Source organism: Haematobia irritans, chromosome 5, assembly GCF_050003625.1.
Source record: "Haematobia irritans isolate KBUSLIRL chromosome 5, ASM5000362v1, whole genome shotgun sequence".
NCBI classification, from domain to species: domain Eukaryota; kingdom Metazoa; phylum Arthropoda; class Insecta; order Diptera; family Muscidae; genus Haematobia; species Haematobia irritans.
In genome coordinates, this window is record NC_134401.1 from 147,062,466 (window position 1) to 147,187,140 (window position 124,675).

At 30.0% G+C, this 124,675-nt stretch overlaps 2 protein-coding genes across 3 annotated transcripts; both read right to left on the reverse strand.

Annotated features, from left to right (window-relative positions):
* Nucleotides 1-3,959: 3,959 nt before the first annotated feature.
* VGAT (vesicular GABA transporter) lies at nucleotides 3,960-12,363 on the reverse strand. 2 transcript variants are annotated; one of them, XM_075312421.1, is made up of 4 exons: nucleotides 12,298-12,363; nucleotides 11,345-12,157; nucleotides 11,132-11,282; nucleotides 3,960-5,274 (listed from the first exon to the last, which is right to left on the reverse strand). In XM_075312421.1, the coding sequence occupies exons 2-4, from the start codon at nucleotides 11,547-11,549 to the stop codon at nucleotides 3,978-3,980; spliced, it is 1,653 nt and encodes a 550-aa protein (XP_075168536.1). In that variant the 5' UTR covers nucleotides 11,550-12,157; nucleotides 12,298-12,363; the 3' UTR covers nucleotides 3,960-3,977. The 2 variants fall into 2 exon arrangements, with proteins under 2 accessions (XP_075168536.1, XP_075168537.1); XM_075312422.1 differs by having other exon boundaries at nucleotides 11,345-11,485; nucleotides 12,298-12,358.
* A 7,595-nt stretch (nucleotides 12,364-19,958) lies between these two features.
* On the reverse strand, nucleotides 19,959-101,005 carry Sox15 (Sox box 15 transcription factor). Its single transcript, XM_075311225.1, has 3 exons — nucleotides 100,155-101,005; nucleotides 36,769-37,676; nucleotides 19,959-22,433 (listed from the first exon to the last, which is right to left on the reverse strand). Exons 1-3 carry the CDS (start codon nucleotides 100,238-100,240, stop codon nucleotides 20,575-20,577), a joined length of 2,853 nt encoding a protein of 950 aa, XP_075167340.1. The 5' UTR covers nucleotides 100,241-101,005; the 3' UTR covers nucleotides 19,959-20,574.
* Between the last annotated feature and the right edge of the window lie 23,670 nt (nucleotides 101,006-124,675).

Consider the following 124,675-nt stretch of genomic DNA (forward strand, 5'->3'; position numbering starts at 1 on the left):
AAACTTTGATTTCAATAGAAAATTTTGTCAAAATTTTATTTTTAATAGAACATTTTGTCAAAATTTTATATATAATAGAAAATTTTGTCCAAATTTTATTTCTGTAGAAAATTTTATCAAAATTGTATTTGTAATAGAACATTTTGTCAACATTTAATTTTTAATAGAAAATTTTGTCCAAATTTTATTTCTATAGAAAATTTTATCAAAATTTTATTTTTAATAGAAAGTTTTATCAAAATTTTATTTTTAATAGAAAGTTTTGTCCAATTGTTATTTCTATAGAAAATTTTGTCAAAATTTTGTTTCTAATAGAAAATGTTGTCAAAATTTTATTTCTATAGAAAATTGTGTCAAAATCTTATTTGTACAAGAAAATTTTGTCCAAAAATTTTATTTCTAATAGAAAATTTTGTCCAAAATTTTATTTCTAATAGAAAATTTTGTCAAAGTTTTATTTCTATAGAAAATTTTGTACAAAATTTATTTTTAATAGAATAGTCAAAATTTTATTTCTATAGAAAATTTTGTCAAAATTTTATTTCTAATAGAAAATTTTGTCAAAATTTTATTTCTATATAAAATTTTGTCAAAATCTTATTTCTAATAGAAAATTTTGTCCAATATTTTATTTCTAATAGAAAATTTGGTCAAAACTTGATTTCTATAGAAAATGTTGGCAAAATTGTATTTCTATAGAAAATTTTGTCAAAAATTTTAATTCCAGAGAAAATTTTGTCAAACTTTGATTTCTTTAGAAAATTTTGTCCAAATTTTATTTCTGTAGAAAATTTTATCAAAATTTTATTTTTAATAGAACATTTTGTCAAAATTTTATTTTTAATAGAAAATTTTGTCTAAATTTTATTTCTATAGAACATTTTATCAAAATTTTATTTCTATAGAAAATGTTGTCAAAATTTGATTTCTATAGAAAATGTTGTCAAAATTTCATTTCTATAGGAAATTTTGTCAAAATTTCATTTCTATAGGAAATTTTGTCAAAATTTCATTTCTATAGGAAATTTTGTCAAAATTTCATTTCTATAGGAAATTTTGTCAAAATTTCATTTCGATAGGAATTTTTGTCAAATTTTATTTCTATAGAAAATTTTGTCCAAATTTTGTTTCTATAGAATATTTTGTCAAAATTTCATTTCTATAGGAAATTTTGTCAAAATTACATTTCTATAGGAAATTTTGTCAAAATTACATTTCTGTAGGAAATTTTGTCAAATTTTATTTCTATAGAAGTTTTTATCAAAATTTTATTTCTATAGAAAATTTTGTCAAAATTTGATTTCTATAGAAAATTTTGTCCAAATTTCATTTCTATAAGAAATTTTGTCAAAATTTTATTTCTATAGAAAATGTTGTCCAAATTTTATTTCCATAGAAAATTTTGTCCAAATTTTGTTTCTATAGAATATTTCGTCAAAATTTCATTTCTATAGGAAATTTTGTCAAAATTACATTTCCGTAGGAAATTTTGTCAAATTTTATTTCTATAGAAGTTTTTATCAAAATTTTATTTCTATAGAAAATTTTGTCAAAATTTGATTTCTATAGAAAATTTTGTCCAAATCTTATTTCTAACAGAAAATGTTGTCCAAATTTTATTTCTAATAGAAAATGTTGTCAACATTTTATTTCTGTAGAAAATTTTGTCAAAACTTTATTTCTATAGAAAATTTTGTCAACATTTTATTTTTAATAGAACATTTTGTCAAAGTTTGATTTCTATAGAAAATTTTGTCAAAATTTTATTTCTAATAGAAAATTTTGTCAAAATTTTATTTCTAATAGAAAATTTTATCAAAATTTTATTTCTGTTAGAAAATTTTCTCAAAATCTTATTTCTATAGAAAATTTTGTCAAAATATAATTTCTATAGAAAATTTTGTCAAAATTTAATTTCTATAGAAAATTTTGTCAAAATGTTATTTCTAATAGAAAATTTTGTACAAACTTTTATTTCTAATAGAAAATGTTGTCAAAGTTTTATTTCTATAGAAAATTTTGTCAAAATTTTATTTTTAATAGAAAATTTTGTCAAAATTTTATTCCTGCATTTTTATTTCTATAGAAAATTTTGTCAAAATTTTGTTTCTAATAGAAAATTTTGTCAAAATTTAATTTCTATAGAAAATTTTGTCAAAATCTTATTTCTAATAGAAAATTTTGCCCAAAATTTTATTTCTAATAGAAAATTTTGTCAAAGTTTTATTTCTATAGAAAATGTTGTCAAAATTTGATTTCTATAGAAAATTTCAAAATTTCATTTCTATAGAAAATGTTGTCAAAATTTTGTTTCTAATAGAAAATTTTATGTCTATAGAAAATTTTGTCAAAATTTTGTTTCTAATAGAAAATTTTGTCAAAGTTTTATTTCTATAGAAATTTTGTCAAAATCTTATTTCTAATAGAAACTTTTGTCCAAAATTTTATTTCTAATAGAAAATTTTGTCAAAGCTTGATTTCTATAGAAAATTTTGTCAAAATTGTATTTTTAATAGAACATTTTGTCAAAATTTTATTTCTAATAGAAAATTTTGTGCAATTTTTGTTTCTAATAATTATTTATTTTTAATAGAAAATTTTGTCAAAAACTTATTTCTAATAGAAAATTTTGTCCAAATTTGATTTCTATAGAAAATTTTGTCCAAATTTCATTTCTATAGAAATTTTTGTCAAAATTGTATTTTTAATAGAACATTTTGTCAAAATTTTATTTCTAATAGAAAATTTTGTGCAATTTTTGTTTCTAATAATTATTTATTTTTAATAGAAAATTTTGTCAAAATTTTATTTCTAATAGAAAATTTTGTCCAAATTTCATTTCTATAAGAATTTTTGTCAAAATTTCATTTCTATAGAAAATGTTGTCCAAATTTTATTTCCATAGAAAATTTTGGCAAAATTTTATTTCTATAGAAAATTTTGTCAAAATTTTATTTCTATATCTATGGGTCTAGATCGGAAACTTGCTTTAATTACCTTGATTCTTTGTTAGAAAATCTGGAATAATAGTTATAAGATAATAACAACATTAACAATAATTCTATAAAATATCTAAATGAGACTTACCAATTTATTTAAATAGAAACAAAATTAAACCTTAGGTTTCTATTCATAAAAACAAAAAAGAAAAAAAAAATATTGCAAATCCATTAAAAGTTTTTAGATATTTAAACTTTTAATAATATCATATATTTTTTGGTTTTATTAAAAGTTTGCCAATAATGATGAATTCTTTTTCAGAAAATATGATTATCTAACTATAATTTGAAAAAGAAAACAAAAAACATATTTTCTTACATAGATAGAAAGGAATATGAAATTGATTATGAATTTATTAAATCATAGTTTTTTTTTGTTTTTTTTTTTTCATCTTTTAATAAATTGCTATGGAATTTCATTTAATGACATGGAAAATATTGTTAAAATAAAATTTAATTGTATATATTTTTTTTTAAATTTTTGTTTCACATTTTTTTGTCAATTTTTAAATTCTTTATAAATATGTTTATAATATAATTAGATAAATACAGTTAGAGTAAATTTCGTTTTGGAAGACTTGGTTTACTTTTTTATGTTTATTATTATTATTATTTTTTTTTTTCATTATATATTTTAAAATATATATAGATTTGTTGGAACTTATTATAATTATTGTATATCGTTTATTTTTTATTTAATTGTTAATGGAAGACAATTTTCGTATTTGTTTTGTTTTAAGTTTCTTGTTGGAAGACATTTGTTTCGTTATTTTATATATAATTCTCTCTATATATAATATTTATATATATATGTTAATAGAGGTTTATCTATTTGTGTTTTATTTTTTACTTTTTGATGCTCGCGAATTTAAAACTAATCTGAATTGCCTAATTTATAATTTGGGGATTTTTCTTAGAATTTTTTTATTGTAATTTCTTCTAATTTTTCCTTCCTCTCTCTCTCTCTCTCGCGTTCTCTTAAAATGGAAGACCAATTTCAAAGGCATTTATCAATGCATTACCCGAATCATAAATACCTATAACCCCAAATAGAACACCCAAACCAATGATTATATAATCCTTGGCCATTTCCTTTTGATCCAATAGATGACCCTTAATTTTCAAATGGAAATAACAGGGCCATATAAAACTCAACATGGTACCAGTGAAGCTACCAATGAAACCCATGAGTATGGAGAAATGGGGTATGAAACAAGCCATCATAATTGTGGCCACAATCACGCCCACCCGAAAACCTAAACCCCAAACCTTTAGCTCTCCATCCAAATGCCAGATGGTGGGGAATTTCGTTTTTGGAGGACCCCTAAAGAAGCTACGCTCCAATAGCTCACAGGCAGCATAATAGGGCAGGGGATAGCTGAGTATGGCTTTGATGACCAAAAAGAAATTCACCAAACCCTTAAAACCTTGCGAATGTAAATTATTCGTTATCACCTGCTGTGTGTCATTCTGGAAGGTCAGGAAACAGATGTAACCGAAACCGGCCTTAAAAGCGGCCGCCGCAATATGAGACCAATCCAACATCCAATTGAATTTGGATCGATCGATCATATTACCCTCTAGGGTGGGTAAAAATATTTGCGAGGTATATGAGAAGACTATGACACCCAATGATATGGGAAAATTTTCCATATCGATACTCCAACGGACCTTGGACCAACCCCAATCACCGATCTGTAGGAAACAATAGCCCAAAATGACCACATTAATGACAATGTGAGACATGGTACACCAGAACGAGAGAGTGGAGACCATTTTCAATGATTTTAGAAATCCCATTGGCAGTAGGAATATGCCCACGAACATCATCCATGAGCGTGAATCCAGGGAACCCTGGGGATAGGTGCCCGCCAACAAATCCCCACACACCACCACATAGAGAATGCAAGTCATCAGTAATTCAATCAGTTGGGCAATACTTACAGCTCTTGCACCCAATTTAGGACCAAAACACACTTTCGCTATGGACACATAACTATCGCGTACTCGTACCAATTCTCCCGTTGCTGGATCTGGTTCGTAGAGGCATTGTACTAACACTTTTCCTGTATAACAGCAAATGTAGGCAATACCCACCATGGCAATGATGGCCCAATAGCCACCATGGAGTACAGCAAATGGCAGCGATACAATGAACATACCCTGTATGGCATTGGTGACATTCCAGGCAGCTTGCATTTCATCAATTTTCGAACCACCACCACCTTCACCTTCGCATACGAATGAGCTGCCTTCGGAGGCAACACTACCTTGTCTGAAAGGATATAAAGGAAGAGAAAGGGATAGTTATATAAAAAAGTTATTAATTCTGGCGCTAAAAATGATGGTAGAAAAAAAGCCCGGTGGTAAATATGCATTGTTAGAAAATTGGGAGCCACCGTGGTGCAATGGTTAGCATGCCCGCCTTGCATACACAAGGTCGTGGGTTCGATTCCTGCTTCGACCGAACACCAAAATGTTTTTCAGCGATGGATTATCCCACCTCAGTAATGCTGGTGACATTTCTGAGGGTTTCAAAGCTTCTCTAAGTGGTTTCACAGCAATGTGGAACGTCGTTCGGACTCGGCTATAAAAATGAGGTCCCTTGTCATTGAGCTTAACATGAAATCGGGCAGCATTCAGTGATAAGAGAGAAGCTCACCAATGTGGTATCACAATGGACTGAATAGTCTAAGTGAGCCTGAAATATCGGGCTGCCACCTAACCTAACCTAGAAAATTGTAATTCTCTGAATCGTGTCTCTATATATAACGTCCGTAATGTTGCCTTAATTCTCTTTTGCTTGATGTCGTCGGTTAGGTGACTAATACGAGAAATATTGGAAATTTCTCCATTGGGTATTGACAAAGCCCGCGTAATCAATGAGGGGACCACCTATAGACTCGTAGATATTTTGGATCGTTTTCAGTTTCGATGGTGCTGCCAGGCAATGCTTTTAGGATCTTGTTTCCGATCGCAAAATTGTTGGCAACCATTTTGAGAAATGCGTTATCAAACGTACGCGTATAACTTTATGTTTCTATCAAATGAGAATTTTGGACGCTATTTCGGCCTTTTTTAACATTTTGGGATTTGACATTGTTGACAACTGTATATACGTTTATTCCGGATAGCTTTATATCAGAATTATATTTACATTTTGTTAGATCTCATTTTAATGGGTCTCATGTTCATTCCGAATCGTCGTTCCACATTTTATTTCTATAGAAAATTTTGTGAAAATTTTATTTCTATAGAAAATTTTGTGAAAATTTTATTTCAATAGAAAATTTTGTCAAAATTTTATTTCTATAGTAAATTTTGTCAAAAAATTTTTTTTCTATAGAAAATTTTGTGAAAATTTTATTTCAAAAGAAAATTTTGTCAAAATTTTATTTCTATAGTAAATTTTGTCAAAATTTTTTTTCTATAGAAAGTTTTGTCAAAATTTTATTTGTATAGAAAGTTTTGCCAAGATTTTAATTTTATAGACAATTTTGTCAAAATTTTATTACCACAGAAGATTTTGGCAAAATTTTATTAGCATAGAAAATTTTGGCAAAATTTTATTTCTATAGAAAATTTTGTCAAAATTGTATTTCTATTAAAAATGTTGTCAACATTTAATTTCTATAGAAAATTTTGTTAAAATTAAGACAATTTTGTCAAGATTTTATTTCTGTAGAATATTATGTCAAAATTTTAATTCTGAAGAAAATTTTGTCAAAATTTTAATTCTATAAAAAATTTTTGTGAAAATTTTATTTCTATAAAATTTTGTCAAAATTTTATTTCAATAGAAAATTTTGTCAAAATTTTATTTCTATAGTAAATTTTGTCAAAATTTTTTTTCTATAGAAAATTTTGTCAAAATTTTATTTCTTTTTTTTTTTTTGATATTGTTGACCTTTTATTTTAATTTTTATGATTTTTATCTCATAATCTCGGCTGTAGGTCTATAAATTAAACTCGAAATTGTTGGTTTCTAGTTTTTTATTTTCCGATATTTCGGTTGACTTCGTCAGACCGTTTTCAAGGATTTTATCCGATGTCTTGTTACTTCGCTGTCTGGTTTCAGTAGAAAACCAGACAGAAAAAACTAGAAACCAACAATTTCGAGTTTAATTTATAGACCTACAGCCGAGATTATGAGATAAAAATCATAAAAATTTTATTTCTATAGAAAATTTTGTCAAGATTTTATCTATTTATAAAATTAGTTAAAAATTTATTTCTATAGAAAATTTTGTCTAATTTTTTTTCCTATAGAAAATTTTGTCAAAATTTTATTTCTATAGAAAATTTGTCAAAAATTTATTACTATAGAAAATTTTGTTCACATTTAGCCAATTTTGTTAATTTTTTTTCTATAGATAATTTTGCCAATTTTTTTCTATAGAAAATTTTGTCAAAATTTTATTTCCATAGAAAATTTTGCCAATTTTTTTATACCCTCCACCTCCAGGATGGGAGGTATATTAACTTTGTCATTCCGTTTGTAACACATCGAAATATTACTCTAAGACCCCATAAAGTATATATATTCTGGGTCGTGGTGAAATTCTGAGTCGATCTAAGCATGTCCGTCCGTCTGTTGAAATCACGCTAACTTCCGAACGAAACCAGCTATCGACTTAAAACTTGGCACAAGTAGTTGTTATTGATGTAGGTCGGATGGTATTGAAAATGGGCCATATCGGACCACTTTTACGTATAGCCCACATATAAACCGATGCTCAGATTTGGCTTGCGGAGCCTCTTGGAGGAGCAAAATTCATCCGATCCGGTTAAAATTTGGTACATGATGTTTGTACATAGTCTCCCACAACCATGCAAAAATTGGTCCAAATCGGTCCATATTTATATATAGCCCCCATATAAACCGATCCCCAGATTTGGCTGGCGGAGCCTCTAAGAGAAGCAAATTTTATCCGATCCGGATGAAATTTGGTACATGGTGTAAGTATATAGTCTCGAACAACTGTGCAAAAATTGGTCCACATCGGTCCATTATTATATATAGCCCCCATATAAACCGATCCCCAGATTTGGCTTGCGGAACCTCTAAGAGAAGTAAATTTCATCTGATCCGGCTGAAATTTAGTACATGGTGCAAGTATATGGTCTCGAACAACTGTGCAAAATTGGTCCACATCGGAACGTGGTGTTAGTATATGGCCGCCAATAACCATGCCAAAATTGGTCCATATCGGTCTATAGTTATATATAGCTGATCCCCAATCACACAAAAATTAGTCCATATCGGTTTATAATCATGGTTGCCACTCGAGCCAAAAATAATCTACCAAAATTTTATTTCTATAGAAAATTTTGCCAACATTTTATTTCTATAGAAAATGTTATCCAAATTTTACTTCTATAGAAAATTTTATCAAGATTTTATGTATTTATAAAATTTGTCAAAACTTTATTTCTATAGAAAATTTTGTCAAAATTTTATTTCTATAGAAACTTTTGTCAAAATTTTATTTCTATAAAAAATTTTGTCAAACTTAATTATATACGAATTTAATCGGCCTTTTTTAGTTTAATATATACCACGTATGGACTACCTTGCAATTTAGAAGACGATGTTAGGAAGTTTTAATATACCTTGCCACCATGGCAAGTGTTACCGCAACCCAAGTAATTCGATTGTGGATGACAGTTTTCAGTAGAAGTTTCTACGCAATCCATGGTGGTGGGTAAATAAGCTTCGGCCTGGCCGAACTTACGGCCGTATATATTTGTTCTATAGAAAATTTTGTCAAAATTTTATTTCCATAGAAAATTTTGGCAAAATTTTATTTCTATAGAAAATGTTGTGAAAATGTTATTTCTATAGAAAATTTTATGAAAATTTTATTTCTATAAAAAAGTTTGTGAAAATTTTATTTTTATAGACAATTTTTGGCAAAATTTTATTTCTATAGAAAATTTTTGGCAAAATTTTATTTCTATGGAAAATTTTATCAAATTTTATATCAAAATTTTATTCATTAGAAAATTTCCTTAAAATTATATTTTTATAGAAATTTTGTCAAAATTTTATTTCTGTAGAAAATTTTCCCAAAAATTTTTTTAATAGAAAATTTTGTATCAATTTTTATTTCTTATACAAAATTTTGTCAAATTTTCAAAATTTTATTTTTATAGAAAATCTTGTCAAAATTTTATTTCTTAGAAAATTTTATCAATATTTTATTTCTAAAGAAAATTTTATCAAAAATTGATTTCTACAGGTTTTTGTCAATTCTTTTTTTCTCTAACTGCAGTCGAAACGGTGAACCCTGAACCCGCACAAAATGCTCCGAAGAAAGCGAAAACTATCCCATCGCCCCGAGAGGATACTGTATTTTGAAATCCACAGAGTGGTTAACCACCTGGAAAAGCTGTGATGTGAAATTATCGCTATGATAGTGGAGCACAGCGATTTACTGGGCAATTGAAGGAAATCGGCTTTACTTTCTAATGAAAAATATGCTCATTCACTATGATACCACAATGTATTTCAAATTTTGCTTAGCATAGAAGACGCATTTCTCTAATATAAAGTTTTTTTCCTTGTCGAAAAGTCGATAAACTTTTCAATGAAGTCGTATTGTCCTTATAATTAAATGCTTGTCGTTAACTCGTTTCTAAAGGACTTTGATAGTATATGAAAAAAAAGAAGCTGCAAAAACGAAAAATTAAAATTTGCTTCCTAGAAGCACACAAAAGGCACACACCCTAAATTTAAAAGAGAATTTTGTCTTAAAATTATCATTACTTGTATTATCCGCTTCTTTGGCTCGGAATCAATACCAACGTTTTTAAAGTAAAGACAAAATCTTTGGAACCGGTCATGCTTTTTTTCAGTGTGTGTGCAAATTATAACGTAGCGTATTCGTAGGAATAGTATTGGTATTCCTTTTTGGGTACTGCAAACTTTTTTCTTTTCCTTCATCAGATACTTCAAAATAAAAAAATGTTCAAAACAAAACAAAAAAAAAAAATAAAATAAAAAAAAAATCTAAAAATCCCAAATCCCCAAAATCCCAAAAATTAAATCTTATCTCATATTTGAAATTTTTGCCTTTAATCCTAAGTTTCAATATTTCATTTAAAAATAATTTTCATTGCTTTAATTAAAATTTGCATTACTTCAAAGACATGCTACTTTCATAAAGGGTAGCGTTATCGTCGTGCCACTTTAGTGGCAAATTTGTCACCTTTTGCGATCTGTGATACTTGTTTGCCACTTTTTTGTTTTGCGACTAAATGTTATACTTTTTACATTTTTATGCCACCATTTTCTTATTTCCATTCATATATACTGTACTATTTTCATAACAATTCGAACTTTTTGGGTCACTTTTTTGAAAAACTCAACGGTAACGCTGATAGAAAAAGGCAAATTTCAAAAAATCGTGACCTAAATTTAATGAACAAAATTTTAAAGCTAAAATTATGAGTTTTCTTTTCATTGGAATTTCTTTATTTTAAAGAAATTTGTCTTAATATTGTGCAAATTGAGTGTCCTAAAATTGGGTTGCATAATCTTTCATATCATTAGGTGATATTGAAATAAAATTTCATGTATCTCTTAGTAAAGAAATGGGGAGCATTAACTGAAAATTGGATGATATTCTAGGTTTAGGTTTAAGTGCGCAGCCCGTACTGAAAAAACAATGAACCCACAAGGAAGAAAATTTCTGCTTAATTTTAGAAAATTTAGATAATTTTTGGAAATTTTTCTAAAAAAATAAGAACTTTTTTTGACAAATTCAAGAAATTTTGTTTGAGTTCATATTTATTTTTTTCCCTTGTGAAAGATTTTTTTTTTAGTATGAAAGAAAAAATTGAAGTTGAAATTGTAAAGCCATACGAAGTTCAAGATGGACGAATTTGCAGTAATTTTAACAAATTTAAAGAAATGATGAACTATTTTGTCGGAAGTACGAATTTAGTAAATCTTTTTGCTTCAGTTTTGTATAAATTTGTTTATTTCATTTAACTAGAGTAAAGGAAACTTTCTCCAACCATAATAATTCCATGAACTAAAATAATAAAGTTAAATTGGCTTTAGTGAAATAGAGCGCCCATTGTGATACAATCTAATCTAGATTTAATAACTTCTCCCAGAAACTTACCGAAAACCATCCGTTTGTTGATATCTACCGTCGTATTCATTGAATGATGTCGTCTGATAGCCTTCACCTTTTACATCGCCACCACCATCGCCATCATCCATCCAGCCACCATTTGGATTACGAAATGGATTCAATTCTGTGGGTCGATCATCTGGAAATGAGTTAAAGAAATAAAATCAATGCTTCAAGACTGCACCCCTTTGGATAACTTACCGGTAGTGCCATAAGTCGTTTCATCACCCTGAAACATGGCCTGTGTATTACTGGGATCCTGTTGTGGTATTGTGGCCCCACCTCCTCCTGGCTGTGCATGGTCTTTCTTTTCGGGCATATGTTGGCGAGCAGTCTGAACAGCTACATTAAGGATATTTTTTATAGGTGGCATAGGAGTTGATTTTAATTTATTTAAAAAAGCCATGATGGTTTACTACCAATTAGCTGCAATTCAAAACTAAACTAAATGGATGATGATGACGAGGACGACGACGGCGGCGATGTAATGGATGCTAGATGGTTATGTGATGATTATCAATTTTGGCAAAGGTGGCTCTGGGCCTAGAGAGATGATACTGCTACTGCTGTCACTCACTACTCTTTACGTTTGTAACTTCAGGGCGGGGGGATGAATGTTACAGGGAGCAAATACAACTCAAAATGTGAAGATTTCAAAAATTTTCGTTTCTTTTTCTCAGCCGCGTGAATAACACCTCTAATTTTATTATATTTCTCTCCGCTTCAAATCCAATTAGAATTTCTTTTGTTTTCGTTCCTTTTTTTTGTGGTGGTGTACTACAGCCCAAATTTATTCAAATCACTTCCAATGTTATACATTTTTTCATTAACGTTTTTTTTTTTTTTTTTTTGGTAGTGGTCCTTTGCTCTGCTCACATTTGGCCCATTAACAACGAAGAGGACATTTTCCTTTAAATCAGTAAGGGGTTCGTGTGTGTGTGTGTGAGAGCGAGCTAGCGAGCGAGCGATGAAACACAAAATCGATACAAACTAAGTTACTTATGAACACTAAAACTGAAATGATATTTTATAATTTTGTTATGAGAAATTGGTTATTATTTTTTGGAAAATATTCATGTTGATCTAAAGCCTCTACTACTAAGCTCTTAAATAATTGCAATTTTAATAATATAATTTATATATTTTATAATTACTTTTTTTATGTAACGTTATAACAAGTAACTAACGCCAACAAAAATTTAGTGTAAAATGTGGATTTCTTTACATTCCTTTGCTCTGCCTTTTTTCACTTTGGTGCTTCTACGCATGCTCCGAAATTCCTTTATATCCTGCCAAAAAACATCCCTTCTCTATGCCATGGTGAATGATTTGCTTATGGTGGCAATTCACAATAGTCTATGTCAACAACAGAGATGCATAGGAATTCGTTGTATTCGTACATACACACACATACACAATTGGATTACACACCGTTAGCTTATGGTGAAATACAAATTTGAAAATTTTGTACGATTGAGAGGTGTGGTTGATATGTCCATATTTGAAAAATGTTTGCATTCAAGTCGCTTTTGATAACCTCATCGAAAGCAGAATTTAAAATTAATTCGATACTGTGGGGTTCTTCATATGTTTTTATACCCTCCACCATAGGATGGGGGTATATTAACTTTGTCATTCCGTTTGTAACACATCGAAATATTGCTCTAAGACCCCATAAAGTATATATATTCTGGGTCGTGGTGAAATTCTGAGTCGATCTGAGCATGTCGATCCGTCCGTCCGTCCATCTGTTGAAATCACGCTAACTTCCGAACGAAACAAGCTATCGACTTGAAACTTGGCACAAGTAGTTGTTATTGATGTAGGTCGGATGGTATCGGTCCACCGATATGGGCCATATCGGTCCACTTTTACGTATAGCCCCCATATAAACGGACCCCCAAATTTGGCTTGCGAGGCCTCTAAGAGAAGCAAATTTCATCCGATCCGGCTGAAATTTGGTACAGGGTGTAAGTATATGGTCTCTAACAACCATGCAAAAATTGGTCCACATCGGTCCATAATTATATATAGCCCCCATATAAACCGATCCCCCGATTTGGCTTGCGAGGCCTCTAAGAGAAGCAAATTTCATCCGATCCGGCTGAAATTTGGTACATGGTGTTAGTATATGGTCTCTAACAACCATGCAAAAATTGGTCCACATCGGTCCATAATTATATATAGGCCCCATATAAACCGATCCCCCGATTTGGCTTGCGAGGCCTCTAAGAGAAGCAAATTTCATCCGATCCGGCTGAAATTTGGTACATGGTGTTAGTATATGGTCTCTAACAACCATGCAAAAATTGGTCCACATCGGTCAATAATTATATATAGCCCCCATATAAACCGATCACCAGATTTGACCTCCGGAGCCTCTTGGAAGACCAAAATTCATCTGATTCAGTTGAAATTTGGTACGTGGTGTTAATATATGGCCTCAAACTCCCATGCAAGAAATTGGTCGATATCGGTCCATAATTATATATATAGGCCCCATATGAATCGATCCCCAGATTTGACCTCCAGGGCCCCTTGGAAGAGCAAAATTCTTCCCATTCGGTTGAAATTTGGTATGTGATGTTAGTATATGGTATCCAACAACCATGCATGAATTGGTTCCTATCAGTCCATAATTATATATAGCTCCCATATAAACCGATCCCCAGATTTGACCTCCGGTGCCTTTTGGAGAAGCAAAATTCATCCGATCTGCTTGAAATTTGGTACGTGGTGGTAGTATATGATATTTAACAACCATGCCAAAAGTGGTCCATATCAGTCCATAATCATACGTAGCCCCATATAAACCGATCCCGAGATTTGGGTTTGGAGCCTTTTGGAGGAGCAAATTTCATCCGAGTGAGTTGAAATTTGGTACATTGTGCTAGTATATGGTCGTTAACAACCATGCCTAACTAGGTCCATATCGATCTATAATTATATATGGCCCTCAGATAAATCGATCCCCAGTCACACAAAAATTGGTCCATATCAAGTTCATAATTGTATATAGCCCCATATAAGCGACCCCCATATTTCAATGCTGGACACCTTGCCACCGGTATCCATGGTGGAGGGTACATAAGATTCGGCCTGGCCGAACTTACGGCCGTATATACTTGTTTTAACTCAGTTTTCGATATGAAGTTTTTATTATAAAATATTATAGTACTGATAAATAATGACAAACAAAAACTAAAGGGGTTTCCAATAAGAGGTGTTATTTTGGTATGCAAAGAGAAATACATTTTTTTTGTGGATGAATGATCGAATGTTTTTTATAATAAAGAGGAATGTATGAAATGTTCGCGTAAAAAATTTTTCTATAAAAAAAATTTAACAAATTTATCTATAGAAATAAAATTTTGACAAAATTTTATCTATAGAAATAAAATTTTGACAAAAATTTCTATTGTTTTTATACCCACCACCATAGAATGGTGATGGGGTATAATAAGTTTGTCATTCCGTTTGTAACACATCGAAATATCGATTTCCGACCATATAAAGTATATATATTCTTGATCAGGGAGAAATTCTAAGACGATTTAACCATGTCCGTCTATCTGTCTGTCTGACTGTTGTAATCACGGTACAGTCTTCAATAATGAAGCAATCGTGCTGAAATTTTGCACAAACTCGTCTTTTGTCTGCAGGCAGGTCAAGCTCGAAGATGGACTATATCGGTCCAGGTTTTGATATAGTCCCCATATAAACGGACCTCCTGGTCATGGGCTTATAATATAAATCGTAGTTTTTATCCAATTCGCCTGAAATGGGATATCTAGAGGTATTTTAGGACCATAAAGAGGTGTGCCAAAATGGTGAGTATCGGTCCATGTTTCGGTAGAGCACCCATATAGACCGATCTCCCGATTTTATTTCTTGGGCTTCTAGAAGCAGTAGGTTTTATCCAATTCGTCTGAAATGGGAAATCTGGAGGTATTTTAGGACCACAAATAGGTGTGTCGAAAATGTTGTGTATCGGTCCATGTGTTGGTATTTTTCTTCTTGGGCTTTTACAAACCGTAGTTTTTAACCGATTTGGCTGAAATTGGAAATATAGAGGTACGTTAGGACCACAAATAGGTGTGTCGAAAATGGTGTGTATCGGTCCATGTGTTGGTATAGCCCCCATATGGGCCGATCTTCCGATTTTACTTCTTGGGCTTCTACAAACCGTAGTTTCTAACCGATTTGGCTGAAATTGAAAATATAGAGGTACGTTGGGACCACAAATAGGTGTGTCGAAAATGGTGTGTATCGGTCCATGTGTTGGTATAGCCCCCATATAGACCGAACTCCCGAGATTACATCTTGGGCGTCTAGAAACCGCACTAAAAAAAATATTTACGTGATATTAGGGTTTACGCAACCTAAATTTTAGGAAGCGAAATTTACAAAATATTAAGGATACATTTCTTTAAAATAAAGAAATTTTAATTAAAATAAAGTTTATAATCTTTACTTCTAAAATGTTTTTCAATAAATTTAGGACACAAATTTAGTAAATGTGCGTCCCTCCGTTAAAGTCACGTGTCTTTGAACTAAGGCTAATTTTCCTTAAAGTAAAGAAACACATTTTTGATTTAAAGAAATCGTCTTTAAATTAACTGAAATATTGAATCTTTACATATAAGATAAAAACGCTTCAAATATAGGCTAAGACTTATTTTAAGGATTTAGCATCTTTGGTTTAAAGTTTTTTTTTGGAATTAAGAAAACATTTTATACTTTGAAGTATTTGTCATAATTTGGATTTTTAAACTGGCATTTGTTTGTACGTGAATAGATTTATTTATATACCGCGAAAAGAAAATGAAAATTCGATAAATGAGATCTGTATCCCAATTTTAATTTTATTGATCCTAGATTTAAAACCAGATAGGTCACTAAAAATATCTTTATTTTAAAGAAGCCACATCTTTGGCTCGGAATCAATACCAAAATCCTTATTGGAAGGTCAAAATCTTTGGATCCGAGTAAACTTTTTTTTGAGTGCATATTTTCTATACGATTTACCTGAAATTGGAAATCTAGAGGTATTTTAAGACCACAAATAGGTTTGCCGAAAACAGGGTCTATTAATCCATATTTTGGTATAGCCCCCATATAGACCGATCTCCCGATTTTATTTCTTGGGCTTCTAGAAACAGTATTTTCAAACCGATTTGCCTGAAATTTAAAATCTAGAGTTTTTTTAGGGCCATAAATAGGTGTTCCGAATATATTGTGTATTGGTAGAGATTTTGATATATTCTCCTTATAAACCATTCCTCCGATTTTGGGTCTGAATTCTGTAGATTTTTCGGAACCACAATTAGGGGTGCTGAATTTGGTGTGTATCGGTGGCATAGCACCCATATAGTCTGATCTCCCGATGTAAATCCTTGGGCTTATATAAGCCGTAGTTGTTATCAAATTTGCCTGAAATTTTACGGATTTAGACCTCCATGGTAAGGCCTCCTATAGACCGATGTCACTTCTTGAGGGTATAGAAGGCGCACTGATCATAAAAATTGCATGAAATTGAAAGCACAATTTCCAGATTTTATTTCTTCTAATCATTTGAATAATGGGGGTAAAAATCTACAGATTTTGAATTTCAAATCTAGGCGTTAGTTCTTCCTTTTCTTGCACACCTACACGAGATGTTTGTGATTCCTCTAAAACTCAAACAAAAGTGGTTCTTATAAATCCTAAATCTGATCTAGTTTTCATTGGTAGAATCTTTAAATTTATCTTCGGGAAGCGTACTGGTTGAGCTGGACTGCTTAGGAGAATAGCTGCCATCAAACCCTCCTTAAATTCTATATAAATTTAGAAAATGAAATTCAACCCGCTACAACGAACAGTTTTCAAATGAAACTATTATATTTGATTCATGGTGTGTAGGATTCATGGTGGGTGGTGGGTAGTTAAAATTCGGCCCGGCCGAACTTACTGCTGTCTATACTTGTTTATTGTTGGTTTGTACGTCAATCATATTTGTTGTTTTGATTTTAGCTTAAAAAAATTTTTGACAAAATTTTCTATACAAATAAAATTATGATAAAGTTTTCTATAGGAATTCAATTTAACCCAGTTTTCTATAGAAATAAAATTTTAACCCAATTTTCTATAGAAATAACATTTTGACGAAATGTTCTATATAAGTAGAGTTTTGACAAAATTATCTATAAAAATAAAAATTTGAGAAAATTTTCTATAGCAATAGAATTTTGACAAAATTATCGATAAAAATAAAAATTTGAGAAAATTTTCTATAGAAATAAAATGTTCACAAAATTTTCTAAAGAAAGTAAATTTTAACCCAATTTTCTACAGAAATAAAATTTTGACAAAATTTTCTATAGAAATTAACTTTTAACCCAGTTTTCTATAGAAATAAAATTTTAACCCAGTTTTCTATAAAATAAAATTTTAACCCAATTTTCTATAGAAATAAAATTTTGACAAATTTTCTTTTTATAAATGGAATTTTGACAAAATTTTCTATAGAAATAAAATTTAGACAAAATTTTCTATAGCAATAGAATTTTGACCAAATTATCTATAAAAATAGAAATTTGAGAAAATTTTCTATAGAAATAAAATGTTGACAAAATTTTCTATAGAAACTAACTTTTAACCCAGTTTTCTATAGAAATAAAATTTTGACAAAATTTTCTATAGAAAATAAATCTTAATACAGTTTTCTATAGAAATAAAAATTTAACCCAATTTTCTATGTAAATAGAATTTTGACAAAATGTTCTATAGAAATTAACTTTTAACCCAGTTTTCTTTAGAAATAAAATTTTAACCCAATTTTCTATAAAAATAAAGTTTTGACAAAATTTTCTATAGCAATAGAATTTTGACAAAATTATCTATAAAAATAAAAATTTGAGAAAATTTTCTATATAAATCAAATGTTGACAAAATTTTCTATAGAAAATAAATTTTAACCCAGTTTTCTATATAAATAGAATTTTGACAAAAATTTCTATAGAAATTAACTTTTAACCCAGTTTTCTATAGAAATAAAATTTTAACCCAATTTTCTATAGAAATAAAATTTTGACAAAATTTTCTATAGCAATAAAGTTTTGACAAAATTATCTATAAAAATAAAAATTTGAGAAAATTTTCTATAGAAATAAAATGTTGACAAAATTTTCTATAGAAAATAAATTTTAACCCAATTTTCTATAGAAATAAAATTTTGACAAAATTTTCTATATAAATAGAATTTTGACAAACATTTTTATAGAAATAAAATTTTGACAAAATTTTCTGTAGAAATAAAATTTTGAAAAAAATTTCTACAGAAATAAAATTTTGACAAAATTTTCTATAGCAATAGAATTTTGACAAAATTATCTATAAAAATAAAAATTTGAGAAAATTTTCTATAGAAATAAAATGTTGACAAAATTTTCTATAGAAAATAAATGTTAACCCAGTTTTCTATATATATATATTAAATTTTAACCCAATTTTCTATATAAATAGAATTTTGACAAAATTTTCTATAGAAATTAACTTTTAACCCAGTTTTCTATAGAAATAAAATTTTAACCCAATTTTCTATAGAAATAAAATTTTGACAAAATTTTCTATATAAATAGAATTTTGACAAAATTTTCTACAGAAATAAAATTTAGACAAAATTTTCTATAGCAATAGAATTATCTATAAAAATAAAAATTTGAGAAAAATTTCTATAGAAATAAAATGTTGACAACATTTTCTATAGAAACTAACTTTTAACCTAGTTTTCTATAGAAATAACATTTTGACAAAATTTTCTATAGAAATTAACTTTTAACCCAGTTTTCTATAGAAATAAAATTTTAACCCATTTTTCTATAGAAATAAAATTTTGACAAAATTTTCTATATCAATAGAATTTTGACAAAATTTTCTATAGAAATAAAATTTAGACAAAATTTTCTATAGCAATAGAATTATCTATAGAAATAAAAATTTGAGAAAATTTTCTATAGAAATAAAATGTTGACAAAATTTTCTATAGAAACTAACTTTTAACCTAGTTTTCTATGGAAATAACATTTTGACAAAATTTTCTATAGAAATAACTTGTAACCCAGTTTTCTATAGAAATAAAATTTTAACCCAATTTTCTATAGAAATAAAATTTTGACAAAATTTTCTATAGCAATAGAATTTTGTCAAAATTATCTATAAAAATAAAAATTTATCTATCTATAAAAATAAAAATTAACTTTTAACCCAGTTTTCTATAGACAATAAATTTTAACCCAATTTTCTATAGAAATAAAATTTTGGCAAAATATTCTATAGAAATCAAATTTTGACAAAATTTTCTATAAAAATAAAATTTTGAAAATTTTTTATGGAAATAAAATTTTGACAAAATTTTCCATGGATATAAAATTAATTTCGACTCCGGCATGAGTCGTCCCGACAATTTCTTGTCACATGTACACGTCTACCCCAGATGCAACAATTTTACTTGTTGTCGTAACCACAGAGGTGGAAATGAGCCTCATCGGTCAAGATAAGTAATGGCGAAAGATAGTAATGTCAATGATAGTAAACGTCAAAATTTAAATAAACTAAAGCTTCCGAAATACCGAGTGATTCAAAATAACATCTCTTTTTGAAAAGCCCTTTATACGAGCTTCGCCCCATTATTAGTATTTTTTAACCTCTTATTTAGCGCTTTTCACCAAATCCTTCTAATATCTTATAGTTATCAGAAATGAAAATTCCAAACGCTACTCTACTTACCTTTATAAATTGACACAGGCTACTCGTCAATGCATTAATGTAAACTTAGTTTTTCGTATTTCTCGATTTTAATTTTATTTACAAAATGCACTTTAATATCAAAATAAACAAAATTCGTTTACATACAAAAAAAAAAATTAACAAAAATCAATTGTGAGATTTATCTTTCTAAAAATTACAAAAAATTTTGGGGAACATTCAAGGGCTAAAAGAAGCACACATTTCTACACACATACATAAGAGCACTGTACTACAACTATAACTAATACAACTACAATATATGGGTATACAAACATTATAAATAGCAAAAAAAACACACACTATTTTTATTTAGGCTAAAATCAAATACAGTTGAGGCACCCTGTTTGAGAAATTAATAGACACCCTATACATTAAGCTAAGAGGCACCCTGTGTTTTGCTTTTGTTTTTAATACTCAATATACACGATCAATTTAATTGAAATACATGAGTTATATGTAAGTATTTGTGAATATAGTCTTGAGCAATTTCATTCACTGAAGGGATCGGTCTTTTTCGTTCCATATATCAACAGAGGAACCAGTTGCTTTTGTGACCCATTCATTGGAACTAGTACGTTCCGGAACGACACAAGACTATGGTTGAACATTTGTCCATTTTAACGAAACCATCTACAGATCCTTGCTCAATTGCTATAGCAAGTCTTCCTTACACCAGCCAAAATATTGCTAATCTCTTCATCTCGTCGTGATTCCAAGAGCATCTCACCCACACCCAAGACACCGCCTGCATTGGGCACAGCACCAAAAACTTGAGGATGATGGTGGTGATGATGATGGGAGTGTGAATGATGGCTATGCGGGTGCGAAGGATATGACGCGCTGGAAGATGTTGATGAGCTCTGAACTAGACTGCTAACCAAAGGAGTTGAATTGGTAGAGGTTTGAGACATTGCACTTCCTAGGCTACCACCAAATTGGGAAGAAGGTGGGGTTCCCCCTCCTCCGCCGCCACCGCTACCGCCCCCACCATCACTAATATGTGACATTTGTGTTATCTGAGGACTATAGTGATTGTAATGAAGATATCCTTGATTTTGATTATGCGTTGCCACTTGACCATATACCCCACTGGACAATGGTGATTGCTGCAAAGGTAAGGCCAATTGTAAAGGAAACGATTGACCTGCCAGCGAATAAGGCAATTGACTGTAGTAGCTACCACTGGAAGTGGATACTACCATGGGATTAAAAGTCTCATATCCATCATAATTGTGATTGGAATCCGGATATTTACTTTGCTTCAATGCCTTCAGAGTATCCTCATCTATGCCATTGGGATTATTTTCACTGGACGCTGCAGCATAATCACTTTCCACAAATTGAGCTCCATGGGCCGCAGCTGCTGCCGAAGAGGTATAACGGAGATAATCCTCATAGGTTACATTGGGACTAACATTATAGGCGTTGGAAGCTACCAAATAATCTCCCGTCGCCGTTACACTACTCTGTGGCATACGACTACCATCCAGAGAGGGAAAATTCAACTCACTCTGATGCATATGGGCATGATGAGCAGCATGTTGCGAGGCATAGGCAATAGAGCCCAGGTGTATATTGGACGGAGGAGCAGTTGTCGCTGAAGAGCTCATAACATTGGTGTGACTGCTAATGTGATGTTTATCCTCGTCCAAGGATGAAACCGGAGGATAAAAGGTACCCTTAACCGAATGACCATGATCGAGAAGGCCTCGATTTGTACAGGTCACATACATGCCACGTCCCGCCACCACCGACATTGAGGTGGCACTAAGGGGATATGTTTGGGACGATATTGTACTGCTTTCACTGTCCTTCACTTTCTGTTGAACATCCTTGGCAAGCTTATGATTACTCGACCCACTGGCTGAACGATTCTTCGTTGAAGATTTCGATGCACTCGTCAGTGATGAATTACGGGCACAGTTCTTTTTGTAACCTGGTGATGAGGTCATTCCATTTGTTGGTTCTTCATGTGCAAAATGATGTCCCGATCTTGAGTTGATTTCCATACTTTGCGATGTGATTGGCTGACAATTCAAATAATCATTGTTGTTATCACCTGCCGCTGTCATATCCGGATTGCTATAACAATCCAATGAACTGGGCGAATAATTTGGTCTTAAAGACTGCTCATAAAGGGAGGCGGCATTGTTATTAGCCGAACTAGTTGGTGGTAATTGCATATGTGGTGTGGAATTTCTTTGATTGGAGTTGGTATCAAATGTTCCCGAAGACATAGAATTTGAAGGTGGTGTAGTGGATGGTTTTCCCTGGTGTTGACCATTCTTATGTGGAGATTGACCACCACCAGCGGTACTTCCATTTGTTGCATTTTGCTCTTTGACTACACCATTTGTTTGTAGTGAACGTATTTTCGATTGTTTCCTTCTGCGAGGTCGATATTTGTAATTAGGATGTTCGGTCATATGAATAACTCGTAGGCGTTCAGCTTCCTCAACATAGGGGCGACGATCTTGAGGTGTTAGTGAGCGCCATTTTTTACCTGCAAATGCAATAGGAACGATATTTAGTGGAAGAAATCCATAAAAGGGGTTATAAAATAAGGGAGTATATCAAGGGAGTTATTTGTGTACTATATCTAACCTTATTTCTTGAAGTCTTTATCATAAGTGCAGAGAGAAATTTTGACAACATTTTATATAGAAATAAAATGTTGATAAAATTGTCTATAGAAATAAAATTTTGACAAAAATTTCTATAGAAATAAACTTTGATAAAATTTTCTATTAAAATAAAATTTTGCCACAATTTTTTATAGAAATAAAATTTTGACAAAATTTCTATAGAAATAACATTTTGGCAAAATTTCCTATAGATTTAAAATGTTGAGAAAATTTTCTATACAAATAAAATTTTGCCAAATTTTCTATAGAAATAAATTTTTGAAAAAATTTATTATAGAAATAAAATTTTGACAAAATTTTCTATAGAAATAAAATTTTGACAAATTTTTCTATAGAAAAAAAATTTTGACAAATTTTTCTATAGAAATAAAATTTTGACAAAATTTTCTATAGAAATAATATTTTACCAAAATTTCCTATAGAAAAAAAATTTTGACAAAAATTTTCTATAGAAATAAAATTTTGACAAAATTTTCTATAGACATAAAATTTTAACCCAATTTTCTATAGAAATAAATGTTTCACAAAATTTTCTATAAAAATAAAATTTTGACAAAATTTTCTATAGAAATAAAATTTTGAAAAAATTTGGTATAAAAATAAAACATTGATAAAATTTTCTATTAAAATAAAAGTTTGTCAAAATTTTCTATAGAAATAAAATTTTCTATAGAAATAAAATTTTGACAACATTTTCTAAAGAAATAAAATTTTGACAAAATTTTCTATAGAAATAAAATTTTGATAAAATTTGCTATAGAAATAAAACTTTGATAAAATTTACTATTAAAATAAAAATTTGTCAAAATTGTCTATAGAAATAAAATTTTGACAAAATTTTCTATAGAAATAAAATTTTGACAAAATTTTCTATAGAAATAAAATGTTGCCAAAATTTCCCACAGAAAAAAATTTTGACAAACATTTTCTATAGAAATAAAATTTTCCATTCGTTTTGTTTTTTTATTGTTGGTTTTGTTCTTTAAGCATTGTTGTTGTTTTTTTATTTCAGCATAAAACCATACATTGACTAAACTACAAGTGTAGCTTAACCAACAGAAGAAAAGAATGTTTGTCAAATTTATTTGGGCAAAGCCCTATAGACTGCAAGATGGTTGGATGGACGCACGTTTCGGAATTACCACATTCCTCATCAGCATCCTCTACGTGCAGCAAAACTATCAACCAATTATCAGAATAAATTCAGGCAGTTTACTAAACCCAAAAGTAAACCACACTTGAACCTTCCGAAAAAGGGTTTTACATGATAACCGGCTTATGTCGAAATAAATTCGAAACAAAACAAATTTTGACACAATTTTCTATAGGCATAAAATTTTAACCCAATTTTCTATAGAAATAAATGTTTCACAAAATTTTCTATCAAAATAAAATTTTGACACCATTTTTTAAAGAAATAAAAATTTGACAAAATTTTCTATAGAAATAAAATTTTGATGAAATGTTCTAAAGAAATAAAATTTTAACCCAATTTTGTATAGAAATACAATTTTGACAAAATTGTCTGTAGAAATAAAATTTTGCCAAAATTTTCTATAGAAATACAATTTTGCCAATATTTTGTAAAGAACTAAAATTTTGCCAAAATATTCTAAATAAATAAAATTTAGACAAAATATTCTATGAAAAAAATTTTCAACAAAATTTTTTATAGAAATAAAATTTTCACAAAATTTTCTATAGAAATAAAATTTTGCCGAAATATTTTATAAAAAAATTAAATTATTATTTTTGTCAATAAAATTTTGCCAAAATGTTCTATAGAAATATAATTTTGACAAAATTTTCTATTAAAATAAAATTTTGTTACAATTTTTTATAGAAATAAAATTTTGACTAAAATTGTCTATAGAAATAATATTTTGACAAAATTTCCTATAGACATAAAATTTTGAGAAAATTTTCTGTAGAAATAAAATTTTTACAAAATGTTTTATAGAAATAAAATTTTGATAGACAAATTTCTATAGAAATAAAATTTTGACAAAAATTTCTATAGAAATAAAATTTTAAGAAATTTTTTTATAGAAATAAAATTTTGATAAAATTTTCTATAGAAATAAAATATTAACAAAAAATTCTATAGAAATAAAATTTTGCCAAAATTTTCTATAGAAATAAAATTTAGAAATTATTACAATATTTATTCGAGCTTATTGGACAGGAAGATTAAGGGAATTGACATAATTAAGTTACGGAAAAGAAAATGCCAGATACCCATCTCGCAAGACTGACTATACATATATGTTTCAGTGTTGGCCACTACACATTTCCATAGTCTTTAGCGAGATCTGGCCGGGTGAGATGATTCAATTTGGTTCTTTTATGTTAATTTCTTATGAAATTTACATACGAGAATTATTCTTCCCAAATTTAACCATTTTTCACCCGCACTGTGCATCATCTTTTCGTATAACTTTACAATCCCTTAATCTTATTTTTAGATTTCGATTTGTTACTACACCAATGTACCAATAAATCGAAATCTATTTTTAAAGACATTGCTGAATTCAAATTTTGCTAAAATTTTCTATAGAAATAAAATTTTGCCATAATTTTCTATAGAAATAAAATTTTTACAAAATTTTCTATGAAAATAAAATTGTGCCAAAATTGTCTATAGAACTAAAATTTTGCCAAAATATTCTATAGAAATAAAATTTTGACAACATTCTCTGTAGAAATAAAATGTTTACAAAATGTTTTATAGAAATAAAATTTTGATAAACAAATTTCTATAGAAATAAAATGTTGACAAAATTTTCTATAGAAATAAAATGTTGACAAAATTTTCTATAGAAATAAAACTTTAACAAAATTTTCTATAGAAATAAAATTTTGACAAAATTTTCTATAGAAATAAAATTTTGACAAAATTTTCTACAGAAATAAAATTTTGATACAATTTTCTATAGAAATAAAATATTAACAACAAATTCTATAGAAATAAAATTTTGACAAAATTTTCTATAGAAATAAAATGTTGACAAAATTTTCTATAAAATTTTCACAAAATTTTCTATAGAAATAAAACTTTAACAAAATTTTCTATAGAAATAAAATTTTGACAAAATTTTCTACAGAAATAAAATTTTGATACAATTTTCTATAGAAAAAAATATTAACAACAAATTCTATAGAAATAAAATTTTGTCAAAATTTTCAATAGAAATATAATTTTGACAAAATTTTCTATGGAAATAATATTTTGCCAAAAATTTCTATAGAAATAAAATGTTGCCAAAATTTTCTATAGAAATAAAAATTTTGCCAAAATATTCTATAGAAATAAAAATTTTGCCAAAATATACTATAGAAATAAAATTTTGACAAAATTTTCTGTAGAAATAAAATTTTTACAAAATGTTTTATTTTGATAAACAAAATTCTATAGAAATAAAATGTTGACAAAATTTTCTATAGAAATAAAATTTTGACAAAATTTTCTATAGAAATAAAATTTGGACAAAATTTTCTATAGAAATAAAGTTTTGACAAAATTTTCTATGGAAATTAAATTTTGATGTAAATTTAAATTTTAGAAATAAAGTTTTGACAAAACTTTCTGTAGAAATAAAATGTTGACAACATGGAAATAAAATTTTGATAAAATTTCTATTGTCCTTTTTTGCAGAAGTAGTATCTTTCCCTTGTTGGTTCTAACTAAAATTGACATTTAGAATTCGGCACATTTACATTTAAAGGGATATTTATATACCCCAAAAATTGATACTAATACGAGAGATAATAATATATAATACTGAAAAAATTTGAAAAACAAAATAATAAAACATTTCATTCAAAGAAAAAAACATTTGTATAGTAACCACAAAATTTTAATTAAAAACTTAAAAAAAAAAAAACAAATAATTCGAAATCCAATTTAAGCTGCCGACATTTAGTACTTTTATAAAGGTACCAGCGTAACCCGTCCGGCTTCGCTGCGCCTTCCGAAGCATATTTTCGTTAACTTAGTCAACCATATCCTTCGATCTGAAAACCAATTCGAAAATATTTGAACTCTTTTAAAGAGTAGGGTCAGGGGAAGTCTGGCACAAAAACTGAAGTAATGATTAATCACTCCATGGTTTCCACACAAATTTCAAAAAAATCGAACTACTTGATTTTTCGTTTATATACAGAAAAAGGGCGGTTATGCAGATGTAGAACGGACAGGCTTAACAAACGTCGGGTAGGGGGTGTTCCCTTTCAACCATTTTTTTTTTAAATTTTTCTGCATTCAAATCGTTGAACAATCTTTTACATTTGGTGTGAATTTACTTCTCCTCAACATACCGTCCAATAAATCGGAAAAAGTAAAAGAACTTAAAAATTATATTAACATATTAACATTTGTTAAAGTGTTGGACACTTTGCCAAATATACACCGGAAAATGAAGCACCCTTTACGTTGCCTGTCAACTTCATGTAAATTAAAGATTTTTACTTAAAAAGGTATGACAGAAGCCTGTGGAATAATCATAAATGTATGTACCGAGTTGCCATTTATCGACAATCCTCTACTTTCTATTTTCAAAAAATCGCTCCTATATTCATTTTGCAAACTACCCAACTTCACTATTCCCCTTCCCCAACCAGACATCGAAGAATCATGTACCCTGTATAAATTTAATCATCTTCTCCCAGTTTCAAGTAAATCGGAGAAGGTTAGATTTTGCTTAATTTTTTGTAACATAAAGGTACGTCACTTTCTCTGCAAATTCCAAGAAAATCTGTAAACTTTCCTTCAAGTTTCATAGTGTGGGGCAAGCCGAAGGTTCTTAGCCAAAAACCCAAAAATCAAGTATACCATATTGATTTCATAACCTTCCCCTACGGCCTTTGTAAATTTCAAGTAAACTTGAGAATTATAGATTTTTTTCAGTTTTAGAGGAGGTCTCCTTCCCCGTCCCAATATCGAAAAATGATATAGCGTATATTGTGTAGACGTCCCAAAAAATCTCAAAGAAATGATAAGCCCAATTTATAAACAGCAGGGCAAGGGGAGGCCCCTCTTCCCTTCCGAATATCACAAAATCAGATTTCCATTATAATAATATAACCTACCAACATTCTCTACAAATTTCAAGTAAATTGGAAAAGTTTAATTGTTTCACGGTATGTATTTGAGGAGAAATTAGGTATCCCTGTGCCCTTTTATTTTTCCCCGACCAAATATTAAAAAATCATATACCTCATATAAATTTCATAATCTGCCCCAAGTTCTCCGTAAATTTTCAATAGGTCAAAAAATTGTAGTTTTTTACTTTACTTTAAAAAAGAGTCGGACAAACGGGAGGCCCACCCTCGACCAAATATCGAAAAATAAAGTAGCTGTTATTTGCCTAGACGCCCTCTTTAACCTTCCCTTAAAATATCAAGCATTTTCAAAAAGTCGGGCAAGTCCAAATATGAAAAAAATCAGGTACCCATAATAAATGCATAACCTAACGGCGTGTTCTCTGTAAATCTCAAGTAAATCAGCGAATTTTTGTTTTTTGTTTTTATTTTAAACAAAAACCGTATAAAGGGGTGGTCCACCTCCGCGACCAAATATCGAAAAATAAAGTAGCGGGTCTTTGTCTAGACATCACCCCTAACCTTCCTTGGAAATTTCACCCAAATCGGAGAACTTTGGCCCAATTTTGAAAAAGTCGGGCAAGGGAAGTGGAAATCGGATCATGTGTGGAATTGCATCAGAGAGGGCGCTGTATATAAAAAAAGATTTTCCCGCTTTTCCGTTGAAACTTTTCTTTCTTTCTTTGCTTACGGAGCCCGAGACCTTTCCAACGAATGCAAAACCGTGGAAATCGGTTCGTGCGTTCTGGAGTTATTGCGTCAGGAAGGAAACCCCAACATATTTTTACAGTGATGCCAACTCCCGAAGGGCAAAAAGCACCAAAAATATAACTTCTAACATACCACCCCCACTACAAAAACTACTAAAGACAGCTAAAATTCAATGCTCTACTAAAAAAAAATTCCAAAGATGTATTATAGAATTTTTGTTTATTGATTTGACGCATTTTTAATTTTATGAAATTCTGAACCTCTATTCAAGTGCACACCTTGATCCGTTTGAATCCGAATTTTTCCGAATCCGAATTTTTATATGAAAATATATCGTCAATTAAACTCAAAACTTTTCAAATTGAACAAGTATATACGGCCGTAAGTTCGGTCAGGCCGAATCTTATGTACCCTCCACCATGGATTGCGTAGAAGCTTCTACTAAAGACTGTCATCCACAATCGAATTACTTGGGTTGCGGTAACACTTGCCGATGGCAAGGTATCTTAAAACTTCTTAACACCGTCTTTTAAATTGTAAGATAGTCCATACGGGGTATATATTAAACCAAAAAAGATCGACTAAATACGTAAATAATTCAGTTTGAAAAAATTTTCTATAGCAATAAAATTTTGACAAAATTTTCGATAGAAATAAAATCCAATGAAGGACTGGGGAATTCTTCCCACTTAAATATGAGCTAAATTATTAGTTTTTGTACCAAACAGAATAGCAACAACCGAAGAAAGCAAATACAAGGATTGATGGCAACAACAACAACAATGATGTGAAGTCTGAGTAAGATTTTCCACTTCCACAAAAGTTGAAGGTACCACCAGTAATCATAAGTTGTGATGGGTATAGTAATAAAATATATGTTGAGAAAATTTTCCATAGTAATAAAATTTTGACAAAATTTTCTATAGAGAAATATTTTGACAAAATTTTCTATAGAAATAAGATTTTGGTAGATTATTTTTGGGGATCGGCTATATATAACTATAGACCGATATGGACCAATTTTGGTATGGGTGTTAGCGGTCATATACTAGCGCAATATACCAAATTTCACCAAGTGCCAAATTTCAACCAGGTCGGAGAATTTTGCTCCTCCAATAGCTCCGGAGGTCAAATCTGGCGATCGGTTTAAATGGAGGTATATATAATTAAGACCGGTGTGAACCAATTTATGCATGGTTGTTAGAACCCATATACTAACACCATGTACCAAATTTCAGCTGGATCGGATGAAATTTGCTTCTCTTAGAGGCTCCGCAAGCCAAATCTGGGGATCGGTTTATATGGGGGCTATATATAATTATGGACCGATGTGGACCAATTTTTGCATGTTTGTTAAAGACCATATACTAGCACCATGTACCAAATTTTAGCCAGATCGGAAAAAATTTGCTTCTCTTAGAGGCTCCGCAAGCCAAATCTGGGGATCGGTTTATATGGGGGCTATATATAATTATGGACCGATTTGGACCAATTTTTACATGGTTATGAGATACCACATACAAACATCATGTACCAAATTTCATCCGGATCGGATGAATTTTGCTCCTCCAAGAGGCTCCGCAAGCGAAATATGAGCGTCGGTTTATATGGGGGCTATACGTAAAAGTGGTCCGATATGGCCCATTTTCAATACCATCCGACCTACATCAATAACAACTACTTGTGCCAAGTATCAAGTCGCCAGCTTGTTTCATTCGAAAGTTAGCGTGATTTCAACAGACGGACGAACGGTCATGCTTAGATCGACTCAGAATTTCACCACGACCCAGAATATATATACTTTGTGGGGTCTTAGAGCAATATTTCGATGTGTTACAAACGGGATGACAAAGTTAATATACCCCCCATCCTATGGTGGAGGGTATAAAAAAGCACCAAAACACGCACAGAAAAAATATGTTTGGACATGGTTGCCGCATCCATTTAATGCTTATTTAGAGTATGTAATTGTCGCGAAAACCATGTATTTTGTCTTTGTAAAAATAATTTTCGAGCGGAGAAAAATATATGTTGGCAATAAGCATTTAAATGGTTCTCAAATGCCGCAAACATGTTCTATTATTTAAATGATAGAATTTGACACCATTATATGGTCAGGAAAATCATGTACCTGACCATTCATTTTTTTACTTTTTTGCAGAGAAAAAAGTATTTTTATAGTTTACGTATAGACATGTCTACAACCATTACATGGCCATAAAGACCATGTACATTGTTTTCGTGACCATTTATTTTTTTAATATTTTTGCAGCGACAAGAATTTTATAAAAACATTGAGCAGGTACACACGATTTTCATTTTGCGCGTCAGTCGTGTGTTGATTGTTTCTTGGAATGGACGGAGAATACGGAAGTATTGTGTTTTGTGTTAATTTATTTATTCAGAAATGGCACATGGTTTTATGTGAATACAAAAAAGGAAAGTGTAATTGAGAAGAATGTACCTGGTTTTTGTTCTGCATTATGATATATGATATAATTTATTTTTATTTGCAGTCACATGATGTCTGCGTTTGTACGTTTGATGGGCACGAAGTAAATATGGAATGATTACTTATTGTTGAAATTGAACCAAACTAGAGTGTGTAAAAATATGTGATGTTTGCTTGCACGACATTATAAATACAAATAAACAATGAATTAGTTTATAAATAAATAAAAACAAATAAATAAAGTTGATTTAGTGTTTTCTTTTCTCAAGTGGCGTCCTTTTTTCGACGACGAAAAAAGTTTTTTCATAAAAATCAAAACATTTTAGGTTGTGACCATGTTCTTTTAACTAGAAGAAAAACATTTTGACGAATAACATAACATTTTGGATCGTGACCATTGTCTTTTAATAGAAACAAATTTCTTTTTATCAATATAATAACATTTTAGACGAGGACAATCAAGGCCGTAGCCAGGATTTTAATTCGGGGGGGGGTTCAACTTTAAAAAAAATATTCATATAATCTCATGTGTAGAAAATTTTATTTATGCAAAGGTATGTATACAATATCGGCCAAAAAATGTGCCTACCAGAAATATTGATTTTAGACCCCATAAAATATATACCGATCGACTCAGAATCACCTCCTGAGTCGATCTAGCGCTTGGTGTCCGTCCGTCCGTCCGTTCGTCCGTCTGTCCATGTATTTGTTGTTCACAGGATTCCGGTCGCAATTATTAACCGATTTTGATAAAATTTGGTGCAGGGAGGGTTTTGGGCACAAGGACGAACGCTATTGAATTTGGAAGAAATCGGATCAAATTTAGATATTGCTCCCATATATATGTATCGCCCGATTTCGACAAATGGGGTCACGTTGCGCGTTTTTTTCTAACGGATCGTCACCAAATTTGGCAAAAAGTAATCTTTTCCATCGCCCTTCAAGTCTGCAAAATTTCATCCAAATCGGTTCAGATTTAGATATAGCTCTCATATATATGTATCGCCCGATTTTCCCAAATTTGGCCATAATACTCTTATTTAATAACCAATGTTATTCAAATTTCAAATTTTGATGTACTAGCCGATCGTATTTATACGTATTTGTAGCTCTTACATTAGAATATTGCTCGATTTTTACAAATTTGTATTTATTACCCACACTAATTGAGCGATTTTCTCTTTTTTTAATAATGGGTTCAATATTAGTGGCATACTAACTCCGTAGTTGCAATATCAACTACAGCCAGTGTAGCTAGAAGTAGGGGAAATTCCCTATATGTGGGTTTTGTCTAATATTTAGCGTCTGGTAGGGACGTAGGGCCACAATATAGGGATATTTTGTAATAATTTTTACATTTTGGTGGCTCTAGAGGAGGAAATTAGAAGCCGGCAAGGCTTAATCTTTAATAATGTGTGGTAACAACAGTTACCACTCGTACCAAAACAATCTAACCAAATTTGAAGATTACCACAAATCTACCAAACAAATATTTCTATAGAATTTTTTATTTCTATAGATTTTTTTTTTTCAAAATATTATTTCTATAAAAATTTTTCTCAAAATTTTATTTCTATGGAATTTTTTCTCAAGATTTTATTTCTATAGAATTTTTTACCAAAATTTTATTTTTATAGAAAAATTTCTCAAAAAAATAGTTTATAGAAACTTTTTCCAAAATTTTATTTCTATAGAGATTTAACAATTAAAATTACTACTTTTTGGTTGAATTCTACCAACTCTGGCAATCGTGGTGGTAATACAAATTTATTTTCTAGGTTATATACGTTGCATTTTCACGTTTTAAGATAATAAAGTTCTTAGAACCATTTTTATTTTGTAAAATTTGTTGAAATTTAACGAAAAATATTGTAAGGAAAATTGTTTGGGAATGTATGGGAAAGTAGGGAATTTTTTTGTCCTGTAGGGCAAACCGAACACTTTCCCTGGCAACACTGACTGTGAGTTCGTTTAGTCAGATTGAGACAAAGCACCCACTAAAATGTACCCCTTAATTTTCTTAAATATGCAACTGCGGTTTATCTCCCAGACCTATATCAATGTTACCCCACAAATGCTTATGATTACTAATTCAGTAAGAGTGGTTTAGGGTATCATATAGTCGGCCCCGCCCGACTTTCTACTTTACTTACTTGTTATAATATTAAATTGAGCCGACGGGCTTTTTGGGCAGCAAATAAATCAATGACTTCTTCAGTCGGCACATTTATTCGCCGATGAACCGACATTAATGCCAATCCATTGAGTCTACTCTGGCCAGTCGAATTTCTAAGATACGTCTTTAATGTCTTCATTTTTGAAAATGAACGTTCGGATGAGCACGTAGTAACTGCAGGGATGGAAAATGCAGTACTAAAGTACTTTTTTTCAATACTTTTTCACCCCGGTCAGTACCGTAGTACCCCCGCGAATGATTTAGTACCTTTTGTGTAGACATTTTTGTAGACAGATTTATGGTACAATAGCTTTGGCAAAATATTTTAATATTTTGAGAAAGTCTTTATCAACCTTATTTGCTAATAGTCTTTTACAAATATGGCAAAACAGACATGTTCATGCACCCAGAAAAAAGTGTCTTCGAAATTAAAGGAAAAAATGTTCATCAATTTAGTTTAGCCATTTTATTTCTATTCAGTTAAATTTTTGTGTCAAATAATAAAATTTATTTGTTTCAGTAAAAAAATCCTAAACTGAAAGCAGTTAGGAATAGTTCATTAACTAGAATAAGGCATGTAATTTTACTAATACTGTTTTCTTCGCTGGGTATAAGAATTTACTACTGAACAAGAAAATTTTATTCACTGATAACAAAGCATTCGTAAAAATAAACAAAAAGCTAACTAAAACCAAGTTTCTTCAAATTTAGTAAATTTTCTTATAAAATGATAAATTTATTTATTTATTTATATTCCTACTATGAAGTATTCAATCCTTTCAAAACGTAAGGAAACACACTTATTAGAATATAGGAAAATTTCCTACATTTATTTTATCTACCTGTAATCGATACCTGTCATCGATATGTTTGCGCGTGGGTTGTTTTTTAGTTGGAATCGCGTTGTTATGGTATACGGAGAGATTGTTAAAAAATAAATATAATATAATAAAAAACAAATAAAATATATAAAATATTTGTTATTTTAAATTTGTGAGAAAAATTTTCGTTTTTTGAAAATTGGTTTATAAAAAAAGAAAACACCAGCAGAATAACCACCCCTTCATTCGACTTCATTTTGGATTATCATGGTAATATTCAGTGACGCTAACCTTTTTTGAAAAAATTGGTTTAAAATTTTTTGTTTATATTTGTAGGTATTGAAATTGTAAAAGGTGGACAAAATTGCTAGCGGCAACTTATTCAAAGTGAAAGGTACTAGAAGAAGAAAAAATGTGTTTTAATATTTCAAGGCCAGTTGATGCTGTTGATTCTAAATAAATATATTTAATATATTAATAAAACATGTCTTTTATTGAAGAAAAAATTGCCTATATAAATAAATAAAATTCTATTTAAAAACGAAGATAAGCAGTTCTGATTTTGAAGTAATAGGTTTACCACAAATATGTAAGATTTATCCAAATGAATGAAGAATGTTCAATAAAATCATTCCATATATGAATGCAATTCAGTTAATTTTTTTCATTCTGTAGTATAGTTGTACATAAATATAGGAAAATGTTAACTAATATATGGAATGCATTCTACCTAATTGCTACGAAAATCATATCGTTCAAACAAATAAAAATGTCTTTGGCGCTATACGAAGTTCAATTTTCTTCACAATAAGTTCATTTTAACTTAAAGAAGAGGTCACTTTTTTCTGGGTGTGTGGGAAGAAAATCTCGATTTTGTAAAAGATATAGTCAAAAACAGGATTTTATTGAACTTCAAGAATGTTTTAGTCGAAAAAAGAATGCGATTCTATATTATCAATTTTTTATTTCGGTAGAAAATGTTGTCTAAATTTTATTTCTATATAGAATTTTTGCAAAATTTTATTTTTATAGATAATTTTGTCAAAATTTTATTTCAATTGAAAATTTTGTAAAAATGTTTTTTCTATAGGAAATTTTTGCAAAACTTTATTTCTATAGAAAAAATTTTGCAAAAGTTTTTTTCTATAGAATTTTTTTGCAAAATTTTATTTCCCTTCGTTTTGTTATTGTTGGTTTTGTTCTTTAAGCATTGTTGTTGTTTTTTTATTGCAGCTTAAAGCCATACATTGACTAAACTACAAGTGTAGCTTAACCAACAGAGGAAAAGAATTGTTGTCAAATTTATTTGGGCAAAGCCCTATAGACTGCAAGATGGTTGGATGGACGCACGTTTCGGAATTACCACATTCCTCATCAGCATCCCCTACTTGCAGCAAAACTATCAACCAATTATAAGAATAAATTCAGGCAGTTCATTAAACCTAACAATAAACCTAACCAATAAACCTTTCCGAACCTTCCGAAAAAAGGTTTTTGTATGATAGCAGGTTATAAAAAATTTTTGCAAAATTTTATTTATATTGAAAATTTTTTCAAAATTTTATTTTCTTTAAAATTCAGTCTCTTGACAATAATCTTCCAGTGAAATTTTTGTTGAAATTTAGTAAAAAGTACCTTTCCGCTCAAAAAATACCTTTTTTGTACTTTCTTAAAAATTGTATTTTCCATCCCTGAGTTACTGGCAAAGTGACCAAAATTTTTAAAAGAATATGCACGTTTGGAAATATCTCTTTATTGCACTCTCCAAGTGCTTCCATCGCTGAATTAGGCAGGTTCTTTTCGCAGGTTTTGCGCCATTTCATTTACACATATGTGTTTGGCTGTTTCGTTGTTGTTGCTATGGCCAAACAAAGCGAGTCATGTCCACAAAAAGAACAACAAACACACATAAAAAGCCGAAAAACATTTTCCAAAAATGAAATTTGTGGTACGAGAACAAAAACAATTTGTCGTTTGACGGGCTTTTCAACTAGTATTCTAGGATTTGTGCAAGTTTTATAGGTAAGCGTTTTCAAAATAAAACCTTCAGCTTTCCTTCAACATCTTCGATAAGATTTTTCTATGCAGCTAAAAATATATATTTATTTATATAAAAATATTCATTCATTTCGGGGGGGGTTTGATCCCCCTCATCCCCCCCCCCCCTGAATACGGCCTTGAGGACAATTGTATTTTTCTTAGAACCATGTTCACTGAGCCAACATGGTTGCAGGTTAAAATGTTACATGGTCGCCGCAAAAATAGCTGCTTTCATATTATTTTGCTCTTCGAATATGATTGTGACAATCATGTTTCTTCTCTGCGTGAAGCACTAAATGAAAATGCCAGAAAGCACCAAGTTGGTGCTTTTTTTGAAAAGGCTCTAAAAAGGCAATTTGGTGATTTTTGGAAATCAAAAAGCACTAAATTTAGTGCTAAAAGCACCGAATTGGCATCACTGTATTTTTATATAGTAGATATGAGATGAAGCCTACAAATTTTGGCAGTGTCTGGTACACAATTTTTGCCGGCGGCGACTGCCTGACTACGCAAATAAGTCTACTCCAACTAAAAGTATCCCAACCGTTATGAGATTAATCGTACAACCAATCTGGGTTGAAAGATTAATTTTTTGAGAGAAAATGGTAAAATTCTTGTAATTTTTATTGATTTATTTACGGCTATATTTCAGTCGAGATGAGCCAACTTAATGGCGGCAGAGTCAAAAAGAGAAAAAATATTCATTCGGACCATCTCTGGTTCAGTTTGACCACCTCATAAGATTGTTAAAGATATTTTTCATATATTTCTTCAGTATATTTCTTCACTTCTAAATGAGGTATTAAACGAAAATGATTTTTGATCAAAGTCCGCACAACTCATTGAGAAATTTCCTCATAGATTCCGAAAGTAAAAAAAAAATGTCAACTTACCCAACATTTTACTTAAATCGGCATTGTGAAGATCTGGATTTTCATCGGCCAGTTTCTTTCGTTCGATTTTTGCCCATACCATAAAGGCATTCATGGGCCTTCGTATTCTTGCTTCTTTGGCACATTTGGACTGATTGTTAGCGACAGCTCGAAATTTGACTTCGTTGACTAATTTGTGGCGATCCAGATAACTGGCATTGGCGGCACGTAACTCCCCCTTATAGTCATAAGCCCACATGGGGCTATCCATTAGGCTGGATTGATGTCCGGGCCCCAATACAGAGGGGCCACCAGTACCCAAATGATGGCCACCATAATCTTCGTTATCCGAAGACATGGCTATGGACATCATATTCGGATGTGTCAAATATTTATTCAGCATTGTTGCTGTGGACGACGATGATGGGCTACTATTACTATTGGCCAACATTGATCCAGGCATACTGGTGCCAATTAAATGTTGTTGTTGTTGTTGCATTTGTTGCTGCTGCTGATGTGCTGGTGGCACTGGTGACGGTGTTGAGGCCATATACGAATTCGACATTATCACCGAATTGTGACATTGGGAGGTTAAAGGTAATGATACAACAACACTATGAGCATCTTGCGCCATATGCTGTTCAGCGCCATCATAGCTACTATTGTGGGTGGGTGTTGATCGAGATGTTGAATGATGCACCACCACCGGTGAGTGCAGACTGGACGAGGAATGCTCACTGCCATGACGATATTGATAGGAGGCTATATCGCCACTATTGGATGCTGTCGCTTCATGCATGGAACCTAAGCGTCCATCGGCAAGTAATGATGTTGGTTGATCGTGTAAGTCACCACCGCCACCACTGCCGCCGGTACTGGTGTTCTGATATTCAGGGGTACGATTTATGGGTGAATTGTATTTTTTCGAACTAAAAATAGATGAAAAAAGAAGAAGAAAGAAATGAAATGGAATGAAAAAAAAACAAGTCAAGTACAGGAGTTTAGTTCGATATGTATTTTTATTATTTTAGGTATAAATTTACTTGATAGAGGACAGAAGCACCAATACTCGTGTGAGCAGAGGCGTAGTTAAATAAAATAGAAGTTAAAACAGATTTCAATTTTTATTAATTAAATTTAATAAAAATTAATAAAACTTAATAATAATTAATTAAATATAATAAAAATTAATTTTAATTGATTAAATATTTACTAAACTAAATTATATGTTTAACATTAAAGTTTAAATACTATATTCCTATTAAATTTAAGCCAAATTAAAATTAAACCAAAGTGAAAAATATATTAATTATTTTTAAATAATGATGAAAAAATTTCATACTTTATTAAAATTAAGCTGTACATAATCAATTTTAGCTAAACTAAATTAAACGGCATACAACTCAAACAAAGTAAAAACAATTAATAAGCAAAATTAATTTCATTCTTATAGGGTGAAGGATATTTGTTGCAACCTAATCTGGTTACTATCATTTCCGGACCTCAATCTGTTGGACTTTTGTGAAAATTTAATTTTCATAGAAAACTTTGTCAATATTTCATTTCCATAGAAATTTTTATCATAATTTGAAGTCTATAGAAATTTCCAAAATTTGATTTCCATAGAATATTTAGTCAAAATTTTATTGTAGACATATAATTTTTTGTAAAATTTTATTTCTATAGAGAAACTTTTATTTTTATAGATAATTTTGACAACATTTTATTTCCTTAGAAAATTTTATTTCACCAGAAAACTTTGTCAAAATTTTATTTCCATAGATAATTTTGTCAAAATTTTATTTCCATAGAAAGAACTCAACCATTTTATTATGTGTGTCAACTTTTTATTTCTATAGAAAATTTTGCCAAAATTTTATTTCTGTAGAAAAGTTTTGCATACAAAATTTTTTCAAAACTTGATTGCCATTTTTTTTAATTTGATTTTTATGAAAAATTTTGTGAACATTTTCTTTCCTTAGAAAAAATTATCAAAATTTTATTTCCACAGAAAACTTTGTGAACAATTTACTTCCATAGACAATTTTATCAAAATTTTATTTCTATAGAAAATTTTATCTAAATTTTATTTCTTTAGAATATTTTGTTAAAATTTTATCTAAATTTTATTTCTACAGAATATATTGTTAAAATTTTATTTCCATAGAAAATTTATTCAAAATTTTATTTCCATAGAAAATTTTTTCAAAATGTTATTTCCATAGAAAATTCTATCAAAATCTTATTTCTACAGAAAAATTTCTCCAAATTTCTGTTTCTATAAAAATTTTTGTCGAAATTTGATTTCCATAGAAAATTTTGCCATAATATGATTTTCATAGAAAATTTTGCGAAATTTTTATTTCTATGATTTCTATAGGAAATCTTGTCAAAATGTAATGTCTATAGAAAATTTTGTCAAAATTTTATTTCCTTAAAAAAATTCTTCAAAATTTTGCTTCCATGGAATCTTTTGTCAAAATTTGATTTTAATAGAAAATTTTGTGAAAATTTCATTTTCATAGAAAGATTTGTTAAGTTTTTTATACCCTCTACCATAGGATGGGTGGAGGGTATAAAATTCCGTTTGTAACACATCGAAATATTGCTCTAAGACCCCATAAAGTATATATATTCTTGGTCGTGGTAAAATTCAGAGTCGATCTGAGCATGTCCGTCCGTCCGTCCGTTGAAATCACGCTAACTTCCGAACGACACAAGCTATCGACTTGAAACTTGGCACAAGTAGTTGTTATTGATGTAGGTCGGATGGTATTGTAAATGGGCCATATCGGTCCACTTTTTCGTATAGCCCCCATATAAACGGACCCCCAAATTTGGCTTGCAGACCCTCTAAGAGAAGCAAATTTCATCCGATCCGGCTAAAATGTGGTACATGGTGTTAGTATATGGTCTCTAATGACCATGCAAAAATTGGGCCACATCGGTGCATAATTATATATAGCACCCATATAAACCGATCCCCCGATTTAGCTTGCGGAGCCTCTAAGAGAAGCAAATTTCATCCGATCCGGCTGAAATGTTGTACATGGTGTTAGTATATGACCATGCAAAAATTGGTCCACATCGGTGCATAATTATATAGCCCCCATATAAACTGATCACCAGATTTGACCTCCGGAGCCTCTTGGAAATCCAAAATTCATCTGATTCAGTTGATATTATGTACGTGGTGTTAATATATGGCCTCAAACACCCATGCAAAAATTGGTCGAAATCGTTCCATAAATATATATATATATAGCCCCCATATAAACCGATCCCCAGATTTTACCTCCGGTGCCTTTTGGAGAAGCAAAATTCATCCGATCTGGTTGAAATTTAGTACGTGATGTTAGTATATGATATTTAACAACCATGCAAAAAGTGGTTCATATCAGACCATAATCATATATAGCCCCCATATAAACCGATCCCGAGATTTGGTTTTGGAGCCACTTGGAGGAGCAAATTTCATCCGAGTCAGTTGAAATTTGGTACATTGTGCTAGTACATGGCCGCTAACAACCATGCCTAACTAGGTCCATATCGGTCTATAGTTATATATAGCCCTCAGATAAATCGATCCCCAATCACAAAAAATTGGTCCATATAAAGTTCATAATTATATATAGTCCCCATATAAGCGACCCTCATATTTCAATTCTGGTTCTCTAACTATTGTGCAAAAGTCCATATCGTTTCGTAATTATTTGTAGACTTACCTATACATACCTTTTGTGTCTAATATATACCACGTATGGACTAACTCACAATTTAGAAAACCATGTTAAGAAGTTTTAAGATACCACAACCCAAGTAATTCGATTGTGGATGACAGTCTTTCGTAGAAGTTTCTACGCAATCCATGGTGGAGGGTACATAAGATTCGGCCTGGCCGAACTTACGGCCGTATATACTTGTTTTTCTATAGACAAATTTGTAAGAAGTTTATTTCTATAGAAAATGTTGTTTCCATAGAATTTTTTGTTAAAATTCTACTTCCACAGGAAATTTTGTCAAAATTTTATTTGTATAGAAAATTTGTCAACATTTTTTCTTTAGACAAATTTTACAAAATGTTATTTCTATAGAAAAATTTTGCAAACTTTTATTTCTATAGATAATTTTGTCAAAATTATATTTCCATGGATAATTTTGTAAAAATTTGACTTTTATGGAAAATTTTGTCAACATTTTATTTCTTTAGAAAATTTTATCAAAAATTTATTCCCCCAGAAAACATTGGGAAAATTTTATTTCCATAGATAAATTTGTCAAAATTTGATTTCCATAAAAAAACTCAACATTTTATTTCCATAGAAAATTTTGTCAACTTTTTTTTTCTATAGAAAATTTTGGCAAAATGTTATTTCTTTAGAAAAGTTTTGCATAGAAAATTTTGCCAAAATTTGATTTCTATAGAAAATTCTGTCAAAACTTTATTTCAACAGAAAAATTTCTGCAAATTTCTGTTCCTATAGAAAATTTTGTCAAATTTTGATTTTCATAGAACATTTTGTCAACATTTGATTTTCATAGAAAATTTTGACAAAATTTGATTTTCTTAGAAAAATTTTGACAAAATTTGATTTTCTTAGAAAATTTTGTCAAAATTTTATTTCTATGATTTCTATAGAAAATTTTGTCAATATTTTATTTCTATAGAAAATTTTGTAAACATCTTGCAGTCTATAGGGCTTTGCCCAAATAAATTTGACAGACATTCTTTTCCTCTGTTGGTTAAGCTACACTTGTAGTTTAGTCAATGCATGGTTTTAAGCCGAATGGAAAACTTTGTCAAAATTTTATTTCTATAAAAAATTTTGCAAAAATTTTATTTCGTTAAAAATGTTCATCAAAATTTTATTTCCATAGAAAATTTTGTCAAAATAATATTTCCATAAAACATTGTTTGATTTTATTTTTTGATTTCGAAGTGTTAGATACTTGTAGAATTATGCGGTCATATATATAACAAAAAACCCATGGAAGAGTGGCAAAAGTCTTTGCATCGATATAGCAAACTATAAAATTTTTTGCTTTTGAACAATAATTTTTTTGCTTTTGAACAATAAAATTATATGAATTATAAAATAAAAATAAGCCACCCTGTACATTCTTTAATTTCTAATTTTGTAAAATTGTGTAAATAATTTGTATATATTTTTTAGGTTTTTTTTTTCATGTCATTTAAATAAGCAAAAATAATTAAGTCAAGGAAAATGTTCTCTTATGTTGTAAAATTTAACCAAAATAAAATAATTGTTATAAGCTAAAATAGAATTATATCGGCTAGAGAAATTTTTCTTTACTTTTTTCTGAGAGTGTATACCAACTAAAAAATCGTAAAACTGAGTCAGGGGATGATGGATGGCCGGGCATTGCTTAATCCACTCAGGAGACAGTACTGACCATTATTGCCAAAGACAGCAGGTGTTAGGTTAGGTTAGATTAGGTTAGGTGGCAGCCCGATGTATCAGGCTCACTTAGACTATTCAGTCCATTGTGATACCACATTGGTGAACTTCTCGCAGGTGTTACAAACTTATGTATTAAAATGACCTTACCCACAGAGTGGTGCAGCATATAATTAAGCCTTTTTAAATTAAATTACTAAGTTTTAAGAGAGCTCAGATTATTTTAAATTCCAACGAAACTTTAAATATAACTCCCTAATAACATCATCTTCTCTAAGCTACGTCCATGCTCCCCCCAAAAAAAAAGAAAAACAGAGTAGTCCAATGTATGACCAAGCTAAGGAAAAAAGGAAGGAATCTAAAAACCGTGGCAACTGACGACAGTTAACGATTTATAGGTTCACTAAATATATGTATTTAAAGTAGACATATTGACAGTTTATCCTTAAATATTGAAATTGAACGAGAAAAATTCTCCATCACAGACACTATCGTCAGCGACATGCATAAGCACATGCACACCAAGGAGTACCGAGGAACTGATCGAACTAAACATAAACAAATTCAAGTGTTGTGTTGGTTGTTGGTGGAGTTTAACTGGAGCTCTCTTTGTTGACCACAACTACCAACGAGTGCAACTAAGGCAAAGACGACCACGATCGGCATTACTTTTCGGAGACTTTTGCTGGTGCTGTTCGCTACCAAGTATTTTACGGGCACCTTCGCCTTCGTTGGAGAAGGCGACAAACGAATGTTCCTTCGTTGGATGGCTAGCTAGCTAGCTGGCTGGCTGGCTGACTGTTGGGTTGTGATTGTCCCGTTTAAAGAATGGAGCCTGCCTTTAAGCACTCGTTTATGATGGTTGCTTGCTGTTGTTGTTATTGTTGTTATTAAGTTGGCTAACCATTGGCGGTAACTGCCGCCGCTGCTAACCAAAGAATATATATTACCAAGCTTAGTGAAAAATTCGCTTAACATTGGTTTTCGGTAGACATACTCGGTACTCGTAAATGTAAATTGGGCGCGTGCAGCTATTGTCATCATCAAAGTGAATACCGCAACGGTATTTGCCGACCGGCAAATAAACACAAAACACATACACACACACTAGAACATTACTTGTACTCAAATGTGGAAGGACGGACAAATGACCGAACAAAGGGTGGACATATATGTATAAGACAGACAGACAGACAGTCATACAAAACGGATCTACGGTGGAAATGAAAGAATTATACAGGGACCAATAGTAGGATATGCCAATATGCACAAGAATAATACACTTGGAAAATTGTTAGAGGAAACGTTTTTAAAAAATATTAGACAAATAAATAAGGTCGCAGGCGGATTACTGAACAGAGTACAAGGTTATTCCGGGTCTTTAAGTCAGACTACGTAGCGGAGAAAGGTGACTTATCAATATCGCCATGGGGGCTAAAACGGCAAAACTACATGATCTCGTACTGGCAGACCTGCGTATGATGGTGTAGGAGATAACTGTGTTATCGTGTATTTCAAGAGATCGCGAGGGTTACATATTGCACGAAATTTTACAATATGAGTGGCAACCGGGATCACAGTTGCCACTCGAACCAAAAATAATCTTCCAAATTTGAAGAAAATTTTACCAAACAACTACCATATAAAAAATTTTACTTTGCAGCTTTTGATCAAATTTTTATTTTTATAGAAAACTTTGTAAAAATTTCATTTCTATAGAAAATTTTGTCAAATTTTTATTCTTAGAGAAAATTTTGTCAACATTTTTATAGGAAAATTCCTAAGGAATATTTTTTCCAAATTTTATTTCTAAGAAAATTTTGTCAAAATTTCATTCCCAGAGAAAATTTTATTCCTAGAGAAAAATTTTTCAACTTTTTATTCTCAGAGAAATTTTTGCCAAAATTTTATTCCTAAAAAAAATTAGCTAAAATTTTATTTTTATAAAAAACATTGTAAAAATTTCATTTCTATAGAAAATTTTGTCAAATTTTTATTCTTAGAGAAAATTTTGTCAACATTTTTATAGGACAATTCCTAGAGAATATTTTTCCAACATTATATTTCTAAAAAAAATTGTGTCAAAATTTAATTCCTAGAGAAAATTTTGTCAACATTTTATTCCAAGACAAAATGTTGTCACATTTTATTCCCACAGAAAATTTTATCAAAAATTTTATTCTTAGAGAAGTTGTTGCCAAAATTTTATTCCTAGAGAAAATTTTGTCAAAATTTTCATAGGAAAATTCCTAGAGAATATTTTTTCAAAATTTTATTTCAAAGAAAATTTTGTCAAAATTTCATTCCCAGAGAAAATTTTGTCAAAAATTTTATTCTTAAAGAAAATTTTGTCGAAATTTCATTCCTAGAGAAAATTTTGTGGTAATTTTATTCGTAGAGAAATTTTCTTTAAAGTTTTTATTCTCAGAGAAATTATTGTCAAAATTTTATTCCTATTATTCATTTTCACAAAATTTTCATAGGAAAATTCCTAGAGAATATTTTTTCAAAATTTTATTTTTAGGGAAAACTTTGTCAAAATTTCATTTCTAGAGAAAATTTTGTCAAAATTTCATTCTTAGAGAAAATTTTCTCAAAATTTTATTCTTAGAGAAAAAAATTTTAAAATTTATTATTTTATTTTAGAAGTTTATTTATTATTTTATGATTACTCCTAATAGCGATAATTTATTTGGATGTATACATATCCCTTGAATAATAAATGTGTCCAGTTTTAAAAATTTGTAGCTTGTACCAATATGGTAAAATGTCTACATATTGAAATAGGGAGAACTTGTTAGCAATGGACTTTAATAGTGTGACCTAAAACGATAATTCCATTTTTTGAAGATATAGACTTAATATAGACTTTATAAAAAATTTAGTTAAATTTATTTTAATAGAAAACTTTGTAAAAATTTCATTTCTATAGAAAATTTTGTCAAAATTTTATTCTTAGAAAAAATTTTGTCAACATTTTTATAGAAACAATTCCTAGAGAATATTTTTCAAAAATTTTATTTCTAGGGAAAATTTGTCAAATTTTTATTCTTAGAGAAAATTTTATCAGCATTTTATTCCTAGAGAAAATGTTGTCAACATTTTATTCCTAGAGAAAATGTTGTCAAAATTTTATTCCCAAGGGGAAATTTTGTTAAAATTTCATTCCTAGATAAAATTTTGTGAAAATTTTATTTCTAGAGAAAATTTTGTGGACATTTTATTCCTAGAGAATTTTTTTTTTAACTTTTTATTCTCAGAGAATTTTTTGCCAAAATTGTATTCCTAAATAGGCAGTAGCCGACTATTAAACCCTTTTTCGGAAGGTTCAAGTGCATTTCACTTTGGGTTGAGTGAATTACCCGAATTTATTCTGATAATTGGTTGATAGTTTTGCTGCAAGTAGAGGATGCTGATGAGGAATGTGGTAATTCCGAAACAGCTGTACATCCAACCATCTTGCAGTCTATAGGGCTTTGCCCAAATAAATTTGACAAGCATATTTTTCCTCTGTTGGTTAAGCTACACTTGTAGTTTAGTCAATGCATGGCTTTAAGCTGAGATCAAAAACAACAATAACCTAAAAAATTTATCTAAAATTTTATTTTTATAGAAAACTTTGTAAAAATTTCATTTCTATAGAAAATTTGGTCAAATTTTTATTCTTAGAGAAAATTTTGTCAACATTTTTATAGGAAAATTCCTAAGGAATATTTTTTCCAAATTTTATTTCTAAGAAAATTTTGTCAAAATTTCATTGCCAGAGAAAATCTTATTCCTAGAGAAAAAATTTTCAACTTTTTATTCTCAGAGAAAGTTTTGCCAAAATTTTATTCCTAAAAAAATTAGCTAAAATTTTATTTTTATAAAAAACTTTGTAAAAATTTCATATCTATAGAAAATTTTGTCAAATTTTTACTCTTAGAGAAAATTTGTCAAAATTTTATTCTTAGAGAAAATTTTATCAGCATTTTATTCCAAGAGAAAATGTTGGCAACATTTTATTCCTAGAGAAAATGTTGTCAACATTTTATTCCCAGAGAAAATTTTGTTAAAATTTCATTCCTAGCTAAAATTTTATGAAAATTTTATTTCTAAAGAAAATTTTGTGGACATTTTATTCCTAGAGAATTTTTTTTAACTTTTTATTCTCAGAGAAATTTTTGCCAAAATTGTATTCCTAAAAAAATTAGCTAAAATTTTATTTTTATAGAAAACTTTGTAAAAATTTAATTTCTTTCTTTTTCGAATTTTTATTCTTAGAGAAAATTTTGTCAACATTTTTATAGGAACATTCCTAAGGAATATTTTTTTCCAAATTTTATTTCTAAGAAAATTTTGTCAAAATTTCATTCCCAGAGAAAATTTTGTCAAAAATTTTATTTCTGTAAAAAATTTTGTTAAAATTTCATTCCCAGAGAAAATTCCTAGAGAATATTTTTCCAACATTATATTTCTAAAAACAAAATTGTGTCAAAATTTAATTCCTAGAGAAAATTTTGTCAGCATTTTATTCCAAGAGAAAATGTTGTCAACATTTTATTCCCACAGAAAATTTTGTAAAAAATTTTGTTCTTAGAGAAATTGTTGCCAAAATTTTATTCCTAGAGAAAATTTTGTCAAAATTTTCATAGGAAAATTCCTAGAGAATATTTTTTCATAATTTTATTTCAAAGAAAATTTTGTAAAAATTTCATTCCCAGAGAAAATTTTGTAAAAAGTTTTATTCTTAAAGAAAATTTTGTCGAAATGGAAATTTTATTCGTAGAGAAAATTTCTTTTAACTTTTTATTCTCAGAGAAATTATTGTCAAAATTTTATTCCTATTATTCATTTTCACAAAATTTTCATAGGAAAATTCCTAGAGAATATTTTTTCAAAATTTTATTTCTAGAGAAAACTTTGTCAAAATTTCATTTCTAGAGAAAATTTTGTCAAAATTATATTATTGTAGAAAAAAATTGTCAAAACTTTATTCTTAGAGAAAATTTTGTCAAAATTTTATCTTTAGAGAATTTTATCCTTATTCCCAGAAAATATTTTGTAAAAAATTTTACTCTCAGTGAAATTTTAGCCAAAATTTTATTCCTAGAGAAAATTTTGTCAAAATTTTCATAGAAAAATTCCTAGAGAATATTTTTTCAATATTTTATTCCATGAGAACATTCATTTCTATAGAAAATGTTGTCAAATTTTTATTCTTAGAGAAAATTTTGTCAACATTTTTATAGGAAAATTCCTAGAGAATATTTTTCCAACATTTTATTTCTAAAAAAATTTTGTCAAATTTTCATTCCTTGAGAAAATTTTGTCAACATTTTACTCCAAGAGAAAATTTTGTCAAAAATTTTATTCTTAAAGAAAATTTTGTCGAAATTCCTAGCGAAAATTTTGTGGAAATTTTATTCCCAGAGAAAATTTCTTGTAACTTTTTATTCTCAGAGAAATGTTTGCCAAAATTTTTTTCATAAAGATTTTAGCTAAAGTTTTATTTTTATAGAAAACTTTGTAAAAATTTCATTTCTATAGAAAATTTTGTCAAAATTTCATTCTTAGAGAGAATTTTGTCAAAATTGTATTCTTAGAGAAAATTTTATCAACATTTTATTCCTAGAGAAAATTTTGTCAAAAATTTTATTCCCAGAAAAAATTTTGTCAAAAATTTTATTCTCAGTGAAATTTTAGCCAAAATTTTATTCCTAGAGAAACTTTTCTCAAAATTTTCATAGGAAAATTCGTAGGGAATAGTTTTTCAAAATTTTATTCCGTGAGAGCATTCATTTCAAAAAAAAATTGTCAAATTTTATTCTTAGAGAAAATTTTTTCATATTTATAGGAAAATTTCTAGAGAATATTTTTAACATTTTATTTCTAAAAAATTTGTTAAAATTTCATTCCTAGAGAAAATTTTGTCAACATTTTATTCCCACAGAAAATTTTGTCAAAAATTTTATTCTTAGAGAAATTGTTGCCAAAATTTTATTCCTAGAGAAAATTTTGTCGAAATTTCATTCCTAGAGAAAATTTGGTGGAAATTTTATTCCTAGAGAAAATTTATTTTAACTTTTTATTCTCAGAGAAATTATTGTCAAAATGTCCAAAAAGTTTTTCAGCGGTGGATTATCCCACCTCAGTAATGCTGGTGACATTTCTGAGGGTTTCAAAGCTTCTCTAAGTGGTTTCCCTGGAATGTAGAACGCCGTTCGGACTCGGCTATAAAAAGGAGGTCCATTGTCATTGGGCTTAACATGGAATCGGGCAGCACTCAGTGATAAGAGAGAAGTTCACCAATGGGGTATCACAATGGACTGAATAGTCTAAGTGAGCCTGATACATCGGGCTGCCACCTAACCTTTAGATGGAAGCCATATTTTTAAGCATTTTTCCGTATTAGTTTTTTTCCATAGAAATTTTTGTATAGAAATAAAATTTTGGCGAAATTTTCTATTGAAAGTTTTTTGTTAGAATTTTCTCAAAATTTTGGTAGGTTATTTTTGGCTCGAGTGCACCCTACGCGCATTCCTTTGATTTTAGCTCGTGCGACTTATTTCGTTTTCTTGAATAAAAGAGTCACTCACAAAATAATTCTATTCCTTTAATTTCATTTAATGCCTTAATTGCACTATCATTTGGGCGAAAATACAATGAGGAAAAAAGTAGTGTAACACCAAGGCAACATATTTTTTGCGAAACGAAAACGCCCTTAGTTTCATCAAACAACGAATATAACTCTCTTCGTCATTATAACCAATTAGCATTAAATTAAAACATTCCATTTCTCTAAGTGTATGACAAGTAGTGATAGAGTAGGGAGCGGTTTGTTTTGGGCATTTCCTAAAACATCCAAAAAGGCATTTGAATAAACCGCAAGATCAGCACCAGCAGCTATCTGACGGCAGCCGATAGTGGGGCATAACTAAACTAACGATAGTAACAACACCACAAACGTTTATGCGACACATCTTCTTCGGCATTACCGCGTTTTTCATACTCTTCATCATCAACGACGTCGACGACGACTACACAATTCGTAGTAAATACAGCCTTCTTGGAATTTGCCAAAAATAAAATGTATGCGCAATGCCGAATTCGCAAATTCACAACTAAATGTGTCCCCTGCATCGTATACGAAATGTGAAATGCGATGATGACACTGTCCAGACAATATTGGGCACCAAGGCGAAACGAAAGTCCCAACTAAATCCCATCCAGCAGCCAGCCAGCCGGTCGGTCGGTCGGTCGGTAAGCTGATCAACCATTTACTCATCCAGCCCAGCATGCTGATGATGATATGCTACTACGGTATTTATGGCCCCAATGAATGGGAGTTATTTTGTGATGTTTGTGGCATTCCCGTTGGTATGTCCTTTCAACACATTTCCCTCATTGGCATTCTGAGGAACTGGAAATGAAGTTCATTGGCGGTGTCATTTGAATGAAATCTATTTGGAAATGTGAAACTAGGACTCGTCTTTGTCGTCTTCGAATTGACACATTGCCCACATTTTGCGATTTTGGGGAATTTCTTCTATTTGCCCAATATCTGGTTTATTTGCTTGTATTAGGCAATTGTGGCCCAGTATCTAATTTGAACGCAGATGAATCTTCATCAGTGGGATCAGATTATGAAGATCGCTTAAACTAAAATGCTGACTGGTGAGGTAAGTCAAGGTAGTAGGATGTGAACCAGAAATTTGATAATTTATTGAAGACTTTGTGACATTTTATTGCAAAAAGAGTTGGAGGTTTTGCTTTATCTTACCCGAGTTTAGCCGATTCTGTTTTTAATCCATGGACTGTGGTATAAGAGAAAATTGTTTAGCTCTAAAAAATTCCACAGAAATGCTTGTAGAAAATTAATTTAAGGCAAAAACAATTATAAACGGCCGTAAGTTCGACCAGGCACAATCTTATGTACCCTCCACCATGGATTGCGTAGAAATTTCTACGAAAGACTGTCATCCACAATCGAATTATTTGGGTTGTGGTATCTTAAATCGTTTTGGTATCTTAAATCGTTTTGTCTAATATATACCATACGTGGTATATATTAGACAAAAAAGGTATGTGTAGGTAAGTCTACAAATAATTACGAATCGATATGGACTTTTGCACGGTACGTAGGGAGCAAGAATTGAAATATGGGGGTCGCTTATATGGGGGCTATATACAATTATTGATATGGACTAATTTTTGTGTGATTGGGGATCGATTTATCTGAGGGCTATATATAACTATAGACCGATATGGACCTAGTTAGGCATGGTTGTTAACGGCCGTATACTAGCACAATGTACCAAATTTCAACTGACACGGATGAAATTTGCTCCTATATATGATTATGGCTATATATGATTATGGACTGATATGGACCACTTTTGGCATGGTTGTTAAATATCATATACTGCCACCAAGTACAAAATTTCAACCAGATCGGATGAATTTTGCTTCTCCAAAAGGCACCGGAGGTCAAATCTGGGGATCGGTTTATATGGGTGCTATATATAATTATGGACTGATATGAACCAATTCCTGCATGGTTGTTGGATATCATATAATAAGATCACGTACCAAATTTCAACCGAATCGGATGAATTTTGCTCTTCGAAGGGGCTCCGGAGGTCAAATCTGGGGATCGGTTTATGTGGGGGCTATATATAATTATGGACCGATTTCGAAAAATTTTTGCATGGCCATTAGAGACCGTATACTTACACCATGTACCAAATTTCAGCCGGATCGGATGAAATTTGCTTCTCTTAGAGGCTCCGCAAGCCAAATCGGGGGATCGGTTTATATGGGGGCTATATATAATTATTGACCTATGTGGACCAATTTTTGCATAGTTGTTAGAGACCATATACTAACACCATGTACCAAACTTCAGCCGGATCGGACGAAAATTTCTTCTCTTAGAGGCTCCGCAAGCCAAATCTGGGGATCGCTTTATATGGGGGCTATATAAAATTATGGACCGATGTGGACCAATTTTTGCACAGTTGTTATAGACGATATACTAACACCATGTAACAAATTTCAGCCGGATCGGATGAAATTTGCTTCTCTTAGAGGCTCCGAAAGCCAAATCGGGGGATGGGTTTATATGGGGGCTATATATAATTATGGACCGATGTGGACCAATTTTTGCATGGTCTAACTAACACCATGTACCAAATTTCAGCCGGATCGGATGAAATTTTCTTCTCTTAGAGGGTCTGCAAGCCAAATTTGGGGGTCCGTTTATATGGGGGCTATACGTAAAAGTGGACCGATATGGCCCATTTGCAATACCATCCGACCTACATCAATAACAACTACTTGTGCCAAGTTTCAAGTCGATAGCTTGTTTCGTTCGGAAGTTAGCGTGATTTCAACAGACGGACGGACGGACGGACATGCTCAGATTGACTCAGAATTTCACCACGACCCAGAATATATATACTTTATGGGGTCTTAGAGCAATATTTCGATGTGTTACAAACGGAATGACAAAGTTAATATACCCCCATCCTATGGTGGAGGGTATAAAAAGGATTTCTGTTAAATATTTTACAGAATTAAAAATCCTTATCAACACTGAATACAATATTAATTTATAACACTAGTTCACACTGAAAAATGTACATTTGAGAGGTGACTTCGAAAAAAAATGTTAAAAAAATGTTTATTGAACAGTTTTTGAGATATCCCGTTATTTTTAATTTTTCACTCTTTTTTCATTAAACAAATCTCGAATTAAAAAATAAAAAATGAAGTTGTTTTTTTTTTAATTTTTTTAGAATTCAGCAGATCAAAATACATAAGAAAAGTCACATATCATCAAATGTGCATGAAAAAAATATTTTCTAAACTATTGTAATTAAAAATTATGCAACCTAAATTTTAGGATACACAATTAACACAATATTAAGGACAAATTTCTTTAATATAAAGGAATTTTAATTAAAAGAAAGTTCATAATCTTTGCTATATAAATTGTTATAGGACACGAGCCTTTGAAATTTTCGTCCCTCCGTTATAGTCGTATGTCTTTGAGGTAAGACAAATTTCTCTTAAAGTAAAGAAAAACATTTTTCATTTAAAGAAATCATTATTAAATTAACTTCATATTGAATATTCAATATCTCTGGATTAAAGATAAACAAGTATATACCCTCCACCATGAATTGCGTAGAAACTTCTACGAAAGACGAATTAATTGGGTTGTGGCATCTTAAAACTTCTTAACATCGTTTTCTAAATTGTGAGTTAGTCCATACGTGGTATACATTAGACAAAAAAAGTATGTATAGGTAAGTCTACAAATAATTACGAATCGATATGGACTTTTGCACGGTACGTAGAGAGCCAGAATTGAAATATGGGGGCTATATACAATTATGAACTTCATATGGACCAATTTTTTGTGATTGGTGATCGATTTATCTGAGGGCTTTATATAACTATAGACCGATATGGACCTAGTTAGGCATGGTTGTTAACGGCCATGTACTAGCACAAAGTACCAAATTTCAACTGACTCGGATGAAATTTGCTCCTCCAAGTGGCTCCAAAACCAAATCTCGGGATCGGTTTATATGGGGGCTATATATGATTATGGACTGATATGGACCACTTTTGGCATGGTTGTTAAATATCATATACTACCACCACGTACCAAATTTCAACCAGATCGGGTGAATTTTGCTTCTCCAAAAGGCACCGGAGGTCAAATCTGAGGATCGGTTTATATGGGTGCTATATATAATTATGGACTGATATGAACCAATTCCTGCATGGTTGTTGGATATCATATAATAATATCACATAACAAATTTCAACCGAATCGGATGAATTTGGCTCTTCCAAGGGGCTCCGGATGTCAAATCTGGGGATCGGTTTATATGGGGGCTATATATAATTATGGACCGATTTCGACCAATTTATGCATAGGTGTTTGAGGCCATATATTAACACCACGTACCAAATTTCACCTGATTCAGATGAATTTTAGTCTTCCAAGAGGCTCCTGAGGTCAAATCTGGTGATCGGTTTATTTGGGGGCTATATATAATTATGGACCGATTTCGACAAATTTTTGCATAGGTGTTTGAGGCCATATATTAACACCACGTACCAAATTTCAACTGATTCAGATGAATTTTAGTCTTCCGAGAGGCTCCTGAGGTCAAATCTGGTGATCGGTTTATTTGGGGGCTATATATATGTATTGACCCATGTGAACCAATTTGTGCATGGTTGTTAAAGACCAACCCCATGTACCAAATTTCAGCCGGATCGGATGAAATTTGCTTCTCTTAGAGGTTCCGCAAGCCAAATCGGGGGATGGGTTTATATGGGGGCTATATATAATTATGAACCGATGTGGACCAATTTTTGCATGGTCGTTAGAGACCATATACTAACACCATGTACCAAATTTCAGCCGGATCGGATGAAATTTGCTTCTCTTAGAGGATCGGCAAGCCAAATTTGGGGGTCCGTTTATATGGGGGCTATACGTAAAAGTGGACCGATATGGCCCATTTGCAATACCGTCCGACCTACATCAATAACAACTACTTGTGTCAAGTTTCAAGTCGATAGCTTGTTTCGTTCGTAAGTTAACGTGATTTCAACAGACGGACGGACGGACGGACACGCTCAGATCGACTCAGAATTTCACCACGACCCAGAATATATATACTTTATGGGGTCTTAGAGCAATATTTCGATGTGTTACAAACGGAATGACAAAGTTAATATACCCCCATCCTATGGTGGAGGGTATAAAAAGCTTCAAAAATGGGTTAATATTTCTTTTGAGAATTTTGTATATTTGGCTTAAAGTTTTATTTTTTAATTCAAAAACATTTTTTTTTTTGCTTTGAAGAACACACAATTTTTTTTTGATTCAATCACGAACTTAAGTGATTCAATTTAACTGAAATGTCTTCAATCACAAAAATGATAGTATCAATTAAAAAATTAATTGAAAGTCAATTATAAATTTAATTGATCTAATAAAAAAATTAATTTATACTATTAATATTTCTGATTGAGTTTTGTTACAATTAAAAGATTTGTTGAAGCAATTACATTTTTAATTGAATATTTTTTAAAACTCAATTAAGACATTAATTGGAAAAATTTTCGTGAAATTTTTTTTCGGAGTGTCTGTTGTAATTTGGATTTTTAAACTGGAATTTATTTGTATAAGAATACTTTTGCAAAAAGAGAACGAAAATTCGAATATGCTATTTTTAAAATTATTAAGCTTAGATTTAAGGCTAGATAGCTCCCTAGAAAGTGTATCTATTTTAAAGAAGCATCATCTTTGGCCATAAGTTTAAAATCTTTGAATTTAAGTAAACTTTCTTTGAGTCTAATGACAAATTTACTCAATATATTCCAAGAAATTTTAATTTAAAGAAAATTTGCTCAAAATTTTGTTTTCTTTAAGTTTAGGACATGAATCGTTGACAGTCTCATGCCTTTGAAGTAAATTAAACTTTCCTTAAACTAAAGAAAATCATTTTTGATGTAAATAACATAAATAAACTTTGAATTCATCAAATATAGGCTAAAACTTATTTTAAGGATTTTGCAACTTTGGTTTAAAGTCTTTTTGGATTTTAAGAAATATCGGTTCTCTGCAAAAACAAAGCTTCCGAAAACGTAGGTTGGATCCCCAACTTGTGATACGGAAGGAGTGCATCATAACCAATAAATTTTTTTCATTTTTGGTAATAAGACGGAAGTACTTCGTTTTCGGATCCTTTGTATTACATTAGAAGTGATGCCTTGGAAATTCATTTAAATGAATAGATTAAAAACAAACAAAAAATTCTCCAATTTCACTATTTAGTTTTTTCAACATTTTTATATTGTGTTGTTAAATTTTTTTGTACGACCTTCATATTCTTTATTTTTGGTTATTTTTAGATCTGTTCTAAAATGGGCTTTAATTTTTACTAATTGAAAAACTTTTTCGGGTTGAACATGGTTATGTTGGCACCATAACAGAACGCCTTAGCAAACTCATCCACAAACTCCATTGAACATTGAGCTTAACATGGAATCGGGCAGCACTCAGTGATAAGAGAGAAGATCAACAATGTGGTATCACAATGGACTGAATAGTCTAAGTGAGCCTGTACATCGGGCTGCCACCTAACCTAACCTAACATATGAAGCGTCGAAACGTCAATTCAAATGTTTATGATATGATCATAATATGACATCAAGGCATAACATTCTAACTACTTCTCGAGATGTTCTTTATTAGTATGAGGAAAAAAATGAAGAACATAGATTCGAAATTTTTTTAAAGTTTGTTTTTTTTTTTTTATTTTTATTTTCGTTTTCGTTTTTATTTTATTATTTTCGGCGTATATTTTTGTAGAAATATTTTTTTTTTTTTCATTTAAACTCAATATAAAATTGAAAAGTCGTAGTAATTTGTAAAACCTTTTCAAAAGAACTTCCATGGAAGTGCAAAAGTCAATAGACAAAGGTTCAAATCCGCGCTGTGGAAGGCGAGGGAGAAGAAATTATTAATTTTATTTTCATTACCTTTTTGTTCATTTTCTATTCTTTTTTACAAAATTTTATTGTCAAAAGTTTTAATTTTACTTTAAACCGCCAAATAGCGTATTTTCCAAGAGTTTTCCAAATGAAATTCATTGGAAGTTAAACAAGTATAAACAGCAGTAAGTTCGGCCGGGTCGAACCTTAAATACCCACCACCATGAACCAAATATTAGGGTTTCCTTTGAAATTTCAGGAGGGCTGGAGGACTTGGGGACACTTCGCGAAGATAAATTTAAAGATTTCACCTATGAGGACTATATCAGATTCTGGATTTATAAGAACCATTTTTGTTTGAGTTTTAGAGGAATCATTAACATCTCTTGTAAGTGTGCAAGAAAATTATAAAATAACGTCTTGATTTGAAATCTTAAATCTGTAGAAGTAAAATCTGGAAATTTTACATTGAGTTTGAAGCAATTTTCATGATCAGTGCGCCTTCTACATCCTCAAGAAGTGAAGTCGGTCTATATGGAGGCATTACCAAATGGACCGATAGAAACTTAATCCGATACACGTTTTTGTGAGTCTAAAATACCAGAATATTTACAATTTCAGGCAAATCGGATAAAAACTACGGTTTCTACAAACCCAAGGAGTTAAATCGGGAGATCTTTCTTATGGGGGCTATACTAAAATATGGACCGATACTCACCGTTTTCGGCACACTTCTTTATGGCCCGAAAATACCTCTAGATTTCCAATTTCAGGCAAATTGGATAAAAACTTCAGATTCTAGAAGCCCAAGAAGTAAAATCGGGATATCGGTCTATATGGGGGTTATACCAAAACATGGACCGATACTCACCATTTGTGGCACACCTCTTTATAGTCCTAAAATACCTATAAATTTCCAATTTCAGGCAAATTGTATATAAACTATGTATTCTAGAAGCCCAAGAAGTAAAATCGGGAAATCGGTCTATATGGGGGCTATACCAAAATATGGACCGATACTCACCATTTTCGGCACACCTCTTTATGGTCCTAAAATACCACTAGATTTCTAATTTTGGACAAATTGGATAAAAACTACGATTTCTATAAGCCCAAGACCCCAAATCGGGATGTCGTTTTATATGGAGACCATACCAAAACATGGGCCGATACTCACAATTTTTGGCACACGTATTTGCGGTCCTACAATACCTCTAGATTTCCAATTTCAGGTAAATTGAATAAAAACTGCGGTTTCTATAAGCCCAAGAAGTAAAATCGGGAGATCGGTCTATATGGGGGCTATACCAAAATATGGACCGATACTCACTATTTTTGGCACACGTATTTGTGGTCCTACAATACCTCTAGATTTCCAATTTCAGACAAATTGGATAAAAACTACGGTTTCTATAAGCCCAAGACCCCAAATCGGGAGGTCGTTTTATATGGGAACCATACCAAAACATGGACCGACACTCACCATTTTTGGCACACCTCTTCAAGGTCCCAAAATATCTCTAGATTTTCAATTTCGCGCAAATTGGATGAAAACTACGGTTTCTATAAGCGAAAGACCCCAAATCGGGAGGTCGGTTTATATGGGGGCTATACCAAACCATGGACCGACACTCACCATTTTTGGCACACCTCTTCAAGGTCCCAAAATACCTCTAGATTTTCAATTTCGCGCAAATTGGATGAAAACTACGGTTTCTATAAGCGAAAGACCCCAAATCGGGAGGTCGGTTTATATGGGGGCTATACCAAAACATGGACCGACACTCACCATTTTTGGCACACCTCTTCAAGGTCCCAAAATATCTCTAGATTTTCAATTTCGCGCAAATTGGATGAAAACTACGGTTTCTATAAGCGAAAGACCCCAAATCGGGAGGTCGGTTTATATGGGGGCTATACCAAAACATGGCCGGATATAGCCCATCTTCGAACGCAGACAAAAGACGATTCTGTGCCAAATTTCAGGACGATAGCTCCATTATTGAATGCTGTAGCGTGATTACAACAGACAGCCAGACAGACAGACAGACAGACAGACGGACAGACGGACATGCTTATATCGTCTTAGAATTTCTCCCTGATCAAGAATATATATACTTTATATAGTCGGAAATCGATATTTCGATGCGTTACAAACGGAATGACAAACTTATTATACCCCGTCACCATTCTATGGTGGTGGGTATAAAAAGAGAATGAATGCTCTTTAAAAATTGTCTTTATTTAAAAAAAAATCAGCATCTTCATCTCGGAAAAATAATAAAATCATTAAGAGAAGATCAACGTTTTGGATGCAAGTAAAGTTTCAATATCTCTGTTAATTTAAATTTCAAAGATTCATTTCCTAAATTTTAACCCTTACATGCGCATTGTATCTTTTAAGATACAACCAGTAAAAAATTCTTACGTCATCAAATTTTGACCGAATCCTATCAAATTAAGTTTGTTGTATTTAATACATTATAGAGCTATTTCTAAAAATATAATAAAAAATAAAAATCAAATTTTAACCATAAATTTAAAAAAAAACTGCAAATTGGGAGCTAAATAATATTTCCCAGAGATGAAAATAATGTTGGCAAAAAAAATCTACATGAACATATTTCTATTATCTACTAAAATCAATTTGTTTATTTGTAAATAAAAACTTAGTTTAATTCACCCCGTATTTTTCAGATACAGTCACTATTTTTTCAAAAAAAAAAAAAAAAAAAAAAAAAAAAAAAAAAAAAAAAACATAATTTTTTTTTATGTGGTATGGAGATATTCTTTATTTACCATTTTGCATATTATATATTTTTTCGGAGGAATCGATGAACTTGTGCGTTTAACCCTTAAATACCTATGAAAAGAAATGTTATCCTTTAATCTTTCATATTAGGTCAATATGTTTTACAAAATTTTTAATAAAAATATCATTTTCAAAGAATTTTCCAACTATGAAGCCTCCCAAGCAACCACTGTCTACATTTATATAGTATATGATTAACAATATATTTATTTATGTGGTATGGCCTTACTTTTGCCATTTCTTGGCATAATAAATGAAAAAAAAAAAAACAACCAAAACCGAAATCCCGAGTTCAGGAAAATGCCAAAACCAACAACAACAATGAAAACACCTATAATAAAATCACCACCAAGTAAAAGCAAACAACAACAAAAATTCAAAAGTACCACAAAATCCAAAACAGTAACCATAACAAACGAGAGACTATGACAGGGCACAACTTTTATTTTGGTGGCAGACTGTCGATGGATGGAGACGGCCATGCCTTGCTCTACTACTCCTATGCTCCTATGGATTCCTTATTTGAAAACTCTTTTCTGGGGTACTTCTTGTGGCTGTCTTGCTGGCTGATTTAAAATAGGGCATCGCGCTACTGCATAATGTGACATACAAGGGCAATAAAAACAACAAAAACAACTTAAAAGGCTTTTCTGTAAAACACTGTGCTAAATTTGAATATGGATAGCCCAGTAAACAAATTGTACAAATTATATAACTTTTTTCGACAAAAATTCAAAATCCGTTCTAGAAAAATTGAGATTTTTTTTTAAATATTTGAAGTCAAAGGTTTAAGACAAGCGTTAAAAATTATTAAAATTATCACAAATTTTTAATTCACATCCAAAACACAGATTTCGGATCTTACCTTAATAAGTGATGCAAATTCAGTGTAATGGCCATCCTATGACAAATTTCCTATGTTAAATTTCTTGTAAGAAAAGTACAACTTCCCAGCAAAATAAATTGGAAGTTGTTCCACAAATATTTCTTTTAAAGTGCATCCCGGGATCCCCTATCGATTTTTTCCACTTCCAATGCAGTGCTTTTGAACAAATCTTAGCAAGTACGGAATTAGACCGTTTTTAGTGAAAATTTTAGTTTTGGACAATTAAATTTTGCAAAAAAGAATAGAAAATAAAAAAAGTTAAAAAAAACATCATCATCGCTGGGATTTGAACCTGTGCCGTTTGACTTTTTCACTTCCATGGAAGTTCTTTTGAGAAGGTTTTGCAAATTACAATAATTTTTAATATTCTATTGATTTTTAAAATATATTTATACAAAAATATATGCCGAAAAAATTGCCGCTGATGAAATTTGAACCAGAGTTTCTTTATTTTTTCATTCATAATAATAGAGAACATCTCAGGAAGTAGTTAGAATGTCAAGTCGTGGTGTCATATTAGGATCATATCATAAACATTTAAAAATACGTTTTGATGCATCGCGTTAAATGGCGGATTTTTCCCCATGGGGACACAATTTTTGAGTTGGGGACTGGGGGATTTGGTGGGAAATTTCCACAAATTTGAGAATTTTTGTGGGGAAAATTTCGTATATATAATCAGTTCAGTATAATTATTCAGAGTAGGAACTATGGTTTATATAAAAACACTTTACTTCTTAAAATAAGGCTTAACTCTTTTGAGTACAGAAAATTGGCAAAATTTAATATCGCAGAACTTTGTTAAAAAATGAAATTAGGCAACGTTTCTTTTTGGTTTTTTGGTTTTTTGGCTTTTTATATTTTTTGTTTTCATGTTTTTTGTTTTTATGTTGTTTTTTTAATGAAATTCAGTGTAAGTATATAAATTAATTTAACATTTTTTTATTTTAAATTGTCTTGGCGTGCAATGGGTTAAAGAAGTACAGAGATTCTCCAAAATATGAAACACTTTTCTCCCCTTTATTCCACGGCATTTATTTGGGTGGCCCAAGAGCTTCTTTACAATTTACTATTTTTCCTGAAATTATTTCGTAAGGACTCATCTGCGTACATCACTGATTTTAAAATATCATATCGGGAAAATAACGCGTTTTGATCGATAAGCCAATTTTATTTCTTGACTATACACGCAAAGAAAAAAAAAACGTTTGGAAAACGTATACCGAAAACGTTTTTCTTTTGTTAGAGTTTTTTGAATTGCTTCGAAAATTTTAAACTTTTATCATCAAAAAAATTCGTTTGTTACAAAATTTTTATTTTTTCAATAAAAAAAGTTATTTTTGAAACAACAACACAGTCCATTTCGTTTATATCAAACACTGTTCTTTTCTGACTTTAGGTCTTTAATAAGACACATTTTACAGTTCAAAATTTAATATACTACAATGTAATGTTGAACATTTTTTCGGAATCTTCCTAACATATCTGGAATATATGTAAAAAAAAAACAAAAAAAAACTTTGGTCGAAGCAGGGATCGAACCCACGACCCTTGGCATGCAAGTTGGACGTAGCAACCACTGCTCCACGGTGCCAAACTAAATGTTTGTTTCTGTTAAATAAACTTTGTTTATTCGGTTCGTGGGCGCCACAAGCTATGCTATATAAATATAACTTATATGGATATTTATCTATTGATGACCATAACAGGTACATAGCTCAGTGGTTAGTGTGTTGGCTTACAAAGTGCATGGTCCGCGGTTCGATTCTCCGTCCAGGCGAAAGGTAAAACAAAATTAAAAATTTATAAAATCGTATAATTTCTTCTACATTGTTGGTATTACAGGGAAAGGTGTTAGGAACTAAAAACCTCGTGGATGTGAGGGAAAATGCAATAAGCAAGAAAACAATGTTTTTTTTAGTTTGTCTTTATGAAATTGTTTTTACATCCTGGAAAAGAATAAACGTTTATTACAAAAAGTATATACTTTTCTTCGAAATACACTTCCTTACAGCGAAAAGCAAATGATGTTTGTCTAAAATTTCGTTTGGGAGGAAAGAATTATTTTTTTGCGTGTATGTTGACCGAACTCTAATTTTTATTTCTCGAGCATTTAGAAGAAGATTTGCATAAGATGACTCTTCATACCAATAATTAACTCTGATGGGGGGCTGGTATCGGATGATATTTTGAGCACCCGCCTCCTGATTTTGTGTTTTGAAATCTTCATCTTTTTGTAACTCGCAAACTGGTATAACAAAAATTGCACATTTTTCCAATTTTTAATTGTTTACGGATTTTCTATAGCTGAATCTATTCGTTTACTTTTTTTCAACAAAACTTGCCAAAAATTTATTGGGTAATTTTAAATTGGGGGATTTTTGGGGGATAACAGCGTTCCATTTTGGGGACAAGAGCCCGGAAAATACTGGCAACACTGGAGTATGCTAAGGCGCTCTCTTAGTATGCCAAAAGACCCAGTTTGACCCCCGGTGGAAACGAAATAAGTTTTTCAATTTGTAAAAACTAGATAATAAGAAAATAAATCGTGTAACAAAAAATACTGATAAAAATAAAAAGCGAAATTTGAAAAAAATATTTTTTTTTTAATTTCTTCATTCAAATGAATTTCCAAGGTACAACTTCTAAAGCAATGCAAAGGATCCAAAAATGGTGTACTTCGGTCCTATGACAACCCCATGTAAAATCCATTGGAGTTGATCTATGCTTTCACTACTTCCGGATCACAAATTGGGGATCTAAACTACTCTTTTGGAAGTACTTCCATCCTATGGAGGTGATCCAAGTTTGCACTACTTCCTGATCACAAATTGGGGATCCAAATTACTTTTTTGGAAGCTCTTTTTTTGCTAGAAAAAAAAACATTTTTTTATTTTTCCAATTTTAAATATTGTTGTCTTTAAAATAATGAAAAAAAAAATTAAATCAATGACTATGAACTTTCTTTATATCAAAATTGCTTTAAAAAAAAAATCTCCCTCACCATTTTTTTAAATTTTCAATATACCATAAAACTCTTGTAACTAAATAACACATTGCCTTGATAGCCACTCAAACAAATCATAACCTTAGATAAATTTCCCACAGTATAAATCCCATTCATACATATGAATAACTTGGTACCATATATTATCCATGTTTATGGCCAAATAAGTGTACTTGTGTATAGATGTATTAGTATGTATGAATTCATGGGTATGTATGTGCCTGTGTGTGTGTAGTTCTAAAAGCAACAACCGAAATTTCAAACGTGTACCTCACTCTCTCATATGCATGATTATTGGGGCTGAAAATGTTCCAGTGAAAACCAAAATAAACGACTCAGAGGACCATAGCAAACAGTAGTGGCGATTCGGACGTTTCGCAAAACGCTTAGGCAACATTTGAAGCCTACAAGCCAACCAACAAACAAACTCATCCAGTCTATGGCAGCCAGCCAGTCACATGGTAAAATCAACTATTGCCTTTACCAGCATGGCTTAGTGGAGGAGAGGAGGGAGGCAAATACTTTGAATGAATCTACACAATATGGTACATTTGACTAGCGGATAGGAGCCAACATAAACCAAAGCGATAAAAAAAAACCAGCAGCCCGCAAGCGCAAGAGACAGCCAGCGATGAAACAAAGTTGGCGGTATATTTTCAGAGCTGTAAAATGTCAACATCTTTAAGAAATGTTGCATATTCTAAAATCTGGTCCACAAACAACAACGTCATGAATTTTACCTTGGTTGAGTCAGTACTTGTGATGTTGTTGTTGTTGTTGCTGTTATAGCGTTTACTAATGTTGTTGTTATTGTTGTTACTGTTTAATATACAACAGCTTGGATGGATGGAAGACATGGCCTTAACTAGAAGCCTATGTAGCCCAAGCTTGTCGGGCGGGCGGACTTTGGAGTTTGTTTTGAGTTTGGTTGTCGTTCTTTTTTTTTTTTGGTTTGAGATTTTGGCGTTTTTGGCATTCATCCATATGTTATGGGAGTGTATACAAGAGTGTGAGTGTGTGTATTCTTATTTTGTGGGTTGGTGGTATAAAGGCAAGCCATATTTCCATGCTCGAGCACATTGTCCTGCACATAGGTTTGGCCCACCTTTTGAGTGACATAAAGGATATTCGGTATTTAAAATTCCTATTACTGTGAAAATCAAAAATATGTCATCATTATATATATACAATAATTCAGTGAAAAACTACCTGTCCTGAAATTAAAGGTTATGCGACCTAAATTTTAGGATATGCAATTTACAACAAATAAACTTCTTTCCTTTAAAGAAAATTTATTTATTAAAAATTTATAATCTTTGTTTTAAGCCTTAAATGCACAATATGACCGCCCAGCAAAAAAAAGAGCTTCCAAAAAAGTAGTTTGTATCGCCAATTTGTGATACGGAAGTAGTGCAAACTTGGATCATCTCCAATGAAGTGTACATGGGCTTGTCATAGGGCGGAAGTACTCCAGTCGTAGCGGGTTTCTTGATAATATATATGGAATTTTAGCGGGTTTGATGACAAATCTTCTCCCAAGCAAAACAGTTAAACCAGATTCTGGATTTAAAGAAATCATAAACATATCGTGTATATGATGAAATAACGCCTTGATTTGAAAACTTTAATCTGTAGATTTTTTCCGCCATTATTTAAATGAATACGATGAGTAAAATCTGGAAATTTTACTTTCAGTTTCAAGCAATTTTCATGATCAGTGATCCCTGAAAGAAGTGATTTCTTTTCTGAGGAATGAAATTTTAGACAAGCAAAGTTTTCTTTTGACTCAAATTTTAGAGAAAATCGTTGAATCCCTTATCAAAAAAATCGGATTAGTGTACTCTAAACGAAAATACTTTATACAAAAGGGAAATTTCGTTTGTCTAAAATTTCATTCCGGAGGAAAATATTTTTTCTTTGGGTGTACCCTCAAAAAGTTAAAGATTTTTGAGGGTCTAAAATTCCAGTATATATTTACATTTTTGTGAAAATCGGATAAAAACAAGGAGTTAAACCTGGAGATCGCTCTATGTGGAGGCTATACTAAAACATGGTTCAACACACACCATATTCGGCTGACCTATTTGTGGTCAGCCGGATTCCAGAAGTCCTAGAAATAAATTCGGGAGTTAGGTCTATATGGGGGCTATTCCAAAACAAGGACCAATACTCACCACCTCTTAATGTTCCTCAAATACCTCTAGAATTCCACTTTCAGACGAATTGGGTGAAAACTACGAATTCTAGAAGTCCAAGAAGTAAAATCGGAAGATCAGTCTATATAGGGGCTATACCAAAACATGGACCGATACGGACCATTTTCGACACACCTCTTTATGGTCCCAAAATACCTCTAGATTTCTAATTTCCGGCAAATTGGATAAAAACTACGGATTCTAGAAGCCCCAGGAATATAGTCGGGAGATAGGTCTATATGGGGGCTATACCAAAACATGGACCGATTGGCACCATGAAGTAAAATCGGGAGATCGGTCTATATGGGGGTTATATCAAAAAAATGGACTGATACACCTCAATTTTGGCACACCTATTTCAATTTCAAGCAAATCGGCTAGAAATTATTGTCTCTAGACGCCCAAGAAGTAAAATCGGGAGATCGGTCTATATGGGGGTTATACCAAAAAATGGACCGATACACCTCAATTTTGGCACACCTATTTGTGGTCCCAAAATACTTCTAGATTTCCAATTTCAGGCAAATCGGGTAATAAATACAGTTTATAGAAGCCCAAGAAGTAAAATCGGGAGATCAGTCTATATGGGGGCTATTCCAAAACATGGACCGATACGGACCATTTTCGACACACCTCTTTATGGTCCTAAAATACCTCTAGATTTCTAATTTCCGGCAAATTGGATAAAAACTACGGATTCTAGAAGCCCCAGGAATAAATTCGGGAGATAGGTCTATATGGGGGCTATACCAAAACATGGACCGATAGGCACCATTTGCAACACACCTATTTGTGGTCTTAAAACACCTCTAGATTTTCAATTTCAAGCAAATCGGCTAGAAAATATTGTCTCTAGACGCCCAAGAAACAAAATTGGGAGATCGGTCTATATGGGCCTATACCACAACATGTACCGATACGGACCATTTTCGACACACCTTTTTATGGTCCAAAAATACCTCCAGATTTCAAATTTCAGGCAAATCGGATAGTAAATACAGTTTCTAGAAGCCCAAAAATAAAATCGGAAGATCGGTCTATATGGAGGCTATTCCTAACCATGGACCGATACACCCCATTTTCGACACACCTCTTTAAGGTCCAAAAGTACTTCCAGATTTTCAATTTCAGGCAAATCGGATAGTAAATACAGTTTCTAGAAGCCCAAGAAGCAAAATCGGGAGATCGGTCTATATGGGGGCTATACCAAAACATGGACCGATGGGCACCATTTTCGGCACACCTTTTTACGGTCCTCAAGTACCTCTAGATTTTTCAATTTCAGGCAAACTAGATAAAAACTACAGTTTTTATAAGCCCAAGACCCCAAATCAGGAACTCGGTTTATATGGGGACTATACCAAAACGTGGACCGATATAGCCCATCTTCGAACTTGAACTGTCTGAAAACAAAAAACAAATCTGTGCCAAATTTCGGGACGATAGCGCCATTATTGAAGGCTTTAGCGTGATTACAACAGACAGACAGACGGACATGCTTATATCGTCTTAGAATTTCTCCCTGTTACACACGGAATGACAAACTTATTATATGTTCTTGGGTGTCTAGAAGCCGTAGTTTTTTTTACGTTTTTGATTTTTTATTCGACTTTAAAATTCAAGTTTGAGCTACTACAAAAAACGTTGAAATTTATACAAAAAATTCTAATTTTTATACGAATTTGTTCGTCATTTATATTTGAAAAAATATATCTTTCAAATTTTATTGTATTATATAGAAATATTTCAATATTTCATTAGAATATTTTCAAATCGTTTTATAAATATTCTATTTCAAAACATAATCATAAATTTCAATTTAATATTGAGTCATCTGTTTTATGTTAATTTCGTATTTGGTTTAACCTCCAATTTTAAAATACAACGCAATTTTATATTTTGTCATCAGTGTAAATCTAAAAATCCATATCATACTACTACTGCATTTAATGGATATATAAGTCCCATACCGTATATACTTCGTTGTCTGCTTGCTTGTACAATGATATATGTTATTTTCTTTATGACTTTGCTCCACTACTTTAGTTTTCGATGTTAGTGCAATTGCATCTCATGTTCATGGTAGCTGATGATATTTCTGCTTATGCCATTGCCTCATTGCTTCTTCCATGCCAATGAAGCGGCAAAGCTGAAGTAAGTGAATGAGTATATGCACCAGAACACTACAAACATTTAACATTATTGGATAGAAGACATCAAGATGCCACACTTTATGGTAAAATAAACAACAACGCCAACAACAACAATAACCGATACAAAGCACAAAATGGTTTTGCTTATGGCTAAAACTAAATGCAAAAAAAAGAAATATATTAAAGGGAAATGTATTGAGAACTATAATAATAATAATAATTTGAGTATGCAGTAAAAACAAAAGAGTTAAGGCACGAAAACATTCTTATATGATAATCAAATTGAGTTCGGCTCTTAAGTCTTTTGAGTAGTAGCCTATGCTATTGGTCTTACATTTGAAGAAGTAAAAAAAAGAAGTATATACGTTACCCTACACAAATCCTACTAATACAAAAAAATAATAGTTAAAAAAAAGACTTAAGACACGAACGCAAATTTACTATGCATTCCAGATAAGTTCGTGTCTTAAATCTTTTGACTAGTAACCAATACATGTCATTTAGCGTTAGTTACAGAAAAGACTTAAGGCACAAACTCAACTTTACTTAGCAATCTAAATAAGTTCTTGTCTTAAGTCTTTTGATTAATACCCAATATTTGTGGATAATTAAAGAAATTTTGCACCAAGAAATAAACAAATTAAATAGAGCTTTGGTTTCTGCGAATGTCAATTCATGTAGTACGTACACAAGCGTGGGACTTGTGGCAGAGTTTTTTAAACAACCTTTTCAATACCGTTTGTTAATGAATATTTAGTTCCTTGGCAGTATCATGGGACGTGGTAATAAAATGGGATTGATATCACTGGAGTTATACGTCTTCAATAAAGATGAATACTACTACTACTACTACTACTATAGGTCTCCCAGGCACGGTTGACACTCGTAACCAAAATAATCTGCCAAAATTTAACGTAAAGCTGCAATTTTTTGTAAACGAGAACATTTTCTGTAAGCATTTGTCAAAAAATTAACTCGTAGTAAAATTAACTCCAATAAACTTCTGTTAACTATCTTCCACCCCTATTGTATAACCCTATAATCAGTTAACTTTAAAACAATATATCCGTCTGTTTCGCTGTATATTTGTGTATAGGGAAAACCGGTAGAAAAGTGTCAAGGCTTTAGCATATTTCATGAGAAGTGGCTTTAACACGTCCCTTTTTACTTTCCGATTCGTTAGTTAGCTCATCCAACCCAACAACATCCAGTCATCCAGCAAGCAAGCTATCCACGATCATACCACCATACCAGTATTCCCCCCCGAATAAGAGTACACTAGGATTAATTCTTATTGAAGGCGGTTGACGTTGTTGTTTCTGGTGTTATTGATGCTGGCTGATGTTCAGATACATGGTAAGAGCCTAGTAGTGGCGGAGATTGGGGGTGGCTTTGATACTGAAACCAATGCCGGTATTAACCATGTGCACTTCTTGTGGTTTGTCGGTGTCGTTGGCGGCTGCTTCTTAACCGGGATCATCGATATTAATCCCATGTCCACATACAAAGAGAGAAACAGAGCAGAGTTGTGGAGTTGTTGGTTTTATGGTACAAAAGCAAAGCATCGTCGTCACTGATCCTCAAAGTATTCGTCCGTGTACATTGTGCTACACACAGTGGCAAAAGATTTATATCACCGCCAATAATGGCATTTTTGTAACGATACGTTTTTTGTCATTATTTTTAAGAGAGTATAAATAAATTTCAATAATTGGAACGATTCGTTTCTTGGCAAAATATGATAAAAACGTCCAAATGGACTTATAAATATTAATGCGAACGCATACTTTGCCATCGCATAGCAATCCAGTGTGGTCAAATAGATACGCATGTTGGTATACAATTTACAAAATTGTAATAATAAATAATTAATATTGCAAACGATCAATAATCATAGATTACAAAAAAGAGGCTTATGACCAAAGGTAATAATCATAAAATTGGGTTATTGTTAGATTTTTTTCATAAATATTATTACATATTAATAAGGCAAAAATTTTCGCAGTATTTTGGTTGTGAACCCAGGGATTTCTTTTTATATTATTCTACTATGCAACCAAGGTAGTAAAAATGTATCTTCACTGAAAAATATTGTGCAAAAATTTGTTATTTATTCACAATATGAAAAATATAAAACAACAAACAATGAAGCCCTGATGGAAGGTTTCGTTTTGATAACAGGGAATTTCACAATGGAAATTCCGCGTGTCCCGAAATCTTATTAGTCTTCAGGAGCTATAATCCCATTTTTTCTGGCTCATTTCTTTCTTATCTATAACTACGAGTACTGCCCGACTTCATTTCCATTTCAATGACAAGCGATATCCTATTTATAGCCGAGTCTGAACGTCGTTTCGCATTCACGGCTGCCACCCGAGCCAAAAATTTTCTACCAAATAAAAAAACTTACTTGCATTTATTAAAAAAAGTTTGCCAAAATTTTATTTCTATAGAAAATTTTGTCATAATTTTTGTCTTATAGAAAATTTTGTAATTTTTTTTTTATATAGGAAATTTTGTAAATATTTTATTTCTATAGGAAATTTTGTTAAAATTTAATTTCTATAGAAAATTTTGTCAACAATTTATTTCTATAAGAAATTATGTCAAAATTGTATTTCTATAGAAACTTTTGTCAAACATTTATTTCTATAGGAAATTTTGTCAACTTTTTATTTCTATAGGAAATTTTGTCAAAATTGTATTCCTCAAGAATTATCAAAATTTTACTTCCATAGAAAATTTTGTCACAATTCTATTTCTATATGAAATTTTGTCAAAATTTTATTTCTATAGAAAATTTTGTCAAAATTTTATTTCTACTGGAAATTTTGTCAAAATTTATTTCTACTGGAAATTTTGTCAAAATTTTATTTCTATAGAAAATTTTGTCAAAATTTTATTTCTACTGGAAATTTTGTCAAAATTTTATTTCTACAGAAAATGTTGTCAAAATTTTAGTCCTAGGGAAAATTTTATCAAAATTTTATTATTAAAGAAAATTTCGTCCATATTTTATGTTTAATGCAATTATGTCAAAATATTATTTTTATATCAAATGTTGTAAAAATTTAATTAACATACTATAGAAAATTTTGTCAAAATTTTACTTCTATAGGAAATTTTGCCAAAATTTTATTTCTATAAAATATATTGTCAACATTTTATTCCTATAACAAATTTTGTCAAACTTCTATTTCTATAGGAAATTTTGTCATAATTTTATTCCCATAGAAATTTCTGTCTAATTTTATTCCTAGACAAAATTTTGTGAAAATTTTATTCCTATACAAAATTCTATTTCTATAGGAAATTTTGTAAAAAAATTTATTTCTATAGGAATTTTTATCAAAATTTTATCCACATAGGAAATTTTGTCAAAATTTTATTTCTATAGAAAATTTTGTCAAACTTTTATTTCGATAGAAAATTTTGTCAAAATTTTACTCCTAGAGAAAATTTTGTCAAAATTTTACTCCTAGAGAAAATTTTGTCAAAATGTTATTCCTATACAAAATTCCATTTCTATAGGTAATTTTGTAAAAATTTTATTTTTATAGACAATTTTGAGAAAATTTTGTCAAATTTTTATTTCTATAAAAGATTTTGTCAAACTTTTATTTCTATTGGAAATTTTATCATTTTTATAGGAAATTTTGCCAAAATTTTATTTCTATAGGAAATTTTGTCAAATTTTTATTCCTAGAGAAAATTTTGTCAAAATTTTGTTCCTATAGGAAATTTTATTCCCATAAAAAATTTTGTAAAAATGCTATTCCTGGAGAAATTTGTATTCCTATAAAAAATTCTATTACTATAGGAAATTTTTTAAAAATTTTATTTCGATATAAAATTTTGTCAAAACTTTATTTCTACAGAAAATTTGTCAAACTTTTATTTCTATAGGAAATTTTGCCAAAATTTTATTTGTATATAAAAATTTTGTTAAAATTTTATTCCTATAAAAAATTTGTCAAACTTCTATTTATATAGGAAATTTTGTCACAATTTTATTTCTATAGGAAATTTTGTCATAATTTTATTCTTAGAGAAAATTTAGTAAAATTTTTTTTCCTATAGGAAATTTTGTAAAAATTTTATTTCCATAAAAAATTTTGTCAAAATTTTATTCCTAGAGAAAATTTTGTGAAAATTTTATTCCTATACAAAATTCTATTTCTATAGGAAATTTTGTAAAAACTTTACTTCTATAGAAAATTTTATCAAAATTTTATTCATATAGGAAATTTTGTCAAAATTTTATTTCTATAAAAAATTTTGTCAAAATTTTACTCCTAGAGAAAATTTTTTCAAAATTTTATTCCTATACAAAATTCTTTTTCTATAGGAAATTTTGTAAAAATTTTATTTTTATAGAAAATTTTGCTAAAATTTTATTTCTATAGAAAATTTTTTCAAAATTTTATTTCTATGGAACATTTTTTCAAAATTTTGTTTCTATAGAAAATTTTTTCAAAATTTTTATTTCTATAGGAAATTTTGTCAAATTTTTATTTCTATAAGAAATTTTGTCAAATTTTTATTTTTATAGGAAATTTTGTCAAATTTTTATGTCTATAGAAATTTTTGTCAAATTTTTTTGTCTATAGGAAATTTTGTCAAAATTTAATTCCTATAGAAAATTTTGTCAAAAGTTTATTTTTATAGGATTTGTTTTCAAATTTTTATTGCTATAGGAAATTTTTTGTCAAAATTTAATTCCTATAGAAAATTTTGTCAACATTTTATTTCTATAGAAAATGTTGTCAAAATTTTATTTCTTTAGAAATTGTTGTCAGAACTTTATTTCTATATGAAATTTTGTCAAAATTAGGAAATCTTGTGAAAACTTTATTCCATTAGAAAATTTTGTCAATATTTTATTTATACCGAAAATTTTTACAAAATTTTATTTCTATAGGAAATTTTTGTCAAAATTTTATTCCTATTGAATATTTTGTCAAAATCTTATTTCTACAAGAAAGTTTGTCAAAATTTTATTCCTATAGAAATTTTTTTCAAAATTTTATTCCTAGAGAAAATGTTGGCAAAATTTTATTTCTATAGGAAATTTTGTTATAAATTTTAATTCTATATGAAATTTTTGCCAACATTTGCAAAAAATTTTATTTCTTTAGGAAATTTTGCAAAATCTTATTCCAATAAAAAATTTTGGCAAAATTTTAATTTAACTTAATTTCACAAATTACCTCATAAGTGGCGAGGAATATCTTGCAAAATCTACCAAACAGGAAAAAATATACCATTTTGTTTGAATTCTACCAACTATGGCAACCATTTTCGCATTGCCAACCAATGACATGGTATCTTATTTTAATAGCCGATTCCGAGGGAATAAGCCACCTCTGAAAAAGTTTTTGGTGTTCGGTCGAAACTGGGATTAAACCCATGAGCCTTTGTATGCAATGCGGCCATGCTAACCATTGCATCGCAGTGGCCCCCATCACCATATTTTCGTGAGGATGCATCATGACTACGAAACAAGATAGGCGATTTTTTTCAACACTTTACTTTAAAGACTTTTATACTCAAATAATTTCTACTCTAGTCGAGTCCTAATTTGGAAATTTAAGTTATCGTTAACATGATTTTAAAGGACTCTTAACGAATATATTATTTTTTTTTCCTAGAATTAGGTTCGCAAAACTTAAATTTAAAAGAGAATTGTGTCTTAAATGTGTCCTTACTTCAATTCTCCGCTTTTTTTGACTCGGAATCAATACCAAAATCATTGGTGTAAATACAAAATCTTTGGAACCGAACATGTTCTTTTTTAGTGTAGAAATAGTCGGAACAAAAGTTGGTCATTCTGACATTTTTATTTACTTCATCACATTTCTGTTATTGAATCATCAATGACAATTTTAATTTGGCAACAATGTCCGTTCTTATTCTTTTCAAAATCTTCCATGTGTAGGTCAGTAGCGCATAGAATGGATCCGCATCTTATTCCTCTCTAAAGCTCCCTAAAAAATCCAAATCTAATTATCCAAAGTGATTACAATTTAATAAATGAAATTCGTTCATAAATTACTATCCAATCTGGAGAGGTTGTAATAACACTTTTCTCTACCATTAAAACGCCACTATTTTATGCATGGACATATCGTAGGCCCACATATCCATCTTCTATTTACCATTGAATTTAAATTGAAATTCCTTTTATTTTCAATGCAATGATGATAGCATTCAACTGAGGATGAAGTAAAACAAACGAAAACACAACAACAATAGCCATACAAAAAGAAAACAATCACTACTGCTGCAACTGGGTGGCTGACTGACAAATATGAAATTTACAACAATTTGTCTTGCAATTTGTTTTGATACTACAGCAATAGCACAGTAGCGCATTCGTAGATAGAAGAGTGAGTAACTACCATAGAATCAATAAAGACACCCCACATTGTCATTGCCCTGGTGGCGGTTGTGGTGGTGGTGACAGTGAATCACGTTCATCGGGATGTTGTTTGAATGGATAATGGTCTGTAATGAATAACAATAGGGAAATATTCTCTCTCTATGTCAGCTTTAAAGCGCTCTCAGTTCAACGATATATGTGACGATTTGTTTGTTACATCTACAATTGTCAAATGTCATTATCATCATCACCATCATCATCATCATCATCGTGATCGACTTTGTTGCTTTGTTAATATTACGATAAGCCACATCATTGTTGTTGTTGTTGTTGTTGTTGTTGTTGTTCACGCCAATATTTAACGTTCATTCATATAACGGAAACCATTTTGATTTGTTTGCTGTTGTTGTTTTGTTATTGGGGGTGTGTCCAATAATCGAAGAGCTGTCTGTGATTCTAGTTGCAGTTCATTGGTTGCCCCCCATTGGAGGCCTCTTTTAAATACTCAGAGTGTTATTTTTAAATTGAATGGGCTCTCCTCAATGTTGTTTACATATCGCACACACACTCACGTACACACATAAAAGCAAACAAGCTTACAGACACACAAAACAAGCAAAACTAAAATCCCAAACCAGTCAATCTGGTATGTGTTTGGCAGCATCAACAAGCCAGGCAACCAAACCAAATAAAACAACAACCATACGTTGGTTTCAGCTTTAGCCGCATGGTAAATATGGAGAATGGCTATACAAGAGTGTTGTCCATCGTTCCAATAGCCATTAGCACCACACACTTACATCTGCGATGGCATATACATACCTTTACACTTTCAATACCAATACAAATAGGCCATAGAGATTTATATTAACCCGGTTGTTGTCGCTAAATGTACTATATAGGCCTTTATGTGGGTACATAAGGCTACACGTGCAAAGTCTATATACATCAACGGTCCGTTATTACAGATCAATACCAGACATCTTGAGAGCAGAATCCAGACAAAGAAGGATCATGGTGTTGTCTTTAATAGCAAACTTACATGGTGCTACCATTTTCGTTCTATTGTTAGACAATATTACAATAAGTTCAAATCTTTAATCCACTTTTCCGATTGGTTTCCGCTAGAAAATTTTTAATTTTTATACCCTGCGCCACACTGTGGAACAGGATATTATAAGTTAGTGCATATGTTTGCAACACCCAGAAGGAGACGAGATAGACACATGGTGTCTTTGGCAAAAATGCTCAGGTTGGGATCCTGAGTCGATATAGCCATGTCCGTGAACACATTTTTGTAATCAAAGTCTAGGTCGCAGTTTTAGTCCAATCGACTTCAAATTTGGCACAAGTATGTTCAGAATAGAACCCTATTGAATTTGGAAGAAATCGGTTCAGATTTAGATATAGCTCCCATATATATATTTCGCCCGATATGGACTTATATGGCCCCAGAAGCCAGAGTTTTACCCTAATTTGCTTAAAATTTTGCACAAGAAGAACAAGTAGTACTACAGTCAAGTGTGCCAAATTTTATTGAAATCGGTTCAGATTTAGATATAGCTCCCATATATATCTTTCGCCCGATATGGACTAATACGGTCCCAGAAGCCATAGTTTTACCCCAATTTGGTTAAAATTTTGCAGTAGGAGTACAATTAGTAGTGTAGTCGAGTGTGCCAAATTTTATTGAAATCGGTTCAGATTTAGATATAGCTCCCATATATATGGTTCGCCCGATTTACACTCATATGACCACAGTGGCCAATCTTTTACTCCGATTTAATTGAAATTTTGCACAGGGAGTAGAATTAGCATTGTAGCTATGCTTACCAAATTTGGTTGAAATCGGTTCAGATTTAGATATATCTCCCATATATAGCTTTCGCCCAATTTACACTCATATGACCACAGAGGCCATTTTTTTGCTCCAATTTAGTTGAAATTTTGCACAGGGAGTAGAAATAGCAGTGTAGCTATGCGTGCCAAAGTTGGTTGAAATCGGTGCAGATTTAGATATATCTCCCATATATAGCTTTCGCCCGATTTACACTCATATAACCACAGAGGCCAATTTTTAACTCCGATTTAGTTGAAATTTTGCCCAGGGATTAGAATTAGCATTGTAGCTATGTGTGCCAAATTTGGTTGAAATCGGTTAAGATTTAAATATAGCTCCCATATATATCGTTTGCCCGATTTACACTCATATGACCACAGTGACCAATCTTTTGCCCCGATTTAGTTGAAATTTTGCACAGGGAGTAGAATTAGCATTGTAGCTATGCGTGCCATATTTGGTTGAAATCGGTTCAGATTTAGATATATCTCCCATATATAGCTTTCGCCCGATTTACACTCTATGACCATAGAGGCCAATTTTTAACTCCGATTTAGTTGAAATTTTGCCCAGGGATTAGAATTAGCATTGTAGCTATGTGTGCCAAATTTGGTTGAAATCGGTTCAGATTTAGATATAGCTCCCATATATATGTTTTTCTGATTTCGACAAAAATGGTCAAAATACCAACATTTTCCGTGTAAGATCGCCATTGCTTAGTCGAAAAGTTGTAAAAATGACTCTGATTTCCTAAACTTCTAATACATATATATCGAGCTATAAATCATAAATAAACTTTTCGAAGTTTTCTTAAAATTGCTTCAGATTTAAATGTTTCCCATATATTTTTATTAACATTGTGTTCCACCCTAGTGCATTAGCCGACTTAAATTTTGAGTCTATAGATTTTGTAGAAGTCTATCAAATTCTGTCCAGATCGAGTGATATTTAAATGTATGTATTTGGGACAAACCTTTATATATAGCCCCAACACATTTGACGGATGGTATGGTATCGAAAATTTAGATCTACAAAGTGGTGCAGGGTATAATATAGTCGGCCCCGACCGACTTTAGACTTTCCTTACTTGTTTTTTCTGTCGCTTTTGATTCAGTTTTGTTTCAGAGCTCATCAAAGATGGACAAACTAAGACCAAATGCGCTATATTTCACAGTTTTTCTTCCGTAAGGGTGAAAGCGTCAGGTGGCTCAAAATTTGGGGCAATGCCCATTTTCGATAAAACGCCTTTTTGACAAAAACAAAAGTTTCGACTTTTGAACTTCGCTTTTATGGGGATCTATCAAACTTCAATGAAAATTAGAAAGATGGACATCGAACTGAAAGGCGTCGTGACGAAGCTAAAAATTTATAAAAAAAAAGTCGTGGAATGGAAAATTGACCTTTCAATAACCACAAAAATCGAAGGTCGACTTTCTCTTAATTTTGAAATGTTGAAAAATCGACTCTTTCCTTTTTGAAAAAAATCGACTTTTGCCAAAGTGGTGTAGTCGAAAGGCGACTTTTTAAATTAAATAAATAGTCGAAAAATGCAGTTTTTGATTCTCATTACAATCCCTATAATATGCTAAACTGCAGTCCAAATTTGCTTATAAACCCCAAACCAAATTTCCTTAATGAAAAACTGCCACTTATGTTTACATTTTATCACAAAACATTAATTTAAAATAAATATGCTTTGATATTTCTTGTTAGCACCATATTACATAGTGTTCTTGGCCTTCTTTAGTTCCACTCGTGGTTGTTGTTATTATTTCTTAATTTAAACAACCAATGAGAAACCAAAACATAATCCAGCCTAAACGAATATACACAGCATCTCTGGATATAAAACAAAACCCAAAGATGTTACACACACACTTTCTCACTTAAATGAGAACTCGAATAAGGCTGAGAGTGCCAGAAACCATAAACATTGAGGAAACTCAGAGCATGGGGAATGTGAGTGGCCAGAAAGACTCCATAACAGTAATTAAGGTAATTAAGTAGAACTAGAAAGAGACCCATTCAGAGATAATGTTGTTGTATATAAAACTAACATTCACGAAGAGGGCATCTCATCTCAAACGAACGCATACGAGTGCGTATGGATGCTAGTTTGTCGAATGATTGGTCATCTGATGTGTGTAAAGGGGGCATTCTCATGGACAAAATGAAACGAATACATCCAAAGCTGCACACACACAAACATTTCACAATTAATTTTCCATCCATTGATGCAGTTGTTGGTAGGTAACATGGGTTATTTTTCTTTTTTTTTGTGTTCATTTAAATTGCATGGTATGAGGGAATGTTTTTTTTTTGTTCTTATTTTATTTATTGAGGCTATAGGTCGTCGTCGTTGTTGTCTTTATGCTGATGTTGATCATTGTATCTATCAGAGTTTTGTTTCATGAATATATTTTCTCTTAACTCAAGCGATGTGATGATGGCGGTGATGTCGTTGTGTGTTTTTCTGTAATATTTCTTTGGTTAATGCCAAACGCAGTAGACCTAATTCTCACAGCACTGTGCGCAGCCGCATTGTTAAGATGTAAAACCACACCACCACCAACAACAACAACAACAGCAATGTAGTCATTAAAGAAATAGAAAAAAATAAAAAAATAACTGCCTGCAGAGAAACCTAGAAAAGTCACAAAACACAAACTTTTGCGACAACCCACAGTGGATTGATACTAGAAGAAAATAAAATAGTCATTTAAAACAGATTGGAATATCCATACTAAAAAGCATATGAAGACTCAAAAAAATAAAATAAAAAATATTTTATCGATTTAAAATTTTTACTTTTGGTTTCGGAAGCAGTTCAAAATTGGCGCAGAAGCGATAAATTTATCATGGGCTTGTCCATGGGATGTCCCCCATTTCAACAGCCGTTACATTGAATCACTTCTTAAGGTGTGATCCGAATTCAGTGTTTTGGATGTGAATTAAAAAAATTTTGTAATATTTTGCAAAATAAATAACTTTTATAGTTTTTTTTTTTAAGATTTTTAAAGTATTCTAGCGCTTATCTGAAATGATTGACCTCAACGATTTTAAAAAATTCGTTATATTCCTAGAAAGGATTTAATTTTTTTTTCGACAAAATTTAAATACTTTGTACCATTTTATAAATTCTTACTCTGTTTTTAACCTATTGAAGGCAAAGGAAATAAAAATTACCCATAACAAATATGAAAAAATAGAGTTATAAAAAAATTAATTAAAACAATTTGCTGTGTAGTCAAAATAAAGAACATTTTTGGGATAGCATTTTTGGAAGAACTTACAAATTGGAAACTTCCAAATTTTTTGCTGGGTATTTAAACAATGGAAATATAAGATAAAATGGTCATTACATTACAAGGAGTACATGGAGTTGATTAATCCAGAGCATTGACATAGTTAGGGGTTCCTGATGCCCAGGATAAGTCATACGCAGAAAAGCTTCGTCCCCACCCAAAATGATTTAATTTTCCCCCATCAGAAATCCATTGTTTTGCAATATGTGGCGTTATTTGTCTGTATCTTGCGATTTCCTGACAGTTTTCAGATTGGATGATTAAGTTTTTTTTTTTTGTTTGACCCTGCGTCTAGACCAGATACACCATTCTCTGGAAGACCAATTGTTAACAATTTCGATAAAACATATACTTTGTCGAGTCTGACGCTCTTGTAATCATTCTTTCGATAGTCCAAGAGCTAAAGACAGCACAAAAGTCGTTTGGAACCAATCGAAGAAGACTGGATACAAAAAGAAGTTCAATGTATGAATGCCATACAAGTTAAAAAATAAATCTCATGGGCCAAACTTCCATTTGCGAATTGCTTTTGAAACGCATCAAAATCGAATGATTTTTTTAGCGGTTGGTAATAGGTGATTAAAAGGAGATCACTTACAAAAAATCTCAAGCGAAATCGACGGTTATCCGTAGAAGCCAAGATTATAGCTTTGTTGTGTTGTTGGTGGTATATGCAGGAAATTATCGACCATGAGCACCAGATTCTGAGCAAACAATTTGACAAAGAATTCAACTGAAAATTTTTACCTTCGATTAGACGTCAGGGGTAATAATATGGGCCGCCGTAATGGCCGATGGTGGCATTCCGCTCGTATTTATCGACCGTGGGGTCAAAATAAATGACGGTAATTGTCGTGAAAAAGTCCTAAAGACAGTAGTGAAGCCCTGGCCCCAAAAGTTGTAACTGAAGCATGAAAATCTACCCCAAAGCAAAATTAGGGCTCATTTTCACTTTTGATTTAATCGAATGTGAGAAAATGAACTCTAACTGTTGATTCCAGTTAGCCAACATATGGACTCTGTCCATAAGATAAGGTCTTATAAGGCAAACTCTTAACTCGAAACTGTATTTTCAACAATTACAGTGTCTGGATGTAGAAATAGGAGTGGAATTCCGCCCATGTTTCTGTTCGTGGCAACAGGAATTGAGTTCCATTAGGACAACCCAGGGCCACTCAAATCAATAGTGACTCGTCAGTAGCTTCGACAGTTTTGTAGGTCGGGTTTTAGGCATCCACCTTACAGTCCATACCTCACACAAAAAAATATTTTTTGTCTTCAATCACGAAATTAATTGATCCAATTACTTTTGAATTGAAATGTCTTCAATCACAGAAATGATAATATCAATTAAAAATGTAATTGATCCAATTAAAAAATTAATTGATATTATTAATTTTTGTTTCAATTAAAAAATTTGTTGAATCAATTAAATTTTTAATTGAATATTTTTATACCCTGCGCCACATTGTGGACCAGGGTATTATAAGTTAGTGCATATGTTTACAACATCCAGAAGGAGACGAGATAGGCACATGGTGTCTTTGGAAAAAATGCTCAGGGTAGGCTCCTGAGTCGATATAGCCATGTCCGTCTGTCCGTGAACACATTTTTGCAATCAAAGTCTAGGCCGCAGTTTTAGTCCAATCGAATTCAAATTTGGCACAAGTATGTTCAGAATAGAACCCTATTGATTTTGGAAGAAATCGGTTCAGATTTAGATATAGCTCCCATATATATATTTCGCCCGACATGGACTTATATGGTCCCAGAAGCCAGAGTTTTACCCTAATTTGCTTAAAATTTTGCACAAGAAGAACAATTAGTACTATAGTCAAGTGTGTCAAATTTTATTGAAATCGGTTCAGATTTAGATATAGCTCCCATATATATATTTCGCCCGATATGGACTAATACGGTCCTAGAAGCCAGAGTTTTATCCCAATTTGGTTGAAATTTTGAAATAGGAGTACAATTAGTAGTGTAGTCAAGTGTGCAAAATTTTATTGAAATCGGTTCAGATATAGATATAGCTCCCATATATAGCTTTCGCCCGATTGACACTCATATGACCACAGAGGCCAATTTTTAACGCCGATTTAGTTGAAATTTTGCACAGGGAGTAGAATTAGCAATGTAGTTATGCGTGCCTAATTTGGTTGAAATCGGTTCAGATATAGATATAGCTCCCATATATAGCTTTCGACCGATTTACACTCATATGACCACAGGGGCCAATTTTTTGCTCCGATTTAGTTGAAATTTTGCACTGAGATTAGAATTAACATTGTAGCTATGCGTGCCAAATTTGGTTAAAATCGGTTCAGATTTAGATATAGCTCCCATATATAGCTTTCGCCCGATTTACACTTATATGACCACAGTGGCCAATTTTAACTCCGATTTAGTTGAAATTTTTCACAGGGAGTAGAATTAACATTGTAGCTATGCGTGCCAAATTTGGTTGAAATCGGTTCAGATTTAGATATAGCTCCCATATATAGCTTTCGCCCGATTTACACTCATATGACCACAGGGGCCAATTTTTTGCTCCGATTTAGTTGAAATTTTGCACAGGGAGTAGAATTAACATTGTAGCTATGCGTGCCTAATTTGGTTGAAATTGGTTCAGATATAGATATAGCTCCCATATATAGCTTTCGCCCGATTTACACTCATATGACCACAGAGGCCAATTTTTAACTCCGATTTAGTTGAAATTTTGCACAGGGAGTAGAATTAGCATTGTAGCTATGCGTGCTAAATTTGGTTGACATCGGTTCAGATTTAGATATATCTCCTATATATAGCTTTCGCCCGATTTACACTCATAAGACCACAGAGGCCAATTTTTAACTCCGATTTAGTTGAAATTTTGCACAGGGAGTAGAATTAGCATTGTAGCTATGCGTGCCTAATTTGGTTGAAATCGGTTCAGATATAGATATAGCTCCCATATATAGCTTTCGCCCGATTTACACTCATATGACCACAGTGGCCAATTTTTAACTCCGATTTAGTTGAAATTTTGCACAGGGAGTAGAATTAGCATTGTAGCTATGCGTGCCAAATTTGGTTGAAATCGGTTCAGATTTTGATATAGCTCCCATATATATGTTTTTCTGATTTCGACAAAAATGGTCAAAATACCAACATTTTCCTTGTAAAATCGCCACTGCTTAGTCGAAAAGTTGTAAAAATGACTCTAATTTTTCTAAACTTTTAATACATATATATCGAGTGATAAATCATAAATAAACTTTTGCGAAGTTTCCTTAAAATTACTTCAGATTTAAATGTTTCCCATATTTTTTTATTAACATTGTGTTCCACCCTAGTGCATTAGCCGACTTATATAGATTTTGTAGAAGTCTATCAAATGCTGTCCAGATCGAGTGATATTTAAATGTATGTATTTGGGACAAACATTTATATATAGCCCCCAACACGGATGTGATATTGTATCGAAAATTTAGATTTACAAAGTGGTGCAGGGTATAATATAGTCGGCCCCGCCCGACTTGAAACTTTCCTTACTTGTTTAAAACTCAATTAAGATTTTAATTGAAAAACATGTTCGTGAAATTTTTTTCTGTGTATGTGAACATTATCAGCCATATCCACAAAAGAGAGGTTCGCAAGTAAATTCCTCTAAAACTCAAAATATTTGCAAACTTACTTCTTTCGTTTTTATTGGCGGTCACACTGTGCGTCTATAATAAAATCGAAGAAATCAACGGAGCCCAGCGTTCAAGATTTGGCAAAAAAAAAGGCACAGCCACCACAATGGCCACAGCCCGAAAGTCAGTCAGTCATACAGACAGACAGACAGACAGGCAGTCAAGTTGCCATAGTTCAGATCATGAAATACTAAATTAATGTATTTATCATTTACTACATGAACCATGACATACATACGCTTATAAATATGTAAGTGTGTATGGAGCATATACAAAACTCCATACCATTCACCCACCTTGCCAACCCGCTGTGATGAGAATGTAAAACATATACACATACATATATACATACAAACTCATTTAAGGTAAATATGTAGTGCATAGTAAAATATTATTAGGTATGGAATATAAGACTTAGATATTCTCGTCTACCCCCCGTCTCTCTATACTCAGTTTGAATAGAGCAATAGAGAGCAAGAGAGCCCATCATACAAGCCGCCAAATCAGACAAATACAGATGCTCAAGCGATCCAAATTTGTACTATAATGACAATGATGGCAATATTATGATGAAAATTGACCCCCCTCTGTCATCATTTGAAAATATAAATAAATCATCCAGACGATTTGTCCGTCTATCTGTGTTTCCATCTTCCCCATCTAATGTTGCGATGTGCCAGTAACGATTCGTCTCATCTTTTATTTTATCTATCCATGGTCTCTTGAGTTCAGTTTTAGTCGAAGAGGGTGATGTCTACCTACTTTCACCTAAAACAAAAGTGTTCGCCATAAAATCCTCTTAAAATGAAGTTTAAGTTCTTTGGGTCGACATCATTAAATTTAACCGAAATGAATTAATTATTACAGCAAAACAAAAATATTCAAGGAAATTTAATAAAAACAAAAACAACAACAAAAACAGTGTTGAATGTAGCAGCAGTAGCAACAGCAAAAAAAGCACAACAAAATATGAATTTGCACATAAATCATGGTCTTGATTGTATTGCGTGCCGAAAACTCCGACAGATTTGGGCAATGTTTACCAAGTAGTGCCATTTCTATGGTTTCTGATTAAATTTTTCGAACAAATAGACGAGTAATAAAATGTCAGAAGAAAAAATGTGTTTTTTTTTTGTATAGATTACGAAATTCGGTCATAATTATGACCATCAATGAAAAATAGTGAAAAAACTGAGTGTTTTAGGAGTATTGCAAGAGTGATATTCGTATTATTTTGTTTCTACCTAATGTGAAGGCGAGAGCATCCACGGATTCCAGAAAAATTTTAGAAGAGCAATATAGGCCGTTGATTAGGGCTACACATTTTGCCGATTTATCGTCATTTTGACGATTTTTGACTCAAAAAATTGCAAATGCCGATTTTTATCGATTTTGGTTTGCCGATTTGGTTTAGATAAAGTTCATCGTATGGCGGGTTTGTGTATTTCAGGCGCATTCAGCAAGACAGGAACAAATTCCCTTAATGTCATGCTGCATCTATTGCCTTTAGACATTTTGGCCAAACAGTCAGCTGCAACAACGGCTGTGCGGTTGCGCGAACTATCGCTGTGGTTGAAAAAAGGTTACGGTCACAGTTCTGTCCTCAAAATAATGCCAGATGTGCCTAACGTAGTGGATTACACTTTGGCGAGTCCACTTTTCGACAAAAAGTTTGAGACTCTAATCCCCAACAGTGAGGCGTGTTGCACACAGACCCCGGGGAATAAAGAATATATGGATTTCTACACTGATGGCTCCAAATTGGATGGACAAGTGGGTTTCGGAGTATATTCTAGTGATCTGGAACTTCGAATAGCGAAAAGATTACCTAATCACTGTAGTGTTTTTCAGGCTGAAATATTAGCAATAAGAGAGGTGGCGAATTGGCTGAGAAGTAATGTTCCAAAAAATGTGGGCATTAATATATACTCAGGCAGTCAACCTGCAATAAAATCCTTGGACTCTGTGTTCCTCAATTCGAAAACGGCCATCGACTGCCGCAAATCTCTAAATGAGATGGCTGAGCAGTACAATATTCACCTAATATGGGTGCCTGGCCATAGGAACATACCGGGGAACTGCGAAGCGGATGAGTTGGCAAGGCTAGGGACTACCTTACATATTCCAGGGGAACTAGAATTTGTTGGTATGCCCCTAGCTACCTGCAAGCTCATGCTGCGTGAGAAGGCTGTTATGATGGCAAATGTTCGATGGGAGAATTGCAAGGGTTGTAACGACACCAAGCAAATATGGCCCCATTTCAACTTAAACCGCACACTAGATAGGCTAATGTTCTCGAGACGTCAGATATCACTCCTGATATCTGCTATAACGGGTCGCTGCCTGATAGGCGATTTTGCAAAAACTATTGGCGCGAAGTATAATGACTATTGTATGAGCTGTCATGATGCGGAGGAAAAATAATCAATTAAACACCTCTTGTGTGAGTGTCCTACATTTTGTGTAAAGCGCAAGCAACTTTTAGGAGCATATTGCTTCAGATTACTGGCGGATCTGGAAAACGTTAACTTAAGCAGTCTGCTAATGTTTTTGGAACAATCTGGTTGGTTCAACAAAGAAAAATAATCAAGAAGGTTCAGCGGTTAAAACTAGAAGTGCCCATATGTAATAGGTACTTTTAGTTAATGTGGTATCACAATGGACTGAATAGTCTAAGTGAGCCTGAATCTTAATCGGGCTGCCACTTTAACCTAACCTAACCTAACCTACCTCGAAAATGACGATATTAGCTCCGTTAAAAAATTTTATAGAATTCATTTGTTCACCCCGAAAATTCAGCAAAAGAGAGACGGAGAGAGCCTACATTTATCAGTTGTCAGATATATAAATTGCAAGTAAGGACATTATGGCCTAATTTCGGCAAACCGGGTGATACATATATGGGAGCTATATCTTAATCTTAACTGATTTGGATGGGTAAATAATTAAGGTCTTTACGGCCAAATTTGGGAACATTGGGCAAATTTTGCGTACTTTAAGAAATCGGGTGAAAGAATATATCGGAGCTATATCTAAATTTGATCCGATTTTCAATAGCGTGTGCCAAAACAACGCACGCAAGTTTCATCAAAATTGGTTAATAATTGCAATCGGAATTCTGCGATTACCAAATACGTGGACAGGAGGATTTACGTACGAAGGGATAGATGAACTCAGGAAGTAATTGTGAGTCGATCAGTATATATTTTATGGGGTCTAAAATAAATGTTTATGGTAGGCACATTTTTTTTTTGCAGATTTTGTGCCCTAATCACTATGTGGTTTTAATGTTTTAGAAGCGGAAATGTTGAATATGCAAATAGTTACTGGATGGGGCTCAAGTATTTTTGGGCTATGACTTACTCAGAATGCGTAATACAAACATGTACTAATTATAATAGAATTGTAATACATTACAAAAATATACATATGTGAACTATCTGATAAAACCATCAAAAAATTGAATAAATGTGTTACTGAATTAGTAGCTAATTTTTGAGAAAATAATTTTTATATTATTTTTCGGATTGCATAGCATAGCATTGCATGAATATGTTTTGTGTTTTAATGTTATTTTTATAAAAACTGAATTTAAAATATATAGTAATTTTCGGTTTTTTATATCAAATGAATACTTTTGTTTTGATTTTAACCAAAACATATGTTTTATTTTATATTATTGAAGTTCCCGATTTTTTGACGATTTTTAAGATTAATGTGCCGATTATGACGATTTTTCTTGAAATTTTATTGGCAGTCCTGCCGTTGATTCGTTTCTTGTTTTTAGAAGGTAATTAGAGACAAAAGTCGAAAATCGACTTTTCATATTCGTCCAATCTACTTTTGATGTAAATTCATTATAATCGACTAACCGACTTTATATATTGGCCAAAATCGACTAGTCGGCTTTTGATGTTGACTAATATCGATTTGTAATGGAAAACTCGCTTAGTTATTTGAGAGCGGTACACTCACAAAAAGTGAACTCTCTATTTCACTAAAGCCAATTTAACTATATTTTAAGTCATGGAATTATTATATTTGGAGAACGTTTCCTTTACTATAATAATTCTTTGTGTACGTTAGTTAAATGAACTAAAAAACGGGGAAAAAATTATACACAAATGAAGCATTAAGATTTACTAAATTCGTACTTCTTACAAAATAACTCATTATATTTTAAAATTTGTAATTTTTAATGCAAATGCACCCATCTTGAACTTCGTATGGAACTAAAGACATTCTTGCAATTTTTAAGCCCAATTTTTCATTCAAACTTCAAAATTTTCTTTAAGAAGTACAAACAACTAATTATATCTAATAAATTTTCTTGAATTTGTCGGAAAAATATTTCTCAAGCTCGAAAAAACATAGAATTTTCATTTGGAAAAATATTTACTTATTTTTGTGGTATCGGCGTCACTGTTTTTTTTTCAGTGTACATATGTAATACAAATCTTTTTATGGTAAAAATGAGGATTCGGCAGGATACCTTTTATTTGAAAAAATTTTCCCGTGAAGCCTACTGATAATTTCTATGATCCAGGAAACGTAGACTGAAAAAAATATTTACGGGATATTAAAGATTACGCAACCAAATTTCAGGATGACCAATTTACAAAATATTTCTTTAAAATAATATGAAATTTTAATTAGAATAAAGTCTATAATCCTTGCTTTTTTATTAAATTTATGTCAAATTTTGGAAATTTGCGACCCTCCGTTAAAGTCGTATGTCTTTAAGGCAAATTTTCTTTAAAGTATAGAAACACATTTTTGATTTAAAGAAATCGTCCTTAAATTATCTGAAATATGGAATCTTTATATTTAATATATATTTGGAATTATATTTTTGGAATTAGGGAAACATTTTTTGCTTTGAATTATCTGTTATAATTAGGATTTTTAAATTGGCATTTGTTTGTACGTGAATAGCATTATTAATATACCACGAAAAGAGAATGAAAATTCGATAGATGTGATCTGTATCCTAATTTTAATGTTATTGACCATAGATTTAAAGCCAGATAGGTCGTTAAAAAATGTCGGAATCCATACCAAAATCCTTAAGCGAAGGTCAACATCTTTGGACAGAAGTAAACCTTTTTTAAGTGTATACGTACAGATATTCCGTACACATGTACCCAAAATTACCAGCATTTCTCATTATTTACCCAAGGCTCGTTGATGTAAATTATCCAAGATTTTATAGTGGTTCATTCTAGTATTAGGGATTTTTCGCCAAATTGGCGATTTTCTTGCATGGATGTAGACGACATTTTTGAGTCGGGGATTTGTTCAAATTTGTTATTACAAATGGAGCTTTTGGAGAAAAAATGGATGCATGGTATAAGCTCTATTTTACACTTTACACTGCTTGGCTAAGATATTTTTCTACTATTATGAAATCATTTCAAGACTGATACGGCTCTAAATATGGTCGGCTTCCCAGCGTATATCCTGACCATATATGCCATAAATATAGATATAATAAAGATGATTCGTCGACCGATCTAGCATTTGCAATCTTGACAATTTTGTCAAAATTTTACTTCTATAGAAAATGTTGTCAACATTTTAATTCAATAGAAAATTTTGTCAAAATTTTATTTCTATAGATAATTTTGTCAAAATTGTATTTCTATAGAAAATTTTGACAGCATTTTTTTTTCTATAGAAAATTTTGTCGAAATTTTATTTCAATTGAAAATTTTGTCAAAATTGTATTTCTCTAGAAAACTGTGTCCAAATTTTATTTCTATAGAAAATTTTGTCAAAATTTTATTTCTACAGAATATTTTGTCAAAATTTTATTTCTATAGAAAATTTTGTCAAAATTTTATTTCTATAGATAATTTTGTCAAAATTGTATTTCTATAGAAAATTTTGACAGCATTTTTTTTCTATAGAAAATTTTGTCGAAATTTTATTTCAATTGAAAATTTTGTCAAAATTGTATTTCTCTAGAAAACTGTATCCAAATTTTATTTCTATAGAAAATTTTGTCAAAATTTTATTTCTACAGAATATTTTGTCAAAATTTTATTTCTATAGAAAATTTTGTCAATATTTTATTTCTATAGAAAATTTTGTCAATATTTTATTTCTATAGAAAATTTTGACAATATTTTTTTCTATAGAAAATTTTGTCAAAATTGTATTTCTATAGAAAATTTTGTCGAAATTTTATTCCTATAAAAAATTTTGTCAAAATTTTATTTCTCTAGAAAATTGTGTCAAAATTGTATTTCTATAGAAAATTTTGTCAAAATTTTATTTCTATAGAAAATTTTGTCAAAATTTTATTTCTATTGAAAATTTTGTCAAAATTTTATTATTTGTTTCTATAAAAAATTTTGTCAAAATTTCATTTCTATACGAAATTTAATATTTTTTTTCTATTAAAAATTTTATCAAAATATTATTGGAGAGGAATATTTTGCAAAATCTTCCAAAACATCAAGAATTCTACCTATCTACCAAACAGTAAAAAATCTACCATTTTTGGTAGAATTCTACCAACAGTTGGAGCCGTGTTGGGGATTCAAAAGTCGTTCTAAAAAATTGGAGCATGGTTCAATGTAATCTGCTCCGGCCAACTTTAGATTTTCCTTACTTGGTTATTATAGGCTAAATACTTGTCGGACCTCCCTTAAATGATGTGGTATGTCCCATTTGCAATTTTCGTAAAGATCGGCTTTAATTGTCGACTTTGTGGCTTTATGTTAAATATATTATGTTATTCCCCATATAATGAGGGGGTAATCCCTTCTTATAGTAAATTGTCTTTCGGTCACTTATTGGTTGGTGTCATTGCTAATAAAGTTGTACTTGTTTTTTTTTTTAGTTTTTTATTTTTATTTTTTGGTAGCCGATAGATTTTATTATTGTCGCTTTAACCGCCAATGGCGACCTACGACGTTGGTGACGACTTTGTTTTCGCTTTTGTCGACGTTGTTTATCGTTACGTGGTGGTGTTGTTGTTGTTGTCTTTTTAATTATAACCAAGTGAAACGTAGATACATATCTTTCAGATAATAACCATAATAAATAAAGCCTTACATGAGAGTCTCGTAGTAAATGAATGTGGTTGTGCGTGTATGTGTGCATGACTATGTGCACTATAAATTTTCCCTATGCAATTGCAAGTAAGTAGCAAATGCAATGACGGCAACAACAACAACAAACTCAATCTCATTTTTATACCTATAAAACAGATTCATGCCTAGAGTCATACACACACACACATGTATGTAGTACATACAACCTTATAGATTTAATTACCACCTTAACAAGAGACAACTTGTAGCTATGCAGATTTTACATTAGAGATCTAAATTTTAATTTACAATTTTCTTAACGGACACCTGCACTTCCATTTGCAATGGGAAAATAGGTAACAAAACTCAAAGTAATCTTAAAACATAAAGTGTCATGAAATGACTCAACATATTTATAGTTTTGTTGTTTACAATATACCATAGACCAAAGGCTTTATCCGTATTCGTATTGCTTGTATAAATTACGATTTAAAGTCTATACTTAATTCAGTCTTTTGAGATATACCTAGATGAGATTTTATACGTATGTATATTAAACAAAAAAAACATACAAGACCATGTTTTATCACCAACTATATATAGATATTAAAAAAATTAAAACATTTTTTAACCAAAAAAATCATTGTTTATTCAAAACTTAATTTTTGAGAGGGGAAATTTACTTATTTAATTTTGTTTTGTTTTTTTTTTCTTCGTATCGTTGGGTGTTATGCGAGAGAAACTAATAAGAATTAATCATTTTAATTCTCCCATGGAACGTATGAGTATTGCAATTATAGTATAACTATGACATATTCATCATACATCTAGAGGATAAAATCAGTATTGCATTACTTCCTAAATTTTGAATGGACGTATCATTTTTATAGACATACAATTTGGCAAAATTTTCTATAGAAATAAAATTGTGACAAAATTTTCTATAGAAATAAAATTTTGACAAAATTTTCCATAGAAATAAAATTTTGACAAAATTTTCTATAGAAATAAATTTTTTACAAAATTTTCTATGGAAATAAAATTTTGACAAAATTTTCTATAGAAATAAAATTTGGACAAAATTTTCCATAGAAATAAAATTTTCACAAAATTTTCTATAGATATAAAATTTTGACAAAATTTTCCATAGAAATAAAATTTTGACAAAATTGTCTACAGAAATAAAATTTTGACAAAATTTTTTATAGAAATAAAATTTTGACAAAATTTTTTATAGAAATAAAATTTTGACAAAATTTTCTGTATAAATAAAATTATGACAAAATTGTCTATAGAAATAAAATTTTGACAAAATGTTCTATAGAAATAAAATTTTGACACAATTTTTTGTAGAAATAAAATTTCGACAAAATTTTCTATAGAAACAAAATTTCGACAAATTGTTCTATAGAAATAAAATATTGACAAAATTTTCTATAGAAACAAAATTTTCTATAGAAATACAATTTTGAAAAAATTGCCTATAGAAATAAATTTTTGACAAATTTTCTATAGAAATAAAATTTTGACAAAATTTTCTATAGAAATAAAATTTTGACAAAATTGTCTATAGAAATAAAATTTTGACAAAATTTTCTTTAGAAATAAAATTTTCTATAGAAATAAAATTGTGACAAAATTTTCCATAGAAATAAAATTTTTTACAAAATTTTCTATAGAAATAAAATTTTGACAAAAATTTTTAACCAAAAAAATCATTGTTTATTCAAAACTTAATTTTTAAGAGGGGAAATTTATTTATTTAATTCTGTTTTGTTTTTTTTTTCTTCTTTTGGGTGTTATGCGAGAGAAACTAATAAGAAGTAATAATTCTCCCATGGAACGTATGAGTATTGTAATTATAGTATAACTATGACATATTCATCATAAGTCTAGAGGATAAAATCAGTATTGCATTATTTCCTAAAATTTAAAATTTTCCTAAAATTCATTTTTATAGACATACAATTTGGCAAAATTTTCTATAGAAATAAAATTTTGACAAAATACTCTAGAGAAATAAAATTGTGACAAAATTTTCCATAGAAATAAAATTTTTTACAAAATTTTCTATGGAAATAAAATTTGGACAAAATTTTCTATAGAAATAAAATTTGGACAAAATTTTCTATAGAAATACAATTTTGATAACACTTTCAATAGAAATAAAATTTTGACAAAATTTTCTACAGAAATAAAATTTTGACAAAATTTTCTATAGAAATAAAATTTTGACAAAATTTTCTATAGAAATAAAACTTTGACAAAATTTACTATAGAAACAAAATTTTGACAAAATTTTTCATAGAAATAAAATTTTGACAAAATTTTCTATAGAAATAAAATTTTGACAAAATGTTCTATAGAAATAAAATTTTCACACAATTTTTTGTAGAAATAAAATTTCGACAAAATTTTCTATAGAAATAAAATTTTGACAAAATTTTCTATAGAAATACAATTTTGACAAAATTTTCTATAGAAATAAAATTTTGACAAAATTTTCTATAGAAACGAAATTTTGACAAAATTTTCTATAGAAATAATTTTTTGACAAATTTTCTATAGAAATAAAATTTTATAGAAAAAAAATTTTGACAAAATTGTCTATAGAAATAAAATTTTGACAAAATTTTCTATAGAAATACAATTGTCACAAAATTTTCTATAGAAATAAAATTTTGAAAAATATTTCTATAGAAATAAAATTTTGACAAAATTTTCTACAGAAATAAAATTTTGACAAAATTTTCTACAGAAATAAAATTTTGACAAGATTTCATACAAGAATAAAATTTTGACAAAATTTTCTGTAAGAATAAAATGTTGACAAAATATTCTCTAGGAATAAAATGTTGACAAATTTTTTTAGGAATAAAATTTTAACAAAATTCTCTCTAGCAGTAAAATTTTGACAAAATTTTCTCTATGAATAAAATTTTGACACAATTTTCTCTAGGAATAAAATGGTGACAAAATTTTCTCTAGGAATAAAATGTTGGCAACATTTTCTCTAGGAATAAAATGTTGACAAAATGTTCACTAGGAGTGAAATATTGACAAAATTTTCTATAGAAATAAAATTTGACAAAATTTTCTCTAGGAGTAAAATTTTAACAAAATTTACTCTAGGAATAAAATGTTGACAAAATTTTCTATATGAATAAAATTTTGATAAAAAATATCTCTAGGAATACAATTTTAACAAAATTTTCTATAGAAATACAATTTTCACAAAATTTTCTATAGAAATAAAATTTTGAAAAATATTTCTATAGAAATAAAATTTTGACAAAATTTTCTACAGAAATAAAATTTTGACAAAATTTTCAACAGAAATAAAATTTTGACAAGATTTCATACAAGAATAAAATTTTGACAAAATTTTCTGTAAGAATAAAATGTTGACAAAATATTCTCTAGGAATAAAATGTTGACAAATTTTTTTAGGAATAAAATTTTAACAAAATTCTCTCTAGCAGTAAAATTTTGACAAAATTTTCTCTATGAATAAAATTTTGACACAATTTTCTCTAGGAATAAAATGGTGAAAAAATTTTCTCTAGGAAAAATGTTCACTAGGAGTGAAATATTGACAAAATTTTCTATAGAAATAAAATTTGACAAAATTTTCTCTAGGAGTAAAATTTTAACAAAATTTACTCTAGGAATAAAATGTTGACAAAATTTTCTATATGAATAAAATTTTGATAAAAAATATCTCTAGGAATACAATTTTAACAAAATTTTTTTTCTAGAAATAAAGTTTTGACAAAATTTTCTATAGAAATAAAATTTTTAAAAATATTTCTATAGAAATAAAATTTTGCCAAAATTTCCTATAGAAATAAAATTTCGACAATATTTTCTATAGAAATAAAATTTGGACAATATTTTCTATAGAAATAAAATTTTGACAAAATTTTCTATAGAAATAAAATTTTGACAAAATTTTCTATAGAAATAAAATTTTGACAAAATTTTCTATAGAAACAATTTTTTTTTTAAATTTTGAGAGTCTACCTCAATTATTTCAAGATCTATATGAGTTTGTTCTGAAAACTTGATTCTGGAATTGTGACTAAATGGTCTTACGAAAATAATTTTCGTAAGGCCGTTTTTAAGTTTTCATTGTTAGGTAGATTCATAGTATCCTTGATGTTTTGGTAGATATTGCAAAATACTCCTCTCCACCTAAGAGGTACTTCACAAATTTTCTCAATGAATAAAATTTTGACAAAATTTTCTATAGAAATAAAATTTCACAAAATTTTCTCTAGGAGTAAAATTTTAACAAAATTTACTGTAGGAATAAAATGTTGACAAAATTTTCTATATGAGTAAAATTTTGATAAAACATATCTCTAGGAATACAATTTTAACAAAATTTTTTTCTAGAAATAAAGTTTTGACAAAATTTTCTCTTGGAATAAAATTTTGACAAAATTTCCTCTAGGAATAAATGTTTACAAAATTTTCTCTAGGAATAAAATTTCGACAAAATTTTCTATAGAAATAACATTTTGACAAAATTGTCTATAGAAATAAAATTTTGACAAAATTTTCTATAGAAATACAATTTTCACAAAATTGTCTATAGAAATAAAATTTTGACACAATTTTCTATAGAAATAAAATTTTGACAAAATTTTCTATAGAAATAAAATGTTGACAAAATTTTCCATAGAAATAAAATTTTGACAAATACAATTTTGACAAAATGTTCTATAAAAATAAAATTTTGACAAAATTTTCTATAGAAACAAAATTTTGACAAAATTTTCTATAGAAATAAAATTTTGACAAAATTTTCTATAGAAATAAAATTTTGAAAAATATTTCTATAGAAATAAAATTTTGCCAAAATTTCCTATAGAAATAAAATTTCGACAATATTTTCTATAGAAATAAAATTTTGACAAAATTTTCTATAGAAATAAAATTTTGACAAAATTTTCTATAGAAACAATTTTTTTTTTAATTTTGAGAGTCTACCTCAATTATTTCAAGATCTATATGAGTTTGTTCTGAAAACTTGATTCTTGTATTGTGACTAAATGGTCTTACGAAAATAATTTTCGTAAGGCCGTTTTTAAGTTTTCATTGTTAGGTAGATTGATAGTATCCTTGATGTTTTGGTAGATTTTGCAAAATACTCCTTTCCACCTAAGAGGTACTTCACAAATTTTCTCAATGAATAAAATTTTGACAACATTTTCTACAGAAATAAAATTTTGACAAAATTTTGTACAGAAATAAAATTTTGACAAGATTTCCTACAAGAATAAAATTTTGACAAAATTTTCTGTAAGAATAAAATGTTGACCAAATATTCTCTAGGAATAAAATGTTGACAAATTTTTTTAGGAATAAAATTTTAACAAAATTTTCTCTAGCAGTAAAATTTTGACACAATTTTCTCTAGGAATAAAATGGTGACAAAATTTTCTCTAGGAATAAAATGTTGGCAACATTTTCTCTAGGAATAAAATGTTGACAAAATGTTCACTAGGAGTGAAATATTGACAAAATTTTCTATAGAATTAAATTTTGACAATATTTTCTCTAGGAGTAAAATTTTAACAAAATTTACTCTAGGAATAAAATGTTGACAAAATTTTCTATATGAATAAAATTTTGATAAAAAATATCTCTAGGAATACAAGTTTAACAAAATTTTTTCTAGAAATAAAGTTTTGACAAAATTTTCTCTTGGAATAAAATTTTGACAAAATTTCCTCTAGGAATAAATGTTTACAAAATTTTCTCTAGGAATAAAATTTTGACAAAATTTTCTCTAGTAATAAAATTTTGACAAAATTTTTTTCTAAGAATAAAATTTTGACAAAATTTTTTATAAGAATAAAATGTTGACAAAATATTCTATAGGAGTAAAATGTTGACAAAATTTTCTCTAGGAGTGAAATTTTTACATTTTTTCTAAGAATAAAATTTTGACAAAATTTTCTATAAGAATAAAATGTTAACAAAATATTCTATAAGAGTAAAATGTTGACAAAATTTTCTCTATGAGTAAAATTTTGACAAAATTTTCTCTAGTAATAAAATATTGACAACATTTTTTCTAAGAATAAAATTTTGACAAAATTTTCTATAAGAATAAAATGTTGACAAAATATTCTCTAGGAATAAAATGTTGATAACTTTTGTTTAAGAATAAAATAAAAATGTTCTATAGGAATAAAATTTAAACAAAATTTTCTCTAGCAGTAAAAGTTTGACAAAATTTTTTCTATGAATAAAATTTTGACAAAATTTTGACACAATTTTCTATATAAATAAAATGTTGACAAAATTTTCTTTAGGAATAAAATTTTAACAAAATGTTCTCTAGGAATAAAATTTTGACAAAATTTTTTCTAGGAATAAAATTTGATAAAATTTCCTCTAGAAATAAAATTTTGACAAAATTTTGTCTAGGAATTAAATGTTATCAAAATTTTCTTTTGGAAGAAAATGTTGACAAAATTTTCTTTAGGAATAAAATGTTGACAAAATTGATGTAAGTTAAAAATATTAAAAACTTCGACACATGTATAATTCAAGGAATTTTTATACACCCAAATAACTTGTCGGATTAGGAGTGATCATAAAATAATAAATAAACTTTAAAGTAAAATAATAAATTACTTCTATCGAAGAAACACGTTTTTTTATAAAAAACTACACAAATATGATAAAAAGCTGTAAAATAATATTTATTTTTGTGGTAAAAATTTCTTCAAATTTAGGTAGATTTTTACTGGCTCGATGGGCAACCGTGATGGTGAGACCACAAGTGATGAACTCTTATCAATGAATGCTGCCCTATTCCGAAATAAAGTTTTGACAAAATTTTCTCTTGGAATAAAATTTTGACAAAATTTCCTCTAGGAATAAATGTTTACAAAATTTTCTCTAGGAATAAAATTTCGACAAAATTTTCTATAGAAATAACATTTTGACAAAATTGTCTATAGAAATAAAATTTTGACAAAATTTTCTATAGAAATACAATTTTCACAAAATTGTCTATAGAAATAAAATTTTGACACAATTTTCTATAGAAATAAAATTTTGACAAAATTTTCTATAGAAATAAAATGTTGACAAAATTTTCCATAGAAATAAAATTTTGACAAATACAATTTTGACAAAATGTTCTATAAAAATAAAATTTTGACAAAATTTTCTATAGAAACAAAATTTTGACAAAATTTTCTATAGAAATAAAATTTTGACAAAATTTTCTATAGAAATAAAATTTTGAAAAATATTTCTATAGAAATAAAATTTTGCCAAAATTTCCTATAGAAATAAAATTTCGACAATATTTTCTATAGAAATAAAATTTGACAAAATTTTCTATAGAAATAAAATTTTGACAAAATTTTCTATAGAAACAATTTTTTTTTTAATTTTGAGAGTCTACCTCAATTATTTCAAGATCTATATGAGTTTGTTCTGAAAACTTGATTCTTGTATTGTGACTAAATGGTCTTACGAAAATAATTTTCGTAAGGCCGTTTTTAAGTTTTCATTGTTAGGTAGATTGATAGTATCCTTGATGTTTTGGTAGATTTTGCAAAATACTCCTTTCCACCTAAGAGGTACTTCACAAATTTTCTCAATGAATAAAATATTGACAACATTTTCTACAGAAATAAAATTTTGACAAAATTTTGTACAGAAATAAAATTTTGACAAGATTTCCTACAAGAATAAAATTTTGACAAAATTTTCTGTAAGAATAAAATGTTGACCAAATATTCTCTAGGAATAAAATGTTGACAAATTTTTTTAGGAATAAAATTTTAACAAAATTTTCTCTAGCAGTAAAATTTTGACACAATTTTCTCTAGGAATAAAATGGTGACAAAATTTTCTCTAGGAATAAAATGTTGGCAACATTTTCTCTAGGAATAAAATGTTGACAAAATGTTCACTAGGAGTGAAATATTGACAAAATTTTCTATAGAATTAAATTTTGACAATATTTTCTCTAGGAGTAAAATTTTAACAAAATTTACTCTAGGAATAAAATGTTGACAAAATTTTCTATATGAATAAAATTTTGATAAAAAATATCTCTAGGAATACAAGTTTAACAAAATTTTTTCTAGAAATAAAGTTTTGACAAAATTTTCTCTTGGAATAAAATTTTGACAAAATTTCCTCTAGGAATAAATGTTTACAAAATTTTCTCTAGGAATAAAATTTTGACAAAATTTTCTCTAGTAATAAAATTTTGACAAAATTTTTTTCTAAGAATAAAATTTTGACAAAATTTTTTATAAGAATAAAATGTTGACAAAATATTCTATAGGAGTAAAATGTTGACAAAATTTTCTCTAGGAGTGAAATTTTTACATTTTTTCTAAGAATAAAATTTTGACAAAATTTTCTATAAGAATAAAATGTTAACAAAATATTCTATAAGAGTAAAATGTTGACAAAATTTTCTCTATGAGTAAAATTTTGACAAAATTTTCTCTAGTAATAAAATATTGACAACATTTTTTCTAAGAATAAAATTTTGACAAAATTTTCTATAAGAATAAAATGTTGACAAAATATTCTCTAGGAATAAAATGTTGATAACTTTTGTTTAAGAATAAAATAAAAATGTTCTATAGGAATAAAATTTAAACAAAATTTTCTCTAGCAGTAAAAGTTTGACAAAATTTTTTCTATGAATAAAATTTTGACAAAATTTTGACACAATTTTCTATATAAATAAAATGTTGACAAAATTTTCTTTAGGAATAAAATTTTAACAAAATGTTCTCTAGGAATAAAATTTTGACAAAATTTTTTCTAGGAATAAAATTTGATAAAATTTCCTCTAGAAATAAAATTTTGACAAAATTTTGTCTAGGAATTAAATGTTATCAAAATTTTCTTTTGGAAGAAAATGTTGACAAAATTTTCTTTAGGAATAAAATGTTGACAAAATTGATGTAAGTTAAAAATATTAAAAACTTCGACACATGTATAATTCAAGGAATTTTTATACACCCAAATAACTTGTCGGATTAGGAGTGATCATAAAATAATAAATAAACTTTAAAGTAAAATAATAAATTACTTCTATCGAAGAAACACGTTTTTTTATAAAAAACTACACAAATATGATAAAAAGCTGTAAAATAATATTTATTTTTGTGGTAAAAATTTCTTCAAATTTAGGTAGATTTTTACTGGCTCGATGGGCAACCGTGATGGTGAGACCACAAGTGATGAACTCTTATCAATGAATGCTGCCCTATTCCGAGTGTTTCATTTTACGGTAAAAGTACTTAGAGAAGCTTGGAAGCTCTCAGAAATATATCCAGCATTGCTGAGATGGGATAATCCACCGTTGAAAAACGTTTTGGTGTTTGTTCGAAATTGGGATTGAACCCGTGACTCTTTGTATGCACGGCGGGCATACTACCATTCCACCATGTGATGATGATGTCTATTTATAGACCAGATTAGAATGCTCGCGCAAACACTTGTAACGATATTTCCTAACTAGAAAACAAAAACCTTTTGGTTGTAAACATTAAGGTCGGCATTAAGCCCAATGACTTTTTACAAAAGAGCAAATGTCCATATAAAATTTATTGTGCTTTTCGAATAAAAAGGGATTTTTGTTTACGGTATAAATATTTTTTTTATTTACGGCAAAAATAAAAATTGTTGTAGGAACATTGTGTTTTTTGGAGATATGTTTGAAATTTTCGGAAAAGTAACAAAAGAACAACGTTATGGGCGTTTCAAAAGTATCATCAAGTAAATATCAGTTTAACATACATATTTTGACATATGCATATGAACGAAGATTTATATATATAATCTTATATTCAGTAAAATAATAAATTTTCACCGAAGATGCATAATGAGATTCTTTCTGATTGTATTACCTTACTGCTTTTATAAAAACTCATGTTATGGTATCTTGACCTGCATGCGATTTTATGCCTATCTTGAAATAATCAGATATGTTTATACCAGTAAACATCATTTAAGAAATAAACACACGCACGCACATATTTATGTTAAATCCATAAAAGACTCTAATTAGGGATGTAAGCAAATAATTTTCCCTCTTATTCTTTTTACAACACGATAACGATGATGATGATGAGGCTACAAAAAGTTCTCACGATCTTAGACTCTCTATTTATATTAACAGAGAGAAATTTTAGAAATTAGGCTTTCCCTAACGTTTTCAGAGGGTGGGTGTGTGTGAGTTTGCATCAACATCACATCGATGCACTTAGTATCTACTCTCTTGCCCCATGCCCCCACCCCACACACTCCATAGCCATTGAGTTTAAATTAAGGTATTTCGCATACTACACACAAAAAAATTTTTTTTTGATTCAATCACGAAATTAATTGATCCAATTAATTTTTTAATTGAAATGTCTTCAATCACGAAAATGATAGTATCAATCACAGTTTTAATTGGGCATAGAAAAAATTCTTGATTAAAAAATTAATTGATTTCATTGCCAAATTTCAATTAATTTTTTAATTGATTCAATTAAAAATTTAATTGATGTTGATTGCAAAACTCAATTAATTTATTAATTAAAAAAGGTAACTACTTTCAATTAAATTTTGAATTGGCTTAGAATTTTTATATGGATTAACAATTAATTGTTTGAAAAAAAATTTTAATTAAAAATTTAAAAAAATGTTCATCACTTTTTTAACTGACTTAGTCTTCCGAATTTGATTAAAAAGTTAATTGTATCAATTAATTTTTTAATTAAAAATTTTAAAATTTTCAATCGTTGACTTAATTAACTTAATGTTTCTATCATGATTAAAAAGTTAATTGTATCAATTAATTTATTAATTGAAAAAATTTTCAACTTCAATTAACTTTTTAATTGGAAATATTTTGGTGATATTTTTTTCTGTGTAGAGACTCTAAATAAGTACAAACACACAGAGCTGCAATGCTCTTAGATAGATGTGTCCATATTCATAGTTACAAACCTACCAAGTAAATATGTAAGTATGTATGCGTATGCATGCATGGCTGTAAATAAGTAGTAGGAGAGTAAGTAATAATAAAGAAGTAGTGAAATATACGAAAAAGAAATAAAATAAAAAAAAAAAAAAAACAAAACAACGAAAGAAAAATAACCTCTATCATGGGAAAAAATGTAAATATTGTATTACTTGTAATTTGTTAGTAGATGTTGTTGTTGCTGCTGCTGCTGCTGCTGCGGATGATGTGGATGTTCGTGATCATATGAGGGTTCCATTTTACGTTAGTCGTTATTGTTGTTGTTGTTGTCTCCTCCGTTTTCTTCCCTGGCGTTTCTTTTCTTTGTTTTTTTTTTTGCAACGGTAAGAGTCGTACAGGTGATGTATAAAATTAATGACAACCTCAGGGTGGGGTAAGAGATGTCAGCAAAACGAAAACGTCAATGCTGCTAGCGTAGCTACGGACGCCGTCAATGTTAATAATGATGTTGACACAGCGCCGTCTTCGATGGCGGTAATAAAACAGCAATAACTTTGAGTCCAGCTTAAAAAGTTTGTTTTAAAAATAATTTTTCTTAGTTGTTTTGGGTTTCAGTCGGTTTTTTTGCTTTTATTTCGCTGTTCGTAATTATTACAATAATAATGATGTTCAAGTTGATAATGATAATAAAGATAGTGCTGGTGGCATTGTCGGTGGCGTTTGTGAAGCTAGTGACGAATATGGTGGTGGTGGCACTAGCAAGTGTTGTTTCTTTTGTTATAGAGACTGTTGTTTTTGTCGTTCATGTTGTTATAGTTGTTGTTGTTGTTTTTAAGGGCCATAAGCATTTTGTTCAATGTTGCATTTTGTTCACCGTTAGATTTTCCCTTGTTGCAACAACAACAACAAGTGTTTCGTTGTTTTTATTTTCAAATTTTAAGATTTTATTTTTCTTAGTTTAGACACCAAAATCAACACACTCATACTCGTATACACACGAACTGTAACAATGACCAAAACTATTTTTATTTTAATGTATTTTTCTTTTTTTTATTATTATTATTATTATTTTTTTTTTTAACTGCACTCAACTGGACCTTTAATGGAACAATAAGAAGTTATATTAATTTTTTTTTGCAGCAGTTTTTGCAAACAATGTTTTTTCTCAGTTATTAAGTATTTCATCGTGGAGCCTCACAATTACAGTGTCAGGCGATGACAAAAATTAGTACAACGGCTTTATGGCATCATGTGGATGAGCGAATGGATAAATGAATGAGTACTTAGTTTTCCATATAATTTTGTCCATAAGAAGTATGTCATGTATGCTATTAGTTTAAGAGGTTTCCTGTGCATGACTAATGTTTATAATTAAACTTTGAAAATCATATAATGTCTAACTGGAAATTCCTTTAATGTGATCTACATTTTCTTTTTGATAATTCACAAATATTTGCCAACCACATAAAATCGTCATACAAATATTGATTCGTGTTGCGAAACAAAAGACTTAAGAAACAAACTGTGAGTGAAAAATTTTTTGATAGTTATTCAATTCAATTAATAACTTTGTCATGATAATTCGAGTAAAAATTAAATGAGTGGTTTAACCCATGAAAGAAAAATTAAAAATTTCTCAAATTTTAGGTAGTTATTCAATTCAATTAATAACATTGTCAAGATAATTCGAGTAAAAAGTGAATGGGTGGTGTAAAGGGTGATACGGTCAAAATTTGGTCAATATAAACTTGACGTATTTCTTTCAATTTTGCATTTAAAAAGCCTGAACACCCATCATTTTGAAGGTGTGTGTGTGTAGAATGTGGCTTCTATTTTGATTTTGGAATTCACTCTTCAGTTGTCAAAATTCCGTCCAAGCAAGAAGAGCAGCGTATCAAAAATTTGCTCGCGCATCGCGAAAATCCGAGCTACTAGCACGCAAAGCTGGCAAAATCGCTAAAAGTTGCCAAATCAACCGTTACAAATGTAATTAAAGTGTTTGGGGAACGTTTGTCGACAGCCAGGAAGTCTGGATCGGGGGGAAATCGAAAACCGGAAGCCGCTGAGAAGACAAAGAGAGTTGCCGGTAGTTTCAAGCGAAACCCTAACCTCTCTCTCCGAGATGCCGCAAATAAGCTGGGTGTATCGTCTACAACCGTGCATCGAGCCAAAAAACGAGCCGAACTATCAACTTACAAGAAGGTAGTAACTCCAAAACGCGATGATAAACAAAATACGACGGCCAAAGCGCGATCCCGGAGGCTGTACACGACGATGCTGACGAAGATTGACTGCGTGGCAATGGACGACGACCCCTACGTCAAAGCCGACTACAAGCAGCTTCCGGGACAGGAGTTTTATACGGCAAAAGGAAGGGGAAAGGTAGCAGATATTTTCAAGCACATAAAACTGTCAAAGTTCGCAAAGAAATATCTGATTTGGCAAGCCATCTGTACCTGTGGCTTGAAAAGCAGCATTTTCATAGCTTCCGGGACTGTCAACCAAGAAATTTACATGAAAGAGTGTTTGAATAAACGTCTGCTGCCTTTCCTGAAGAAACACGGTTGTTCCGTACTGTTTTGGCCGGATTTGGCATCTTGCCATTAGAGGCCATGGAGTGGTACGCCGCCAACAACGTTCAGGTGGTTCCCAAGGACAAGAACCCTCCCAACACACCAGAGCTCCGCCCAATTGAGAAATACTGGGCTATTGTCAAGCGGAACCTAAAGAAGACCAAAAAAACTGCTAAGGACGAGCAGCAGTTCAAGGCAAACTGGCTTTCTGCGGCGAAGAAGGTGGACAAGGTGGCTGTACAAAATCTGATGGCAGGTGTCAAGCGTGAGGCCCGGCAATTCGGATTTGGAAAAGCGAAAGCCTAACTGAATATTTTTCCTGAATTTTATACTAATTGAACTTGAAAAAGAAATTTAATTTGATTTTTTAAATAAACGATTTCACCGATTTACACGCGTTTTCCCTTGACCAAATTTTGACCGTATCACCCTTTAACCAGGGCTGTGGAGTTGAGCAAATTTTGCTCGACTCCCAATCCGACTCCAGCATTTTTGATCAGCCTCGACTCCGGGTAATATAACTAAATCTCATTTTAATACCACTAATTTTTAGTTCTATTGTGGGGGGGTACCGTAAATGGATCGATATAAATTATCGTATTTATTTACGTGTGCAAAAAAGATCTTCATTTCACATTTGATGCCAATTGAACTCTATATTTCCAAATTTAAGGCATTGTCGGTCCTATATTTAATAAATAAAATAATGATATAAATACCCATCACAATATGAGCAGATACCAACAGTCTTCAGTATATGTATTTATAGACAAGTAAAGAAAGTTCAAAGTCGAACGGGGCTCATTGTATTATACCCTTGAACACATTGTGGACCAAAATTATTGATACCATCTCAAATCCTTTAAATTTGTTGCGACTTTTTAGTAAAAACCAAAATAAGGAAAGTCTGAAGTCGGACGGGGTCGACTATAATATACCCTGCACAACTTTATATTTAGATCTACATTTCGATAAAATCTCAAATCCTTCAATTTTGTTGAGTGCTTTATATAAAGGTTTATGTTCCTATTAACCAATATTTAAAACTGACACGATTTGGACAATATTTTGTCAGAATTCTACAAAATCTTGGGCACAGTGTGGCGCTGGGTATAAATATGGGAAATATTTATAATATTAATAATAATTTTTCAAAAATGCATTTATTATTCATCAGTCGATAAATATGAATTAGAGGTACACGCAGAGAAAGAATATGATCACCTCAAACATGTTTCAAGAGCAAAATGTTATTTTTGTATGGTGACCATGTAACATGTTTGTCACTAAAATGTTATTTTCTCGTCAAATATAACCTGCTTGCCGAAATCAGATACATGATTTTTGAGAAAATAACATGGTTGCGAAAACCATGTTACATGGTCACCACCCAAAAATAATATTTTGCTCTTAAAACATGTTTGAGGTGACCATATTCCTTCTCGGGGTTATAGGAAAATTTGAGTCATTTTCACAAGTTTTCGTCTTAGCAGTGAGTATCAATGAGCATCAGTAAGAAATAAACTCTTGAGAAAATTTGCTATAGAAATAAAATTTTGAGAAAATTCGCTATAGAAATAAAATTTTGAGAAAATTTTCTATAGGAATATAATTTTGAGACAATTTTCTATAGAAATAAAATTTTGATCAAAATATCTATAGAAATAAAATTTAGACAAAAATTTTTATAGAAATAAAATTTTGACAAAATTGTTTATAGAAATAAACTTTTTAACAAAATTTTCAATAGAAATAATTTTTTGCAAAATTTTCTATAGAAATAAAATTTCAACAAAATTTTCTATACACTCAAAAAAAGTTTACTTGGATCCAAAGATTTTGACCTTCCCTTAAGGATTTTGGTATTGATTCCAAGTCAAAGATGCGGCTTCTTTAAAATAAAGACATTTTTTACGGACCTCCCAGGCTTTAAATCTAGGATCAATAAAATTAAAATTGGATACAGATCTCATTCATCGAGTTTTTTTTTATTTTTTTTTTTTTTGCGATATATTAATAAAGGTATTTATGTACAAATAATTTCCAATTTCAAAATTCTAAATTATGCCAGGTACTACAAAGTACAAACAGTTTTCTTAATGCAAAAAAAAAAACTTTAAACCAAAGATGCAAATCCTTAAAAAAAGTCTTAGCCTATATTTGAAGCGTTTTTATCTTAAATTTAAAAATTCAATATGTCAGTTGAGTTAAAGGCGATTTCTTTAAATTAAAAATGTTTTTCTTTATTTTAATGAAAATTTGCCTTACTTCAAAGATCTACAACTTCAGCAGAGAGACGCAAAATTTCAAGATTTGTGTCCTAAATTTAATGAAAAAAAATTTGAAGCAAGGATTATAAACTTTCTTTTAATTAAAATATCATTGTTTTTAAGAATTTGGTCCTTAACATTGCGTAAATTTTGAGTCCTAAAATTTAAGTTGCATAATCTTCTATTTTAAGTCAATATTTTTTTCAGTTTAGAAATAGAATTTTGGCAAAATTTTTTATAGAAATAAAATGTTGACAAAATTTTTTATAGAAATAAAATTTTGACAACATTTTTTATAGAAATAAAATTTTGACAAAATTTTTTATAGAAATAAAATTTTGACAAAATTTTTTATAGAAATAAAATTTTGAAAGAATTTTCTATGGAAATAAAATTTTGAAAGAATTTTCTATGGAAATAAAATTTTGACAAAATTTTCTATGGAAATAAAATTTTGACAAAATTTTCTATGGAAATAAAATTTTGACAAAATTTTCTATAGAAATAAAATTTTGACAAATTTTCTATAGAAATAAAATTTTGACAAAATTTTCTATAGAAATAAAATTTTGACAAAATTTTCTATATAAATAAAATTTTAACAACATAGAAATAAAATTTTGACAAAATTTTCTATAGAACTAAAGAAAGAAAGAAAAATTACAGTTTCTCAAATTTTTTTTTTCAGGAATCTTGGAAATAAAATTTCAACAAATTTTCTATACACTCAAAAAAAGTTTACTTGTATCCAAAGATTTTGACCTTCCCTTAAGGATTCCGAGCCAAAGATGCGGCTTCATTAAAATAACGACATTTTTTTACGGACCTCCCTGGCTTTAAATCTAGGAACAACAAATACATGGAAAGACGGATGGATGGAAACCAAAGGATAGATCGTGTCAAGAGGTGATTCTGAATCGATCGGTATATGTTTTATGGGATCTCTAAAATCAATATTTCTGGTAGGCCATTTTTAGGCAGATCAAATTATCCCCGCAAAAAAATCGCATCCCGGGTTCCCCTATCTATTTTTTTTCCACTTTCGATGCACTCCTTTTGGGCAAGTCCAAGAAAATATGGAATTAGACCGTTTTAAGTGAAAATTAGGGTTTTGGACTATTAATTTTGCGAAAAAGAATAGAAAATAAATAAAAAAGTAAAAAAAAAAATTTTAAATATTCATTCCCGCTGGGATTTGAACCTGTGGCGTTTGAATTTTTCACTTCCATGCAAGTTCTTTTGAGAAGGTTTTGCAAATTATGATCATTTTTACTTATTTTTTTTACGGAAAAAACTATTTTTACCCTTATATGGGGGCTATATACCATTAGGAACTTGATATGGACCAATTTTTGTGTGATTGGGGATCATTTATCTGAGGGCTATATATAACTATAGACCGATATGGACCTAATTAGGCATGGTTGTTAACGGCCATATACTAGCACAATGTACCAAATTTCAACTGACACGGATGAAATTTGCTCCTCCAAGAGGCTCCAAAACCAAATCTCGGGATCGGTTTATATGGGGGGCTGCATATGGTTATGGACTGATATAGACCACTTTTGGCATGGTTGTTAAATATCATATACTACCACCACGTACCAAATTTCAACCAGATCGGATGAATTTTGCTTCTCCAAAAGGCACCGGAGGTCAAGTCTGGGAATCGGTTTATATGGGGGCTATATATAATTATGGACCGATGTGAACCAATTTTTGCATGATTTTTAGAGATCACATGCTGACACCATGTACCAAATTTCAGCCGGATCGGATGAAATTTGCTTGTCTTGGAGGCTCCGCAAGCCAAATCGGGGGATCGGTTTATATGGGGGCTATATATAATTATGGACCGATGTGAACCAATTTTTGCATGATTGTTAGAGATCATATGCTGACATCATGTACCAAATTTCAGCCGTATCGGATGAAATTTGCTTGTCTTGGAGGCTCCGCAAGCCAAATCGGGGGATCGGTTTATATGGGGGCTATATATAATTATGGACCGATGTGAACCAATTTTTGCATGATTTTTAGAGATCATATGCTGACACCATGTACCAAATTTCAGCCGGATCGGATGAAATTTGCTTCTCTTAGAGGCTCCGCAAGCCAAATCGGGGGGAATGGTTTATATGGGGGCTATATATAATTATTAGCCGATGTGGACCAATTTTTGCATAGTTGTTAAAGACCATATACTAACACCATGTACCAAATTTCAGCAGGATCGGATGAAATTTGCTTCTCTTAGAGACTCCACAAGCCAAATCGAGGGGATCGGTTTATATCGGGGCTATATATAAAAATTGACCGATGTGGACGAATTTTTGCATGTTTGTTAGAGACCATATACTAACATCTTGTACCAAATTTCAGCCGGATTGGGTGAAAATTGCTTCTCTTAGAGGATCCGCAAGCTAAATTTGGGGGTCCGTTTATATGGGGACTATACGTAAAAGTGGACCGATATGGTCCATTTGGAATACCATCCGACCTACGTCAATAACAACTACTTGTGCCAAGTGTCAAGTCGATAGCTTGTTTCGTTCGGAAGTTAGCGTGATTTCAACAGACGGAAAGACGGACGGACATGCTCAGATCGACTCACGAGTTTCACCACGACCCAGAATATATATATACTTTATGGGGTCTTAGAGCAATATTTCGATGTGTTACAAACGGAATGACAAAGTTAATATACCCCCCATCCTATGGTGGAGGGTATAATATAGGGTGAAATTGTTGCATCATCGAATGACTAGCTAGAGTTTTGAAAATTTACAATTACTATGAAAATTGTCTCTAATAAGTCGAAAAGTGATTTTATAAAATTCTCACAAACATCAGTTCACATATGCAGGACTTAAGTAGTGGCTTTCCTTCGCTGCCAGTTTCTGTGGAAATTTGTGAAAAGTTTCCCACGTTTAAGCCCATTTTCTTAGGTGGTATCGAAATTCCCATTGGTAAGTGTGCAAAATACCTTGGGATTATTTTTTATAGGAAGCTGAACTTTAAGCTTAATATTGAAGGACAATAAACGCCACGGTTGTCGCGTACTCGTGCAAAAGGCAATAGGGAAAATGTGGGGACTAAACCGAAAATTGTGAACATTCTTAAGAATTGAAACTTCTTCGCACATATCATCATCTTGGATATCATCGAAATCGCTGCCTACACTTTTAGAAAAAGTTTCGTTATATTAATGAAATGTGTCATTAAAATTGAGCCAATGAAAAAAATTCATAGATATAACGAAATTTTTCGTTATTATAACGAATTTTCTGTGAGTCAACGAAACGTTTCGTACTATTAACGAACATTTTCATTGTCTTACTGAAAATGTTTCGTTGTATCAATGAAAATTTTTCGTTGGCTCGATTTTAATGAAATTTTCTTTGTGTGTAGCTGATGCGACTAAATTATTTTGAGTTTGCGACTTTTGTTATGTTTCCTACATTTACGACACGTATGTGACATTTACGACATTTCCAAACTTTGCGACAGTCGCAAACCTAAAAAAGTGTGATTATTGGGAAATTCTTTGCATCAAAATTGCGTCAACGAAAATTTTTCCGGATCGTAATGAAATATTTTCATTAGGACAACGAAACTGTTCATTAATCATATGAACAGTTTTATTATTTAATATAAAAATCATTACAATAACGAAAAGCTTCATTGTATTTAAGAAATTGTCTCGTAGTCTCAAGTTAAATGAAAAATTTCGTTAATATTACGAAACATTTTTAGCAGTGTGCCATTGTGAGTTAGTTAACTTCCCCTAGACTTATTAACGTATTATCAACTCGATTTACTAGCTGGTTGAATTCTTTAGATGGCTAGGGTTGCCTAGCATAGAATCATTTACAAAATTATAGTGTTTGTGTCTTAAGTCTTTTGTTTCTGTATATAAAAATTTTACTGATTGTCATTTATTTGATTAAATTATTGCAGTTTTGGTTGTTTAATCTCAAATTCATCCCTCTTAAAATGTTTCTCATCGCCAAACCCATATTTGTGAAGCTTTTCAATTAAATTTTAAAAATCTTACTTTTATAATCATTCATAAATATCCAAAGTATAATTTTGTTGCAAGTATTTTTATTTAATTAATGTTAAATTTCCTTCACTTTATTAATATTTTCGGGGCACATTTTGTATATTCCATTGTTCATTATATTCTTACGAACTCGCTCACAATTCGATATCTTTCGAAACACTTTGGAATCATCTCAATTATTTCACAACTACACATTTTTTCGATCTTTTAGTTTCCACATTTTTTTTTCATTTTGGAGGGGGAGATAAATTTATCAAGATTTGTTTTCAAACATTCTCTTTCTCATCTTGTTTCGTATGCGGAAATTTAATTTGCAAGCAATTTGCGTTAATAAAATCTCATCTGATCTTTAATTTTCTTTTAATTTGAATACTTTATTGCCATTTTGAAAGAATTTTCGAAATCACATTTTGGGTGGCACACACAGCGACATTGTCCCAAACGACGGACAGGCTGGCTGCATTGGAGCCAGCATTTAGAGGGAGGCGAACGTATAAGCGAGTGATCAATCGAACAGCGCGACGAAGATGATGACGATGATGAACAAAAAGAAAAACGAAAATACAATAAACTAAGACGTCGCGACTTTACAAAAAACGCGTTGGCAAAGATTGCGGAACGTCTTCCACACAAGCTTAATGAACGTATCTGGTGCTTAAAATCAAGGGCTCTGCAATTTACATGCCTCCATGATGTGGTGGTAGTGGATAGCTGACGTTCGATGGATGGTTGCAACTGAAAAGCAAATCAAGCTTCAACCGGGTAGACCACTACCATAGGTCTCTGGGGAAAAGCACGAAACTCTACGACACAGGCCAACACTTTGAATATTTTGTGTCTTAAGTCTTTAGTTTAAAGTTAAAGTCAAGATGTTCTCTTGTTGTTGTTGTTGGTGGCGGTGGTGGTTATGGTGTTGGTGTGGTTTCGTTGTTATTACACACACAGTCTTTGAATATTTGAAACTCTTTCATTACGAATCCCAAAATCACATGCACTTTTGCTAGCCTGAGAAAAAAAAACTCCACCAATGATTTCGACCGTCTTAAAGTTCTAAACACGACCGTTGTTCTACCGCACCGTCATCGAATGCCAAACAGAGTAAGCGAGTGTTTCTTGCTGGCCTGACTAACTTAACTGAACTACTGAGGTCGTGCAAACGTTCAATGTTGCGACCAACAAACTTAACGACCAACCCCATTTATTCTCAGACTTTTAAGCATATTCAAGTGGCAAGAGTCACAAGTGTTTTGGGCCAAAGAGTCGCGCTGTATGTAGCAACAAGTTCATTAGTATGGTGAGAGATCATTCTCTCTATCAACTTTTAGCTCTCATTGGATCTTTTGTGAGAATATTGCAATTTTCTGGTAATAGTGTTGCCATATATGTACTTATCTCTGAAAAAGAAGGACAAAAACCCAGCATGGAGCAAAAGCCTGACATATTCAAATTATTGATAATAATTTAAAGTGGAATCGATATTGACTATAAATAAAATTTCGACAAAATTTTCTATAGAAATAAAATTTCGACAAAATTTTCTATAGAAATAAAATTTCGACAAAATTTTCTATAGAAATAAAATTTCGACAAAATTTTCTATAGAAATAAAATTTCGACAAAATTTTCTATTGAAATAAAATTTTGACAAAATTATCTATAGAAATAAAATTTTGACAAAATTTTTTATAGAAATAAAATTTTGACAAAATTTTCTATTGAAATAAAATTTTGACAAAATTTTCTATTGAAATAAAATTTTGACAAAGTTTTCTATAGAAATAAAATTTTGACAAAGTTTTCTATAGAAATAAAATTTTGACAAAGTTTTCTATAGAAATAAAATTTTGACAAAGTTTTCTATAGAAATAAAATTTTGACAAAATTTTTTATTGAAATAATATTTTGAGAAAATTTTCTGTAGAAATAAAATTTTGACAAAATTTACTATAGAAATAAAATTTTGACAAAATTTTCTATAGAAATAAAATTTTGACAAAATTTTCTATAGAAATCAAATTTGGACAAAATTTTCTATAGAAACAATTTTTTTTTATAGAAATAAAATTTTGACAAATTTTTCTATAAAAATAAAATTTTGACAAAATTTTTTATAGAAATAAAATGTTGACAAAATTTTCTATAGAAATAAAATTTTTACAACATTTTCTATAGAAATAAAATTTGACAAAATTTTTCATAGAAATAAAATTTTGACAACATTTTCTATAGAAATAAAATTTTGACAAAATTTTCTATAGAAATAAAATTTTGACAAAATTTTATATAGAAATAAAATTTTGACAAAATTTTCTATAGAAATAAAATTTTGACAAAACTTTCTATAGAAATAACATTTTGACAAAATTTTTTATTGAAATAACATTTTGAGAAAATTTTCTATAGAAATAAAATTTTGAAAAAATTTTCTATTGAAATAAAATTTTGACAAAATTTTCTATGGAAATAACATTTTGACAAAATTTTCTATGGAAATAAAATTTTGACAAAATTTTCTATAGAAATAAAATTTTGACAAAATTACCTATAGAAAATTTTTATAGAAATACAGTTTTGACAAAATTTTCTATAGAAATAAAAATTTGGGGAAATTTTTATCAAAAATGTCAAAGTAAAATTTTCTATAGATATAAAATTTTGACAAAATTTTCTATAGAAATAAAATTTTGACAAAATTTTCTATAGAAATAAAATTTTGGCAAAATTTTCTATTGAAATAAAATTTTCACAAAATATTCCATAGAAATAAAATTTTGACAAAATTTTCTATAGAAATAACATTTTGCCAAATATTATATGAAAGGTTTTTTGTGGTAGTTTTTTAGTAGAATTTTCTCCAAACGTTGGTAGATTTTTTTGGGCTCGAGTGGCAACGGTGTTTGTAAACCAATATTTAACGTGTCATTGCGGAAATATGCCCCCAAATGCTTGAAAATGGGGTCGAAAATTGGACTTCCAGAATGACCTTTGTGCAAAATAGTCGTCGTGGCCATATGCTCGAAATTATATTTAAATGTTAAATGACAATTATATACCAATTGCAATTTCATAATTTAGCATTTGTTTTATTTAAATTTGAAGTCAGCAAGCTCTTAGAAAAACATCCTTTAATTTGAAGCATTACTGGACCAAGGGTATCGCATTAAGAAGGACTAGGTTGAACAATAAATTCTTACTTTTCCAAAATGATTGTGATAGAAATAAAATTTTGACAAAATTTTCTATAGAAATAAAATGTTGACAAAATTTCTATAGAAATAAAATTTTGACAAAATTTTCTATAGAAATAAAATTTTGAAAAATTTTTTATAGAAATAAAATTTTGACAAAATTTTATATAGAAATAAAATTTTGACGAAATTTTCTATTGAAATAAAATTTTGACAAAGTTTTCTATAGAAATAAAATTTTGACAAAATTTTCTATAGAAATAAAATTTTGACAAAATTTACTATAGAAATAAAATGTTGACAAAATTTTCTATAGAAATAAAATTTTGACAAAATTTTCTATAGAAATAAAATTTTGACAAAATTTTCTAAAGAAATAAGATTTTGACAAAATTTTCTATAGAAATCAAATTTGGACAAAATTTTGTATAGAAACATTTTTTTTATAGAAATAAAATTTTGACAAATTTTTCTATAAAAATAAAATTTTGACAAAATTTTTTATAGAAATAAAATGTTGACAAAATTTTCGATAGAAATAAAATTTTTACAACATTTTCTATAAAAATAAAATTTTGACAAAATTTTTTATAGAAATAAAATTTTGACAAAATTTTCTATAGAAATAAAATTTTGGCAAATTTTTCTATAAAAATAAAATTTTGACAAAATTTTTTATAGAAATAAAATTTTGACAAAATTTTCTATAGAAATAAAATTTTGACAAAATTTTCTATAGAAATAAAATTTTGACAAAATATTATATGAAAGTTTTTTTTTTGTGGTAGTTTTTTAGTAGAATTTTCTCCAAATGTTGGTAGATTTTTTGGCTCGAGTGGCAACGGTGTTTGTAAACCAATATTTAACGAGTCATTGCTGAAATACGCACTCAAATGCTTGAAAATGTGATTGGACCTCCAAAATTACCTTTTTGCAAAATAGTCATGGTGATTATTTGCCCGGAATTATATTTAAATGTTAAATGACAATTATATACCAAATATTTTGTTGTTTTTGCCATTTCATAATTTAGCATGTGTTAAATTTGAAATCAGCAAGCTCTTAGGAAAACACACTTTAATTTGAAGCATTACTGGACCAAGGGTATTGCATTAAGAAGAACTAGGTTGAACAATAAATTCTTGCTTTTTCAAAATGATTGTGATTTTTATGTAGTATGTTTCTTAAGTATTTAACGAGTGGAAGTTATTGAATGTGTTTACAATAAGACAACGAAAAACTTTCATTAAAAATTGTTTAATGTTAAGTAAAATTAATTTGTAATATTAAGGAGAAATCTCTTAAACTGATATATGTCTCATTTTTTAAAGCCTATTTGGCAACTCTGTTATATATTTTCCCACACATTCGTTTCAGTCTCTGTGATCTCAAGATATCTCTCAATTCTTCATTTCTCTGAGAAATGACCCAAGTATATTCTCTCTATGCCACTTAACTCTTTGCCTTTACAGATCACTAGTGTTTGGAAACCCCCTCTATGGAATCATTAAAGCGTGACTGACAGTACCAGCAAACTTTTTCCTGTTCGTATGTAAGCAGTTCGTCGTGTTGTTTTGTTTTTGTATTTTGTTCATATTCTATTTAGTTTTTAGTTTTCGAAAAAAGGGAAATCCGTTGTTACAATATTTTCAACAGTGCACCAACAACAACAACATCAAAGCAAACTATAAACAACGCTACGACCGATGATCACAAACCAAAAGCAACAAGAACAAAAAATTATATGCGTATATGCAGCAAAAAAATAAGGAGGCAAATACATGACTTCCCACCCACCCACTGAACTGAATCACACTCATGATAGGTAAGGAAAAATCTCAGCATTACAAATGTATGCATGTGTGTTTATATGTATTTACATGTAATTTCAGTATTTTGCCATAGTTTTGTATTCCAGTCTGTTCTATAGATTTATACTGAGAAGCAATTTTTGCATTACATTTAATGTCATTAATTAATGACATCAAATTAATTACTCGGTATAGAACAGAAAAACAGCACTTAAATTAAGTGAATTCATTCATGTGCCTCTGGCGATGATGTGTGCAATAAATGCAAATGACTTGGATGTACAAACTTGTATGCATGCATCTATCACCTATGTAAAGGTTACACTGACAATTAAAATTGAAAATTTATTCATATATGTGTTATTTTTTGTATCATTTCCATTTATAATGAGCACATTAGAAAAAAAACCGACAACATCTCATCTGCATATTGATCGCATCTTTCATTCACACTCTCACTAACATCCGGACTCTTACCTGACCCCATGAAATCTCCTCTCTCCTTGCACATTGAAAACATTTCTCATTTCATTACTCATAATTTGGGAAACCAATAAAGCTCCAACATTTACTCTATACCTCTTGTCGTGTGTAGTTGTAAGGCCTCCAAAAACACAATTATAATAACAACAACAACAGCATTATCAGCACATACTCAAGGCAACCCCCAAGAAATGAGTGTGAAACGTGTTCCCATATTAATACTCTCTTTCTATCTCTTCAAATTAAATGGGTGTATGGGTTGTGTGTAAAGAAGAACGAGTTGTTTGTTGGATGTGTTTGTAGAGTGTTGTAAGTAAATGTATTGGAGCGCCCCCCTATATGTGTGGTGTGTTTATGTTTTGTCTGCATATGCACATTTATGAGTTACTTAAGCCTCTCCAATTGGTTGGAGCTGGGCAACTCACAACAACTCTATGCATTGACATTTGTGTCTTAGTATTGGTGTTTCATGAATATTCATATTGGAGTTTTGTTCTTCTTGTTGTGAAATCCACCATCTATATACCCTTGTAACGTTGTATGTATGAATATGTGCATACATCTTGATCCAGAATCAATTAAAAAGGGACGATATCTAACATAAATAAAAAAATTAAAATCTGAATCTTTGAATCTGAACTTTTAATTAAAAAAAAAAAATTAAAAATGTGGATTTTTTTTAAATTTTTGAGAAAAAATTTTAAACAAAAATTGTCAGTCAAAGTATTGTCCATCTCTAACCACTACTTTTTCCCATCTTTTTGGAAATATACGGTGTCGCAAAGAAAAATTTGACTTAATCTGCGAATCAGCCAATTTTTTGGCTTCCTCATAAGAACGAATGTTTCGTTGATGGAAACAAGTGCTAATCACAAGGGTCAATGTCTGGGCTACATCTAGAGAAGCAATATGTTGATGATGATGAAACGGTGTCGGTGGGTTGGCTGGTGACGATGATGGGTCGGTGTCGGTGGTAGGACGAGGTTATGGTAACTGGTGATGACGGCGAATGGTGCGGTGTCGGCTGGTGTCGACGAAGAAGCACTATCGGTGATGAAGTGGTGTAGTGGTAGGGGTGTCGGGAGCCGCGTAAGCGGACGAACCGCGTAAGCAGCCGAACTGCGGCTCCCGACACCCCTACCATTGCGTACAGTGACGCATAGCAAGCAATTGGATACAGTGGTCCGGGAGGGGGGAATTAAATCAAATGGGGTACCGTGGTACGAAGGAAAATCAATTAACTAAAAAAAACTATGAACGAGCAATTGGCTCGTTACAGATTTCGATGACCATTCTATGTTTGGCGAGAAAACAACTTTTTTGCGTCACAAATGTTCCAATTTTCCCTATCCAAAAATAACATTGTGCTCTAGTGGGTGATCATATTCCTTTTCTGCTTGTATGGGGCGGTTAGGTTAGGTGACAGCCCGATGTAAATATCAGGCGCACTTAGACTATTAAGTCCATTGTGATACCACAGTGGTGAACTTCCATGTTAAGCTCAATGACAAGGGACCTCCTTTATATAGCCGAGTCCGAGCGGCGTACCACATTGCAGTGAAACCACTTAGAAATGTCACCAGCATTACTGAGGTGGGATAAGCCACCGCTGAAAAACTTTTTGGTATTCGGTCGAAGCAGAAACCCACGACCGTGTGTATGCAAGGCGGGCATACTAACCATTGCACCACGGTGGCTCCCTGTAGAGGGCGGTTGCTGTACACTGAAAAAAGTATAAACGTGGCATTAAAAATTACGCAATCTAAAATTTAGGACACACAATGTACACAATATTAAGGACAAATTTCTTTAAAATAATGAAATTTTAACTAAAAGAAAGTTTATAATTATGCTTCAAAAATTTATTTCATTAAATTTAGGATACAAATTTGAGATAAAGGCGTTGAAAATATAGGCTAAGACTTATTTTGAAGATTTTGTATCTTTGGTTTAAAGTTTGATCCTAGATTTAAAGCTAAATGTCTTTATTTAAGAGAAGCCGCATCTTTGTCTCGAAATCAATATCAAGGATTGGTATTGATTTCAAGGGAAGGTCAAGATCTTTGGGTCCAAGTAACCTTTTTGCCTGTTGTTGAGGCATGCCCGGACACCCATATGATATTTTCGCTTGGGATTGTCTTGTAAATCCCCTTTTCACCACCAGTAATGATGCGACATATAAAATATTTCCCTTTTTGCTTTTGGACCAGCTGTTCGAAAGTGAAACATTGTATTTCCACCTCCCTCGGCCACAACTCGTACGATATCCGATTTCCTTGCTTTTGAATAACTCCCAATAGTTTTCATCGCTGGAAATGGCTTGGCGTGTAACTTCGAACCATTTGCTCTGTTCTTGTGGCGTATTTGAAACGAGTCCTCATCGAGTAATGTCTTCATAATTCAGCACAGGGATAATAAATAGCATTCTTGAAATTTTACTGAGTCACCTTTTTAATTTGATTAAGATTTGGTAGATTTCTCTCCATTTAAAAGGTACTTCAATTTTCTATGTAAATGGAATTTTCTATAGAAATAAAATTTTGAGAAAATTTTCTATAGATATAAAATTTTAACAAACATTTCCTATAGAAATAAAAATTTAAGAACATTTTCTATAAGATTAAAATTTTGAGAAACATTTCTATAGAAATTAAATTTTGAGAAAATTTTCTAAAGAAATAAAGTTTTGAGAACATTTTCTATAGAAATTAAATTTTAACAAAATTTACTATAGAAATAAAATTTTCATAAAATTTTCTATAGAAATAAAATTTTGAGAATATTTTCTATAGATATACAATTTTAACAAAATTTCCTATAGAAATAAAATTTAAGAACATTTTGTATAAGATTAAAATTTTGAGAAACATTTCTATAGAAATAAAATTTTGAGAAAATTTTTTAAAGAAATAAAGTTTTGAGAAAATTTTCTATAGAAATAAAATGTTGACAAAATTTTCTATAGAAATAAAATGTTGACAAAATTTTCTATAGAAATAAAATTTTGACAAAATTTTCTATAGAAATAAAATTTTGACAAAAATTCCTATAGAAATAAAGTTTTGAGAAAATTTTCTATAGAAATAAAATTTTGACAAAATTTTCTATAGAAATAAAATTTTGACAAAATTTACCATAGAAATAAAATTTTGACAAAATTTTCTATAGAAATAAAATTTTGACAAAATTTTCTATAGAAATAAAATTTTGACAAAATTTTCTATAGAAATAAAATTTTGACAAAATTTTCTATAGAAATAAAATTTTGACAAAATTTACTATAGAAATAAAATTTTGACAAAATTTTCTATAGAAATAAAATTTTGACAAAATTTTCTAAAGAAATAAAATTTTGACAAAATTTTCTATAGAAATAAAATTTTGATAAAATTTTCTATAGAAATAAAATATTGACCAAATTTTCTATAGAAATAAAATTTTGACAAAATTTTCTATCTATAGAAATACAATTTTGACAAAATTTTCTATAGAAATAAAATTTTGACAAAAATTCCTATAGAAATAAAATTTTCTATAGAAATAAAACTTTGACAAAATTTTTTATAGAAATAAAATTTTCACATAATTTTCTATATATATAAAAATTTGACAAAATTTGCTATAGAAATAAAATTTTGACAAAATTTACTATAGAAATAAAATTTTGACAAAATTTTCTATAGAAATAAAATGTTGACAAAATTTTCTATAGAAATAAAATTTTGACAAATTTTTCTATAGAAATAAAATTTTGACAAATTTTTCTATAGAAATTAAATTTTCTATAGAAATAAAATTTTCTATAGAAATAAAATTTTGACAAATTTTTCTATAGAAATAACATTTTGACAAAATTTTTCTATAGAACTAAAATTTTGACCACATTTTCTATAGAAATAAAATTTTGACAAAATTTTCTATAGAAATAAAATTTTCTATAGATATAAAATTTTGACAAAATTTTCTATAGAAGTAAAATTTTCTATAAAAATAAAATTTTCTATAGAAATAAAATTTTGACAAAAATTTCTATAGAAATAAAATTTTCTATAGAAATAAAATTTTCTATAGAAATAAGATTTTGACAAAATTTACTATAGAAATAAATTGATCCGCCAGGATAAAATTGTTAGCACGCCCGCTTGCCATACAGATTGATTTTATGGTGGTACTTCACGATATAATGCTACAGTTTTTAAATTGTTCGTCAGCCGCTTCTTTAACTCGGAATCAATACTATAATCCTTAAGGAATGGTCAAAATTTTTGAATCCAAGTAAACTTTTTTTTTTGAGTGTAGCCATTCAATGTTATGCCATTTGGGCTCTGCACTGCTGCTGCTACCTTCGAAAAATTAATGGAACCATGGTGGTATCACAATCACGGTTGCCAAAATAATCTACTCGTACCAAAAATAATATACCAAAATTTGAAGAAAATTTTACTCAAAAATCTAAATTAAGAAAAAAAAACTTTAAAGTTTTTGAACATTTTATTTCTATAGAAATTTTTGTAAAAATTTTGCAGTCTATAGGGCTTTGCCCAAATAAATTTGACAAACATTCTTTTCCTCTGTTGGTTAAGCTACAATTGTAGTTTAGTCAATGTATGGTTTTAAGCTGAAATAAAAAACAACAACAAAATTTTGTTTCTATAGTAAATTTTGTCAAAATTGTATTTCTATAGAAATTTTTGTCAAAATTTTGTTTTTATAGAAAATTTTAACAATCTTTTATTTCTATTGAAAATTTTGTTAAAATTTTACTTTTATGGAAAATTTTATTTCTATAGAAAATTTTGTCTAACTTTTATTATAAAAACTTTTGTCAAAATTTTATTTCTATAGAAAATGTTTATTATTTTATTTCTAAAGAAAATGGTGTCAAAATTTACCTCCATAGAAAATTTTGTCAAAATTGTATTTCTCTAGAAAATGTTGATGATTTTTGTTTTTTTTTGAATTTTGTCAAAATTTTATTTCTATAGAAACTTCCGAAATCTTATTTCTATAGAAAATTTTTACAAACTTTTATTACTGTACTCAATTTTTTTCTATAGAAAATTTCGTCAAATTGTATTTTTCTATAAAAATTGAAGAACATCTTAGTTGGAGAGAAATATTTTGCAAAATCTACCAAACTATAAAGAATTCTACCAATCTAGTGAAAAATCTACCCTTTTTGGTAGAATTCTACCAAAAAGGTTGATCGCAATGGACTGATTGATGAGGTTATAAAAATCTAAGTGGGCAAGATAGATGTGACATAAGACTACGCAGAATTCTGGATTTATACAGATAATCAAATTTGCCTACTCTGAGATAATGAGGGTGAATTTAATTCTCGGTTAAAACTGCAGGAGTTTTCTATGAACACTAATCGAAAATAAAGTGGCTTGTTTCTAGTGAGACTCTGTCAAAGTGTTATTCCTATACAAACTTTTGTCAAAATTTTATTGCTATAGAATTTTTTTTTCAAAATTTTCTGTACAAAGAAAAATTTGTCAAAATTTTATTTCTATAGAAAATTTTGTCATTTTTTTTCTATAGGAAATTTTGTTAAAATTGTATTTCTATAGAAAATTTTGTCAAAATTTTATTTCAATAGATAATTTTGTCGAAATTTTATTTCTATAGAAAATTTATGGAAAATTTTATTTCTATAGAAAATTTACGGAAAATTTTATTTCTATAGAAAATTTTGTCAAAATTTTATTTCTATAAAAAACTTTGTCAAAATTGTATTTCTATAGAAAATTTTGTCAAAATTTTATTTCTATAAAAATTTTGTCAAAATTTTATTTCTATAAAAAATGTTGTCAAAATTTTATTTCTATAAAAAATTTATGGAAAATTTTATTTCTATAGAAATTTTTGTCAAAATTTTATGTCTATAGAAAATTTTGTTCAAATTTTATTTCTATAGAAAATTTTGTCAAAATTTTATTTCTATAGAAAATTTTGTCAAAATTTTATTTCTATAAAAAACTTTGTCAAAATTGTATTTCTATAGAAAATTTTGTCAAAATTTTATTTCTATAAAAAATTTTGTCAAAATTTTATTTCTATAGAAAATTTTGTCATTTTTTTTTCTATAGGAAATTTTGTCAAAATTGTATTTCTATAGAAAATTTTGTCAAAATTTTATTTCTATAGATAATTTTGTCGAAATTTTATTTCTATAGAAAATTTATGGAAAATTTTATTTCTATAGAAAATTTTGTTCAAATTTTATTTCTATAGAAAATTTTGTCAAAATTTTATTTCTATAAAAAACTTTGTCAAAATTGTATTTCTATAGAAAATTTTGTCAAAATTTTATTTCTATAAAAAATTTTGTCAAAATTTTATTTCTATAAAAAATTTTGTCAAATTCTATTTCTATAGAAAATTTTGTCAAAATTCTATTTCTATAGAAAATTTTGTCAAAATTTTATTGCTAAAGAAAATTTGGAAAAATGTTATTTCTATAGAAAATTTTGTCAAAATTTTATTGCTAAAGAAAATTTTGTCAAAATTTTATTTCTACTGAAAATTTGGCAAAATTTTATTTCTATAGAAAATTTTGTCAAAATTTAATTCTATAGAAAATTTTGTCAAAATTTGAAACTCAGTTGATATTGCTCCACTAATAAAAACCAATGAACTTTTCAACCTTTGCTTTCGAGAATATACGCTCCAACAAAAAAGACAAAAATTATACTAAGGCCAAATCTTTCACAAATCAGTTAACAGTATTGCAAAATGGGGATATCCCCAATACGCTAGCAAAGCAAACCCCAAAAATAAAAACCTCCAAAAGCATACAATCATAATTAAGCGTCATCAGATAACACCGTATCAGTTCGGACTGCCGCCACCACTTCAGTTCCTACAGCACCAATTTTGGTGCGGCATTCAAAGGCAACAAATATTTTTTATGTTCTTTAGTTCTTAACAGCGAGTTGCATAAGCAATATCCCAATAGAGTTTTGGTGGAAGCAATAAGGCAATTTGTTTTAGTCCAAAGGTAAACATGGAACGCTTTAATGGCTAATAGCCACAACCAACCAACTAATAAGAATTTGTTTATCATCGCTGGCAAGGTATGGGGAACACCAAAACGATTTTTTGAGAGAAAAAAAAACCCTTGTGGCTCAACAGAGATAAACAGATCCAGTGTATTGAGTCAGTCAAGCAGCCACCAGCTGAAGTGTAGATCGATCGATTGGATTTTATTGCAAAACAGAAAATCAACTTGGGCATATGTGAATACTGCTAGCTGTTCTTTGCTGCCTCGTCCTCCTGCTGAGCAAAGAAAGACAGCCGTATAAATGATCTCCTCGCAAACCTAACTGCAAGTTATGATCAAACAAAAATGTTTTAATCGCCCAACTTCAAATGGAAATCTTGGCGCACGCGGCTAACAACATAAAAACAACGAAAAACAAATCCAATATCAGACCCAGGAAGAAGACTTTTCTGTTCATTTTTTTCTGTTTGGGATTTTTTTGGTTGATAGCCAGTCTCCCTACCAATCCCGTAGGAAGAGAAGCTTTACACTTTGTTAGAGGTCAGTTAACATGAGTATCATCGCTTGTGGCCCTGATGGAGGCTGTAGTCAGTCATATGCTATGTTTGAGTTTCTGAGGTTGGATATTTACGAGATGAGAGGTTGGTCTATGGCGTCATATCGATGAGCATATCGATTCTGCTCTGACAACAAAAAAAAAACTTACAAAAATGGGCGTGTGACATTACTGCCTCTATCTTGGAGTTTTTATTGCCCCGAATGTTTATACAAATTTTTGATATGATTTGTTTTCCTTTTTTGGTTTGAGGGTTTTTAGGAGGCATATGTAAAGATGTACACTGTAAAAAAATTAATTCGAAACTCAGTCAGCACCGCTAGTGGAGAATAGTGGTGAAACAACACCAAGCTTTACGAGGACAATAGTGGCGATACTTCACCAGCGCCTCTGCTGGAGACTAGTGGTTAAACTCTGCACACATATATATAAGACAAATTTTGTCAAAATGCTATTTCTATAGAAATAAAATTTTGCAAACATTTTTGTCAAAATTTTATTTCCATAGAAAAGTTTTGCAAAATTTTATTTCTATAGGAAATTTTTGCAAAATTTTATATCTATAGAAAATTTTTGCAAAATGTTGTTTCTATAGAAAATTTTTGAAAATTTTATTTCTATAGAAAATTTTTACAAAATTTTATTTCTATAGACAATTTTTGCAAACTTTTATATCCATAGATAATTTTGTCATAATTTTATTTCCATAGAAAATTTTGTCAAAATTTTATTTCTATAGAAAATTTCGTAAAAATTTTATTTCGTTTTGTTTTGTTATTGTTGGTTTTGTTTTTTAATCATTGTTGTTGTTTTTTTTTTATTTCAGCTTAAAACCATGCATTGACTAAACTACAAGTGTAGCTTAACCAACAGAGGAAACGAATGTTTGTCAAATTAATTTTGACAAAGCCTTATAGACTGTATGTTGTTGTAGTTGGATGGACTACACTTGTAGTTTAGTCAATGCTTGGTTTTAAGCTGAAATAAAAAAAACAACAACAATGATTAAAGAACAAAACCAACAATAACAAAACAAAACGAATGAAAGAAGAGGAAGCACGCTCAAAAAAAACCCAGCCAACTGCACTCAAATCGATGATTTGACGGTGGCAACGGAAAAGAGATATGTTTGTACGAATTTATTTCGGCATAAGCCGGCTATCATGTAAAACCTTTGTTCGGAAGGTTCAAGTGTGGTTCATTGTTGGGTTTAATGAACTGCCTGAATTTATTCCGATAATTGGTTTTGCTGTAAGTAGAGGATGCTGATGAGGAATGTGGTAATTCCGATACGTGCGTCCATCCAAATATCTTGCAGTCTATAGGGCTTTGCCCAAATAAATTTGACAAATATTCTTTTCCTCTGTTGGTTAAGCTACACTTGTAGTTTAGTCAATGTATGCTTTTAAGCTGAAATAAAAAAAAAACTATTTCTATAGAAAATTTCGTCAAATTTTATTTCTATAAAATTTTTTTGCAAAATTTATTTCTATAGACAATTTTTGCAATATTTTATTTCTATAAAAACATTTGTTAAAATTTTATTTCTATAGAAAATTTTGTCAAAATTTTATTTCCATAGAAAATTTTTGCAATATTTTATTTCTATAGACAATTTTTGCAAAATTTATTTTATAGAAAATTTTGTCACAATTGTATTTCTGTAAAAAATTTTGTTAAAATTTTATTTTTATAGAAAATTTTGTCAAAATTTTATTTCTATAAAAATTTTTTATTAAAATGTTATGTCTATCGAAAATTTTGTCAAAATTTTATTTCTATAGAAAATTTTGTTAAAATTTTAGTTCTATTGAAAATTTTATTTCTATAGAAAATTTTTGCAAAATTTTATTTCTATAAAAATTATTGACAAAATTCTATTTCTATGGACAATTTATTAAAATGTTATGTCTATCGAAAATTCTGTCAAGACTTTATTTCTATAGAAAACTTTATCATTATTTTATTTATATTCAAAATTTTGTCAAAATTTTATTTTTATAGAAAATTTTGTCAAAAATTTATTTCTATAAAAAAATTTTATTAAAAGGTTATGTCTATCGAAAATTTTGTCAAAATTTAATTGCTATAGAAAATTCTTTAAAAATGCTATTTCTTTAGTACATTTTGTCAAAATTTTATTTCTATTGAAAATTTTATTTCTATAGAAAATTTTTGCAAAATTTTATTTTTATTGGAAATTTTACTTCTATAGAAAATTTTTGCAAAATTTTATTTCTATAGAAAGTTTTTGCCAAATTTTATTTCTATAGAAATTTTTTGCAAAATTTTATTTCTATAGGAAATTTTTGCAAAATGTTATTTCTATGGACGATTTTATTTTTATAGAAAAGTTTTGCAAAATTTTATTTCTATGGACGATTTTATTTTTATAGAAAAGTTTTGCAAAATTTTATTTCTCTGGAAAATTTTGCAAAATTTTTCTCTAGAAAATTTTTGCAAAATTTTATTTCTCTAGAAAATTTTTGCAAAATTTTATTTGTATAGAAAATTTGTACAAAATTTTATTTCTATAGAACATTTTTGAAAAATTTTATTTTTATAGAAAATTTTTGCAAACTTTTATTTCTACAGACAATTTTGTCAAAATGTTATTTCTACAGACAATTTTTCTCAATATTTTATTTCTATAGAAAATTATTGACAAAATTCTATTTCTATGGACAATTTTGTCAAAATTTTATTTCTATAGAAAAGTTTTGCAAAATTTAATTTTTTTAGCAAATTTTGTAAAATTTTTATTTTTTAGAACA

Bases quoted from the DNA above. Each gene is read 5' to 3' on its own strand.
- VGAT (XM_075312421.1), bottom strand. From the start codon at position 11,549: ATGGCTTTTTTAAATAAATTAAAATCAACTCCTATGCCACCTATAAAA. The intron at 11,283-11,344 runs GTAAGTTATCCA...ACTCATTTCCAG, and splicing joins AACGACTTATGGCACTACCG to ATGATCGACCCACAGAATTG. The intron at 5,275-11,131 runs GTAAGTTTCTGG...ATATCCTTTCAG, and splicing joins CAACAAACGGATGGTTTTCG to ACAAGGTAGTGTTGCCTCCG.
- Sox15 (XM_075311225.1), bottom strand. From the start codon at position 100,240: ATGGAACCCTCATATGATCACGAACATCCACATCATCCGCAGCAGCAG. The intron at 37,677-100,154 runs GTAATACAATAT...ATCTATTTTTAG, and splicing joins CATCTACTAACAAATTACAA to TTCGAAAAAATACAATTCAC. The intron at 22,434-36,768 runs GTAAGTTGACAT...TTGCATTTGCAG, and splicing joins CGATTTAAGTAAAATGTTGG to GTAAAAAATGGCGCTCACTA.